The following is a 144179-nucleotide window of genomic DNA, read 5'->3' as shown; positions in this document are numbered from 1 at the left end:
TTACCTTTTACAACGGCTGCACAGCACATGAAGGGAGGAGGTGGGTGGAGCCATTCTTCTAGGCACGGAGGAGAGGAGGACAAGCCGACGAGGAGGGACCCGGCGGACAACGGGGGGGGGGGCCCTAGACCACCAGGTAAACTAATCTGGCCTGGGGGGGGGGGGGACAGTGTAATTGCCACCCTGTGTGTGGGGCCCCTTGGCAAGTGGGGCCCCGGGTGTGCCCATTGGAAAAGACGGCCCTGGTGTTGACCTAAACTCATCTGACCTAAACCCCATGGAGAATCTGTGGGGTATTGCACAAGAGGAAGATGAGAGACACCAGCCCCAACAATGCAGACGAGCTGAAGGCCGCTATCAAAGCAACCCTGGCTTCCATAACACCTCAGCAGTGTCACAGGCTGATAGCCTCCATGCCACTCTGCATTGATGCAATAATTCATGCAAAAGGAGGCCCGACCAAGTACTGAGTGCATACTATACTGTACTTTTCAGTAAGCCAACATTTTTGAATTAAACAACTTTTTTTTGTTTGGTTTGTTTGGTATTCTAATTTTCTGAGATACTGAATTTTGGGTTTTCACTAGCTGTAAGCTATAACCATCAAAATTAAAAGAAAGAAGTGCTTGAAATATATGACTCTGTGTGTAACGCATCTATATAAAAAAATATTTGAGTATCACTTTTTTAAATTAAATTACTGAAATAAATGTACTTTTAGATGATATTCGAATTTTATTAGATGCACCTGTAATTACTCTTTCTAGATAGTTGCTGAAATACACCTCAATAGAGATACAGAGTAGTCAACCATCTCTACATATATACGAACCCCCACTGACAAAACTAGGGATGCCACTGTGTGTCCCAGTCTGGTGACTTATGCTGAGGGTGCAGGATGGGGAGAACCCATCCTTGCTCAATGCATGCAGAATAAAGGAAAAAACAACCCCAAGTGCTGCACACTATCAGGACCTAACAGTCACTATAGTACAAGCAGCTTTAGCCCGACTCTGTCCAGGCCATACCCCCGATGCGTTTTGCCCTGCCCACAGAGCTTAGTCATGGGCAAAACACATCAGGGTTGTGGTCTGGATGGAGGCAGGCTGAGGCTGGTTCTACTACAGTAACTGTTGGGTCCTGATAGTGTGAGCCACTTGGGGTAGTTTTTTCCCTTTATACTGCATCTCTAAATGTTAAATTAGAGTATAAAATAGAATGTAGACTGGTAATTGCCTAGGAAAATAATAACCGTATTGGTGCTTTGTTTTACTTCAGCACTGTCTATATTCCAATAATAAATTAAGAGGGTTTTTCAAAAGATCTTTACAATTACTGTTTCCTTACGTGTATAGTGTATAGCCAAAACATTTTTTTTTACATTTTTAAATCCCCTGTATAGTTTTAACAGTTGTGAGATTTACCTTCTCTATTTGTTCTGGTGACTATTGTTACTGAGACAGAAGGTTGTAGGAAATCATAAATGTTTGAGATCATGGTAAATGTTCCATGAGAAGCACCTGTTCCAGTGACAACTGTCTAAGGGGGGAATGCCCCTCGCCTTGTAGAGATTTCCTTCTACTTCCTGTTGCATCTCAGGACAAGAACCAAGGGGAGATCTCCCTGGTGGGACACAGTCAAAAAAGAGAAAAAAAAATAAAATTTTAAACATTTCCTACTCTGTCCAATTCAAAAAAAAAAAAAGTTGTGGTTATACATACATATAAGACATCCTATAGGAAAAAGTCAAAGTTAGTACTAATTAGGATTGGTCATTTTTTTTTTGGTTGCCCTAAAATTGATACCATTACTTTTTAGTTTAGTGTAGTAATGCAAAAACAATGATGGACAAAATGCATTAAACATATTCAATGCAAGAAAACCTTGCTATAACTGAGCAGTGATTGGTTTTCAAATATTTTTAAACTCAGAAGAAACTTTACCCATATATAGCAGAAATTGGAAGCACCACATTGGCCTTGATACAGACATATTTGGAGCCTGAATCTTACTTGTGACTGTAATGCTGACTTTCTGTTTTACATTTGATTGTTTTGTGCGTACAGCTGTTTTGTTTGCACCTGCTGTTTCATACTGTGCATAGTTGGAATTTCTGCGGCGCTTAATCATTTCAAAGACAGGAACATAAACACTGTGGCTTTTCCTTAGGGCTCGGTGTATATCTGAAAAACTTCCTATAGGCCACTGTTGTTGTCTTCTGCCAGGCACTATAAAATAGTTTTCCTGTGCAAAAAGCATTTTTTTAATAAAGGCCAGGATACACTGGGTTGAACAGAAGGTCGGTTTCTTAGACAGGATGCGGAGAACACAATGAATTGAGCTGGCTAGTCAATAGACGCCACGCATAACAAGAACTTATACCCTGGGGAGTTAATACAGAAGCCTATATTACATGATAAACCTACACCGAAAACCCCCTTTCCATTGCATCTGATAACAATAACTGGCATTCCTCAATCCAAATTTTTTTGTTTAAGGCTTTTATAGTGCTATTTACATGCTATTAACAAACAAGCATGCTTGTACACAGTATTACTACTTTTTATCTTTGAGTATTACTTCTTAGTCGGTCACTTTATATACCTTATATACTTACTTATACTTATATACTGTTTTTTCACAGAAAAGGTTTATTATGTAACCAAAATAACAGTACAACGAATGCAGCTGGTAAAAGTTAGAAACATACTTACAGAGAATCATTAAAAACAGTACAGTGTGTCAGGCCAGAGCGGCCTAGGTTGCAGTGTTGAAGCATATAAAATACAACAGAAATAGGAGCAATCAAAACATATCATTGCCCAACACTAGGGGTTATAGGATAAAATACTAACTCTGGGATCCCACTAGAAGGAATGTGGGAGAAAAAAAAAGGCGGGAGGGAATACTGGATTTAGGAGGAGGGGGTGGGAGAAGGTATAAAAAGGAGAGGGGCTAGGAATGATAGTAGGGGGGGAAGGAAGAGGGAAGGGTGGGGGCAGGGAAGATGGAGAGGGTTAGTTTACATTCTGATAGAGGAAATTTAGGGGGTCACAAGGTGCACACCACTAGGGAACAGTTGGGGCATTATCAAGTGCACCCAAGAATCAATCCATGGTGTCCAGATTTTGTCAAACTTTTGGGGACAGTTTCGGCTTTTATATAATATAAAATATGTAAGTTTATATAATGGTAGGGCTGCGTCAATTGCTGCACGCCAACAGGTCACAGTGGCAGGAGTCTGCGACTTCCATTAGAGGGGAATCTCCCTCCGGGCATAAAAGGATGAGAAAAAAAAAACAGTTTAACGTGAGGATCCAGCTTCGCACCATCCAGCACCCCAAGTAGCAACATCTTGGGATCCAGACCAATAGACAAGTCACAGGTGTGGTTAATAACTTCTACGACAGATGCCCAGAACTCACAGGGTTTGGGACAGGTCCATGCCATAATACTTATATACTTTAAATAACAATATTAAAGTATATGTAAACCCAATAACTAAAATCTCATATATTGATCTGTCATTTCAAATGTGATATCTATAATATTTAAATTTGTGGCTTCCATTAAAAAAAATACCTGGTTATCCCTACATTAAAGTTGTTTGTGCACTCCACCCCCCCCCTCCAACCCCCTCCCCTTACCTTGATTATGGTGCAGTATTTTACAAATCACCAAATATCCAACTGACCTTTTTCATATTTATGTTTTGCTGAAAGAAAAGTTTAAAAATTTATTAAGTCATAATTTTATATTAAAAAACATATATATGTATACACTTTATTGCCAAAAGTATGGGGATGCCTGCCTTTACATGCACATACACTTTAATGGCATCCCAGTCTTAGTCCGTAGCCCACCCATTGCAGCTATAACAGCTTCAACTCTTCTGGGAAGGCTGTCCACAAGGCTTAGGAGTGTGTCTATGGGAATGTTTCACCATTCTTCCAGAAGTGCATTTGTGAGGTCAGGCACTGATATTGAACAAGAAGGCCTTGCTCACAGTCTCCACTCTAATTTACCCCAAAGATGTTCTATCGGTTTGAGGTCAGGACTAGGGATGATCGAACGGTTCGGGTCCACCATCGGTTCGGCCCGAACATTGGGTGTTCGAGGTTCGGCCGAATTTAGAACTTTTTGCCCAAAAAGTTCGGAATTTGGCAACCAGAACCACCCCAAAATGCAATGCTTCAGGAAATGGGCTTTAAAAGCCTGTGATTGGACCAGAACCATTAGCAAAAGCCAATTGAGGGGGCAGGAGAATGCTAGGAATGTGATTGGAGTGACTAGGGGGTTCCTAGACCAATCATTAGTGAATACGCCCCCAGTATATAAGATCGCCCCCGCCATATTCCCAGCATTGTTATACTGGACATGGAAGAGAGTGGAAGCAGTTCTGTTAATTTTACTTTAAAAGTGTCATTTAGCATTTATTAGTGTGAGGAAAGGGATATCTAGTGTAGTTAGAGTGCTCCTTTACACTTAAGTTAGCTTAAAAAATTTAGTTTCTGTAGGGAAAGTGTTAAGTGTCAGGGGACCATAGTGTAGTGTAGGGTTAACTGGCAGTGACTGCTATGGCAGGGTGACAAAACCCCTCCATAGCAGGGTGACCGCTATAGAGAAATGATCATTTCTCTGAATAGCTTCGGAAATGGAATATGGCTTCTCACCAGCCAAGGATTTTTTATGCTGCAGGGGCTGCCACTGCCAGTGCTTTTTTGAGGACATGTTTGATGTCAGACATGACATCTGAACATGTGTATAGGGGGTATATATAGACATATATGTCTGAATATATACCCCTAGACATATATAGGTGTGATAGTAGCAGAAATAAATGCTTGCGCTAATGAAATCATTTACAGTAATATATTTCTGCTACTATCACACCTATATTTGTCTAGGGGTATATATTCAGACATATATGTCTATATATACCCCCTATACACATGTTCAGATGTTTTGCCTGCCTCAAAAGAACCCCAAAAAATGCCAAAAAAACGCTAGCGTCAAAAAAAATGCCCAGGTGTGTTTTTGCTGTTATTTTTTGGGGGGTTTTGGAGGCAGGCAAAACATCTGAACTTGTGCACAGTACCACTATACACAAGTTCGGATGTTTTTCCTGACTGCAAAGAACCCAAAAAAATGCCTGCTTTGAAACCGGCAAGGTGTTACAGCAGCGAAGCCATATTCCTGTGCTCAAAGTTTTCTAATACAAACAATCCTTTTTTTTTTCTGGTTCTGGACATGCTACAGAGCTGAAACTTCACAGGTACACCTTTAGACCCCCCAGACACAAAATCACACAAAAAAAGTTCTTACAAATTGTCATTTTTGATAAAAAAAGCCAATTATTGGAAAATTAAAAAAAAAAAAAAAAAAAAAAGATTTTTTGATTTTTACTTTGGATTTAGTATCTGGGGGGTCTAAAAAGTGTACATGTGAAGTTTCAGCTCTGTAGCATGTCCAGAACCCCCCAAAAATTAGCATTTTCTTATAATTTTTATTAGAACAGGAATATGGCTTCTCTACAGCGTTTTTTCTTGCATTTATCGGGCATTTTTGGAGGCAGGCATTACTTTTTTGGATTTAGTGTCTGGGGGGTCTAAAAAGTGTACCTGTGAAGTTTCAGCTCTGTAGCATGTCCAGAACCAGAAAAAAGATAATTTTTCAGTAGAGCAGGGATGGTGGGACCCCTCTTTTACACTTATATGATCTTTTTTTGGGGTTCTGGACATGCTACAGAGCTGAAACTTCACAGGTACACCTTTTAGACCCCCCAGACACAAAATCACACAAAAAAAGTTCTTAAAAATTGTCATTTTTGATAAAAAAGCCAATTATTGAAAAATTAAAAAAAAAAAAAAAAAAAAAAAAAAAGAGATTTGGATTTCAGATCTGGGGGGTCTAAAAAGTGTACATGTGAAGTTTCAGCTCTGTAGCATGTCCAGAACCAGAAAAAAAAAAGATTGTTTGTATTATAAAACTTTCAGATCTGATTTTTCACCAATATGGCTTCTCTGCTGTAATACCTTCAAAAAATCTCTTTTTTTTTTTTTTTTTAATTTTTTCAATAATTGGCTTTTTTATCAAAAATGACAATTTTTAAGAACTTTTTTTGTGTGATTAATAGTTAATGGGGCATGACCCAGAACCCTAGGCACTTTTTAGGGGCATTTATTGGGTTTTGGGGCTTCAAAATGGTGTTTTTTGATTACCGAAGTTCGGGTCCCATTGATTTCAATGGGGTTCTGAAATCTGGGCCGAACTTTCGGGAAGTTCGGATGTTCTGGCCGAACCAAACTTTTCAAAAGTTCGATCATCCTTAGTCAGGACCACTCAAGTTCCTCCACCCCAAACTTGCTCATCCATGTTTTTTGGTTTCAATATCTCTTTATTGTAATTTTTTCCACAGAACAATAACAAACATGTACAAAAGGAGGGAAAAAAAAAAAAAGAAAGATATAACAAGGAATGTTGCAATCCTATTATTAATCATAACATCATAGAAGAGAAAACAAAGGGGGGGAGGGGAAGAAGGGGGAGGGAAGAGGCAAGGAAAGGAATAGGGAACAGGTATGGGCGTCCGCAGCAGGGGGCAAGGGAGGGCGAGTGCCCCCCCTGGAATATCACACACAGATATCACACTTATCAGCAGCGCACGAGCGCAGCGCTAATCCGCCAGCCCGCCGACTCTGGCTCCCTCCTCTCTCCATCCTCGGTCCTCTCCTGCCCTTTCCGAGAGACGACAGCTGCAGGGGGCGGGCCGGGGATTCCCTACTGGCTGCTGCTGATGTCACTCAGATCAGCAAGGGGCGGAGCTGGGGCCCGCAGAGGAGAGAGGAGCCTCAGCATCAGCGTGCCCTGGAGAGGAGGCGGGAGAGGCAGCGCTGCGGCCGGGCTTTGGAGTGACAGAGTGAGTGACTTGCTGCTATGACCTGGCTGAGCGGTGAAGAAGAGAGAGGGACAGGGTAAGTCTTCTTGTCACAGAAAGTGACAATCAATTACATTGAAATGGGTGTATAAAGGGATAGGGAATTTGGCGCTGCCGCTGGCGGGTCCTCTCTCCAACATAATGCTGAAGTTGAGAAGTAAAATTTGGACAGTTTAAAGGGGGTCAAATACCAAAGATTTAATACTTTCTGATATAATTCCCAATGATTAATACATTTTGAAGAAGCATATGTGGTGGCAAAAGCCTTTAACCAGTTAACTTCCGGAAAGGATTTCCCCAGTAATTTTTCCCATTTGAGAACAGTAGGTGCTTTAGAATAGGTACTATGGTTATCCAATATGTCATAGACAATTGAAATACCATTCGCAGTTCCCAAAGGGTCCTGATACAACTTAAATATAGAAGTTGGTAATTTAAGATATAAGGGAAGAGTATTTTTGCGTAAAAACAAGCAGATTTGAAGATATCCCAGATAGGCTGACGATGATATTTTGTACTGATGAACAAAATACTCGAAGGGACGAATCCCTGTTTCGTTATACAGATTTTTTAGGCTATTAACACCTTTTCCCAGCCACAATTTTATATCAATATTAGAAATAAAACACAAACGTACTGCAAGGGGGATAGGGACTTCAGTTGTTCCATGTTCAAAGGGCGTACAAGATAATTCTTCCCATACTGTATAGGCGGTTTGCATTGTAATAGATTGGGTAATGGGTGTGACAGCTCCAATCATTGCCGCTATCATTGTAGTCCTAAGGTTTCCCTGATTACAGTTGTCCGCCTCTAAACCCACCCATAATTTATGCTGCACGGGAGACCACCAATACTTCAGTTGATCCAATACAGATGCTTTATAATATGCAAGGACCCACGGAACTCCCATCCCACCATGCCTCCTATGTCTCCTCATAATAAGGGACGAACATCTAGGAGGTTTCCCCTCCCATATCATTTGGTTGAAATACTTCTGAACAGAGGTACAATATTGGGCTGTTAATGGAATTGTCAATGTGCGAAATAGATAAAGCAACTTGGGAAGTATAATCATTTTTAACCACTTGCCGACCGCCGCACGACTATCTACGTCGGCGGTCAGCCCCTCACAGGCAAACTAACGTAGGGCTACGTTGCTTGCTTGTGAGGGTCTAGGGAGCGAGCGCGTGCCCCCGGAGGCGCGCTCCCGCTCCCGCGTGGTCACGGACCCCCCCGCGCGTGTGACCAGCGGACCCGATGTCCGCCGGCCACTCGGCGATCGGCGGGGGAGAGGGAGAATGTCAGGCAGCTTGTGTAAACAAGCTGCCTGTCATTCTCCTCGCTGCAAAGACACTGATCACATGGATCTACTATGTAGATCCGTTGATCAGTGTCCTTACAGCTGAAGCCACAGCCAATCACAGTAGAAAGCACGCCCCTAGGGACACACACAGCCCCTCCCTCCCAAATAAAGTTAACCCCTTCACTACCAGTGTATTTTTACAGTAACAGTGCATATATATAGCACTGATTACTGTAGAAATGTCACTGGTAACCCCAAAAGTGTCAAAAATGTCAGTCAAGGGTCCGATCTGTCCGCCGCAATGTCGCAGTACCGCAAAAAAATCGCAGATCGCCGCCATTACGCGTTAAAAAAAAAAACAACAAAAATGACAAAAATCTTTCCCTTTGTTAGTAAACGCGATAACTTTTGCGCAAACCAATCAAAATACGCTTTTTGCGATTTTTTTTACCAAACATAGGTAGCATAAAACAAATTGGCCGAAAATGTTAAAACATTTTGATTTTTACATTTTTTTTGGGGGGAATTTCATATAAAAAAATGTGAAAAATATTGTTATTTTTGCAAAATTGACGCTCTTTTTTTGTTTATAGCGTGTGATCAAAAAATCGCACAGGTAATCAAATACCACCAAAAGAAAGCTCTGTTTGTGGGAAAAAAAGGACGCCAAATTTGTTTAGGTACAGCGTCGCACGACAGCGCAATTGTCCGTTAAAGTCACGCAGTGCCGAATCGCAAAATACCCCCTGTTCGGAATGGGGGTAAAATCTTCCGGGGCTTAAGTGGTTAAAGTAGCCACTTTACCTGCTATAGTCAAGTCTTGAACCTTTAGTTCACCAACCTGTCGTGACAAAGTCATCCATGTTTTTATGGACCTTGTTTTGTGCACTGGTGCGCAGTCACGTTGGAAGTTGAAGGGGCCATCCCCAAACTGTTCCCACAGAAGTTGGGAGCATGAAATTCTTCGTAGAGTCATGAAGCAAGTTAAATGCTAGGCAAATTTGTAAAGCAAACCTCTGTGCTTTATAAATGTGCCTCTTTTGAAGCTCTTATATGGCAGCAACATGGCCATACTACTGCTTTTTTAAATGTGCCTCTTAGTCTCCATTCCAGACTTTAAAAAAATGCAGTTTTCAGAAAAACATAAATTACATAGAGTTCATTGTTAACATATGTAAAACACATGTAGAACAAGCCTAACATGTGCAACATACAAATCCACCTAAAATGTTGAAATGTGAATGGTTCTATTGGTGCCTGGTTCTGCCTACACAGTGCCACCAACCTGTCTGCAAGCCTAATAAAAATGCTATTGCTACTGTCCTCATTGGAAATTTTCTCTAAATGTTGTCACCAGAACAGAAAAATAGGGCAAATTTTTCCATCGAGAGATCAGGCAACAATAAAAACCTGACAGAGGTTTTAGCGAAATCAATATATTTTGGTTGGAGTTGCACTTTAAATGTAATTCTCAGTATTATTTTCACAACTAAAACATCTGTAAAAAGACGTAAGACGTTAAACAGCCATGTAATCCTTTGTTATAGCATCTGTAGGAAATAGCACAGCAACCTCGTAATCTCTCCCTAGACCTCAGCACAGGAGCAGTGGGATGGTGAGGAAGAAGAAAAGTGTTACTCTGCAAAAGTTCTTTAGTCAAGTCCCAAAATGCACTATTGAGTTTGTTTTTTAAATATCCAAACAAAGACTGATTTTGTTTGCCATGGGGCTATAATAGACGGTTTTAAGTGTTTTGCAGTGTACTCAGGAAGGGATTCAGTTCTGGAAAAGTGCTGACGTGGAACAGAAGGAAAATGGAAAGTTAGAATAATTGGAATCCAGTAATATTTTCATAAGTCTGATGGGACTTTCAGTTTGCCAAGAAGAGTGTGCAGTACGGAAAAGTATCAGGCTTTTCACAGCTAACAACTTAAATGACCTTACCATTTACATAATTATTCTTGTAATGAATGGCCAGTACATGGAATAACTATGGATAAACATACTTATACACTGTTGAAAATACAGAATGATGCACTTCTGTGGTCACTGACAATTCCTTCACACAACAAGTAAATGCATTGCTATTTATCTCCAGTCTGTTCACAGATGCATAGAGTCAACATTTGTTCCATTTGGAATCAGCGTTACATCAGAAACTGTCAGGGGTACATTCTGATCTGCAAGATCAGCTTTCCTGAATGTGAAGGACAAGGAATATATTTGTAAAAAATGTGTGAGAAGGGACAAGTCTACATTACGCTTTGCTTTCCAATAAGGGCAGTTAAACAAATTTTTTGGTAGAAACTCAATGAGTGACATTAAATAGCAGAGTATTTTGTACCGTATAAAGTAGGTTGTGCTGGAGGATATGATACTGTAATGTGTTTCCATTGTGTCATTACCATATATAAACTTTATGCCATTTTATAATTCAATTTAAGTCTGAAAATAAATACCATCAAATTATTTGAGCCATGTTACATAGCTCGATTCACCAAAACAATGATCAGTATCATGTTACGGGGCACAGAGGTACAGAGAAAATATTACCAAGTATACATGTTACCTATTCATTAATACAACACACTGTGGCTATTATAATAAGATATTTTGGAAAGTGATTTGGCTGAAGATGCTTCTTGACTGGTGACAAGCAGGTATGCACACATGTTCTGTATGCCCTTAGGGACAAATACTCCTTGGCAGATCCATAGAAAAAAAAAGTGGCTAAATTTAAATTTTATGTCTCTAGCAGTACCCCCGCAGAAGCCGCTTGGATATTGGTTTGCCCGGGCCTCCCACTGAATACTCCAAAGCCAGATAGAGGGTAATTTCACACAGCCAAGTGCACATACTTTTCCACTCGTTATCTTCACTGACCAATCTAAGAGATTTGTTTTTGTATTTTTTTTTTTTTTGAGAATTTGGATAGGAGAAGGGATTTAGTAGGATACTCCAAATGAATTATTCACAGGTGAGGACAACTTTCTCAATAGAACTGTAAAGCATATCATCTGCAGAACCATACAGCACCTGTATAGGATGAACAAGTCCCTTTGTAGATGAAGGAACTCAGTGAACTTTGTCTGTTCAAGACACTAGCCAGTGTCTCCTTTAGCTTGCACTCAGTAACTGACTTCTAACACCCAGAGGGGGCTCTAACAGCACAAGTCCTAGGGATCCTCTGTGGAGGTCTGTACTTACAAGGCTTCTGCAGCACACACGGCAGCCTTCCTCAGTGGTACCAGACAGGAATCGAGGACCTCCTGCCACAGTCGGCTCTCATAAGGACCATGGGTTGCAACTTTAATGTTTCAGGCCCTCAGGTCGACCACCTGAGACAGTATGGCAGCCTGTGCTGGGGAGAGGCAGCAGCCCCCTCCCCACCTGGACCTCTCTCCCTAGAGGTAAACTGGACCACGAGCCCATGTGCTCTTCAGATAGAAAATTCAGTCGCCCAGCATGCCTTGGGGCACATCCCCTTCTAATTGACCCAGGCTGTACAGATTTCCACCCACTGTCCAATATACTCCATAGCTATTGGATCAGTGTGAAACATCAAAACAGCATGAGCAGCACCTCACTAAACAGTCACAGCTCTCTGTTAATCAAACATCACTTAAATTTACCTAGCTTGCTCTCTGTTAAGCAGAGAAACCAAAAATGATTTACACTCACTCTAGCACCTACCTAGGAGGGGGCTACATGTCTACTATGGGGGACATGAAGGAGATGAGAGTCACTATGGAGTGGGAAGTGGAGGAAATACACAATAGAGAGGGACTTCAAGGAGAAGGAACAACACGATGGAAAAGGGAGGCAGGTGAAATGATTCTATGAAGAGAAAAGACAAAGGAGTTGGGTGAAAATATAGGTTGGGGAAGGGGAATAGGGGAAAGTCACTATGGCAAAGGAAAAGGAGAGTAGATACACTCCCAGATGGCAAGGATAACTTGCCACAAATTTGTGGCAGTGTTAAATTGAAAGTCTGTTAAAGTGCTAGTAAAGTCTTATGTTTTTTTTGTTTTTAAATAACAAACATGTTTTACTTACCTCCTCTGTGCAGTTGGTTTTGCACACGGCAGCCCAGATCCTCCTCTTCGCAGGTCCCTCTTCACTGCTCCAGGCCCCTCCACAGTTAGCAGCCTGCTATGGGGGTGCCTGAGCCAAGCTGCAGCTCCGTGTGTCCATTCAGGTATGCCATTTGGCCTTGCCCCCTCTCTCCTGATTGGCTAACTGACTTTGATTGAAAGCAATGGGAGCCAATGGTGTTGCTGCTCTGTCACAGCTGATCAGGAGGGAGAGTCCCAGACAGCCAAGGGACTAATAGACATCGCTGGATAGAGATGGGGCTCAGATATTAGGGGGTGTTGGGGTGGCTGCTACACACAGAAGGCTTTTTATCTTAATGCATAGAATTCTTTGTGTAGAGAGGAAAGGGAAGGGATGAGTGCACTATGAAGAGGGGAGGTAAAGGAGATGAGAGGCGATATGGAGAAGGAAGGTGAACCAGAAAGGTGGCACTATGCAGAGGGGAGGTGGACCAGATGAGTGGTGAATTAAAGAGTTAAGTGGACAAGATATTTTGAACTATGAAGGAGGGAGGTGGAGGAGATTAGTGGCACTATGGAGAGATGAGTTAGATAAAATGAGTGCACAGGGTAGGTCCTAGAAACTGGATAAATGATATAGGCCAATCAAGGTCTAATGCAGCTTTTTAGTGTCCACTATCATGTGCCCTCAACAGCCCAGTGACGAGTGGTAATTCACCACTAGATTTCAGGCCTTTCCCTGACTGGTTGGGTTACTGCCCTTCATCTTGAAAGCTTAAGGACCCTGTGAGAGCCCAGAACAACCAATCCTGAACAATGAGCAGCCAATGGAAAGTGGCTATATCACCTGGGCGATGTGAGAGATGTGCATTTTACCACAGTGCTTGGCTATGAGTACATGCACCATGCTGCAGTGTCATTTATATTAAATGGCATTGCAACGTGCTACTAGAGTAATACACAACATACCACAAAGTACATGATGTGCGTTGCGGTGTGCTGTATGCATGATTTTTAGCCTGCTGCGGTGCACTGACAGCCCATTCAAAAAATCTGCTGCAATGCACTGCGCCTTAACCATTTCTGGACCACCTGCCGCATATAAACTGCGGCAGGGCGGCCCGGCTGCTCAAAAATCATGTACATGTATGTGATTCTGTGCACAAGATGTCGGAGACGTGCGCGTCCCGCTGGAGCACCACTCCCGCTGTTATTGGACACAGCAGGAGCCAATCAGCCAATCAAAAAAAATAAAAAGTCAATAAATGTGTCCCATAGTTTGTAAACGCGAAAACTTTTGCGCAAGGCATTCAATACACAATTATTAGAATATTTTTTTACCAAAAATAAGTAGCAGAATTGGCCTAAATGATGAAAAAGTTTGATTTAAAAAAAAAAAATTATTGGGTATATTTTATAGCAGAAAGTAAAAAAAAAAAAAAATATATATATATATATATATATATATATTTTTTTTTTTTTTTTCAAAATTGCGGTTGTTCTTTTGTTTATAGCGCAAAAAATAAAAACCGCAGAGGTGATCAATTACCACCAAAAGAAAGCTATATTTGTGGGAAAAAAATAAATCAATTTTATTTGGGTACAACATCACACGATGGTTGTCAGGTAAAGCGACACAGTGCTGTATCGCAAAAAATGGCCTGGTCATTAAGGGGGTAAACCTTCCAGAGCGGAATGGTATCATGTTGTGTAAAAGCAGGTGCCATAACGCAATGAGCAGTGTGACTGTGAAGAGGGCATTAAAAGTAGAATGTTTGCTTTTGAATTGAATATAGCTTGAAGGGGACCAGAAAAAAAATAATGGTGCTAAAAAGAATTAAAAAATAATAATGACGTTAATTCTCAATTGCATACAAATATCCGTAGTATGTTGTTGGGCATGTAATTACTGAGGAACATTGCTTGCATCCCACACCAGCATTGCTACTCATGTTTAATTAGAATATCAGCCTAAAGTTACTTTTTTTTATGCACAATAGGTCACTAAATTCTGGTTGATTGCTGGGCCATATGTAGTTAGTACTTCCTTGATTACTTCTAACCTTTGCTTGTTCAATTAAGCCTTAGCATTAAAACCTGATTGGTTTCTATGCAGAGCTGCCCCAGATTTTGCACTCTCCAGCTTTAGTAAATAACCCCACAGTGTTCAAATTTAGTTACATATGAAAATTAAGATCTACCTGCACGACACAGTCAGGTTAATTATGGCAAACACAGCTGCCCAGCCCCCTTCCCTCAAAGACAAAGATAACTAACTAGGATTTTTCCCTGCTTGAGGGTCCAGAATAGAACATCTAAAGAAGGTAATCTGCAATTTTTTTTTCTTGTTCAAAGATTTTATTGGTTAAAGCAGTGCTTTAAGTGGGCCGGTGTGCACTGGTACTCAGTACCGCCACTTCCAAATATGGCTCTTGAGCATACCACCACCTCTCCGTGCGCCTTAGCGTACCAGTACGCTCATTTTGCACACCTTCGCCCTCAATTGCCCCCCCTCCCCAAGAATATTTCCCACTCCAGAGCCAGACCAGTCACCACCAGTGACTCCCCCTGCTCCGGAGTCCCAGCCCAGGCCGGGGGGGTGCTCTGTGGGGACCCTGATGTGGGGTGGGGGGGGCGAAAACATTTATAGGCTATAATAGAGTACCGGCACCTCTTTTGGGCCACTTAAAGCACTGGGTTAAAGATATAGATGATAGAAATATGAGTCCATAAAAGGATTATAGACAAGTGAGTAGTACAATGGCAGTTATATAAGAAGGTCCAAGAGAGCAGAGATGGAGTGTAAATTATACATAGCGATGCCTTAATGTTGCACGAGTAAAACAGGAGGACAAGCTTAAGCCTTGTACACACGCGTCGAAAATCGGCAGGGAATTTTCGTCCAACGACCGATCTGCCGATTTTCGGCTTGTTAGTATGATGCTTCCGACAACCGACTCCGACTTTTCGGCCGAAAAAAATCTGGTGTGCAGGCTATAAAATTTTTGTCCGCCGTCAAAACACGGCTGATTTTCGTGCAGTCAGTACAGATTTCGACAGGGAAAATCTAATGAGCAAGTCTGGGCATGCTCAGAGAAGAAAGAACACAAAGAAAGCAAACCAACACATGACATCACTTCTGAAGTAGAATTTTGTCTGTCGAAAAAATTCGTGTGCAGTCTAGGCACATTCCAACCAACAAAACACCACTCTGGACAAAAGACGGACGATTGGTCGGCCGATAATCGTTGCGTGTGTACGAGGCTTTAGAGTGTGTACTCCATACATTACCATTCATGGAGAACAGGACAGGATTTGACAGGTGATAATGGGGGAAGGGTTTTAGGTAATGAGGCAATAGTGGAACTTGTGCTCCCTATACTTGGAGCTTCAAAAAAACTTCATGGGGGGGGGGGCAGAGTGGTGGGAGAGAGGAATGTGCTTAACCCTTCAAATCGAGGATAGTGCAACCGCATAGGCTATCGCTCAAATGGTAAAAATTAGCATCCAATGTCAGAGGCTTCCAGAAGAGAGGAAATTAAGTTAAAATACTGAAAAGAAGATGTTCACCGCTCAGGTGGAGCTATATCCACAATCAGCTGTGGGTGCTGGACCTCGGATCGCCACCGGATAACAGGAACATGAAGAGAAAGATGCCGCACACCAAACCAATAACTTGATAGTAGCAAAGATTTATTTGTACAAATCTGGATACAAGGTAAAACAGAATGGAAATGGTAGACACGTTTCACACGACAAGGAAAATAAGTCAGACAGAGAGGGAGGGAAAAGAGGGTTGAGAGGGTAAGCTGCAATTTTTAATGTATTTATTTATTTTTTTTTTTTACATAATGCTATATGAATTGGGACATGTAACAAATTTAAAGTAGGTTTTATGAGAATTTGGCTGCAAAAGTAGAATACACTTTAATGGTCTAGGTTGGAATTGTTTACTTTTAAACAACAGCAGGTAAAACATTTTATAATGGCTGTAATTGTAGTTTTGTTTTGGATTATCTGTTGTCAAACTGTTTATTTTTTATGTTTACTTGGCCAGTCTTACCTCCAAGCTGTGGTTGCAGATGCTTTGGCAAGGTACAGGTATGGTACTGAACTGTAATGCTATCAATTCATGGTGAGCATGGATAAAAGTTTACAATTTTATTTATACAACCGAAAAAATATGGGGTCAGCCACAATGTAGTCTCTATTAATTCTGGGGAGGAACCGGGGAGAAAAAGAATAACTTCACTATTTTTGAGATGAGAAAGAGGGTCACTTTTTAGTACAAAGTATATAAGCAAAGGACAGACCCTGCCACACATCCAGTTACACAGACCATAAGGAATTTATAGAGAAAATGCTGGGTTAAACCCACTGTCAGAAAAGCACCAGCCATAGTACAGGTGAAGGCTCAGCGTACATACAGATACGCAGGTGCAGATCTGTGGGTGATCAGCTTGCTGTGCATAGACATATGCAAAGGTGTGTGCACAGATGTGCGCGCATAGACGTGCGCAGATGTACATGCATAGATGTGCGCAGATGTGCATGCATAGATGTGCACAGAGATGCATCCATGGATCTGCACAGATGCACGTGTTAGACGTGCGCAGATGCACATGCATGCGCGCACACACGCACCCGCTGCTAACACTGGTGCCAAATGAACTATTTAAAAGAGATGTATGGGTTTTTTTTATTTTACTTTAGAATCATACTTACCTAGGTGGATGCAGCATCGGACTGATCCTACATCTGTCCCCCGCCACCTCTAACACTGACAACCGAGCGATCGAACACCGCAGATTGCTCAGTTCTCACAGTTCTTGGAGCAGAAGGCAGCAGCTCTCTGCTCTGCCTTTTCCTCACTCACTGGAGAGCTGGGCTGTGGAGGAGGGTGGGAGAGGTCGGCTCAGCTGCCGATTTTGGCATTTGAATACTTTAAAGTGCAGTGGAGGGGTTTGGGGTCTTTTAGACCCCCGATCCCTCCATAAAGAGTACCTGTCACTGCCTATTACTGTCAAAAGGGATGTTTACATTCCTTGTGACAGCAAAAAAAAAAATGATCAGATTTTTTTTTTTAAAACTGTGTTAAAAATAAAAAATAAAATAAAAAAGGAAAAACATTTTTTCTTTTTTAAAGCACCCTTGTCCCCGTGAGCTCGCGCACCGAAGAAAGCGCATATGTAAGTCGCGCTCCCGCAAATGAAAACGTTGTTTAAATAACACATGTGAGGTATCGCTGCGATCATCAGAGCGAGAGTAATATCTCTAGAAAAAGACCTCCTTTGTAACTCCAAACTGGTAACTGTTAAGCCTCGTACACACGCAACGAATTTCCGCCAACCGGTCATCCGTCTTTTGTCCAGAGTGGTGTCTGTTGGTTGGAATGTGCTCTGGACTGCACACAAATTTTCCAGCACGACAGAATTCTACTTCAGAGGTGATGTCACGTGTTGGATTGCATTTTTTGTGTTCTTTCATCTCTGAGCATGCCTAGTCTTGCTCATAAGATTTTTCCCCATCGAAATCTGTACTAATGAGACGAAAATCGGACGTGTTTTGACGGTCGACAAAAATTATATAGCCTGCACACCAGGATTTTTTCGGCCGAAAAGTCGGAGTTGGTGGTCGGAAGCACCATACTAACAATCCGAAAATCGGCAGATCGGTCGTCGGACGAAATTTCCCGGCCGAATTTCTACTCGTGTGTACGGGGCTTTAAACATTTTTAAAGCATCGCCTATGGAGACTTTTAATCGTAACATGTTAGGTATATATTTACTCGGCATTACATCATCTTTCACAATATACAAAAAAATTGGGCTAATTTTAATGTTTAGTTCTTTTTTAAATTCAGTGAAATTTATTTTTTCCAAATAAACTTGCATTTGAAAGACCGCTGCTCAAATACCGCGTGGCAAAAAAATATTGCAACGACCGTCATTTTATTCTCCGGAGTCTTTGCTAAAAATATATATAATGTTTGGGGGTTCTAAGTAGTTTTCTAGCAAAAAATACTGATTTTATCTTGTAAACAACATGTGTCAGAAATAGGCTTGGTCCCTAAGTGGTTAATATAATTTTAAATATGAAATATTTTCAGAGGTCTACATCAGACCAAGATAAAGGACAACTGAAAAGACTGACATCTTGGCAGGAATAAAATAGTAGTGTGGATCCAGAATACCCTCTAGAAATAGCTAAACTATGTTGGTGTGTGCTGCCTTCTTTTATTCTCCGAATCCCACCAATGGCTGTGTTTTCAGTGTAAATTCAGCCTCGGGCATAGGAAATTCACTTTAAAACACTCAGCAGACAAGTTCATAAATTATTGCAGCATACATTTCTTTTTTTTTTTCATTGAGCTTTATATTTTCATGCATAGATTTATTTTTTATTTTTTGTAAGCATTGCTTAGTTAATATTTGCTCTCTGCACTGTCTTTAATCTGAAACTAAATGCTTCTGTAAGATAATTAGTTTTCAGCAACTAATTGCTGACTGCTAGAGTTGACCCATAACATTAATTTCAGAAATCACAGATAAAATGTTGTTTTCCTCCTCCCCGGGTCATACATCACTCAGCAGACACAGCTAAAGGATGTGTCCCCCCAGCATCTGTTTATTTGGCTAATAAGCCATATCCTGGTAGGCACACTGCTGGACAGCTATCTTCACAACTTGCTGCTGTTTAGACCTCTGTTTTGCATATTCAAGCTGATTTATATCTCTAGTTGGCAAGTTGTAATCTCACAGTTTGTCTAAAAGTAGATAACGAGATCCAGCTGATAGAAACAATTTTAAAGACTATACAATCTACAACTTGTGGAGTAGCGTTTAAGAAGAATTTTTACTGCAAAATAAAGTTTTATTAAAAAAACAGCAACCGGAAGTTGCTATAAAAAGTTTATAATAATGAATTACCATAGTTTATTATAATTATTCCCTCTGTCTACTGTAATCAAATCTAAACCTAATCACGAAAATCTCATATAAACTATAACATGGCATTGTAATTTCAGAGGTTGCTTTTGGTCTTTTAAACCTGCATCTTTGATTTAAATACTGCCTGTTGATCACAACAGGGCCCTGTTTAGGTACTTCTGCTTGTAGGCTGACAACTGTCTTCCAGTTGTGCCCATGTGTTGCCACCATATCACATGCATCTCTAATAGAGACTACAATTAGTCGCGTCACCACACATTGTGCAGGCGTGCTCCACTACTGTCACTATCAGGAAGCGAATCCAGAGCCAATTATTTGCAGCCTGTGCTGAAAGGTGAGAATATTGACAAGAGCGGTCACATGTGAATAGAGCCCCCAACCAACTCTGGACCCAGGCAGCATGCGCACACAAACTGGCCACAGCTTGTCGGTCAGTTTGTGTGGGGCCATAGTGCAGAGTGTTACTGCACCCATAGGCGACCTCTGAATGCAGCAAACTATCCACTGCTTTTCGGCTATCTGCATGTATCCTTAGAGAGGTGGAGCGTCAATGGACTACAAGTTTGGTAATCACCTGTCAGGACCCGGACCTGAACCTGGGACCTCTGCTGTGTCTGGCAATGACTACTTGCTGAGCCATCTGGAATGCTGGACAGTTCCCAATTCCCTTGAATGATCCTGCCATGAATCTTAATTGCCTTGAACCTTGAACCCTTTGCTGCTCCCATGAACTTCCTGATTTAAGCCATGTCTCTGCACCTCCAGAATTATGTGCCTTCTCCAGCCAATATCTCCCTCGTCTCTCCTGCTGCCGTCCATATCTTTGCTACCAGTTGTTATCGACATTTGGCTTGTTCCTCAACTTTGCTTCTGTTAAATCCCAACCTGCAATCACTCATTACTGACCTTGGCTATTCCTTGACTGCGCTTCTGCTTGATCCCCACATGCTATATCTGCTATTGGACCCTGGCTTGTCCACCTCCTGGTGGGGCGATCCTGAGGACCGTGACCTGGTGCTAACATGCAGCAAAATCCATCTCCACCATCAGGAGCTCTGGTGAACACCAGTTAGTATGTAGATTCTGCACCTCAGGTGATCCTGCGTCATCTGCCTGGGTGACCTGCCTGTGTTGCTATCCTGCGGTTTCCTGTGTGAGCTTCCACTGCTATAGCTACTGATCTCCGAGCCCGACTCCTGATCGTGACATCACCACACTTCTGTCCCATTGAGAACTACAAGTCCATCTCCTGCAGTGGAAGACAGGACTTGTAGTTTATCCATTTACAGATATCTCTCTCGATTTCAAATCTGGCAGCTGCTACGGGGAGGAAAACATCCTACGCCGTGGGGGCTGTTTTGGGGGTGGGGAGCTGATTGGCACTGTGTTACATCTTATGGCTGGGTTCACACTAGTGCGAATTGGATGCGGGTTTCTCCGCATCCAATTCGCATGACAGGAAAGTGTGCCCAGCTCCCAATGGAGCCAGTCCACACATCTCCGTAGCGGCTGCTGAGTGGATTGCACAGGAGTCCTGTGCGTCTTTGGCTCCGTTTCAGGTCCAAATTCAGGCCAAAATTCGGGTCTGATTCATCCCCGAAATGGAGAATAGGGATGCACTGGACCCCTGCTGTGAGCCGCATCCTAAGATATTTGAACATGTTCCTAAAGGTGAAGATAGCTTTTAAAATAGAATTTCATAAAAAAAAAAATGGATTTTGTTTATGTTACAAATTAAGCTAAAGTAGTTGTAAATATTTCATTTTTTTTTTCTTTTTAAATAACAAACATGCATATACTTAGCTGCACTGTGCAATGATTTTTCACAGAGCAGTCCCGATCCTCTTCTTCTGGGGTCCGCCCCACCGGCACTTCAGGCCCCTCCTCTTCATCAGGTGCCCCCGCGGAAAGCTGCTTTTCATGGGGGCACTCATGCTGGCTCGCTCCGGAGTTCTGCTGCTGCATCCATTGACACAAACAGCAGGACTCAGCCCCATCCCCTGCTCCCGGGTCACAGCTTTTGATTGACATCTGACCAATGAGGTGAGTGACAGCGGCTGGAGCTGCTGCGCTCATGCACATTGCTGGATTGTATTGGCTTTACAACCACTTTGACAAACTAAACATCATCCAGTTATGGTTTGGATCTACTCACATTTCAATGATCTTACCAAAGAAAGCAATTATTTTAAATACATTGGGGGGGGGGGGATTTATCAAAATGGGAGCAACCAGAATTCGGAGCAGCTGGGCATGGCAACCAATCAGCTTCCATCTTTATATTGTTCAGATAAGCGTTGAAAATGAAAGATGGAAGCTGATTGGTTGCGATGCACGGCCTCTCTAGTTTTTATAAACTCCTGTCTGCTTCTCTGCATGATTTGTAAATATATATGCACATAGTGACAGCCATATTTGCTGAAAGGAAATGTAGGCTGTGCTTCTTGCTTGCTAGTACTGCATGAGAACTGAGATTCAGTGTTCCTCTATTTCAGCACAAGTCTATGGATCAGGTCAGACTTGGCAGAAAAATAACTGATTCTCTAAAAGACAGAAAAAAAAATATATATATATATATTTATATATATATATATATATATATATATATATATATATATATATATATATATATATATATATGACATTGGATACAGGGAGAGGGTGTGTGTGGGGAGATATATATTCAGTGTGTCATGCTGTCTCCCTAAAATTAGGTATCAATGAAAATTAGGTCCCCAATTGGGGTTTAATATAGCATGCACACAAAAAAGTGAGAAGATGCCTTTCTTGCGCTTTTAATATTGTTATGTACAAAATAAACTCTTTGAAACTTACAATACTCTCTTCTCACTTTTTTGTTTGCATGCTGTATTAAACCCCAATTGGGGACCTAATTTTCCTTGATACCTATATATAAGACATTGAGCAGGAAATTACCTGTTAATCAAATACCCTGATATATGGTTGACCAACAGAGGCTGTACAAAGAATCTACTGTTTGGTGTAAGTGTGTGTAAAACATGAGAAAATGTTGAAAATTTATTTTCAGGTAAACATGAATAAAATAACTTAACATGTGCATTTAATAGTACATTTTAGCTTTTTTTTTTTTTTTTTTTTTTTTTTTTTTTTTAAAGGAAACTGTAATGGTTTGGGGTCAATTGTATTTTGTTTTTTAAATGAATGTTATACAACTTTTTTTTTTTCCTTACAACATGTATACAGTCATTGTTTTACAAAAATAAAAAATTAAATGACAAAGAATTCCTACACAGCACATTGGGTTCGCCAAAGAGACAGCAAAGCAGTAAAATATACTTTTTGAGATGGAAAGAGGAGCACCCATTAATAAAAATACATAAGCATAGGGCACACCCCCTGCTATGCCCCCTTTAAGGAGAATTATACAAAAAAAAAAAAAAAAAGATCAGCTAAACCAACAAGTGCTTTTCTTTTTCTTTTTTTTACCACTATTATTGCTTTATGCTGGTTTTTGACATTTACAAATGCAACAATTTAGAAATTGGATGAAAGGTTTAGCACTGGGAAACACTTTTTGAAAGATAAATAGTGCATTTTATACACAGCTATATAGATCAGACATATGAGGAGGAATGAGGGACTTTGTTCCACTGCCTCCCCATTGACATGATTATACGAAGCACCTGTGCATCCCCATACAGGCAAATACAGTCCTTACACAAGTATATGCTATAGGACACCAGGTTGGTTCAAGCTTTGACTGAGCTTCAAAACATCTAATATGTAGGCCAAAAAAATTAGAAAACAATATTGCATAAAAGGTGTCTCTTTAAGGCTCCATGTACACGGGACGTTGTTAAAAGTCCCTTTGAATGCTGGAATTTTTAGGACATTTGAAACGTCCGTTCGGTCGCGTTTGTACCCGCGTTTAGCGGCGCTTGCGGGCGTTTGCGTTTAGAAGCGTTCCTAGAGGTCAAAAAAATTATTCCCCTTCAAAATGGAAAAACACGAACGCTAAACGCGGGTCATCGTGTTCGGACGCGTTCGGACGCGTTTGTACGTTTGAAACGCCGGGAAACACACGTTCAAACGCAAATAATTGCGTTCTAAAAAAAGTCCCTGAACGCAACTGCCTGCAAATGATTGTAAACGACCTGGTGTACATGGACAGATAAGATAAAATGTAGATGGGTTAAGGGGCTTCTGAAAAAAAAACGCCCAACTGCTCCTAAACGACCATTTCCAGCGTCCCGTGTACATGGACCCTTAATGTAATATTTCTAGAGTGATTATACTGCTTCTCAAGCTGCAACAGACACCTCAAAAAATGGCCAGACACAATTGGCAGCATTGAACTATTATTAATCCATAACTAAAAAAAAAAAAAATATATATATTCAAACACAATTACAGCCAAAACATTTTTTGTTTGGTTTTGGATAGCATGGGGTAGGATTAGAACTGCTATTAGATTTTTACTGCTGTCTGTGTCTCTGTTTACAAAAAAAAAAAGGATTTAAAAATGTTTTACATCTAACTATACAGCTTGCTTAGTATTTCCCACCAGTAAAATAATTCTATTTGCTTAATAACACAGTAACTACTATTTTTTTGATAAAGAGTGGAACTGTTCACTCTTGAAGGGGCATATTGCCATCTAGTGGTAAAATAGTTTAGTACTTCTGCAAATTGCAGCTATGCTGTCAAATTCCAATTGAGAAGTTGGACATTGCTTTGATAAAGGGTAACTCCACTTTTGTGGGGAAAAAAATAGCAAATAAAGAAAAAATAATAGTGTGTATACAATTGCAACACAAGTCATGTTGTAAATTGAACTTATTTAACAATAAGTTGAGCCACAATCCCACATCCTTAACTCCCCATTGTAAAGATCTATGGATGGAAAGCTTCTGTCTGAACGACTCATCGTAAGCCAACCAACCAAAACCAGGGAAACTCTTGTATGCCTCCAGCACAATATCCAAGTGCTGGAATAGCCCGCTACATAATTCCGGTCTTCTCTCACCCAGTACACTGGAATAAATACAGAACCCCTGTAGCCAATTATTAAATGTCCTAGGAGCAACCCTGGATCTATCCTCGCTAGCCTTCTCATTGTCAAAGTTAGAAAGCTTAAGGCCAGGAAGCAAAGACAAGATGTCAACATACTCACCTCTACAAATTTTATCCTTAATAGATTCCTTAAGGTGAAACCCTAAAGGAGACACAGGACAAGGTAAAGCCTCCCTTAAAGCAATCTCGGGTATATTCCTCAAACTCCCAGAGAACGCATCATGCTGATCAACATGTACCTGATCCATAACATATACATTAGAAGGAGACTCACCGTGAATCACATCTGTACCCCAAACTTCCTGCAAAGAGGCAGCAACATTAGACTCAATAGCATCCCTACCCATAGTAGGACTATTAACTAAAACAGGAGCTGTGACAGGAGCAGAATTTTTTTTACAAAATTCAGACATTACATTTAAAAAATTCAGACATCATCATAACACTAGCAGGACGCTCACCTGCAACAGCTGCGTCATCACTGACCGCAGCACCGCTAGCCGATGGCAGTTGGACCGGAGCTGGAGGCAAAGAAACTGCATTACAAGAAGATGATGAGGCTGAGGCCACCGTCACCGGTACCGAACCGGGTAGAACCACACAGGCTGACCGACCTACAACAGGAGAAACTGCAACCTGTAAAAAAGAAACACTTTCTCCCCGAGGGGCAGAGGACAAACGGGTACCACAAGTACCTTTAATAACTTCCCCCTTCTTGGAAGCAGGGACCGGAGCCGAGGAAACTGCAGCCGGACCGAATCTACTAGGCCTCTTCTTGATCCGCGGTGATTTCCTATCCCGGGACCCGGAGGAAGCCGTCGCCCGGAAATGACGATCACCGCAAACTGCATCCAGGTCACCGGGGGCGGACGATCCCATTCGTGATACCAGCCGAGCGGAAGCAGCGTTAACACCGGGGTCAACAGGAGCTGGAAGTATGCAGAAAGCAGGAGACGATGATGGCGGAGGACCAGCAGAGACAGAGGCATCCACCGGAATGGAAAGGCATTTCTTCACCCATTCCTCACCGTCGGCACTACGGGCTCTCTCCAATAATTCACGAAGAAGGGACTCCATGACCAGGTAACCGCCAGGCAAACGAATTTCTTGGTCCTCTCCTGTTGACTGATTTTTGACAGTTGTTACACTCTCTTATATAGGGATAACTGTCACCTAAAGGTATTGAAATTATTTAAATTCCTCCAATCACTACAGTATATTTTCTACCAATTAAATTTCAGCCTTAACTGACCAATCTTTACATTTATAATTTATCAAATAGAAATAGTTATATTCAATACAATTTTTTTTTTTTTTTTTTGTCTTGCCACGGCCCCATACATGCACGGCAGGTACCAAGACCCGCCATGCATTTCACTCTTGAAGGGGCATATTGCCATCTAGTGGCAAAATAGTTTAGTACTTCTGCAAATTGCAGCTATGCTGTCAAATTCCAATTGAGAAGTTGGACATTGCTTTGATAAAGGGTAACTTCACTTTTGTGGGGGAAAAAATAGCAAATAAAGAAAAAATAATAGCGTGTATACAATTGCAACACAAGTCATGTTGTAAATTGAATGTTAATAAAAATTAACTTTCCTTTTCAATTTGCAGACGCTGTATTTTTCTGAAAATGCAATGCAATATAGCTACCTGGAGGTGTTCTGTACACAGAAAGTCTACCGACCACACCCCAGAAACATAATTTCCTGCTTGTGTGATTGGCTCGCCAATTTACCCAGAAGTCTGCCTAAGATACAAGTCCGATTTCAGGCATCCCCTGCAACAAAAATGTCCTTTTTGGTGAGATACTCCCAATAAGAACACGTCTAAAGGGATGCAGACCCAGTAGATTTCCTCATTAGTGCTCTGCAGCTGCACAGCTGGTTGATAATTATGAAACCACTCCCATTTGACCCACTCAGCACAGAGGCACAGCAGAACAAACAGTGATTTCTTCAGAATAACAAAAGATAGGAATCTGCAACAATGTTTGTTATAATTGGGGACGTGGGGGCGGGGCGGGGTCCTACTACTTCTCTTCCTAATACTTTTTCTCTTTCTTCTCTCTTGCTATTCCACTTTGTTCCTATCTCTTTGACCTTATGGATATGTACCGTTAGCCCACTTGAATTTTCTCTCATCCGAAAACTACATGTGATTACATAAGTAGCACTGGAGCTGGGATTGTGGGGAGTTTTTTCCTTTTTATTACTTCCCACATTTTTAGCCCCTATTACTCGCAGTACTATGATGCTCACATTCCCAATACTTGTTCTTGTTTGGTATTGTTCTGTTACCTGTTGAACTGCTTATGGATTTCTCACTCTCCCCAGACTGCGGTGCATAGCGACTGCCTACGCTGCGTGTGTCTATTTTCTACTTTATTATTTCGTAATTGCTGTAGGACAATTGTGACTGTTATGCCTATGTTAACGGTATTTCTTTCTGTACCTTTGATGTCCTTTTTTTTTCTTTCATGAAAATTTCAATAAAAACCATTGAAAACAAAAGTTTGTTATAATCTCTGCAATGTACATAGATAACCCTAAGGGGAATGTTTTTTTTTTCTCATCAAAAGTAAAGTTATGTTTTAAAGCAGTATTATACCCAAAAGCAAACATTTATTGTATTGCAGCTTACCAGTTTTTAGATGTGATGGCTGTATTAACTTCCATTTTAGGCTTTCTTTCTTCTATTTTCTTTTGGTGATCCAGCCAGCAAATCTGCTGTTTTTCAAAAGCACACACTCTCCATCAGAATGTATCCGTTTGTATTTGAGCTTGTACACACATTTCAGAAGATTGAGAGCATTTTCCTGCAATGATGGTTGCTGTAATACTTTATACTTTGCATTTTTTGCCCAATTATATATGTATAACGTTTTTTGGCAGCCTTGGCTCTCTGTCTTTTCCCTCTTGAAGAGCTATCGTGTGCTCTGCGGCACTTGAGGTGGTCCCAGTAGCTGGGGAGAGAAAAACCCTCATTACATCCATATGGGGGACATCTTAGGAAAGATGGCAGTAAGTAATGTTGACTTTGGTTTTAATGAAGTGGCTCTACTGGTTACATTTCATTTTTATGAGGATCAGTATTGAATGTGCAAAATGTTCTGATATTTATTAGTATTATACTGTATATTTTGACATGTTACTTAATGATATTCTTTATTGTAGAAAAATTATACCCTGCAGTGCAAATACATACCCCTGAGGAAGAAAGAAAAAAAATGTAATTCAAAATGCATTTATTGTTTCTATCTCCAGATGAAGTGTTGTCCTGGATAGAACTATGCAGGTTCTTTTTGCATTTAGTAATGTTTGATCTGTACATGTGTGCTCAAGCCGCACAGCATGATTTTTTGCCTTTCTTATGTTTAGTTTTGTATAAATAAAGCTTACTTATACAGTATCTCACAAAAGTGAGTACACCCCTCACATTTTTGTAAATATTTTATTATATCTTTTCATGTGACAACACTGAAGAAATGACACTTTTCTACAATGTAAAGTAGTGAGTGTACAGCTTGTATAACAGTGTAAATTTGCTGTCCCCTCAAAATAACTCAACACACAGCCATTAATGTCTAAACTGCTGGCAACAAAAGTGAGTACACCCCTAAGTGAAAATGTACAAATTGGACCCAATTAGCCATTTTCCATCCCCGGTGTCATGTGACTCATTAGTGTTACAAGGTCTCAGGTGTGTTAAATTTGGTGTTATCACTCTCACTCTCTCATACTGGTCACTGGAAGTTCAACATGGCACCTTATGGCAAAGAACTCTCTGAGGATTCCAATTTAAAAAAGAGAGATGACTACAGGGAAGCAAAATTATTTGGATCCTCATAAAACAACTCAACTCGGGAAGCACCTAAAGCGGCAAAACCAGGTACTACAACATTTTTTAACTGCAAGGCCCTGAGGAGCATTCTTAAATGTATAACGGTTTTAAGTCAATTTTGTTTACATTTTTTTGTTACGTTTATACATTTACAAACTATTGTTGCATGTAATTTATAACTATTTATTTAAAATATTTGTTTTACAAATTACATTTTCATACACATTACACCCTTGGGAAAGGGTAATGAAGCACAATACGTTTGCCTGTTAGCCTCTCTGTCTATAACAGTTCACATTTACCCGATGTATCTATTATTTCTTACTCTAAATAATAAGTATATAAGCAGCATGATGAAAAATGACCATATGAGTGTATATACATTTCCATTAATCCCAATGTGCCTACTTCTGACCCCATAAATTTTTATTATTGGGAGTCCTGATTACACCAGTGGCAAAAAATCACACAATCTGCCATAGAAATGTTTTTTAAATGACAAATGTCCTGTCTTTCCCCTTAACACCTAGTTATCTACAATAATCAAATGGAAAGATTAACTATTTTACACCTGTGAAGTGTCAAAATAGATGCACCTTCCTTCTGCCACTAAAAAAGGACCACTTCCACCACCCATGTATACACCATTCTACAACAAAATGGACATGTTGAATTGCCGGTAAATAACACTTAATTTTGTTTGTAAGCAATTGACAGGGGATTCCCTTAATACTGTATAACAAGCCTTTATTCTAGATGAGGATCTAGTTAAGATGTTAATGGGGGATCCAGCACAAACAAGGGTTCCCCCTAAAAATACATACCAGACCCTTATCCTTGGAATGGATGTCAAGGAGGACCTCACGCTAAGATAAAAAAAATTATGTACCAGACCCTTCAGGTCTGGTTTGGATTTTAAGGGGGAGCTCCCCTCCCACAAATCCACACCAGACACTTATCTGAACAAGCAGCCTGGCAGGCCAGCAAAAGGGGGGGGGGAATCAAGCATGCAACCCCTCCTGAATTGTACCAGGACAATGCCCTGGGGAGTACCTTGCCAGGAAGAACCCCCATGTCCTGGGGGACAAGGGCTTTCCCCCCACTACCCTGGCCTAGAAGTTGTGGTGTTTTTTTTTTGTGGGGGGGGGGCTTATAGTAATCTGGAAGCTCACTAACAATAAGAAGGCACCCAAATACTGGGCCCTCCATTTCAATGTCTGACACCTACTCACCGGCCAGAAAAAAAGATCATGCCAATCCTCAACCTTGTCTTCTCCAATGACTGCTTTCCTACAAATGACAGATAAGGTGAATGACAGCTGAGTATTAACACAGTGGTCATGTTCATATTTGGTCCATGAGGTCACTCAGGAGACCCCTGTTTTTTTTTTATATACTCAGCTTTAATCAGTTGAATCTGTCATTAATAGGGATGATCGAACGGTTCGGGTCCATCATCGGTTTGGCCCGAACATTGGGTGTTCGAGGTTCGGCCGAATTTAGAACTTTTTGCCCAAAAAGTTTGGAATTCGGCAACCAGAACCGACCAAAATGCAATGCTTCAGGAAATGGGCTTTAAAAGCCCGTGATTGGACCAGAACCATTAGCAAAAGCCAATTGAGGGGGTAGGAGAATGCTAGGAATGTGATTGGAGTGACTAGGGGGTCCCTAGACCAATCATTAGTGAATACGCCCCCCAGTATATAAGATCGCCCCCGCCAAATTCCTAGCATTCTTGTACAGGACATGGAAGAGAGTGGAATGCTGTTCTGTTCTAATGTGTTACAAAGTGTCATTTAGCTATTTTTAGTGTGAGGAAAGGGATATCTAGTGTAGTTAGAGTGCTCCTTTACACTTAAGTTAGCTTCAAAAATTTAGTTTCTGTAGGGAAAGTGTTAAGTGTAAAGGGACCGTAGTGTAGTGTAGGGTTAACTGACAGTGACTACTATGGAAGGGTGACAAAACCCTTCCATAGCAGGGTGACCGCTATAGAGAAATTATCATTTCTCTGAGTTGCTTCGTGACAGGAATATGGCTTCTCACCAGCCAAGCATTTTTCATGCTGCAGGGGCTGCCACTGCCAGTGCTTTTTTGAGGACATGTTTGATGTCAGACATGACATCTGAACATGTGTATAGGGGGTATATATACACATATATGTCTGTATATATACCCCTAGACATATATAGGTGTGATAGTAGCAGAAATATATGCTTGCGCTAATGAAATCATTTACAGTAATATATTTCTGCTACTATCACACCTATATATAGCTAGGTGTCTATATACATATAATTATGTGTGTATATATACCACTATACACAAGTTCAGATGTTTTGCCTGCCTCAAAAGAACCCCAAAAAATGCCAAAAAAAACGCTAGCGTCAAAAAAAAAATGCCCAGGTGTGTTTTTGCTGGCATTTTTTGGGGGTGTTTGGAGGCAGGCAAAACATCAGAACTTGTGTATAGTGGTGTATATACACACATACATATATTTATATACACACCTAGACATATATAGGTGTGATAGTAGCAGAAATATATGCTTGCGCTAATGAAATCATTTACAGTAATATATTTCTGCTACTATCACACCTATATATGGCTAGGTGTCTATATACATATAATTATGTGTGTATATATACCACTATACACAAGTTCAGATGTTTTGCCTGCCTCAAAAGAACCCCAAAAAATGCCAAAAAAACCGCTAGCGTCAAAAAAAAATGCCCAGGTGTGTTTTTGCTGGCATTTTTTGGGAGTTTTTGGAGGCAGGCAAAACATCAGAACTTGTGCACAGTACCACTATACACAAGTTCAGATGTTTTTCCTGACTGCAAATAACCCAAAAAAATGCCTGCTTTGAAACCGGCAAGGTGTGAAAACCGAGGAGAGAAGCTAACCCCCTGAGCTGAAAGTTTTCTAATACAAACAATCCTTTTTTTTATGGTTCTGGACATGCTACAGAGCTGAAACTTCACAGGTACACCTTTTAGACCCCCCAGACACAAAATCACACAAAAAAGTTCTTAAAAATTGTCATTTTTGATAAAAAAGCCAATTACTGAAAAAATTAAAAAAAAAAAAAAAAAAAGAGAGAGATTTTTTTATTTTTACTTTGGATTTCGTATCTGGGGGGTCTAAAACGTGTACATGTGAAGTTTCAGCTCTGTAGCATGTCCAGAACCATAAAAAAGATAGTTTGTATTAGAATACTTTCAGCTCAGGGGGTTAGCTTCTCTTCTCGGTTTTCACACCTTGCCGGTTTCAAAGCAGGCATTTTTTTGGGTTCTTTGCAGTCAGGAAAAACATCTGAACTTGTGTATAAAGGTACTGTGCACAAGTTCTGATGTTTTGCCTGCCTCCAAAAACCCCCAAAAAATGCCAGCAAAAACACACCTGGGCATTTTTTTTTTGACGCCAACGTTTTTTTTGGCATTTTTTGGGGTTCTTTTGAGGCAGGCAAAACATCTGAACTTGTGTATAGTGGTGTATATACACACATACATATATTTATATACACACCTGGACATATATAGGTGTGATAGTAGCAGAAATATATGCTTGCGCTAATGAAATCATTTACAGTAATATATTTCTGCTACTATCACACCTATATATGGCTAGGTGTCTATATACATATAATTATGTGTGTATATATATGTAACGCTCCGGCGTTTGTTTAGTGAACTGGATTTGCAGCTGCAGAATTTCCACTCAGTAGTCGTGTAGAGATGTGTTGAATCACCATATCCAACTCTCCAGACTCATCATTGTGGCCCAGCCTGCCTCAGCATGCAAATATACAGGCACTCAGATAAGATGTTCCTGGAGTGATAGGTTGTATACGATAGTATAGAGGTGATGTGCTGAAAGGACAGGCGTGAGTAGTGATAGCAATGATAGGCACTCAATAGTAATGTTCAGGAGTGTTAGCAGATGGTGATAGATAGTATGCAGATAGGTTAGCAATCATGTACAAATAACAGGTGGTAGGGGACAGCAGATGAAGTGTACAGGAATTGCTAACTCAGTGCAAGGATATAGATGGTAGTAGACTCAAGAGCTAGCAATCTATGTAACAGTGCAGATGATAGAAATAGTAATGCATAGATAGCAACAGTCTTTAGTATGCAAGAGTAGATAGTGTAAGTTGATAGGAAGGAATCCCCTGTGGGGTACTTATCACTAGTTGGTTTAGAGAGATGAGGGGTCCGGTAATGAGATAAGGATCAGGTAGCGAGATACAGGATCAGTAGCGAGATACAGGATCAAGTAGCGAGACTCCGGTCTATCCAGATACTGGGGAAATAGCTGGAGGCTTCGGCAGCGTCAGACAAGGCTGTATAACAAGCGGTTTGCACGAACACCTTGTGAGTGAAAGCTGGCGATTGAAATAGCCGCTCAGAGCGGCGCCTAGTGATGACGTCATGAGAATTAAAGGGACAGGTAGCTATATGCGTTCCACCTACCTAAATGGTGGAATGCAATGCGGATGAAATGGGCTGGAAGGGTACCGAAGGTACCAGAATCTTACAGTACCCCCAACTTAAGGCCGGCTCCGGAAGGCCTATAGCACTGGTCTCTCCGGATCTTTGGAGTGGAACCTTCGTATAAGCCTGGGAGCGTGAACGTCAGAAGTATCCAACCAGGTGTCGTCTTGGGGTCCATAGTTTTTCCATCTTATGAGATATTGGAGTTTCCCTCTGTGGATACGAGAATCCAAAATCTCCTTAATCTCAAATTCTTCTCCGCCCTCAACTTGTACTGGAGGTGGAGGCGAGATGGTAGGTCTTATTCCTTGGTTGGGAACATGTGGTTTCAGTAGCGACACGTGAAAGATGGGGTGTATTTTAAGATCTGCCGGTAAGGTGAGTTGAACTGCAGCTCTCCCAATGAGCTTCTCAATTGGGAAAGGTCCTAGAAACAAAGGCCCAAGCTTTTTACTGGGGATCTTTAACCTTAAGTTTTTTGTAGATAGCCAAACGAGATCCCCAATAGCATATTGAGGAGAAGGTCTTCTACGGAGGTCGTAGTACCTTTTTTGTTGGCTATGAGCATGTGAGATGGTGGTGTAAACCCAGAGAGTCTTTTATTTGGGTAAGATAGTCAGAGGCTACTGGGTTACTTGATGGCAGTATGCGTGGTGGAAGAAGTGTGGGATGAAACCCATAGTTTAGGTAGAATGGACTTTGCTTAGTAGTACTGTGGGTTGCGTTATTGTAAGCAAATTCTGCCAGAGGGAGGAAGTCCACCCAATCATCCTGTAGGTATGAGGTGTAGCAACGCAAATATTGTTCAATGCACTGGTTGACTCTTTCAGTTTGTCCATTGGTCTGAGGGTGGTAGGGAGAAGTACGTTTTCGCTCAATTCGTAGTATATGACATAGAGCTTGCCAAAACTTGGAGATGAACTGTGAACCTCGGTCAGATAAAAGAGTCTTTGGAATTCCATGTAGCTTGAACACATGTTTCACTAGTAATTCCGCTGTTTCCTTAGATGAAGGTAGTCTGCGAATAGAAATGAAATGTGCCATCTTTGTCAGATGGTCCACTGACACTAGAATGGTAGTAAATCCTTTGGAAGGTGGTAATTCTACTATAAAGTCTAAGGACACAACTTCCCATGGAACTTTGGGTATTGGTAGACTGCAAAGTAGACCAGATGGTTTTGTAGTGTCAATTTTGGACCTTGCACAGATGTCACATGAGGAAACAAATTTTTGTACAGACGTCTTCATATCAGGCCACCAAAATTGCCTGGTGAGCAAATTGAATGTCTTAGTCATACCCATATGTCCTGCCATAGGTACGTCATGTGATAATTCCAAGATCTTGGTACGCATACCAGGAGGTATGTAGAGTTTGTCGTTAAAGTAGAGGAAGCCTTCTGCATCAGCACTTAGTTGTGGTGGTGGTGAATCCAGTCCTATACTGTGCAGAATCTCTTCCTTCAAGGAACGAACAACACCAATAATACGGTCATGGGGTATTATAGGAAGTGAAGGGATTTTGGCGCAGTTATCTTCGGTTAGCCGTGATAGCGCATCCGCTTTTTTGTTTTTGTCTGCAGGCGTGTAGGTCACTAGGAAGTTGAATCTTAGGAAGAATAATGACCAACGTACCTGCCGGTGGGAAAGAGTCTTGTTGGTCTGAAGGTATTGGAGATTCCTATGATCTGTATATATGAGAATTGGCAATCGAGTACCTTCAAGTAAATGTCGCCAATTTTCTAGTGCCAGTTTTATGGCAAGCAACTCTTTTTCACCCACTGGGTAATTCACCTCTGGGCTACTTAGTGATTTAGAGAAAAAAGCAACTGGGTGGAGTGGTGAAGTATTCGTTGGTCGTTGGGAAAGAACTGCTCCTATAGCCATATTTGACGCATCTACCTCCAGGATGTATTGGAGATATGGGTCTGGATGGCGTAGTATGGGAGCAGAAGTGAAGCTTGATTTTAACAAGCGGAAAGCTTTATTTGCTTCTTCAGACCATTTGAATGGTTTCTTTACACTTGTAAGTTGTGTGAGCGGTCTCACAATAGAAGAAAAGTTCTTGATGAACTTCCTATAGAAGTTTGAAAATCCAAGGAATCGTTGTAATGCCTTACGAGTTGTTGGTACAGGCCAATCCAGTATACACGATATCTTGCTCATATCCATCTTGATACCGTTCTTAGATATGATGTATCCTAGGAATAGTACTTCTTCCTTATGAAATTGGCATTTTTTCAATTTCACGTATAAATTGTGTGCGAGTAATCTGGATAGCACAAGTCTTACATGTCTTACATGTTCGGACAAGGACTGAGAATAAATGAGTATATCATCCAGATATACCACAACACAAACATCAAGTAAGTCTCTGAAGATGTCATTTATGAATCGCTGAAATGCTGCGGGAGCATTACACAATCCAAAAGGCATCACTAGATATTCGAATAATCCGTATCTGGTTCTGAATGCCGTCTTCCACTCATCCCCATTACGGATTCGGATGAGGTTGTATGCCCCTTTTAGGTCCAATTTTGAAAAGTAGGTAGCTCCGCGCACTTGTTCAATGAGTTCGGGAATGAGAGGTAAAGGATAGCGATCCTTTATCGTAATGGTATTTAATTGCCTATAGTCAATAATAGGCCTGAGACTTAAATCCTTATTGCGGACAAAGAAAAGTCCTGCAGCTGTGGAAGAAGTAGAGGGTCTAATAAACCCTTTCACTAAATTCTCATCCAAGTATTCCTTGAGATGAGAAAGTTCATCCTGAGAAAGAGGATAAACATGACCGAAAGGTAGTTTACTATTAGGGAGTAGATCAATAGTACAATCGTAGTCCCTATGGGGAGGCAATACTTGAGCATTTTTCTCAAGGAAGACTTCTGATAGATCCTGATAACATGGTGGTGGTGAAATTTCATCTGACACCATGGACAGGATTTTTTTATATGATTGAAGGTTACACGTGGTCTCGCAGTAGTGAGAGGGGAAGGTTAAAGTCCGTGTTTTCCAATCAATGATTGGTTGATGTATGTGTAACCAGGGAAGTCCCAAAATAATGGGAAAATGTGGTGAAGGTAATACATCAAAAGTGGTGGTCTCAGCATGAGACTCGTTAGCAGTAGCAAGGAGTGCTTGTGTCTGATTGGTAATTGGACCAGAAGATAACGGAATACCGTTAATAAAACTAACAGAGACAGGTTTAGATTTTGAAATAATAGGTATTTTATTTAAAGCAACAAAACTAGTGTCAATGTAGTTCCCACAAGATCCTGTGTCGATCATAGCCTTGGTGGTGATCCTATTGTGGTCCCACTGTAAGGTCAAATGAATAAAAAGATAGGGATTAGAAAAAGAAGTCGTTAATCCCCCCAGCAAGACATGTGAACACTCACCCTCTTTTTTGCGGACAAGGGGACAGACGCTTATCAAATGATCCGGGGAGGCGCAGTACATGCAGAGATTTTCAGATCTTCTCCTGGCTCGTTCAGTAGACGATAATGGTGGGCGTATGGTTCCTACCTCCATAGGAGTAGGGTCAACGGGCGAAACCCGAGAAGGATTGGATAATGGTACTCCCATTTTCTCAGCCTTTCTTTCTCGCAGTCGCCTGTCAATATTGATGCTGAGTTGTATTAAGGCATCCAAAGTGCCAGGTAAATCCGCTCGGGCGAGCTCGTCTTTAACGGCTTCTGATAACCCGAGTCTGAACTGGGTTCGCAAAGATGCATCATTCCACCCTGAATCAAGGGTCCATCTTTTGAACTCTGCTACGAAGTCTTCAACAGGTCTCCTTCCTTGTTTTAAAGCCCTCAATTGGCTGTCAGCAGTACTCTGCCTATTTGGGTCTTCATATAAGCTAGCGAGTTCTGCTAAGAATAAAGGATAGGAGTTAAGAAGAGGGTCATTTTTCTCAAAGAGAGAGTCTGCCCAAGCCCGTGGATCACCCGACAAATATGAGATAGTGGTGCAGACTTTAATTTGGTCTGTAGTGTAAGTACAAGGTTTTAAATTAAAAAGCAATTGACATGCGTTTTTAAATTCACAAAATTTTTTCCGATCACCTGTAAACACTAGAGGAGGGTTTATTTTGGGCTCACGAGGTTGAGCAGCAGTGAGCTGTGAAACACGGGCTATCTGCTGTCTCAAAGTCTGATTTTCATTTTTCACTTCGGCAAGGGAAAGGATTAATGCATCTACCTTTTATGTTAGTTGTAACACATGAGTGGCTAATTCTGCTGAATCCATTTTTTTTTTAGGTTCGTGCAATCTGTAACGCTCCGGCGTTTGTTTAGTGAACTGGATTTGCAGCTGCAGAATTTCCACTCAGTAGTCGTGTAGAGATGTGTTGAATCACCATATCCAACTCTCCAGACTCATCATTGTGGCCCAGCCTGCCTCAGCATGCAAATATACAGGCACTCAGATAAGATGTTCCTGGAGTGATAGGTTGTATACGATAGTATAGAGGTGATGTGCTGAAAGGACAGGCGTGAGTAGTGATAGCAATGATAGGCACTCAATAGTAATGTTCAGGAGTGTTAGCAGATGGTGATAGATAGTATGCAGATAGGTTAGCAATCATGTACAAATAACAGGTGGTAGGGGACAGCAGATGAAGTGTACAGGAATTGCTAACTCAGTGCAAGGATATAGATGGTAGTAGACTCAAGAGCTAGCAATCTATGTAACAGTGCAGATGATAGAAATAGTAATGCATAGATAGCAACAGTCTTTAGTATGCAAGAGTAGATAGTGTAAATTGATAGGAAGGAATCCCCTGTGGGGTACTTATCACTAGTTGGTTTAGAAAGATGAGGGGTCCGGTAATGAGATAAGGATCAGGTAGCGAAATAAAGGATCAGTAGCGAGATACAGGATCAAGTAGCGAGACTCCGGTCTATCCAGATACTGGGGAAATAGCTGGAGGCTTCGGCAGCGTCAGACAAGGCTGTATAACAAGCGGTTTGCACGAACACCTTGTGAGTGAAAGCTGGCGATTGAAATAGCCGCTCAGAGCGGCGCCTAGTGATGACGTCATGAGAATTAAAGGGACAGGTAGCTATATGCGTTCCACCTACCTAAATGGTGGAGCGCAATCCGGAAGAAATGGGCTGGAAGGGTACCGAAGGTACCAGAATCTTACAATATACCACTATACACAAGTTCAGATGTTTTACCTGCCTCAAAAGAACCCCAAAAAATGCCAAAAAAAACGTTAGCGTCAAAAAAAAAAAATGCCCAGGTGTGTTTTTGCTGGCATTTTTTGGGGGTTTTTGGAGGCAGGCAAAACATCAGAACTTGTACACAGTACCACTATACACAAGTTTAGATGTTTTTCCTGACTGCAAAGAACCCAAAAAAATGCCTGCTTTGAAACCAGCAAGGTGTGAAAACCGAGAAGAGAAGCTAACCCCCTGAGCTGAAAGTGTTCTAATACAAGCAATCTTTTTTTTTATGGTTCTGGACATGCTACAGAGCTTGTACACTTTTTAGACACATGTACACTTTTTAGACCCCCCAGATACGAAATCCAAAGTAAAAATCAAAAAATCTCTCTTTTTTTTTTTTTTTTTAATTTTTCAATAATTGGCTTTTTATCAAAAATGACAATTTTTAAGAACTTTTTTTGTGTGATTTTGTGTCTGGGGGGGTCTAAAAGGTGTACCTGTGAAGTTTCAGCTCTGTAGCATGTCCAGAACCAGAAAAAAAGATCATATAGGTGTAAAAGGAGGGTCCCACATCCCTGTTCTACTGAAAAATTATCTTTTTTTTTCATGGTTCTGGACATGCTACAGAGCTGAAACTTCACAGGTACACCTTTTAGACCCCCCAGACACAAAATCACACAAAAAAAGTTCTTAAAAATTTTCATTTTTGATAAAAAAAAGCCAATTATTGAAAAAATTTAAAAAGAGATTTTTTTGATTTTTACTTTGGATTTCGTATCTGGGGGGTCTAAAAGGTGTGCATGTGAAGTTTCAGCTCTGTAGCATGTCCAGAACCAGAAAAAAAAAAGATTGTTTGTATTAGAACACTTTCAGGTCAGGTAGTTAGCTTCTCTCCCGGTTTAATAGCAGGCATTTTTGGGGTTCTTTGCAGTCAGGAAAAGACTCCCCAGATACTAAATCCAAAGTCAAAATCAAAAAATCTCTCTTTTTTTTTTTTCAATAATTGGCTTTTTTATCAAAAATGACAATTTTTAAGAACTTTTTTTTGTGTGATTAATAGTTAATGGGGCATTACCCAGAACCCTAGGAACTTTTTAGGGGCATTTATTGGGTTTTAGGGCTTAAAAATGGTGTTTTTTGATTACCGAAGTTCGGGTCCCATTGATTTCAATGGGGTTCTGAAATCCGGGCCGAACTTTCGGGAAGTTCGGATGTTCTGGCCGAACCGAACTTTTCAAAAGTTCGATCATCCCTAGTCATTAATGTGTGGGCAGGCACCAGGAAAGGATTGTTTCGGCAGTCGGCGGGGTTTTTTTTGGTTGGCTCTGGCATCGGGATTGATGAAGGTTTGTATCACTGGTTATGGGGTGATGGCCGAATGGAGTTTTTTATTTTTTATTAAAAGGCCTGCGATGTGTCATAAACCCCACACTTTTTATCTTTAAACTACCTCAGGCTGCTTTGTGTGTGTGTATATTCCTAGCTAGAAAATGAATCAGGGTAGGTGACATCACTAAGGTGATGTTACTAAGGACACTGCAGGTGCAAGCCCTCGCCACTTTCTTAAAATCTGACTCCAGTAAAATAAAAAGAACCTCCCTTGCAGCACTAACTCCCAGTTTTTAATTTTTTGCGCTATAAACAAAAAAGGGCGACAATCTTGAAAAAAAAAATATATATATATTTTTTTTTACTTTCTGCAATAAAACACATCCAAAAAAAATATAAAAATGTAATTTCTTCATCGATTTAGGCCAATATGTATTTGGCTACATATTTTTTGTAAAAAAAAAATCCCAATAAGCATATATTGATTGGTTTGCGCAAACGTTATCAGGTCTTCAAACTATGGAATATTTTTATGGCATTTTTATTTTATTTTTTAATAGTAATGGCGGTGATAAGCGATTTTTAGCGGGATAGCAGACAAATCGGACACCTAACTGACACTTTGACACATTTTTGGGAACCAGTGACATTATTACAGTGATCAGTGCTAAAAATATGCACTGTTACTGTACTAATGACACTGGCAGGCACTGGCAACATCAGGGGCGATCAAAGGGTTAAATGTGTCCCTATGAGATGCTTGCTAACTGTGTGGAGGTTGCTCTGACTGGGGGAACACCGAGATCTGTGTTCCTGCTTAGCAGGAACATAAGATCTCTAACTTCTCCCCTGTCAGAATGACGATCTGCCTTGTTTACATAGGCAGACTGCCATTCTGCCTCTCCCGGAAATAATCGCCGGTGGCCGGCAGACATCAGGTCCCTTGTGGTGCGCCCGCGTCACCTAATGGTTATTGCATGAAATAATGTACAGGTACGTGATTTCGCACAATAGAGCCAGTTTGCCGCAGTAAATGTATGTTTGGTAGTTGGCAAGTGATTAATGTTCCTGTATTGTACGTGATTATGCCTAGGCTCTGCACACAGACTGGAGATTTTGGTAGAGGAGGAGAATGCTGGAGATGACCAGAGTAAGGAATCAGGTAAGTGAAACAGCTTCTTCTGCAATTCCCTGGGCACAACAGTCTTGTCTATATTCCCCTCGCACATGTTCCTGGTAACAGGGCTCATCGATAGTGGGTGCCGCAACGACTACCAGCTGGTTACTGGAAACATCACAGATCTATGCACATATCTGCCAGCACACCAAGGATCCTCAAATGTCTTCCAAAGGTTTTAATTGCAGAAAGATCACATAACAAGAGAAAGTGCAACGTTTTGGAGCCTTACAGGACCCCTTTGTCAGGCATGCCTTGCAGGTTGCACTTTCTCTTGTGATGTGATCTTTCTGCAATAAAAAGTTTTTGGACAACATTTGAGGATTCTTGGTGTGCTGGCGAATATGTGCATTTACCCTGGACACAACAAGCAATTATACCTTTTAGAGAAGGGGGAGGGGGCACTCTAACAATGGAAGTTTTACAATTCCTGGAGATGTCCTTTAACAACCATTGACAGCTGAGGAAGGAATCGGTCATATTTAAAAGCAGGAGAAAATCCTACTAATATTCATGAAGTTGCCCTCCAAACAGGCTAAAAGGGCGGCATTCAAACAAATGCCTGAAAAAGCAAAATTCATCCCTAACTTTTGTTCCTACCAAAAGTGGGAGCACATCCCTAAATACAAAACATTTCTGGGTCTGAAATACATATCCGCTATACAATGGCCAATAGGCCACCATCAGGTTAATCACATGCTTGTATTGAGAAGATGTGTTATTGTGAACGCTGTTATAAGTTTTACATACTTAATTGTAGTTTTTGTTCAGACTTGAGAAATCCACTTTTAGAATAGTAGGACAGGGCAAAAAGGCATCAAATGCTTTTCTGTTTAAGGTTTTGTGGGGAAGGGTATTGCAGCTTTCACTTGCTCTTTTCTAATTATCATGATTACAGCAGTTCGTTTAACCTCCTTGTGACATGTCACCCGATGAAAAGAAACAGAGAAAGCTTGAATGCATCTAGTTCATTACGAAATAGACTTAAATGCAAAGATTGTGCATTTTGAAAATAAATACAGTATAGGCTAATCGATAAGTCAAGAGACATGAAGTACAACAAAATATGTTCATGCTCTGACATATCATCACTTGTTCTGTCCAGACTCAGATCGTTCAGTACCTGTTCTGTCCAGGCTCAGATCATTCAGTACCTGTTCTGTCCAGGCTCAGATCATTCAGTAACTGTTCTGTCCATACTCAGATCATTCAGTACCTGTCTGTCCATACTCAGATCATTCAGTACCTGTCTGTCCAGGCTCAGATCATTCAGTACCTGTCTGTCCATACTCAGATCATTCAGTACCTGTCTGTCCATACTCAGATCATTCAGTACCTGTCTGTCCAGGCTCAGATCATTCAGCATCTGTTCTGCTGAGGCTCAGATTATTCAGTACCTGTCTTTCCAGGCTCAGATGATTCAATACCTGTTTGTCCAGGCTCAGATCATTCAGTACCTGTTCTGTCCAGACTCAGATCATTCAGTACCTGTTCTGTCCAGGCTCAGATCATTCAGTACCTGTTCTGTCCAGACTCAGATCATTCAGTACCTGTTCTGTCCAGGCTCAGATCATTCAGTACCTGTTCTGTCCAGGCTCAGATCATTCAGTACCTGTTCTGTCCAGACCAGTGGTGTATTTTGGTTTTGTGCTGCCCTAGGCGAGACTCAAATTGGGCGCCCCCTCCTCCACCTATGTAAATTTGCCCCACCCCTTCCTGTTTAACAGATGTGACTATCTCAGTCCAAGTCCCAGCAAGGAGCCCCGAGATCTCACAAGAGGGGGTGAAAGGGGGTGGGAGAGAGAGGGGGGGTGGGTAAGGGAGGTTGAGGGGGAGATGAGAGAGAGAGGGAAGGTGGTGGGAGAGAGAGAAAGGGAAGGTGGTGGGAGAGAGAGGGGGGTGAGGGTAGACAGAGAGAGCATGGTGGGAGAGGGAGAGACAGAGAGTGGTGGGAGAGAGAGGGGGGATGAGAGAGGGGGGATGAGAGAGAGAGAGAGGGTGGGGGGTGAGAGAGAGGGAGGGGAGTGAGTGAGAGAGAGGGGGTGGGTGAGAGAGACAGAGGAATGGAGAGAAGGAGTGAGAGAAAGAGAGGGAGAGTAGGAGAGAGAGAGGGTAAGGGAAAGAGAGGGGGTGGGAGAGAAAGAGAGGGGGGGTGGTGGGAGAGAGAGGGGGATGGGAGAGAAAGGAAGAAGGGAGTGGAGGAGCGAGAGAGAGAAGGGGGTGGGGGGAGCTCTAGGAGCAGAGGAGGAGGAAGTTAAATCCTACTCCACTTTGAAATATGGGCAGGGCCAGGGAGTCATGCGTGATGCCACTGGTTGCTAGATGCCAGGCAGCTCTAGCAACTAGGTGCCAATAGAGTCTCAGATGGAGGCGGAAGCCGCTATTTTGCTGCCCCCCTGCAAAGTGCTGCCCTAAGCCTGGGCCTTGTTGGCCTAGGCCAAAATACAGCACTGGTCCAGACTCAGATCATTCAGTACCTGTTCTGTCCAGGCTCAGATCATTCAGTACCTGTTCTGTCCAGGCTCAGATTATTCAGTACCTGTCTTTCCAGGCTCAGATCATTCAATACCTGTCTGTCCAGGCTCAGATCATTCAGTACCTGTTCTGTCCAGGCTCAGATCATTCAGTACCTGTTCTGTCCAGACTCAGATCATTCAGTACCTGTTCTGTCCAGGCTCAGATCATTCAGTACCTGTTCTGTCCAGACTCAGATCATTCAGTACCTGTTCTGTCCAGGCTCAGATCATTCAGTACCTGTTCTGTCCAGGCTCAGATCATTCAGTACTTGTTCTGTCCAGGCTCAGATCATTCAGTACCTGTTCTGTCCAGGCTCAGATCATTCAGTACCTTTTTTGTCCAGGCTCAGATCATTCAGGAATTGTTCTGTCTAGCATCAGATCATTCAGTACCTGTCTTTCCAGGCTCAGATCATTCCGTACCTGTCTGTCCAGGCTCAGATTATTCAGTACTTGTTCTGTCCAGGCTAAGATCATTCAGTACCTGTTCTGTCCAGGCTCACATCATTCAGTACCTGTTCTGTCCAGCTTCAGATCATTCAGTACCTGTTCTGTCCAGGCTCACATCATTCAGTACTTGTTTTGTCCAGGTTAAGGTCGTTCTGTCCAGGCTCAGATCATTCAGTACCTGTTCTGTCCAGGCTCAGATCATTCAGTACTTGTTTGGTCCTGGCTAAGGTCATTCTATCCAGGCTCAGATCATTCAGTACCTGTTCTGTCCAGACTCAGATCATTCAGTACCTGTTCTGTCCAGGCTCAGATCATTCAGTACTTGTTTGGTCCTGGCTAAGGTCGTTCTATCCAGGCTCAGATCATTCAGTACCTGTTCTGTCCAGGCTCAGATCATTCAGTACTTGTTTTGTCCAGGCTCAGATCATTCAGTAAAAAAGAGAACAAACAAAAGGCACTTCTAAGTGTAGACTTAATGACAAGATTTATTACAATACATAGACTCACATTATCAATTCTCTGTGACAAGCCTGTGGAATAGAGATGTAGTGAAGGACATCTGGAGGAGTAGGATCAGAGAAGCCCGTCCGGACGCTGTGTGCTATGTCCTACTCACGCCCGTCTATCTCCGTTTGGCAGAGTGAATAGATGAAAACGAGGGTAGGGACGCACAATGGATGTTGGCATCACTCCTCCTGACATCACAGGAATGTGACGCTTTTCGGAGCATGGGCAATAGGTAGAAGAGGAATGATGCGCGCTCCTTTTTCAAGCAGATGGAAGGACAAAAAATAATATCTCTATTTATAGGCTTGTAAGTTCGCCACCTGGTGGTGGTGTGGTAGTATAACCAAAGGAACACAATGTAAAATACAACACTGAATGGGAAACAAATAATAGAGTAAATAGACAGGTATTATTACCCCTCAGGTGTAAAACTTACTTCAAAATATATATTAAGAGAAATAATAAATATATATATATATATATATATATATATATATAGAAAAACAAAAAAATTATCTGAATAATATATACGTATCCAAATTCATAAAAAAAGTAGCCAGCAATAATTGTACTAACAGATGTCAATAACTATATAAAATAGTGAGATATATTAGGAACAAGATAAGGGCCAAAGGATGAATTTCTCTCCATATGGATGATGATACGTATATCTCCATGGATATATAACTATATTTGTGTTATTATGAAACCGTGAGTTAAGTATATGTAAAAAACATATATATAGATGTGAAAATAAAAAAAATATATAAATAAAAAATTAGAAAATACAAAAGATAATAAATAAATAGAAAAAAAATTATGTAAAATAAAAAAATATATATATGAAATATGATATACGTATAAATATATATTAAAATCTATGCAAAAATTATTATTGTAAAAAATTGGAACACTATAAAATGTATCTACATAAATATATATAGATGCATATATTGCGTCAATAGATGAACCATAAATATTTTATGACTTAAACCTAACTAATAGGGTAGTATTGTATCGCTATCAGTATCCAAAAACGTGTAATGACACTTACTGATTCCGAAGTAGATACCACTAATCTCATTAGTTAGAGGAAAAAGGACTTTGGCATATATGTCCTGTATATGCATTTTTCTATGTGTATGGATTACATGCGTATATACAAAAACCTGGGAAAGAAAAAAGGGAGAAAAGAAGGATCAAAAGTTATTTATTATTCATTATTTTATCTTATTGTAAAGTTATCATAGAATTATAGGATGGTAGCCACTTCTAATTCCTCATTCAAACCTCCTGGGGACAAAGAATCTTTAGATAGGCATGCAATAATAATAGGCATGTATCAGTGTAAAAAAAGTCTGTGCAAAACATGTGTCTTTGTGAAACATGGGAAAAAGAGGTTTTCCACAAAAAGGAAAACCTTTTCACTTAAAGAATTCTACAATTGTTCCTCTGACCATGTGGTCTATTGTATCACTTGTCCCTGTAAACTACTATATGTAGGTAGAACCATACATCCCCTCAGAAGTAGGTTTGGTGAACACCATAGATTAATAGAGGGGGGTAAGGATAAGCATAGTGTCCCGCGCCACTTTATTTATCTATTTTATTTATTTCAGGTACTTATATAGCGCTGTCAATTTATGCAGCGCTTTACATATACATTGCACATTCACATCAGTCCCTGCCCTCAAGGAGCTTACAATCTAAGGTCCCTAACTCACATGCATACACAGTAGGGCCAATTTTTAAGAGGATCCAATTAAACTACCAGCATGTCTTTGGAGTGTGGGAGGAAACCAGAGTACGCGGAAGAAACCCACGCAGGCACAGGGAGAACATGCAAACCCCAGGCAGGTAGTGCCGTGGTTGGGATTTAAACCAGTGACCCTCTTGCTGCTAGGTGAAAGTGCTAACCACTACACCACTGTGCGTACTACAACAAATTCACCTCTGGGTTGGAGGTCAGGGTGATAGAACAAATCTCCAAGAATCTATCCAAAGCCAAGAGATTTCACAGGTTATGTGAACAAGAAAAATATTGGATATAGTCTTTTGATTCTTTGTCCCCAGGAAGTTTTAATGAGGAATTAGAAGTGGCTACCATCCTATAATTCTATGATAACTTTACAATAAGATAAAATAATTAATAATAACTCATTTTTAAACCTTATTTTCTCCCTTTCTTCCTTCCCAGGTTTTTGTATATACACATGTAATCCATACACATAGAAAAATGCATATACAGGACATATATGCCAAAGTCATTTTTCCTCTAACTAATGAGATTAGTGGTATCTAGTTCGGATTCAGCATGTGTAATTATACGTTTTTGGATATTGATAAGAAAACAGTACTACCCTATTAGTTAGGATTAAGTCATAACATATTTATGGTTCATCTATTGACGCAATATACCGTATGTATCGGCATATAACACACTTTTTCTCCCTGAAAATCGGGCGCACCGACATTTTCATTTGGCTGCCTCGGAGGGAAAGGAGGTGGGACGAACACCGTCAGATTACATAAAGCACGGATCTCCTGTGTACTCGACAGCCTCTGTAATACGAAGTCCCATCACCTGGACTGTCATTGGACCAGTGTTCTGTCTATAATAGGAGCCGGGAGGTGGGACTTTGTATTAAATAGGTCGCTGAGTAAACAGGAGATTGGTGCTCTATGTAATCTGACGTGAGGCTGCAGATGGGCACGGATCTGGCTGCATTGATGAGGCTGCAGATGGGCACGGATCTGGCTGCATTTATGAGGCTGCAGATTGACACGGATCTGGCTGCATTTATGAGGCTGCAGATGGGCACAGATCTGGCTACAATTATGAGGCTGCATATGGGCACTGATCTGACTGCATTTATGAGGCTGCAGATGGGCACGAATCTGGCTGCATTTATGAGGCTGCAGATTGACACTGATCTGGCTGCATTTATGAGGTTGCAAATGGGTACTGATCTGGCTGCATTTATGACGCTGCAGATTGGCACTAATCTGGCTGCATTTATGAGGCTGCAGATGGGCACTGATCTGGCTGCAATTATGAGGCTGCAGATTGGCACTGATCTGGCTGAAAGGGTGAGGCTGCATTGATAGGCTTTGATCAGGCTACATTGATGGGCACTGGTGAGGCTGAAAATGGGCACTGATAAGGCTGCATTGATGGACACTGACCCTTATTTTGCTTCACAGTTCTTTATTTACAATTAAAGCTTTTTTCCTGAAACCTCCCCCTTAAAATTAGGGTGCGTGTTATACAACTGTGCGTGTTATACACCAAAAAAATACATCATGTATCTACATATATTTATGTAGATACATTTTATAGTGTTCCAATTTTTTAATAATAATTTTTGCATGGATTTTTATATATATTTACGCGTATATCATATATCATATATATATATTTTTTCACTTTATTTAGTTTTCCTTTATTACATATTTTTGTATTTTCATTTTTATCTCTATCTACATAATTTTTTATTTACTTTTTCTATTTATGTATTATCTTTTGCATTATCAAATTTTTTATTTATGTTTTTTATTTTATTTTTACATACATATATTTTTGCTTTTTACATATACTTAACTCACGGTTTCACAGTAATACAAATATAGTTATATATCCATGGAGATATACGTATCATCATCCATATGGAGAGAAAGTCATCATTCGGCCCCTATCTTGTTCTTAATATATCTCATTATTTTATATATTTATTGACATCTGTTAGTACAATTATTGCTGGCTATTTTTTATGAATTTGAATATGTATATATTATTCATATCATTTTCTTGTTTTTATATATATATATTTATTATTTCTCTTAATATTTATTTTGGAGTAGGTTTTAAACCTGAGGGGCAATAATACCTATCTATTTACTGTATTATTTGTTTCCCATTTAGTGTTTGTATTTTATATTGTGTTCCTTTGATTATGCTACCACACCACCACCAGGTGGCGAACTTACAAGCCTATAAACAGAGAGATTATTTTTTTGTCCTTCCATCTGCTTGAAAAAGAAGAGCGCATCATTCCTCTTCTACCTATTGCGCATGCTCCGAAACGCGTCAAATTCATGTGACATCAGGAGGAGTGACGCCAACATCCATTGTGAGTCCCTACCCTCTTTTTCATCTCGTCGCTCTGCCGGTAGGAGATAGCGGGACGCGAGTAGGGCATAGCACACAGTGTCCAGACGGGCTTCACTGATCCTGTTCCTCCAGATGTCCTTCACTACATCTTTATTCCACAGGCTTGTCACAGAGAATTGGTAATGTGGGTCTATATATTGTAATAGATCTTGTCATTAAGTCTACACTTAGAGGCGCCTTTTGTTTGTTCGCTGTTTTACATGTTTGGGGAAGCTGCTTCCACTCCACCCCCCCCCTCCCCGAAGGACAGCCCTACGAAGTGGACCTTCCTCACCTTTGTCCAGGACTTGGGTCCTACCTGTTCTGTCCAGGCTCGGACCATTCAGTACCTGTTCTTTACAGGCTCAGATCATTCAGTACCTGTTCTGTCCAGGCTCAGACCATTCAGTTCCAATTCTGTCCAGGTTCAGACCATTCAGTACTTGTTCTGTCCAGGCTCAGATAATTCAGTACCCATTCTGTCCAGGCTAAGATCATTCAGTACCTGTTCTGTCCAGGCTCAGATCATTCAGTACCTGTTCTGTCCAGGCTCAGAATCATTCAGTACTTGTTCTGTCCAGGCTCAGATAATTCAGTACTTGTTCTGTCCAGGCTCAGATCATTCAGTACCTGTTCTGTCCAGGCTAAGATCATTCAAAACCTGTTCTGTCCAGCCTCAGATCATTCAGTACCTGTTCTGTCCAGGCTAAGATAATTCAGTACCTGTTCTGTCCAGGCTAAGATATTTCAGTACCTGTTTTGTCTAGGCTCAGATAATTAAGTACTTGTTCTGTCCTGGCTAAGATCATTCAGTACCTGTTCTGTCCTGGCTAAGATCATTCAGTACCTGTTCTGTCCAGGCTCAGATTATTCAGTACCTGTTCAGTCCAGGCTCAGATCATTCGATACCTGCTCTGTCCAGGCTCAGATCATTCGGTACCTGTTCTGTCCAGGCTCAGATCATTCAGTACCTGTTCAGTCCAGGCTCAGATCATTCAGTACCTGTTCTGTCCAGGCTCAGATCATTCAGTACCTGTTCTGTCCAGGCTCGGACCATTCAGTACCTGTTCTTTACAGGCTCAGATCATTCAGTACCTATTCTGTCCAGGCTCAGACCGTTCAGTACCTGTTCTGTCCAGGCTCAGACCATTCAGTACCAATTCTGTCCAGGCTCAGACCATTCAGTACCTGTTCTGTCCAGGCTAAGATCATTTAGTACCTGTTCTGTCCAGGCTAGGATAATTCAGTACTTGTTCTGTCCAGGCTCAGATCATTCAGTACCAATTCTGTCCAGGCTAAGATCATTCAAAACCTGTTCTGTCCAGACTCAGATCATTCAGTGCCTGTTCTGTCCAGGCTAAGATAATCCAGTACCTGTTCTGTCCAGGCTCAGATCATTCAGTACCTGTTCTGTCCAGGCTCAAATTTTTCAGTACCAGTTCTGTCTAGGCTCAGATAATTAAGTACTTGTTCTGTCCAGGCTCAGATTATTCAGTACCTGTTCTGTCCAGGCTCAGATCATTCATGACCTGTTCTGTCCTGGTTAAGATCATTCAGTACCTGTTCTGTCCAGGCTCAGATCATTCAGTACCTGTTCTGTCCAGGCTCAGATCATTCAGTACCTGTTCTGTCCAGGCTCAGATAATTCAGTACCTATTCTGTCCAGGCTCAGATCATTCAGCACCTGTTCTGTCCAGGCTCAGATCATTCAGTGCCTGTTCTGTTCAGGCTCAGATCGTTCAGTACCTGTTCTGTCCAGGCTCAGACCATTCAGTACCTGTTCTGTCCAGGCTCAGACCATTCAGTACCAATTCTGTCCAGGCTCAGACCATTCAGTACCTGTTCGGTCCAGGCTCAGATCATTCAGTACCTGTTCTGTCAAGGCTCAGATTCCTTCACAAATTCCACCACTGCATTGAAAATATCAGCAATGCTTTTGTTGTGTCAATTCTCACTGCTGCCAGTACTAGCCTACTCAAACCCACGCATTATTACAACACCTACCTTCTTACCAACAGTCTCATCTCCAGCTATCCTCCCCTGGCTTTGTTTTTCAATGGAGCCGTACATTAAATATGACAGAGCCACACACAGCAAATCCTACAAACACGTATTTGTTTAAAAATGCATATTATTCCCATAGTGCAGTACATTTACGTCAAATAATAAGTACAGAATTATCAGGATAGCCCTTGAAGCCATATGATAAAGAATATCTGGTTTCAATGTCTCTGAAAAGCAAAAAACTGGAGGATTATGGCAAAGTTGGGCTATCAGGTACTACTGAACTATATCATACTGAGAACAAAATCCACATTTAACTGTAAAGGGTAATGTATCATAGTCTGAATAAAGCAAACTAATTATTGAAAGTTTATTCTGCATAGAAATAATGAAGTGAAAGGGCTTTTTTACTCCTGCATCATTCTTTGAGGAGTGATCTGTGGTGGATTGCTTTTCAGAGATCAGTTGCAGGCGGGGCTGAAAATCATTTAGGAGTCAATATTACCACCTCCTCAATTCTGAGGTTTTGCTGGCAAATAGGCTTTTTGAATGGGAATTTGACTTAAACTCAAGCTTGAGCAGACCAGCTGCCTGTACAGATTAGGAGTGGATGATTTGAAGGGCAGTAGAAACATAGCTTAATTGCCTAATTGAATGCTCCCCCCCTAGATGTCCCCCCCCTCCCCATGTAAACTGAGTCAAAAACAGAACTGACTGTCAATTTGCTAGCTTTGGCATTTTCAGAATGGGATAAAGGGGTTGATTTACTAAATACAATCAATCAATTGTGGGGAAAAAAATGCAGCTTACCTTCTTTAGATGTTCTATTCTGGACCCTCAAGCAAGGAAAAATCCTAGTTAGTTATCTTTGTTTATGAGGGAATGGGGGCTGGGCAGCTGTTTTTGCAATAATTAGCCCTGTCTGTGTTATGCAGGTAGATCTTCATTTTCATATGTGTAGCGGTACCCCCCTGAGAAGCCGATTGGATGTTGGTTTGCCTGGGCCTTCCACTAATCACTCTACAGCCAGATAGAGGGTATTTTCACATAGCCAGGTGCACACACTCTTCTGCTTATTATCTGCAATAATCAGTCTAGAGGATTTGTTTTTGTATTTTATTTGGAGAACTTGGATAGGAGAAAGGATTTAGTAGGATACTCCAAATTAACTATTCACAGGTGAGGACACATTTCTCAGTAAAACTGTGTAGCAGATTATCTGTAGGACCATACAGCGCCTGTATGGAATGAACAAGTCCCTTTGTAGCTGAAGGAACTCAATGAACTTTGTCTCTTCAAGACACTAGCCAGTGTCCCCTTTATCTTGCACCCAGTAGCTGACTTCTAGCACCCAGAGAAGGATTTAATAGCACAAGCCTCAGGGATCAGCAATACCAGAGAGGATTCCTCAGTCAGCTCTCATAAGGACCATGGGTTGCAACTTCAGTGCTTCAGGCCCTCTGGTCAACCACCTGTGGCCATATGGCAGCCTGTGCTGAGTAGGGGCGGCAGGCCCCCTCCCTACCTGGACCTCTCTCTCCTGAAGACCCCGAGCCCATGTGCTCTTCAGTTATAAATATAGTCACCCAGCATGCCTTGGAGCATATCCTCCTCCAATTGGCCAGGGCTGTATAGACTAGTGATTGACCGATATCGTTTTTTTTACCGTCGATGCCGATACCGATATTTTGGTCATTGGGTATCGGTATTTTTTTTGTTAATGCCTACAGGTACTGTGGTGGAGGGATCTGGGGGTCTAAAAGACCCCAAACCCCTCCTCTGCACTTAAAGCATTCAAAACGCCAAGTTTGGCTGTTTTGAATGCTGTAAGATTTTGAATTCGGCGCCGCCAGTACCCGGAAGTGATGTCATGGCATGACATCACTTCCGGGTACTCGTCGGCGCCGAATTCAAAGAAATGGAGACTCGGTCAGACGGCAGCGGTGCAGATGGAGACCCAGTCAGACGGCGGCGGTGAAGGTAGGATGCCCGGGTCTCCCGGTGGGACAGGAGACCTGGGCGAGCCGCAGAAGGCGGCGGGAGGGGGGACGTCCCCTCCCGCTCCTCGGAATGACAGCCGAGCGGCTTCTCAGCTGCATCGGTTGTCATTACCAGACAGCTGACCGTCGGCTACGGACACCGCTACCAGGGTGATGCCTCTAGCTGCAGGCATCACCCCGGTACATGCACTTTCCCAAAGTATGTGCAAAATCCGTAAATCAAAAGCCAATTCTGATATATTGGGGAAAGTCCATATCGGCCTTTGATATATCGGCTTTGCCGATAATCCGTTGATCCCTAGTATAGACACCCATGCTCTTATCTGCAATGTTTCCACCCCCTGTCCAACATACTCCATAGCTATTGGATCAGTGTGAGACATTAAGACAGACTGAGCAGCACCAGAGCACACTGAACAGACCTCACTAAACAATCACAGCTCTCTGTTAAGCAGACAGCACTTAAATTTAGGTATAAAAACCCGCGCCAAAAATATGTGATAATATATAAGTGCAACTTATAAAGGAATTGCAGCTGCTTCAGGTCCACAATGGGAAAATGTCCAACTAAACTTCAGATAACAGCAGCGCAATATTCCTTAATTAAACCATCCAAGTGTATCTGTGCTCATCAATACATATATAAAATAAATAAAATATGCTCAATCACCGTGCACATCAATACATATTAAATAAATATAATATGCTCAATATAGAAAAATTAATCAATATAAATTAGTATTAATATAATATTATGTGCATGCAAATATATATGGATATGTAAACAGTGAAGAAAAAGACAAAGAAAAAAGTGCATCAATGCTCTGTGCAAATAAAGAAACTGTCCATATAGTCCAGTGGTATACCTTTCACCAATCAATAGCATCCATGTAATATATCCTGGACATGCAGGAGAGTAGTGGTGGTGGGAACCTCAAAACACCAACAAAGTGTGGAAGAAGTGGGGGCTTACCAGAAGTATTGGATCCCTAGTGTCTTATGGCAACAAGGGATCAAAACAGCATTTAGGGTGTATCCAAAGCTCAGGGTCCACTGTGTCAAGTTTCCTTTACATCAGGGTCTCCTATGGATCTCGGAACAAATAAAAGGGACTCCTCATAGTGTAGTAGATCAATAAAATATTCCAATTTTATTTAAAATATACCAAGTTAAAAATACAGCCCCTAGGGTATCATATGCTGCTGCATATACAACAAATAGATCATACAGCTGTGCGCACTATTACTGTGACAAGTCTCTCCTTCCCTCTCCTGTAATACAATCTGGTTCCAGGAAGTGGGTAGTTCCGGCGTGCGTTTCACAGCGAGGTATTCCATCCAGGCAGCGTGCATGTCAGCTTAACATGTTTCGTCATCATGTTGACGTCTTCAGAAGCCAAAAACGATGTACACTCACTCTAGCACCTACCTAGGAGGGCGCTACATCCACCCCCGGCAAAAAATAAGCCATGGCTTGGGCAGCTGACCCTACAAAAATTTTGCCCAAAAGTCTAGCACTGTATCTCACAAACTTGGAAAAGGGAAGTAACAAATAAACAGGGCCATGGGGCATACCCCATATGTGGCCAGTTTATATAATAAGTTAAGGTAAAAAAGCATCTGTTGTAAAATATATACATGTTAAGGGTAAAACTCTACTAAGTGCACTTTGTTTGTGCACCCCCTGCCAAACATAGAATGATTGGTAGGGTAAAATACTCAAACACATCTTGACTAACTATGCTACACACTATAGTACTGTCACATATTTACAGCATATCACTGTGGGATGCCTCCACCGAGGCATATGAACTCTTTACAGTCCTACAAAGGGAAAAGAGAAAAGTATACACATATACATCATTTTCACACATCCTGAGCAACTAACAGTGGGAACATCCTCTCCGCAGAGGCGACCTTCCCACCAGACATGCATCTACTGCTAACATTCACATAGAGGCATTTCTGTGAATCCTGCCCCCTAAGGGCAACTCTTACAATGTTGTCTCCTTGTATTCCTGCAAGAGAAAAAACAAACCTCCTACCAATCTAACTGGCTAGGAATGTTCATCAATTACCTGGACTTTAGCCATAGTACTAAAGCATGTAAAGTCCCTTTAAGTAAGGGTTCTGACCCCCTGTTAGTCAAACCCAGGAACCAGCATAAAGAAATGTGAAGTCCACCCAGCTGGTACCCGCAGTGCCGTCACCTCTGCAGCATCAGGGTAACACATCTTCTTCTTGTGGCAAGCCATTGTCTGAGCCTACAGCAATGACTCACCTGCATGCAGACAAAAAATAAAAAGTTAATTGAATCTGGAAAAACTTTCAGTAGAAGTCCTTTCCCCTGGCACTTCACTTGTAGACCAACTGAAGAAGCTTTCAGCAAAAGCAATTAACAGCAGAGAAACCAAAAACTATACACACGCTCTCTCTAGCACCTACCTAGAAGGGCACTACATCCATAACTAGATTTGAACACTGGGGTTATTCACTAAAGCTGGAGAGTGCAAAATCTAGTGCAGCTCTGCACAGAAGCAAATCAGTTTCCATGCTTTTTTGTCAAAGCTTACTTGAACAAGCTGAAGTTAGCAGCTGATTGATTTCTATGCACAGCTGCACCAGATTTTGCACCCTCCAGTTTTAGTAAATCAACCCCAATGTATCTAAGAGTATTAATGAACTAAGTTGAACTATTATGGCCTCCTCTTCTCATTTGACACCTAAGCCCAAACCTAAGTTGGGTGTGGTTAAACTGGGTGTGGTTAAACCCCTAGGGCCCCGACATTCGCCAGGGTTGAATGGAGTTGTCTCCCACCTGCCCACAGCCCCTTGTACCTGAAGAGCTGCACCATCTGCAGCTCTAACAAATGATCAGATACTGAACAGAACCAGGTTAGACTCACCTTCCTCTCTGAGCAGAAGGACAGAGACAGGATGCTGCAGGACAACCCTGGTTTAGAGTTAACCATGAAATGGTTAACAGGAACCCTAAAATCACTGTTCTAACTCCAACACTAGCTTACTTCACATGTGTGGCACAATTGCTGTTTACATACAAAAGTTTGCATTCAGGTTTATGTGAGCAAATTTTTACTTTTTTTTTTCCCATGAATACTTTGTTTATTTTATTTTTTTACCCCATATATACTTCATGTTTATTTTTTATTTTTTTTTTACAATTAACATTTTTTACTCTTTACAGTATAATAATAACACTTAATGACTTTCAGTTACAGAGTGATAGTGAGAAATCAAAAAGTTACTGCTGTACTCTTTCTCTAGAAACTCTGTGATATCAGCATTATGAGCACATCCTGTGATAAATACAGCATATGTTCATAAAATTAGGCCCTAATAAAAAAAAAAGCAAAAAAATGTAAAAGTTTATTTTTTTTTTCACAATAATGGTCCATTATTGTTACTATTTAGGCATACATATACATATTTTTACTATACATGCTTATAAGATGTAGATCCATTTTACCTTTTAAGAAGCCAAATGATGTTTCCTTCATGAGCACTTTTCAACCTGAAAACTAAGTAAAAATTGTCTTCTCATAGGTTTGAACCATCTGAAATTCTTATTAATTTTAAGAAAATAAAAATTATATAAATAGTACACTCAGAACAGGAGTTAGCAGACCACTTTTCAGATGCAAATGAGAAAAAATATATTAAAAATATGACACCAAATCTCAATTTTACTAAAAAAAAGATTTCTTTTTTATTTCCAGACTTATACATTAATGTGCAAATAAAAAAGTTGATCTTATAAAATTAAAAATAATTACTGTACAATATATACAATTTTAATATCTCTTTGTTCCAGTATATTGATAATCAGCTTAGTTATATTGCATGCACTAGTAGGCAAAAATAATATGTTAATGGCAAAAATAAATGAATACAATTTGTACATTACTAAAGCAACAGCAATGCATGGCTATTACTTAGAAAAGGCAACTCAACAAAATAATTAAATACAAATGTTTCTTTTTTTATTATTAAACATGAAATAACGAATCCCTGTTCAAAAAGGATGGAGGGCCTTATTTAAAAAAAAGAATGTCTAAGTGCTAATTCTTACATGCGGTTACCCCAACAACCTATCAAAATATATGTTGTGCTGGTCTAATTTAAGCAGAGTAAATTCTGGCTGGTTAATATGGGTTATTTCACTTAACAATTAGAATTTATAAGGATACAAACTATTTAATGAATAAGGCCTGTGTTGTTTAAAGCTTACAAAACATATTTCTTTATATTTGTTAAAAAGACAAACTGTACTCTCTTCTTTTGAGCAAATAAACATGGTGGTTTATTTATCAAAGATGTTATCACCATCTTTCCATTTCTTATCTCTCTGTCCTCCTCCATGGTAACTAGATACAGTATAAGAGCAAACCAATCTACACAAATCTTGATCTGACCCAGATTGGGATGATATGTGAGTAGTGGATATCAATGAATTTTGGCTAATCTTGAAGTCAGTGTGATAGAATAGCTACAAATGTTTCTTTACAAACCCTAAAGAGACACTGTCACTCATTTAAAGGCTAAAACACAGAAGAAACAACATTTTAAAATTCTTACTTGCATTATTTTTCCTTTCCTTTCATTTTTTTTTATTTGCTTGCATTGTGATTTTCAATGTTAGAAAATTTGACTACCCCAGGAAAATCAATTTGCATAGCCCTCATCTCTCCTGGAAGCGTCTAATTATTCTCTGTGCTGGCCCAGCATCTCTGCCCCTCCCTTGACCTCCCTAAAAAAACTTTTATGTACTGTAGCTGCAGGGGAAGGAGTAAAGGATAGAGTGTAACTTGAGTCTGCTGGACCTGTTGACATCATATCCACAATGGCACCCACACGCAGTCTTAGGACATTTGGATGTATGCACGAAGGAGGATTTTTTTAGGTAAATAACATGCAGTAAATGCATATATAACCTAATAGGAAGATTTTTGTTGAAATTAATGTCTCAGCGACAGGGTCTCTTTATCTCATTGGCTTGCCATAGCATGAAAAAGCCTCTAATTGTTCAGAAAGGGTAAGAAATAAATTGTAGTTAGATTAGGGTGAGTGACTACATTTTTTTTACAACTGAAATATTTTACTGATTATTGGCAGGTAACCTAATTTGGAACACACGGAAAACTAAGAAGATATTGGGAGAAAATATTAAAGCTGAGAGATTTAATCACCCATGTAACTCTGGCGATATCTTTATGGCTGCAAGCTGGTATGTATGCTAGAAAGTATAAAATTGTATGTGATGAGTATCTGGCTTTTTTTTTTTTTGCTTCTGCAAATATTACATTCTTGAACAAGCAGGGGAAGGGGTTCTTTATTTCTATATTTCTAACAAAAACATTTTTTTAAACTTACATTTATTTTTTAACTTTCACCTTGTGATGCAAGAAAAAAGCAATAAGAGACTATAGGAAGTCCTGAAATAGACCTGAAATATTAATATATACCTATAGTCCTAAATAACAGGGCATGTTCATTCTCTTAAAGATATGTTAGCCCACATGCCTGTTTGACAGGGCTGAAATTACCAATTGCTGGGGGAGAGAAAAATGTATATATATTTTTAACTGAAAAACATTAGCACACAAAAAAAAGAACACTGTGCAGTGGAAAATTTAGCAAACAGGGTTGAAAGACTTGAATGGGGCAACTTCCAGTAGAGGGAATATCTCAATATTCTAGCAAAAAAACATAAACTTTTTACTGCATTGTCTCAAAGGTACCATAAGAAGACGCAGTGTAATTATGTAGACAGAGAAACTTGGCAACAAAACTTGGCAAGCTGCTATAAAATTACAGAATATAAATAGGCCAGTGTCAAAGTTAAAATAACTCTAAAAACCCTAATGCATATCTAAACCAAATAACACATATCTTGTCAATAATTACTTCTCCATGGTATCTATGGTAGGAACCACAGTTGTTACACAAATGGGACTTCAAACTTTACTGCCTTTGTTTATGTCCATTACCTGTTGAATCTATGGGACTAGTAGTTTACCAAAGAGATATAACATTGTTTATGTTGTCCTTTTAGCTCAGACACTGCATTCCTGTCAAAAATGTATTTTTTGTACTTGTTAAAAACATTTTTAGCCTCATAAAAGGAAACAAATGTTGTCACTACATCTAAAGGATGGTAAGCTGCAATATAGTAGATTTCTATTTTGAATTTAGATACACTTAGGGCACATGCACACTCAGTATTTAGCTCTTGTGTGTCAAATCCTGATGCTTTTGTGCACAGGTGCAGTGTACAGCCTTTCTGCCCGCAGCCTGTCAAAGTCTATGACATCTCAAAATATGCTGCGGTTGGACGCTGTAGTGAGTGGTACTCACATTTAGGGCCATATGAGTTCAGGGATATATCACCTGATTCTGAAGCCCTGTAAGCTGGTATGCACATAGTAAATGGCCTGCATACGTGTGAATCAGCACAATCTGGGTCAGATCTTCAATGTAGTGGATGATCTCATCTTTTCTTCCCTTTGGCATCTATTTTTTAATATGTTATAATAATCCTTGAATAAATAACTGGAACCTCTTTCACACAATTTATATTCAGCTTTTCATTACTTTTAAGAGTTCCTTTCAAACTCAGCAGCCACTGACACACTTTTCTGAAAACTCACAGCACCCTCAAGCCACTAAGACAGTTATATTAAATGTTGGATTGATAATATTTATATTATTTTGCTTTGTAAAGTGGCGCTATCTACCAAGAAATCTTCTGACTTCTTTTGACAAAATGGCTTTCATAAAAAGTGTCTTCTTTATTGTCTTACAGTATTCAATTTACTTAATTAACTAATTCTTAATCTCCCTCATATTAATCGATCCTTAATATGGGGGGGGTGACTTTTTTTATAGGTGACATGAGTTCAGCTTTAAGGTGACACTGCAGCTGAACCACATTGGAGAGTAGTGTGACAGCAGTATTTCCTTTTGCAGATTTAGAACTTCCTGTGTCAACCACTCAACCACCCCCTCCATAGACAATAAATGAGCACCATCAGACAGCTAAGGTTTATAGACCTTAGAGAGATTTCAGGCAATGATACTAGTATTAAAATGTTTTAATACTTTTTTGACGAACACCCAACTGGAATAAAGGGTGTTCTGTAAATATATCTATAAATATATACAAATATATCTATATATATCTATCTATCTATCTATCTATCTATCTATCTATATATATATATATATATATATATATATATATATATATATATATATAGCCTGGGTTCAACTTTAATCACCATGACAGTGATATCTTGAACTTCCATCTCAAACATAACATTGGATTTATACCTCTTAATTAATTGGCACAATATGTTTAAAGGCATATCCATTATGTGACAGGTTCAACCATCACAATGTGAACATTAAAAAAAAAAAAAAATTTGTAAACTTTCAGAAGTACTAAACTAAATAAAAATATGAGAGCCTCAGTCTATCTAACTGTTCATCGGATAACCACAATTAAACAACACATGTAACCAACAATCATTGCATACTTAATAAATAACAATAATATTACAAACAGCACCACTTATAGCATTTTCATTTAACCCAAACAATTACAATTAAACACCACACCAAATACAATTTGCACAAAAAATGTAACTTCTAAAACCCCATTCACTCATGCTTAGAAGTCAGTTGACATTTTGTTCATGTGACAAAGTTACATAATAAAATGAAAGTATGTTATGTTTTCATGGCTCTGCCCTTTATTCTCTAAAGGTGCTTCCCCTTTTCTGGTTTCATTATGCAGATCACTGTAAAAAGGGCTCAGAAACCGATCAGATGTTTTTTTTTTTTTTTTTACATTTGTTCTAAAGATATCTATTTAGTGAAGCCCTACAAAAGATAGAAACAGGGAAAATGTATACTAACAGTATTTCTTATTCAAGGCAAATCCTTTTACTTATGAGATACTTCACATAAAGACAATAAAATGTTCTTCTCCACATAAGTTGCGTATGGTTAAGAAGAAAATATCAATTTTTTTACAAATGAGTTACTAATATGTATAAGATTCTGAATCAGTGTCAGTCTTCAGTTATCTGCATTTGTTCACTACCACCGTTAACCTCCCTGGCGGTATGATTATGTCAGCAATTACATACCAAAAGCGGTACAATTCTTTTCATGGAAATTTGGCGTTATGTATTATAGGCCTACAATTCTTAGTAATTACTGACTTAAACCTGACCAAAGCAAGACTCTAGTAGACATCCCAGATGTGATAAATTTGAAACACAAACACGTGAATTATAATCGAATCAATAATATTATTTTATTATTTAATATATAATATATATAATAAAATTATATTATTGATTAGATTATAATTCATGCATTATATATTATATATAGATATATGTGTGTATATATATATATATATATATATATATATATATATATATATAATATATAACGCATGAATTATAATTGAATCAATAATATAATTTTATATATATATATATGTGTGTGTGTGCATATATATATATACCGGTATATATATATATATATATATATATATATATATATATATACATATATGTATATGCATATATATATATATATATATGCATATATGTATATGCATATATATATATGCATATATGCATATATATATATATATATGCATATATATATATATATATATATATATATATATATATATAATATAAAATGTGTTTTGTGCAAGGTTTTTTTTTTTTTGAATTTCCCTCCCTAGTTCCGCTCCCATGCAGCATTGCTGCTGCAGGGAACGGAACTAGGAAGTGATCAGACCGACGGAGGGACGGAGGAGCGGCGGGACTCTCGGCTGGCGATCTCAGCAATGAGAGATCATCGCTGGATCTCCAGGATAAGGTAAGAGAACACCGCTGCGCTCTCTGCAATCCACCCCGAGAGTGACTCGGGGTTACCGCTCCTGATATGAAAAATCAACCCCGAGTCACGCTCGGGATTACCGCCTAGGAGGTTAATATACAATCAAGCATTCTTTGACTAGTAACAGATTCCTTTTAAATGAATAGACCTACTTTTTTTTTTTTTTTTTTTAGAAATACAGATTAAAGAGATCAACTTGATGTAAATTAAATCTTATCAATGTAAGTTATTGTTTTAAGATCATTCTCTTTAAAACATGGTAGCCATGCCAAAAATTATTTTTAACCTAAGCACTGCAATAATTTTCTTTACAACGTTTTCTGCAATAAAAATTTAAAGTATTCATTGGGACAATATGGGTGCATTCACACCGGCAAATGCTCCCGCTCCAATCAGATGCAAATGCTCCCACTCCAATTAGATGTGGGAACTTCATTGCCTTCCACAGCTAACCATGGGGAACCTTCGCTGGGGTTCTCATATCAAATCAGAGTGTGTGTGCATTCGCAGGTGTGAAAGCACCCTAAATACAGTATTTAAAGCACGTGTGCTGGACTGGGAATACAAAGCAGATGAAACTTACAAACCACCCTATCTCACATCTCTGTACACATTTCTAAACAAGCTATCATTTTTTTTTTCAAAGAAGTGATGAGACAATGCTTGTTGTATGAAAAGCTAAAGGGTAATTAAAGAGGCTATGTAAATGCTGCAGTAATAAAACGGAGAAATCACTATCTGAAAGGTTTTCAGTAGCCTTTATAGCATCTTGCAGAATTTCCAGTCAGGCAGCAAGTTCAGGCCTACACAGAACACAACTAAACAGTTATGAGGTCATCTCTGTGGTCTTCTTTTCTCTAAATATATACTGTGTTTCCCTTACAGTGCGATACAAAGCAGTAAACTCCCCACTGGCTTCTTGTGTTGACCTTTAGTGTGCCTATGCATGGGACCGCAGGAGGATGATGTAAAGATAGACTTAATATACTTGTGTGTTCTTATTATATATAAAAAAATAAATTTTAAAGAACAAATACTTAGATTTTTTCTAATTTTATTTCTGCATGGGGATCTGCATTAATAAATCCGCAAACTGCTTACTAAAACAGAACCCACTGTACTTATGAAAGCCTTTCCTCTCATTGCTGAAATGTGTCACAATATTTCTTCTAAATATACATTGTGACATGCTGCTTCTAAAAGCCATGGCACTGTACACTGGAGCATGAGGGAATTTTTACAGCTAACGTTCTTAATATATGTATTTGTGGCAGTAAATACACATTGAAGTTTGAATAAATTGAACATTTGAACATTTCTGTAGGCTGTTGTATTTACATATTTTTATTCCTACAAGATAGATCCAGTTTAAGGTGAATCTATAGCCTCACCTAAACCTTGAAAGGTAGTCTACTCTATAGCTATACAGCATATGCTGTACCTCCATTTGGCTGCTCAAATTTATATCTTCCCAGGTATCCCTAAGCAAAGGCTCTTGCAAATTCTGACCACAACTTCCATAATCAATACAACTTCCTATATGGCTGCCAAATAGTAAAACTGACCTCTCTGGCCAGTAGGAAGGGTATGGGTAGGTAGGGGTAGAAGGTGAACCAAATATTAACCATGGATTTTGTGCTCTGAATATAAAGTAGGTATGGAAGCAATACCATATGGTGCCTCCTGTTATGATCTGGGGCAACTTTAGAAGGTTTTGTAAGGTTCCATCCATACAGGCTTTGAAGTGGAATGTTCTGTGCATGTTTTTAAAGAAACCTTTCCTTACAGGGCCATGTCACACCAGCATCAGGATTACTAAAATGTTGCACTCAACGCCATCCACAGTACCGTTCTTCTACTAAAGGAGATGTGGCAGAATGTCACTCACCAGAAATGAAGTAATACCTCACTCACAGCATAGGAATGACACAATGGAAGCAAGTGAGCATTTCGCTGACCTCTTTAGCAACCCTGAATGTGAGTTTTCACCATCAGCTGGATAGCTAATTTGACACCAACCCTAGAGACTGAATAAAAATAATCATTCGGCTACACAAAATTTTTTTATGGGTATGTACATCCAGGAAGCCTACTCAATGCATTGCTCCAGCACAAATTCTTTAACTAAGAAAAAGCTGCCCCTGAGAATATTTAATCTTTCCTATTGCCAACTGCTGCACCGAAAAAGAGCCATATAAAAACAAGCAGGTTCTCATTGTCTCTTTCATTTCCTGATTGCTAAATTGAGGGGGGTAGTCTATTGAGCCAAATGACATAACGCCTTAGTTTTGTAGTCGGCACTACCTGAAGTTTTCATGTTCTCCCTGTGTCTGCGTGGGTTTCCTCTAGGTACTTCAGTTTTCTCCCTTGTTCCAAATACATGCTGGTAGGTTAATTGACTCCTGTCTGAATTGGCCCTAGTATGTGTATGTATGAATAAGAGTTAGGGACCTAAGATTGTAAGCTCCTTGAGAGCAGGGACTGATGTGAATGTATAAGATATATGTAAAATGTTGTGTAACATTGTCAGAGCAATATATAAATACCGGAAATAAAAATAGTGCTCTTATCTGGTAAGCCAGCCGTCTTGGACACACTCAGTAGAATATCATGTTAGGATCATTTTTTAAGACTGTCTTTGGAGTGTGAGAAAAAAATCAGAGAACCTGGAAAAAAATCACACAAGCACAGGGAGAACAGGCAGATTCTATGCATATCTGATTCTTCCTGTATTGAATTGTATTGTAACTGTACAGTTTGCCCTAATGTTGTAAAGTGCTGCACAAGCTGTTGGCACTATATAAATCCTGTATAATAATAATATAGTGACTTGAACTGAGGACCCCAGTGCTGCAGGGCAGAAGTGCTGCCCTTGACAATAGAATTTGTATTTTTTGTATCCTTTACCTATGGTAAACACTTGCAAGAGCCCACATACTGCCGCATAGTCAGTATGAATGTAGCAAATAGTAAGTACTTATTGTTCTCCATATAAAAAATGTAGTTTAGTTATACACCTTTAGAGTAGTAGTACTCTCCTGTAGTACTCTCATATACCACATACTAAATGGTCGTAAATGCTTCCAGATAGAAAAACAGGATTATTATTTCAGCTGGTTGGTATAAAAGGTGCCATTCTCAAAGCATATTGTAACTTTGAATTGCTATATTTGTTATAAATCTTTAAATTTATATTTTTGAGAAAACAAACTGTTTGGTCTGTTCCTGCTTTTGTATTAATATTACAACTGAAGTCCAGGCAAACATAAAAAAAAATATTATTTAAAGCAGTCATGGGTTAAGTAATATTATTAAATGTGGCTTTAATTCCAACTACTTTAAGCACCTAAACTGGATTTGGTACATCTTCTTAAACATTATTCACTTGGCGGCAGCACTCATGTGCAGTGTACATGAAACAGTGAACTAGCAACATTCTGAAAGGAAGAGATAATAGACTAAGCAGGACCCATCACTGTGATCTGCCTTCTAATCATAGGCATGGGGCAAGGGGTTGACCTAGCTGTATTGCTTCACTGCAGTAGAGAGAAGTCGGGTCACCAATCTGGATCTATTGTATGAAAGGGATGTGTGTATCCCAGGACTAGATGGTTGGTAATACAAATACCTCTGCAGGCAAATAAGCTATTAAAAATGTATTTTACCTGTGTACTTAAAGTGGTTGTAAAGACTAAAGGTTTTTATTTTACCTTAATGCATTGTCTGCATTAAGGTAAAAAACATTTCAGGTGCAGCCCCCCCCCCCCCCAAATGCTTACCTGCAGCACTGAGCCCAAGAGCAATGGCACTGCTCTCATTCTCTCCCCTCACTGCTCAGTGAGAACAGTGGGAGCCATTTGCTCCTGCTGCTGTCAATAAAATCCAGTGACGAGAGGGCGGGGGGGGGGGGGTCAAGCCGCACTGTATGTGTCAATAGATGCACACAGTGTAACTCAGGATCAAGCCCGCAAGAGTTCCTTCCCTAACAGGTGGCTTGCTCGGGGAAGGGGGGGTACTTAAAGGCAAGAGGAGCCAGGAGAGCCGGCAGGGTACCCTAGGAGAGGATGATTGGGGCTGCTCTGTGCAAAACCCTTACACAAAGCAGGTTAGTAGAACATGTTTGTTATATAAAAGAAAGGGGGGGTACTCGAAGGCAAGAGGAGCCAGGAGAGCCGGCAGGGTACCCCAGGAGAGGATGATTGGGGCTGCTCTGTGCAAAACCCTTACACAAAGCAGGTTAGTAGAACATGTTTGTTAAATAAAAGAAAAAGATCCTTTACTAAAACTGTAATTGTTTGGCTGGATTTCAGTTTTATGTTTATCTCCACTATTGCATAGATCATACCTATATTAAAATGCTGGATTATATTTTGCAGCATAAAGATTATTTTTAAGTGTTATCTAAATTCTACAGTTCTGTAAACACTATTTTGCTGATCATGCATTCATACGCACATGTGCCCTGGTGTGGGTATCATTAGAAAAGTCCTTGTGCAATTGCTGCACCAAAACCAACAGCATAAGTCTGTGCTATTTTATTTCAGGTTGACTGCATGATGTGTACATTTTTGAGATTGTAAATGGTGACCTTAGTATAGATCTAAGCCGAAGCTTTATATGTACCCATAGTAGCAATGTGTGGCGTCACATATGCCTATAAAGTTAAAAGCACAGAAGGACTCTCCAGAAGGATCAAAGTACCACTCAGCCCTGGGCAGACTGTAGCAATCTTATCCTACTATGTAACTCACTATCTATGTACTGAAGAGTTAATCTGAGGTCTGTATCTATATTAATGGATCTGCTGGAGTAGAGGAGTAGAGGGGTTTATAGGGCTTTCTACTACAAAAATGCACTTATCTTTTAAATACAGTGACTACCTATGTGAACAGCACACACCAGTTCACATATGTACAGTTTATAATAGATACCAGTTTATATTAGGTAAGGAATGATTACAATTTATGAACTGGTGACTGCTCATCTTGGAGACGTGCTTATAGTATTTTAGAAATGTACCACAACCACAATCACTTAAATTTTAATAAAGGACACATAACAAGAACACAGTAAAGTGCTCCCAAATGCCAACATGCTGGATTTTTACAGTATAGGACCTATTTTTTTGGTGCTCTGGTGTTCAGAGTAATTGGATGAAGGTAAAATAAAATGAAACTCTCTCATTTAAAATGAACTATTTTTAATCCTTATGCTGCCAACATTAGTAAATAGATAGGAAGGGATACAATAATTACTAGTGTTAACCTTTTTTTTATTTTTATTTTTTTACTTTTTTTTTAGTTGCTTCCTGGTTTCTTTAATTTGGAGGAGGGTAGAAGGGGATGTCTTAGCTAAACATGAGCTAAGGACCGACAGATTCCAGGAAGTGAAAGCTACATGAATCATCTACCCTTACTCAAGATGGCCAGGGGGGGGGCAAAGTGATTTCTCAACAAAATAAAGTATGGCGACAAGGATGGATGGGTGAGTTTGCTTTGAATATTAAAAATTACTTAAATAGCATTTTCGATTTGTGGTGCTCAGGTACACTTAAGTTTTACCTTAAGGAATTTCAAGTGTAAAGAGTGCACAGATATGCATGTACCACAAACTGTATAGTATTTGGCCATTAGGTAAATATTTACTTAAAAATATTCTTAGAACCATCACAAAATTTAAAATGCAATAAAAACTGCAAAATGTATCTTATTCTCTTCTTATCATAATTTTGCCATGACTGTCAATACTCGTAGGAGAAGAAACTTAATTTTTTCGATGGTTGTGACCACTGCCTTATTCCTGGCTTTATACTGGGTCAGGGATGGTGAAGATGAGCCTATTCAGCTCCAATGAGGATGATTTGACTACCCTTAAACTAGAATGTTATTTGAAAGTCAGAGCTATTATCAGACTGATTAAAGTTGCTTTACAAGCAGCCTAAACTCCCAGTTATTACAATGGACTTCATTACAAAAACTGAAAAAAGGGAAACAAAAAAGTTTTGCCCTTGGTTACTGATCATTTCATTCTCTGTGCTAGGCAAAAGAAATGCCTAGTACAACCTGAACAATTGATACAGACAATACAATCTCCATCTGTGCATCCAGTTTCCAGCATTTGGCACAGGCTAGATTTATAATATTTTGGGTATTAAACGCGTCATGAAGTGAAATGAACCATATATTATTCATGTGTCACATTGTCACAGACCATCTGTACTTGATGAATCAGGGAACACAATTTGAAGTTATCATGCCTCTTTCAAACTTCTCATAGTCCAAATATCAATCAAGAGCAAATAACATTTGTGAAGTCGTCGTTTCCATTTTAGTTCAGATCACGTACATGACTGTCATGTAATTCTATCATTTACCAACATTTCATGCTTTCAACAAAGTTGAGTACGTTAAAAAAGAATGAAGAAATGAATCCATTTGGCACAATGGCATTCCACCACTCTTTCTGAAACATTTAAGTCCAGCTAGTCCAGTTACTTCATTCATACTTTTTGTTCCATCATGGCGTTGTGTTGAAAAATTCACGAGGAGAGCATTGAACACTACTTCCACAGAGGCATGCTCACATCACTAGAGGGATATTCAAATATTTCAGTTCTGCAAGGTGCTTCTTCCTGCAGTATTGTAGAAAAAGAATAACACCTTGCCTTTAACTGAGGCACGTGAGGTGCTAGGCATTTCATTAGTGCAACAGCTTAGCTATCGACAACCTCTTTTTAACTTGAAGAGATGCAACTTCCTTTAAAACAGCTCTATCTTGCTTGGGATTTCTTCAAATCACTATAATATGCAATGTGTAGCTACTCGACAACATCACATAAATAAGAAACTATATGCGTTCTTTTAGGCTTAAGCTCCATTAGGATACAGTACTTTATGTGTCATAGTGTGGCAATGACACGTGAAAAGGAGATGATCACTGTTAGTACTGTTTGTCCAACTCCAAAGACCAGCGCTTCCAAAGGAGCCATGTTCTTGCCTGCTACTTGGTAAATCCCTGCAACAGCAGCACCTGGAACAGAATTAAAAACATGCAATTTAGGGAAAATAATAGGCAAACTAATAATGAATACAATCACATGTTATCTATAAAAGGAAATCTATTCTGAGGTTGTAATACATTTTGTATATGTAGAACTCTCCCTCCAGTCCTACTGCTGCTTTTGTTGTTCAGTGGTTTGAGTTACGGCTGTAAGGTCTTTTAGGATGTCCAAAGCCCTGCCTGCATTGGGTCACTCTTAGTTGGTTTGCTAAGCACAGAATCTAAAAAAGACATGTTCCTAATTCAATGCTTTCCCCTGCAAAACAGCAAAGCAAACAGCACAACTATTTGAAGGGTCTGTGTTCCTCATTTGGGGAGTTCAAGTGTCCTCTTAAAAAGGTGTAGTGTAGGTTTTTAATAGTTATTGGTTTACAAGAAGCTTAGTAATAGTTTTATGTTATCAATTATATTAGTGCATACATAATCCCTTCAATCTATATACAACATGTCTAATGTATACTGAGATCTCATTGTTCTGTGGGAAGCTGGGAACATCTGATCTCATTATTCTGTGAGAAGTTGGGAATGTGGTGTAAACCGGTTTTAAACAAAGAAAGGGTGTTACGTGCTGTGGACCGAATGTAAAAATGAATACAATAAAATATACTCTAAGCTGCTACCCCCACTGAGACTACCACTGTAGGAGAGACAATATAAAATATAAGGCTGTAAAGGGGATATGGCGCTGCTTGTTTCTGGTGTGAGCACTCTGGTGTTTGCCCCTTTAAATACACCTAGAGTGCTGATAAAGTGGCACACTTCTGCTCAATATATTAAATGTGCAAATAAGCCAAAGTGTAAAATAAATATAGAAAACAAATTAATATTTGAGTCAACTCGCAATATATAAGCACGCCTAATACTTTATTGCAAATAAATTAATAAACTGTGCTATCAATCGAAATATATCTCTATGCAAATCATATAAGGTAAATGTGCAATAAAGTGACAAGTACCTTGTCCAAAGTGGTTCCTTGGCATCTGTGATATAAAACAGGAAAAAGAGACGTGTGCTATGAAACAAGATATAAGTCCATAATTTCATTTTGGTTTAAAAATCTCGCAGTGTGCCAGTGTTTCTACACCTGCTCTCTCCTCACTCACCAGAAGCTTTTATGAACTAAAATAAAATTATGGACTTATATTTTGTTTCATAGCACATCACTTTTTCCTGTTTTATATCACAGATGCTAAGGAACCACTTTGGACAGGGCATTATTCACTTTATTGCACATTTACCTTATGTTTTGCGTAGAGATATATTTTTCAACTGATTGCACAGTTTATTAATTTATTTGCAAAACGGTATTAGGCACACTTATATGTTGCATGTTAACTCAAACATTATTTATTTTATATTTACACTTTTGCTTATTTACACATTTAATATATTGAGCAGAAATGTGTCACTTTATCAGCACTCTAGGTGTATTTAAAGGGGCACACACCACAGGGCTCACACCAGAAACAGGCAGTGCCATATCCACCTTACAAGCTTATATTTTAAACCGGTTTTTAACTAGTTTTTTGGGCTGATATATATATATATATATATATATATATATATATACACACAGTATATATATATATAATATATATAGCTGGAAGACAAAGGACCATTTGAGTTTCATTCAGAACTAAAGAAGATGAGTCTGAATCAAGCAGACTGTTGCCTCCAGGAATTTTGAATGAAATGGTAAACTCCCTGGATTGAATAATGCTGTATTTATCTATTTTATCATTTCTCGATTTCTTCTGTGTTGTCTGAAATTATTGTACTACATCCACATATTTAAAAGGTAAAAGTAATACCAAAGTCTCGTTTTTTTTTACCTAAAAATAACAAACATGTCATACTTACCTGCTCAGTGAAGTGGTTTTGCACAGAGCAGCCCAGATCCTCCTCTTCTCTGGTCCCTCTTTGGTGCTCCTGGCCCCTCCCTCCTGTTGAGTGCCCCCACGGCAAGCAGCTTGCTATGGGGGCACCCAAGCCAAGCCACAGCTCTCTGTGTCCATTCAGACATGAGGCCCCTGGCCCGACCCTGCCCCCTTTCTCACCCTATTGGCTGACTGACTTTGATTGACAGCAGCAGAAGACAATGACACCACATTGCTGTCTCAGCCAAATGAGGAGGGGAGACAGCCGAGACACTCCTGCAACATCGCTGGATCTAGAATGACCTCAGGTAAGTATTAGAGGGGCTGAGGGGGGCTGCTGCACACAGAAGTTTTTTTTATCTTAATGCATAGAATGCACCAATATAAAAAAACCTTCTTCCTTTACAACCATTTTAAACATAGGAACTTGAAAGTAATAAAGTGTAATCCTTTATTACAAAAGGTTATCTACTTACTACTCTTAATATCACAGGTCCCTAATATCATCTGTTCTACAAACGTGAGGAACTGTCTATATTACAGAAGAAGGAAAGTAGTACAAACCATTCAGAACAACTTTATTTCTTCAGGTCTATTTGTCTGGAGTGTCAAAACGAAGTAATAAAACTTTTAGCATCCTAGAGCTTCTGACAAACTCAAGAATCCAGGTCCTGGGATTCAGAATCCGTTGGAATCCCATGAACATCATCTTAATGTATTGTTTCAAACCAGTTTAACGAGGGGGGCGAGTCTGGTGAGACCTCTTAGACGGCACAGTTTGTTCCCCAGCGGGGTGTCGATGGGGGGTCGTAGATCGGCCAGACCCACATACCCCAATTATAGCATTAGACAGACTTGAATCAGCGTGGCCAGCCCTCGCCCTGTCCAGTCGCGAGCCATCGGATATCTGAATGTTGTTCACTTAGCCTATTTTGACTCCTAGACATGGAACTTTTTTCTAATTTTGGTTATATCCTCCTCGTTATGCCCCATTTATTTAGCACCGCTGTAACTATGTTTCTTGTATTTTATATCCTATTTGGACCAACTTCCTGATGTGTTATGTTTGTTATTATTGTAAAAACTCATTAAAATTCAATAAAAACTGTTTAAAAAAAACTTTTAGCATCCATCAGATCCAGAATATGGTCAATTCGTAATCATCAGCTAGGATTTAAAAAGTTAATCCCAAATGTAATGCTTATCACATTTTCAAAGCTAGTCTTATATTGGAAAAAAGCCACATATTCCCTGCTCTCCTCCTTCTGCTGAATGGACCTGGTGGTGGTTAGGGATGATCGAACTTTTGAAAAGTTTGGTTCAGCCAGAACATCCGAACTACCCGAAAGTTCGGCCCGGATTTCAGAACCCCATTGAAATCAATGGGACCCGAACTTCGGTAATCAAAAAACACCATTTTAAAGCCCTAAAACCCAATAAATGCCCCTAAAAAGTGCCTAGGGTTCTGGGTCATGCCCCATTGACTATTAATCACACAAAAAAAAGTTCTTAAAAATTGTCATTTTTGATAAGAAAACCAATTATTGAAAAAATAAAAAAAAAAAGAGATTTTTTGATACCACTGTACACACTATACACAAGTTCAGATGTTTTGCCTGTCTCCAAAGAACCCAAAAAAATGCCCAAAAAAACGCTAGCGCCAAAAAAAAAAACGCCCAGGTGTGTTGTTGCAGGCATTTTTTGGGAGTTTTTGGAGGCAGGCAAAACATCTTAACTTGTGTACAGTACCACTATACACAAGTTCAGATGTTTTTCCTGACTCCAAAGAACCCAAAAAAATGCCTGCTATTAAACCGGCAAGGTGTGAAAAGCGAGAAGCCATATTCCAGATCTATAATTGCACTAATACAAACGATCTTTTTTTTATGGTTCTGGACATGCTACAGAGCTGAAACTTCACAGGTACACTTTTTAGACCCCCCAGATACTAAAGTCAAAATCAAAAAATCTCTTTTTTTTTTTTTAATTTTTTCAATAATTGGCTTTTTTTATCAAAAATGACAATTTTTAAGAACTTTTTTTGTGTGATTTTGTGTCTGGGGGGTCTAAAAGGTGTACCTGTGAAGTTTCAGCTCTGTAGCATGTCCAGAACCATAAAAAAAGGATTGTTTGTATTAGTGCACTTATAGAACAGGTTGTTTGCTTCTCGCTTTTCACACCTTGCCAGTTTAGTAGCAGGCTTTTTTTTGGGCATTTTTTTGGGTTCCTTAGAGGCAGGCAAAACATCTGAACTTGTGTATAGTGGTATATATACCTGTATACACAAGTTCAGATGCTTTGCCTGCCTCCAAAAACCCCCAAAAAATGCCTGCAACAACACACCTGGGCGTTTTTTTTTTTGACGCTAGCGTTTTTTTGGGCATTTTTTTGGGTTCTTTGGAGGCAGCCAAAACATCTGAACTTGTGTATAGTGGTGTATATACACACATACTTATATGTATATACACACCTAGCCATATATAGGTGTGATAGGAGCGTAACTATATTGGTGTTAATTATTTCATTAGCGCAAGTATTTTTTTTCTGCTCCTTTCACACCTATATATGTCTAGGTGTATATATACAGACATGGTTGTGTATATATACCCCCTATACACATGTTCAGATGTCATATCTGACTCCAAACATGTGCTCAAAAAATCACTAGCAACGCCTGCCGCCAAAAAGAATGCTGGCGGCGGCGAAGCCATATTACAGAAGCGAAAGTGACTTGAGAGAAACTAGCTTTTCTCTATAGCGGTCACCCTGCTATGGAAGGGTTTTGTCACCCTGCCATAGCAGTCACTGTCAGTTAACCCTACACTACACTACGGTCCCCTTACACTTAACACTTTCCCTACAGAAACTGAATAAATTAAAGCTAACTAAAGTGTAAAAGTGCACTCTAACTACACTAGATATCCCTTTCCTCACACTAATAAATGCTAAATTACACTTTGTAACACTTTGTAACAGAAGTAACAGAACAGCATTCCACTCTCTTCCATGTCCCGTATAAGAATGCTAGGAATTTGGCGGGGGCTATCTTATATACTGGGGGGCGTATTCACTAATGATTGGACTATGGACCCCCTAGTCACTCCAATCACATTCCTAGCATTCTCCTGCCCCCTCCATTGGCTTTTTGGGTTCTGGTCCAATCACAGGCTTTTAAAGCCCATTTCCTGTCCCATTGCATTTTGGTCGGTTCTGGTTGCCGAATTCTGAACTTTTTAGGCAAAAAGTTCTAAATTCGGCCGAACCTCGAACACCCAATGTTCGGGCCGAACCGATGGTCGACCCGAACCGTTCGATCATCCCTAGTGGTGGTTTGGTCTGTTCAGCACCTGTGTAATTCTCTGTATGTGCCGGCTCCTGAACAAACTACAACCCCAAAGACACATTAAGAAGTGACAAAGAGCGGGATTGGGGCTAGACATGGCTAGCGGATGATAGACAAGCTGCAAGCTTTTTTCTAAGCTGCTTTTTTAATTATTGTCTGTTCAACGAATAGGGTAATCTCTTTTAGCCATCACATGCATTACAGTTTTTCTGCAAAGTTCTGCAGTGGTATAAATTGTGCACAGGGTTTAAAGTTTGCTATGAATTAGGCTCTGCCATTCAAATTTTGTTTAAATTGGAACTGAGCATTTACGCAGGAAAACGAGTGTTGCACAACTCCATATATTTTTAGAAAAGCTCTGGGGGCTGAGAAAATGTTTTAGCTAGTTCATGACTCATTTCAACACTGAGATGGTAATAACATGTAAGTAGTGAGAAGTAAGAGAATGAAACTTCCTTTTCAGAGAATTTAAGGAATACATAATACTGGAATAAATACCAGAAAATGTAAAGGTCTTTTATGAAAGGGAAAATCTTAGGGTTTTTTTTATTCTGTATTTAAGAAAATTCCTTTGTAAACAGCAAAAACCATCTTTTCATTCACGAAAATATGTACAGATGATTTCAATTTAATCATTCATTTTCTATAGTGAATTTAGAGTAGTTAGATTTGACTAGATCAGGATAACAATGAATGATATCAAGGAAGTCTGTCATGCCATGGTGACTGTTTAGGGTGCAAAGGAGTAGAAGACCATTTTAGCCTTTAAAAGTACAAGACCAGCTAATAGCACATACCATAAGGTGCCACTAATACATTTACTTGCCAGAAAACCTTTTAAATAGTTAGATTCCTGATTATGCTAAAACCCATTTCTGTATCTTGTCCTATAAGACTTCTCTCAAAACCAATCCATCCAAATCTAAAGCATCCAGTTTTCCCTGTAACATTGATAAATAGTGTAGCACCCTCCTAGGTATGTGCTATTGAGACAGTATCGTTTTTGGCTCTTTCTGCCTATCAGAGGAGCAGCAGGCAAATCTATATTGCTCTCTGCTTATTAGAGAGCAGGATCTGTTAGTGAGGTCTGCTCATTGTGCTCAGGATGCGATTCGATATATCTAGAGAGTGTTTCACACTGGTCCAATAGAGAGGCATGTTGGACAGTGGGAGGAAACCTGACAAATGGATGCATAGGCTTTGGTACAGTCCTGATGATTGGCAGGGGCAGGTCGTCTCGGTGCATTCTGGGATACTGTATGAAAGCCAGGAGCACATGTGGGGTCTTTGGCTGGAGAGCAGAGTCCTGGAGGGAGGGTGGCGGCTGCCTCCTCCTCTGTAGCAGTGGCACGTGGCATCAGGAGGTCGTCCTGAGGGCCAGAGGAATGGAGCTAAACCCAGAGGTCCAGGAGAGCTGACTGAGGGGGAGACACTGGAGACCCTATAAAACAGTATCGTGAGTACAGGGGCTCGTGTCGAGGGGCCTGACGGGGGGGGCACCCCAAAATTAGGATAGTCAGCGGAAGGGTGTCGGCAGTCGAGAAAGAGGATACTGAGGAGAGTGTCCTGAAGATAACCTTAGTTAAAGTCATCTTAGGAACGAGACTTAAATCTAAATTCACCTCAGTGTCAAGGTGGATCAACAGCCTGGCTCTACCAAGAGATAGAAATCCTCCAGTATTGTGCATAGTTAATTCAGAGTATCCCACTATTCCCTTCTCCCAACCCTCATTTATAATAAAACCCAAAAACAACTACATACACTTGGACATTGGACGAGCCAAGGAGGAAAAGTGAGAGACTGTGCATGTCAAGGTTGCTAATGTTAACTTAGGGGTACCCGTAAATGTGAAATCTGGCAGTCCTAAAGGGGGCAGTGCTACAATAGGCATTTTAAATGCAAGTTGACATTGTAAATGTCATGAAGCAAAATAAAGCGGAATTCCACCCAAAAGTGGAAGCTCAGCTTATCTGCTTCATCCTCCCCTCCAGTGCCACAATTAGCACCTTTTGGGAGGGAGTGGATACTTGTCAAAAACAGGTACCCGCTCCCACTTCTGGGTAAGGTCGCCGTAGCGACCTACACCATTTTGCGGCCCCTCCTCATTCCCCCCACTGCCCTTTGGGAGACATACACAGGTCCCAGAAGACCGCAGGACCATTCAGAAAGTGTAGGAAACAGGCTGCGAAGTCGAAAGGCTTCACCTTCCTGTTTCCCTTTGTAAGGATGCCGGCGCTTGCACCCAAAGCAGATGGACGGATTGGCTAGGGGTGCCGACATCATAGGACAGGTAAGTATCCTTATATTAAAAGTCAGCAGCTACAGTATTTGTAGCTGCTGACTTTATTTTGTTTTTTAAATACAGGCTGGAACTCTGCTTTAAATTCTCACTTCTTTAGCATGAATGTATTCATGTCTATGTAGTAAATGTATACCTCAATGTGTTTTCAAAAATATGTCCTAATCATTTACTATTCAATATTAGAATAATGACTTGCTCCACGGCCTCTTGGCACTGCTTCCCCAAACTTCTAGTCTGGATGGGTGCACCCTAAAAAACCTCACAGGAATGACTATGGCCGGACTGCATTTCCATCATCCTTTGCACCAATAATACAAGATACATGCATGAACAGCTAAGGATTTCAGCTGGCCTTTCCAACCACAGCTGCCAGTCAGTTCCTGTAGAACAGGGGTGGGGAACCTGCGGCCCTCTAAGTCATTTGGTCCGGCCCTCCGTGCGGTTGAGTCTGTGTCTCTCAGCTGATCTGTCAGAACGGAGCCAATGCTTCCTGTATAGTTCCGGCTCCGTTCTGACAGTCTGAGTCACAGGCGGAATTCCACCCAAAAGTGGAAGCTCAGCTTATCTGCTTCATCCTCCCCTCCAGTGCCACAATTAGCACCTTTTGGGAGGGAGTGGATACTTGTCAAAAACAGGTACCCGCTCCCACTTCTGGGTAAGGTCGCCGTAGCGACCTACACCATTTTGCGACCCCTCCTCATTCCCCCCACTGCCCTTTGGGAGACATACACAGGTCCCAGAAGACCGCAGGACCATTCAGAAAGTGTAGGAAACAGGCTGCGAAGTCGAAAGGCTTCACCTTCCTGTTTCCCTTTGTAAGGATGCCGGCGCTTGCACCCAAAGCAGATGGACGGATTGGCTAGGGGTGCCGACATCATAGGACAGGTAAGTATCCTTATATTAAAAGTCAGCAGCTACAGTATTTGTAGCTGCTGACTTTATTTTGTTTTTTAAATACAGGCTGGAACTCTGCTTTAAATTCTCACTTCTTTAGCATGAATGTATTCATGTCTATGTAGTAAATGTATACCTCAATGTGTTTTCAAAAATATGTCCTAATCATTTACTATTCAATATTAGAATAATGACTTGCTCCACGGCCTCTTGGCACTGCTTCCCCAAACTTCTAGTCTGGATGGGTGCACCCTAAAAAACCTCACAGGAATGACTATGGCCGGACTGCATTTCCATCATCCTTTGCACCAATAATACAAGATACATGCATGAACAGCTAAGGATTTCAGCTGGCCTTTCCAACCACAGCTGCCAGTCAGTTCCTGTAGAACAGGGGTGGGGAACCTGCGGCCCTCTAAGTCATTTGGTCCGGCCCTCCGTGCGGTTGAGTCTGTGTCTCTCAGCTGATCTGTCAGAACGGAGCCAATGCTTCCTGTATAGTTCCGGCTCCGTTCTGACAGTCTGAGTCACAGGCGGAGTGACATCAAATGCACTCCGCCTGTGACCAATACAGGAAACATCGCCTCTTCCTCCAGTGCGGCGTCGCCGCCAGCAGTACCCTCAGCACAGTACAAGCCAGCAATACCAGCCTGAGCCAGCAGTACCAGCCAGCTGTACCCACCAGCAGTACCAGCCAGCTGTACCCACCAGCAGTACCTGCCAGCAGTTCTTTTCAAAACTTACAACCACAAAGAGTCGACTGCGCTACAGATTGACCGACACAAACCTGGAAAACCAGTTGCGAGTAGCAACATCATCAATACCAGCTAACATCACACACCTCACCAAAGAGAAGCAGTTTCAACCATCACATTAGGGGTGAGTTAATTAAATGTTTAAACCAAATATAAACAGGCACATTTTTAAGTTTATCATTTTGTACGGCCCCCAAATGATTTTATAAATACCCAAATGACCCTTGGCAGAAAAAAGGTTCCCCACCCCTGCTGTAGAAGGAGCTTGTGGTTGGGCCATTCAGTGGGGTTCTAAGCTGCTTGAGTATGTGGGTGCATGGTGCATGGAGCACTGGCACATCAGGCTGAAATCCTGGGCAAAAGCACCTTTATATGGGTGGGCTCCAGTGAACCCTGCAAGGGAACAGAGCTGCCTTAAAAACAGAAAAAAAGAATAGGGAACTCAAAATTGCATAACATAACATAAGGTAAACAACAAATATAGCAAGTGCAGATATATGCTGCTGTATGTTATTTTATAATGGAGGGTTTGATAACACTTCAAAAGAAATATAATTTATTACTTGATTTAGCCTTTTCAACCGCCCACTGTTTTAAAATGCCTGGACCGCTGCCCTATTGTTCCAAGAGGTCCCCCTAAAACTAAGCCTGTGTCTTGTGACCGTGCTGTGATTAGACACAGTGGATGGCAGGGAACAGGTATAGAGACAATCAGAGGGACTCTGTAACATGAGATTGCTGTGTGCCACCATGTGATTTTAGCGAGTACCATTCTATTAAATGTGCTGAAGAAAGTGAATAAAAATATTTTTTTTATTTTCTTTCTTCATTTTTCAAAAACTTGTGGCAAAATATGAGATTTTTAAAAGATTTACCATGCATCTTAGCAAATACCTAGCAGATTTTTCTACTGGCCTGGAACTTCAGGGCCTCCGTAACTATAATAGGCAGTCAGGAAATCAAATGCATAATTTACACTCCTTGAAAGTCCCACACATGTGGTATCCCCATACACAGGAGGCATAGGGGAATGTATTTTGGTTTTTAATTCTAAGTATACCCATGCTGTGTGTGAGAAATATCTTATTAAACTGACAACAAAAACATTTTATTTACTTTCTCCATTTTCCAAAAAATTGTGGCAAAAAAAACCCTAGATCTACGAATTACTCACCGTGCCTCTTACTAAATACACTGGGTTGTCTGCCTTCCAAAAAAAGAGTCATTTTAGGGCTGTTTACACTGTTCTGGCATTTTAGAGCCTACAGAAAATAAGATAAGCAGCCAGAATATCAGGGCTAATAAACTTCAAATATATATAAATGTTTGGAGACTCTATAACTTGCACACAGACTAAATAATATAGATTTTTTTTACTAAAGAAATGTAGCAGAATACATTTTGGCCTAAATTTTTGAAGACATTTTTTTTTTTATCTGATATGGTTTTTTTTTTTTTTTTTTTAATTTATAAAGTGGAAAATAAAACCAAACAGTGGTTATTACCTCTTGAGTCCCAAGATTCCCAAGTTCGAGGTTTAACCTTCCTAGCGGTATTCCCGAGCGTGACTCGGGGTAAGATTTTAGTGCCAAAAGCGGTAACCCCGAGTCACACTCGGGGTAGCGCTAAGAAGATCGCTGGATGCTGGAGGAGGTTTTACTTACCTTTTCTCCGGGATCCAGCGAAGACTGCGAGCAGTGTGCGGCGGCGGAGCTCTCTCCCGATCGTCTGCGAGCCCCGACTTCCGTCTCCGGCGACGTGACGTCCGCCGGGGGGGTGGAACCGGCGGCAAATTCAAATGTAAAATGCACCAAACACACTGATACCGTTCAAAATAAAATAAAATCACATTACATTGCCCCCCAGTGCCCTTTCCTGCAGTTTTACTGTACTTTTTATGTAAATATATGTAAATATATGTATATATATATATATATATATATATATATACATATATATATATATACGTATATATATACACACACACACACATATATATATACATATATACATATATATGACACGTATATATATATATATATATACACGTAATTCTTGCGAATGAGCAGCCCAAACCAACTGTATACATTATATATATATATATATATATATATATATATATATATATATATATATATATATATATATATATATACGTATATATATATATATATATAATATATATATAATATATGTATACATAATAAACGGATTTTTGTAAAATCTTACCGTAAAATCCTTTTCTCTTAGCTCATTGACAGACGTAGTCCTCGGTGATTCAACACCCTCGGGTTATGCTGCCCTCCACAGGAGTAGGACTAGACAGGAAAGAAAATCCTCTGGCCACACCCTAGGGGCAGTCCCCGAGGGTATATCCTCTCTCTCTCTGCTACAGCAAATCAGTTATGTCCCAAAGCAGTGTTTAGAGAATTTAACCCAACCCAACTCAAAAACAGAGGGGCGGGTACTACGTCTGTCAATGAGCTAAGAGAAAAGGATTTTACGGTAAGATTTTACAAAAATCCGTTTTTCTCTGTCGCTCATTGACAGACGTAGTCCTCTGTGATTCAACACCCTCGGGACGTCCCAAAGCAGTACCACAAATGAGGGGTGGGAAAATGGAAATCAAATCCAATCTAGAAGGCCCAACCGGTGCCAACTAGAAGTTTACAATGCTCATCCTCAGTGATGAGACTCAACAGAAATTTTTCAACAGAAAAAAACCCTCGAGGTAGACCACCGGTCTCAAATTGCGGCCTGCAAAACCTTGCGGCCAAATGAGGCATCCACCGATGCCATCACATCAATCTTATAAAATTTTGTAAAGGTATGTACCGATGACCAAGTGGCCGCCTTACATACCTGGACTACTGACGCCTGATGGCGGAAGGCCCAGGAAGTACTGAGCGCTCGAGTGGAGTGCGCCCTAACAGGGAACGGAGGATTCCGACCCTTAATAGAATAAGCCTGTACCACCGTCTGTCTGATCCATTTGGAGATAGTCGCGGCAGATGCAGGCAACTCCTTTCTGGGGCCATCCAGGATCACAAAAAGTGAACCCGTCTTACGGAACGATTCCGTCGCCTTCAGGTATACCCTGATTGCCCGAACCACATCCAAGGAATGCAACGCATGTTCCCGATGATGATTGGGCTGAGGACACAAGGAAGGTAGTACAATATCTTCATTCAGATGAAAATCTGAAACCACCTTTGGAAGAAAGGATGGCTTAGGATGAAGCACTACCTTATCCCTATGAATCACTAAGTATGGGGACTGGCATGATAATGCAGCCAGTTCTGACACCCTGCGTGCAGACGTGATAGCCACCAAGAAGGCTACCTTCTGGGATAAAGTAAGCAAGGGAATCTCCCTGATGTTTTCAAAGGGAGGTTTCTGTAGAACCGACAAAACCAAATTAAGATCCCAGGGCGGTAAGGGCGCACGGACTGGTGGAGCCAGGTGCCGCACCCCCTGGATGAAATTCCGCACCAAGGACTTAGTAGCTAAAGGCTTCTGAAAGAAGATTGCTAATGCTGAAACTTGACCCTTGATGGTGCTCAAGGCTAGTTTCTGCTCAACCCCTTTTTGCAGAAAGGCCAATATTCGGGTCACCGAATAGGTACGTGGAGGAATCCCTAAAGATTCGCACCACGCGATATAAGTCTTCCATGTGCGATAATAGACCTTGCTGGAAGTCGCTTTCCTTGCTTTAATAAGGGTAGGAATAACTGAAGCTGACAACCCTCTGTCCTTCAGTACCTGGGTCTCAATGGCCAGGCCATTAAAACCAGCGACTGTAAAACACGATGGAAGATTGGTCCTTGAGACCGCAGACACTCCCTGAGACGAAGTTCCCAAGGAACGTCCGCGACTCGCATGTCCAAGTCGGGTAGATCGGCTTGACGAGGCTAGCCTAGAATTTCTAGGACCACTGGCGCTGACTGGATCTGAACCCAACCATCCGACAAAGTCTGATCGTTCTCCGTTCCCACACATTTATCAGACACCTGATTCCTATCAGGAACGGTGATCTCTCCTGGTTGAATCTCAGGGACCGAAGTCACTCGGCTAGAGGCTTCTTGGTCTGTCTGTTCAACCGGATCCGATTCTTGTGGGGAACTGAGACTAATCTTTGGAAAAGGTAAAGAAAAAAAGATCTGTTCAGGGAACGGTAACTACCGCTTCCTGTAGTACTTAAATGTTGGAAGGGAAGAATCGCACCGGTAGCAGTGGTCGATGCTCGATCTAATGCCCTGAATACCGGTGAAAACGTCCCCCCACCCTCAAGCCGGGTGGGGGCGCACCTTCAGGCTGTGTAATCATTTGCTTCAGGTTTGGTCTTTTGTTTGTCCGACCAGCCCTTCTTGAACCCTCCTGGAGGAGCCTTGCCCTTCCTGGTCTGCTGACCAGCATTTTAACCACAGCACACGTCTGAGGATTACCGCTGACATAGATTCATGCCCTAATAGGGGGGTAGCATCCAAGGCTGCGTCACAGACGAACTGTAGTCCTTGTATGATCTGTTCCATCAATTCAGATGTTCCCTGGGGGATATCTTTCCCCTTCAGGTCCTGGCGCACCAATCTCGCCCATTCCGTTAGTGTCTGGGAAACTAGACCAATGACAATTACTGGTCTAAAGGCTGACCCTATCAGGGAAAAGATAGTGCGGGACTCCGCTTCTACCTTCCGATCCACTGGGTCCTTGAAGGACGAAGTGTCCTCCACTGGAATAACCGTGGCTTTATTCAGTCTGGAAATAGGTGGATCCACCACTGGTGGTACCGTCCATTTCTTAATGAGGGATTCCTCAAACGGATAGCGTCTAGCAATACGCTTGGGAATAGTAATAGTACATTTAGAATGCTCCCATTCTTCTTTAATTTTATTACCAAAACACTTGGGTACAGGAAAAACCTTCACCGTTTTGGTGGGTTTGTTAGTACCAAAGGGAATCTCTGTTTCAGTTGCCTCTGCCGGTAAAACCTCAAGTCTTAAGGTTTCCCGAACCGCCACAACTAGTGCATCCACCAATGCTTCTTCCCGAATTATGGCGGAAGCATGAACGTCCTCCTCACTGTCTGAAGGAACTTTACCTGAGACAACAGCCCTTGCAGAGGGACCTGCAGCTGCAATGACCATCTCAGAATCTGAGTCTGAAGTGTCAGATAATATAGGGGTAGGCGGGGGTCGCTTTCTTGACCCCCGTTACTGACAGGCCGTCTCCACCCAAGCCACCAAAGACTCCAAAACTGCTGTAAATGCATCTATACTCTGTGCACCGGCGGGTCCCGCAGCCCCCTCGAGGGAAACAGGTGGGGTTACCTGTGTGGCAGGGTCCATGATAATTCCATTTACTACCCGGAAAACAATCAATCCAAAAAGAAATAAACTTTTTCTTTTTTTTTTTTTTTTTTCAAACCCCCAGCGCCACAAAGCCCCTCACTGTTACCTGCTTAGGGACCCCTATCGAGCGAGCGAGAGAGAGATAGACCCCTAGGCTCACCACTTGATGCTCAGAGTTTACTGCAACTTGTCTCAGCACTGTCTAGAACAGACAGGAAGTCTCTTGGCTGGCTGCCCGGGAAGAAAGGAGGCGGCTCCGCCCCTCTGTACGCCTTCCGGTGCCTCCCCTAGCTCCACGAGGTGTTTGAGTCACCTCAAACATGGCCGCCCCCATGCTGGAGACACGAGGCTACGCCAAAATGGCGGCCTCGTGCGATCTACCAAACAATGGCGGCGGCCTTTTACAGGATAGCGGCGTGACTGCAGAGTATCTCGGCATCAATAAACCTCTCTCTACATCGTGATCCGCGTGGCCGGCGGTACCGGACCCTGGCGGACCGCGTGGCCGTCGGGAGGCATGCTTTTGCTGGAGGAATGCCCTGGAAAGCAGTATACATGTCCTGTGGCTTCTGACAGGTAGGATACCATATCTATCACAGTAAGATTCTAGTACTGCCACTGATTACAATCACTTAAACATACTTGCAATTAGATTGTCAGCTCCCAAACCAAGCCTCCTGGCTTTTTGTACACAAAAATCACACTCAATAGGAGAATCTGTGCCATGTTATAGGATAGAGGGGAACCCATCCTTACCATACAGAGAGGGGCCCGCGTTCACCACAAGACCCGTCAGGGGAAAGGGGGGAACATACTACTCACCATACCGGAACCAGGCGGGCGCCAACTCCTGACAGTACCCCTCTCCACCGGGGTGGGAGGGCTGTCGACCAATACGGACGCCGTGACTCATGGTCTTTGGCGTTTCAGCGAGACGTTTAACTCGCAGGGTCAGTCCCCGTCCAGTGGAACTATGTCGCGGCCGACTCAGCTTGGAGCTATGGCCTGCACGCGCTCGCAGGCTGAACTGGGGTAACCACTGGATCTCAACATCCAGCCCGTCGCCCAGTTCAGCTTTCTTGCTTGAAGATTTCACAGGAACACTGGAGAAAAAAGCTGTCTAACAAAAAATCTTTCTAAGAAAGAAATCCTGCCAGGACCGAAGATCCCAGCAAGGTATCTAGGTCCTTACTCCTGATTAGACAGAAAAAAACTGATTTGCTGTAGCAGAGAGAGAGAGGATATACCCTCGGGGACTGCCCCTAGGGTGTGGCCAGAGGATTTTCTTTCCTGTCTAGTCCTACTCCTGTGGAGGGCAGCATAACCCGAGGGTGTTGAATCACCGAGGACTACGTCTGTCAATGAGCGACAGAGAAATATGTATACATATATATATATATATATATATATAATAAATGTATACATTTGGTTTGGACTGCTCATTCACAAGAATTACATGCAAATAAATGGTACCGCTTTCAGCACCTGAAATCCAAAAGAATCATACCGCCAGGGAGGTTAAGGGCTTCTAAACACACTGCTATAGCGGCCAGGAGTGTGTGTACTTGGGATAAGCCGACTGTCAGCATTCAGGTGGAAGTGATTATCGCAGCTATAAAACTGCAAGCACTTCCACAACCACCACAACATGATGCCAACCCCCCTGTGACACCTTGCCAGGTATCCTAGACTCCACTGTAACACCTGTGGGTGTGGGGCAGCCATGATCCCTTTGGTGAATGAACCAGGAAGCCAGTATTACAGGTATCTTTTTACTTGGCACAACCTCATCTTTTGTATTTTACAAAGAAAATGGGTAATATATTGTGTTTAAAGGATCAGTTCACTTTTTAAAAAAAAAAAATAATAATAATAATAATAAATGCACATTGTTTTGCAGGTAAAAAAATTTGCATTTTTTTATTTTTATTGCAGGAGCTTGTAAAGTATTCCATCAGCGATCAGCAGATCGCAGATGCCATGCAGGTCTCCTGCACACAGTCAGTGTATCTGCTTGCCCGTACATCCCTTATGGGTAAGCCAATACTCCCTGAGAGGAAGGCTCAATGAACTACCACAGCGCTCCAAAGTGCCGTAGTAGTTCATTGATAACTACAAGCCGACAGCCGCTAAGGATGTTGAGACTTGTAGTTCATTCAGACACACAGAGCTGCGTATCTGAATGACGCGGCAATGTGGGCGGAGCAAACAGTGACAACTAGTACAGGGAACTTATCCCTTTACTGCTGCCACATGGGGGGGGGGGGGCAGTGGACGGTAGCTACAGCACATGTTCCACCCTAAGGGCCAATTCACACCATATGCAGTCTAGTGTGCTTTTCTTCTGCATCAACAACACATAGATAGTAGGTTATATGCTTTTCAATGGCATAGATCACACCAGTGCAGTCAGTTCCGGTGCCTTCCAGTTACAGAAAAAAATGCAGAAGATGCTGCTTTTTTTCTGCTCTGGACTGTACTAGAGCGCACCTAAATGCACCAAAAAATGCAGTGGAAAACACGTCCTTATTTAAGGGTCAGAAAAAAGAGGGGGGGAAATGCACTGGACCGCATCAAAAACGCACTGGAACGCATCAATAATGCGTCAAATTTGCACATTCAGAAAAGAAACTGGAACACATCCAGACTGCATTTCTATGTGAACTGGCTCTAAAATCTGGTGGAACATGTAACATGTTCCCAAAGGTGAACTTATCCTTTATCATTAGTGTATTTTTTACCAAAATATGGGTTTGATAAACTGTTGCATCAATGTCATGTTACATAAAAAAAAAAAATGCAATTACCGCCTTTTTATTCTCCAGGGTCTTTTCTTTCAGAAAATATATATACTATTTGAGGGTTTTTTAACTAATCATGAGGTTTAAATTGTGTATTTTAACCACTTAAGGACCGCCCGCGATTGCTCCCCGCTGATAGAGAAGGACGGGCAGCTGTTGTAAACAGAGCGCCTGTGATCCTTCTATATAGGATCACAGGTCTCAATGATCATTCAAAAGCCCAATCCCTACAGTTAGAAACACTCCCCTAGGCTTACATTTAACACCTTGATCACCCACTGTGTTAACCCCTTCCCTGCCAGTGTCACTATTACCGTAACAGTGCATATTTTTAGCACTGATTACTGTAGTAATGTCACTGGGCCCCCCAAAAGTGTCAAAAATGTCAGTTAGGGGTTCGATTTGTCTGCTGCAATGTCGCAGTCCTACTAAAAATCGCTGATCGCCGCCATTACTAGTAAAAAGAAAAAAAAAACAATAAAAATGACATAAATCTTTCCCCTAGTTTGTAGACGCGATAACTTTTGTGCAAACCAATCAAAATACGGTTATTGTGATTTTTTTTTTTACCAAAAATAAAAAAGAATACAAATTGGCCTACAAACATGAAACATTTTGATTTTTACATTTTTTTGGGGGGGGAATGTTATTTCGCAGAATGTGAAAAATATTGTTTTTTTTTTTTTTCAAAATTGTCGCTCTTTTTTTGCCCAGGTGATCAAATACCACCAAAAGAAAGTTCTATTTGTGGGAAAGAAAGGACATCAATTTTATTTCGGTACAGCGTTGCACGACCGCAAAATTTTCTGTTAAAGTAACACAGAGCTGAATCTCGAAAAAATGCCTGATCATTGAAGCAGTCGAATACTGCCGGAGAAAAAAACAAAACCCTGCAAGACAAAGGCATAATGAGCTAGTATGCATCGCATACTAACTCATTATGAAACACCTTAAAACGAAGCCCTGACACGGACGCCCGGAAACCGCTGTGGGAGCTGACATGCTCCCTCTGCGTCTCTTCCGGGTTGGGCAGCTCCGGCGCTGTGAGTGGCCGGAGCCGCGATGATGTCACTCTCGTGTGTGCGCGCAGGAGTCACTTTCCGGACCTTCAGAGCAAATATCTCCTAAACCGTGCAAGTTTAGGAGATATTAATTGCCCCTACAGATAAGCCTTATTATAGGCTTACCTGGTAAAAGTCACAAAAATGAGTATACTACCGCTTTAAGGGGGCAAATCCTTCTGGTCTAGAACTGGTTAATATGTGTGCAAAAAAAAAAAAAATGAAAGCTCTATTTGTCTAAAGAAATTAAATAAAATGAATTTGGTTACAGTTTTACATGACGGAGTAATTGTCAGTCAAATTATCACAAAACTTAAACCTAAAAAAATGGCCTGGTAATGATGGAGGTTAAACATGCAAGTACTGAGGTGGTTAACTAGTCTGGGAAGCTGGATTTCTGGCACGTACTGCTAAACAGTGCTAGAAAGGGTGGGGAGGACTGAACAAGACATGCATGGTATTTCCCTGTGTTTTTTAAGTTTATGCAGATATAGTAATGTTCAGTCAGTCTAAAATACTGTGATGGGTGCAAGGCATGACTGTTCACTGAAAGAGCTATCAGAGATGTCAATATCAAAGCAACCGGAGGAGCAAAAAAGGTGTAGTTATTTCACTGCAGAAAGAAAAGCATTATCATATAGGAATTTCCTATACAATTATTCTGCTAGCAGGATCAATCGTATTACCAAAATAATCCAGAGGCTACTTAAAAAAATAAACAGCCAGATCTTACCGTGATGGACAGCTGACATTACATATGTGATATTAAATTTTGACCATAGTTCTATTTTAATGGCCACGGAAGCACTTTTACTAGTCAGTTATTACAGTTGGGTAAGGCATAACACAAATTTTAGGGAACTCAGTCCCCTAGTAACAAATTGAAATCAAAGAGGGTCACAGTAGGGGCTTATTTAGCTAATAAATGTGATAGCAAAAAAAAATTAATTTTAGGATTTTAAAAAGGCAGATTGGTTCACTTTAAAGCTCAAACTCTCTGATTTGTTACTACCTCTGCACACACGTATGTTACTTTTCTGTCTTCTGTCCTATCTTTATAAAACTTAAATGTACTTTATTGGAAGCCATTTTTTACTTACATATAACTATATATATATATATATATATATATATATATGGGGCACAAAATGCATGGAGGTCATTTCTCAGTGCCAGCTGTTTACAGCATAGGAAAATAATAACTCTACCATTTACAATAATCCTAGAAGGGGTTTATATTTTAACAATTTTAACATGGGTGCATAATGGTGTTTTTCCAACGGCTTTGCTCTGGTATTGTCTGGTAAAAGTTGAAAGAAAGCTGTGGGCGAAAACCCTGCAGACTCAGATCCTACAGGTCTCCGTGGAGATATGTAGCTGCTTTACTCCCACAGACTTGTAAAAAAAATCTTTATATTGTAAAAAAGTGAATGGTCCAGCTTTCATTTATTTTAACGGTGATTATAGCTTATGCGAGCATAATGTTTTTATAACACTGCAAACATGTAATTACATTTTATTTTTACATCTGTGATATTGGCGAAGTTAGCTCAAAGGTGTAGTGCTTGGTACTGAGTTCATGTCAACCAGGTAGAGCATTTTCAGGGCTTGGTGGCCCACTTTTATTTCAAAATAAAGCAAGGTTCCTTACATCAGGATTTCCCATTCAGGGATTTCAGGATCATACAACATTCAAGGTAGCAACAATAAAAACAGAAAATAATTCCAATCCACCTGACTTCTTGCAGCACCACTGCTTGGGCCTTTTGTCTTAGTCCTGCAGACCCACCAACAGCACACCTGTGCTCACGTACCACAGCTGCAGCTTTCTCAGCTCTCTTTAGTTGCAGCTCCCTGTTGCATGGGCCCACTCATTGGCCTCTCTCTCAGTTCTCCTCACACCTCCTAGTTCTCTCAGTCCTCTGGACTTACTCAGTTGTCTCGACCCACTCAGTCCTCTAGACATAGAACCAGGGCCAGATTAACGTAGGGGCTATTGGAGCTGCAGCTCCAGGCCCCGACGTTTATATAGGCCCCAGGTTGGCCATATTCACTGTTACCGCTCTTCTGTCACTTGTATACACAGAAGTCTGGCTTCTATGCTCGCTTCCCCAGGCAGCTCCCTCAGAACCTCCCCACACAGCACGAAGGCCGGACAAGGAGGGACAGTTGCCGATGCATGGATGTGTTTATGGGCTTCAGAGACAGCATCCCATGTTGAATTAGGCATGCATGGCTGCACCCTTCCTCCTCTGGGTGCATGCCAAGGCATGGCCCTTAAGGCCCTTCAAAATCCTCAGCACCAAGCCCATGATGCTCTTAATCCGGCCCTGCATAGAACCTCCTGACTCCAGCATGGAGTATGGTCTCTATGGTCTCACATGGTAACAGGAGCCATGATCTGCTGTCAGGCCTTTGATCTTAACGTTTGCACACATCTGCACACACACCCTGCTGGTCTCCTGCAAGACCTGGACACTGAGTTAAAAGCTTTCCCCCACAAAAAGACTTAAGCCCCGGAAGATTTTACCCCCTTCCTGACCAGGGGGTATTTTGCGATTCGGCACTGCGTGACTTTAACAGACAATTGCACAGTCATACAACGCTGTACCTAAATGAATTTGAAGTTCCTTTTTCCCCACAAATAGAGATTTCTTTTGGTGGTATTTGATCACCTGTGCGATTTTTGATCATGCGCTATAATCAAAAAAAGAGCGACAATTTTGCAAAAATAACAATATTTTTCACATTTTTTTTATATGAAATTCCCCCCCCCCCCCCCCCCAAAAATGTAAAAATCTAAATTTTTTTAAACGTTTGGCCAATTTGTTTTCTGCTACCTATGTTTGGTAAAAAAAAATCACAATAAGCGTATTTTGATTGGTTTGCGCAAAAGTTATTGCGTTTACTAACTAAGGGAAAGATTTTTGTCATTTTTGTTGTTTGTTTTGTAACGAGTAATGGCGGCGATCTGCGTTTTTTTTGCGGGACTGCGACATTGCGGCGGACAGATCGGACCCTTGACTGACATTTTTGACACTTTTGGGGGTACCAGTGACATTACTACAGTAATCAGTGCTATACATATGCACTGTTACTGTAAAAATTACACTGGCAGGGAAGGGGTTTATTTACAAAAACTCAGAGAAAACTAAAAACTAAATTGTCTTCTCCACTCAGAAGTGATATTCTGGAGCCCCGCACTCTGTATTCTTGAGAACCATGGGTCATTTTTGCCTATTCTTACACAGTGTCAGGGCCTCATACTGTCACACATCCTTATCAGGAAAAAATGTTTTGTTTTACTGCATGAGCCTTAATTTAATATCTCTAATGTGTATCTAAAGTGATTTTTTTTTTTAGTATTTATGGAGTACGGAAGGGTTTGAACCACTGTGATATTTTTATTGCTGTCCTTGTCCCCGATTAGGAGGCTGACAACTCTTTTTTTTATATGTCTTGGTGTTCATTGTCACTGTCACTGGGACAGAACGTAGGAGGTTATCCAGAATTTTAGGTTGTCACCTAAATAGAAAGAGATGTAAAATGTTCCAATGGGGGGTGCTTTTTCTAATGACAACAGTCTAAAAAGGGAAACGTCTATATTTTGGAGAGGTTTATTTGTATGTCCTGTTATAGTTGCAGAACAGGAAATGAAAGGTAAAAAATGTCTAAAAGGGGTTTTAACCATTCTCTGCTGTACAAATAATAAAAATATTGGCACATGCTTACAGCCTTAGGCTCGGTTCACACTGCTGCAACGGCAAAGTCATAAAACTTTGCCTATGACTTTGCTCTGCAACTTCCTTCCAACTGGATCCAACTTGCATGCCATTTAGGAGCCTGTTGAAGGGCTAAAATCCCACCCAAGTCAGACCAAAGTAGTGCAGAAACCTTTTATAAAATCGGAACGACTTGTGTAGTATCAGTTAAAATGGCTCCCTTTGAGAAACTGTGAATTTGATATGTCATAGGACTTGGGGTCTCACAAGTTGGATCCCATGTCACAGCACTGTGAACCAAGCCTAATCTGCTATTTCACCACCAGCCACTGTACTGTCCAACCAGTATTGGAGTGATATACTGTAAATATTAGCACTACCAGTTGCATCTGGGAATGCTTTAAAATCTAAACAGCAAAAAAAACAGCACAGGTGCTCAGCACGTTGCGGGTTAACTGATTTATTAACAAAACAATAAAAAAGTAAGTATTGCACTTACAAACAAACTACTGAGTGCAAAGGTACAGTCTGCACTGTGATGGCAGTTAGCATAAAAACATCTGGACTAAAGACCCAATGCTATAGAGCTGGTTTAGGCAAGGAATCACAGAAATGAAACAAAACACAGGGAATGGGTTTAATGTTTTTTTTTTTTTTTCATGAATGTCAGTTCCATCTAGTGGTCATAATATATTATTTCCCCAAAATGCCACAATCAGGAAATACTGCATTAGGGCCACTAGATGGAGTTGATAATCATATGACACATTAGACACATTATAGGGCAGTGATGGCGAACCTTGGCACCCCAGATGTTTTGGAACTACATTTCTCATGATGCTCATGCACTCTGCAGTGTAGTTGAGCATCATGGGAAATATAGTTCCAAAACATCTGGGGTGCCAAGGTTTGCCATCACTGTTATAGGGATTACTTGCAAAAGTTGAGCCCTTCACATAACTAATTTTTTTAAACAGTATATTTGATCAAGGCCATGTCAACTTAATAGACTTTTATGAAGGAGTGTAACCCTTCACATCAGTAGAGCTGTGATTTTGCACAGATACATGATAGCATTGTGGATTCATAAAATCATGTGATGCTGACTTAGGGCCCTTTCACACGGGCTTTCCGATCAGGTCCACCTGTCAATTTTTCAAGCGAGCCTGATCGGACCCAACATTCACCCCTATGAAGCGGCGGATGTCAGCAGTGACATGTCCGCTAACATCCGCCACTATCCGATCCTTTCCACTGAATCCAGACAGATGGTGACCCTATTTTCCATCTGTCCAATGGATCGGATCATTTTCTTATTCAATCTCCCTATAAAGGAGAGAGAGATTCTGACAAGACTGTCTCAGCACATTGAGCGATGACGGACCTGTCAAATGTCTGCTCAGTGGGAATCAGCGGATCGATCCCCACCGAATAAGTGGATTCCGTCAAACTGGGGCGCCCAGTGTGAAAGGGCCCTAAATCTACTTTTTTGTTAGAAGAATTAGGTAGAACCTTGAGGCTTCGGTATCACATCTGGCATGGTTCCTCTAAAACTGAATGGACACAAAGGGGTTTATTTACTAAAGCTAGAGAAGGCAAAATTAGTCACAATTCTGTAGAGAAACCAATCAACTCTTGTTTAATTAAGCTTTAGCAATAAAACCTAGAAGCTGATTGGTTTCTATGCAGAATTGTGACTAATTTTGTGACCAATTTTGCCCTCTCTAGCTTTAGTAAATAAACCCCAAAATTACTAAAAATGAGCCCAGGGAGCCATGAAAAGTAAGCCAGATTTTAGATATATTTTGCTGGCATATCTTGGTTTAAAATGACATTAAACTTTAATAATAAATATTCCTAATATAATTCAGAGGTGGGCCTTGGGGAATTTGATGGTATTTATCCAATGCAGTTTTACGATACAGTAATAGGATTAGCATTAGAATACAATTTTTGCATTAAGTTAGGCCTAACATTCATTAAATTATGGAGTAAAGGCAGGAATCATACATTTAATACAAAACTGTAAAATACAACAAGAGTATAATTTATATAGTTTTTATTTAAAAGAATGGCAATCAAACATCACTTACTAGTTATCATTGCTCCGGTGACAGAAGCCAGGAACCCAATGCTGATCAAGACCACAGAAATGAGTCTCCCTTGCTTGTGCCTCTGTAGCATGACAAACATCAGAACTCCCGCTGCTCCATGGACAAAGAGAGAGGAGAAAAGGGCCCATAGGAAAACCCAATACCACATCTCTGAAAGATAAATGCCATTGATTAGAAATGAATTAGCAACTAGACTCAACAGAGAAACAATACTTCCCGAGCAGTCAGCTTGGCTTTAGGTGTCTGCATAGGGCATTGACAAAAACATATACATTGCCATTACTGACCTTCTTATGAAATTTTAGTTACATATGTGTTTATTGCTTTTGTAGTTTGAGCCATTTATGCAGAATAAGCATGCAGCAGGTGAAATCGGGGTAAAGAAGGAACTCCTGATATGAATAGCTGTTTAATTTCTCTGCTGAAAATGGCACTGAATTAGCATTTATAGAAAGTAAGGAGAGAACTTGCAGCCTCTGTGTTTCTATCAGGCGAGATTTAATGTATTCTATCAGTTAGCTGAATGTAAAATGTGTCAATAGTTTCCAGTGTCTAGTTTCCATGCAGGATTGCTGGAACTCTGCCTTAACTGTATCAGTAACCCATCTCCTGTTGCTGAAACAGAAGAATTACCTAAGTCCACCTTTTCCAAAAACCAGCTTATACAGTTGAGGGGCCCCAGTAGGTATTACATAAACTGTGCAGCTTTGTAAAATGTTCATTCATTCTATTGTCATATATGTAGGATATTTTGGCCCACCCCAGAGCCCTGGCTGAAAATCTCCTAGTTAATCCCCATAGCCTTGCCTTGTTGCTAGTTTGTGAAAACTGTTGGTTGCTCACTCATACAGCATTACAGGAGCAATAAAGCAGGATGAGGGCATTGCTAACTGGGAGTTGTTTGACCAGGCTTCTGGGGGCCAACTGGCCTACAGGTATGATAATAAAATGAATGAACATGTTACAAAGGTTATTTAACCACTTTGCCCCCTTAATGACTAGGTCATATTTTGCAATTCGGCACTGCGTTATTTTAACGGACAATTGCGCGTCGTGCGACGCTGTACCTAAATAAAATGTATGTCCTTTTTTCCCACAAATAAATCTTTCTTTTGGTGGTATTTGATCACCTGTGCGATTTTTATTTTTTGCCCTATAAACAAAAAAAGCGACAATTCTGAAAAAAAAAAAAAAAACAATATTTTTCACATTCTGCTCTATAACCTTCCCAAAAAAATAAAAAATTTAAAAATCTAAATTTTTTAACATTTTAAGTTAATTTGTTTTCTGCTACATATTTTTGTTAAAAAAAATCGCAATAAGCGTATTTTGATTGGTTTGCACAAAAGTTATTGCGTCTACTAACTACGGAAAAGATTAATGTCATTTTTATTGTTTTTTTTTTTTTTTTACTAGTAATGGCGGCGATCTGCGATTTTTAGCGGGACTGCGACATTGCAGCGGACAAATCAGACCCCTAACTGACATTTTTGACACTTTTGGGGGGACCAGTGACATTACTACAGTAATCAGTGCTAAAAATATGCACTGTTACTGTAATAATGACACTGGCGGGGAAGGGGTTTACAGTGTCGGTGATCAAGGTGTTAAATGTGTATGTAGGGGCATGTTTCTAACTGTGGGGGGGCATGGCTTGTGAAATGATCATAGAGACCTGTGATCCTATATAGAAGGATCACAGGGGCTCTGTGATCATTCTCAGCGGGGAACGATCGCGGGTGTCAGGCGGCAATTGCCGCCTGCCCCATGCATCAGCTTCCCTGCTGACGAGCAGGGGGCGGGAGCACGCCGGCGGGAGCACGCGCTCACTCCCTGCACGCGTCCAAAGTATACCTACGGCGGTTTGCACAGGAGCGGCTGCCTGCTACAGTATAAGTGCTTCGGGCTGTCGTAAAGTGGCTTATATCTACTGGGGCCCCTTGACTGTATAGGCTGTTTTTTTATTTGGAAAAGATGAACTTAGGTTAGGCTGTGTTCACACCTTAATCGGACCCAAAAATGTACAGGACCCTTTTTGAATGCGTACCGCGGCCGTCTTGATAATTAACTATATTTTCAAAAATTACTGAAGTTTGAAATTTTAACTTCAAACCAGTAATTTCACAGTAAATAGATAAATAATAAATTATTATGTTATATCAATATAGCATAATAATATATTATTTTGCTTTGTTAAAAAAGTACCTTTTCAGCAGCAGCAGACTCTCCCTCTTAACTGTGTGATAAAAACATGGGATTATGGGTAAACCTCATACCCATAAACCAATGTTTTTTCCTTGTAGTTAGGAGGGCTGGGCTGGAAGGGAACATTTGTCTTTTAGACACATGCCCCTTTTATGACACTGCAGTGAGAGGAGAGCCTCCACTGCACTTTTTTTATTGGACAGCTTGGACCATTGGTCCAAGGCATTCATTGAGCTCAGCGCCTCTGACAAGAAGTCAGAGGCACTGTGCACTCATCCTCTCAGTCTGCTGCAAACAGCATGTGCCTGCTTTTTTTTTTAAACTGGCCATGCTGTATGTAGCTTCTGACATGCTATGCAAGGAGCCCCATATCTCCAGAACCATAGGTTCTAGGAGCCAAAAGTAACCAGTGGTGGGGTAGGACTTTGGCTGCCTACCCCCACATTTCGTTGCCGAGCTACAATCCTCAAAACTCAATAATTTTTTGAGTTTGAGAAACATGTCCGGTTGTTAAAGGCATATCCATGGGAACAAAGCCAGAAGGCCAAACAAGGTGATCAAAACCCCAAAACTACTGCAGGGTAAGTATACAATAGGTGCTGGGGTCATGATACACTAAGATTATTATCACTTTAAGGCTGGGTTTACACGATACTATGCGAATTGGATGTAGGTTTCGCATGACAGGAGACTGTGACTGGCTCTCAATCGAGCCCATAAACACAACTCCCGGGCGGCCGCGGTCCGCACTGGAAAAGGGTCCTGTGCGTCTTTGGCTCCGTTTTAGGTCAGAATTCAGGCACAAATTTTGATCTGATTTGCACCTAAACAGAGAACAGGGACTCATGAACCCCCTTCCGCGAGCCACATGTGCGGCTAGTGTGAACCTGGCCTAAGGCTCAATTCATGAAGCTTTAACACCAGGATAAAGATACTTTTTTTTAAGTTACAGTAGTAACTTAGCTGACAGCTAAAACCAATCAGATTTGAAATTGACAGTCACATGTCTGAAATAACTATGAAGATTTTTATCCTGAGCATTAAAGCTTGATGAATTAAATCTAATGTCTGATTTAAGTTTCATACTCTTCTAACTATTGGGTATGGAACATGCAGAGCGCCACAAATATGAACGTGTCATACGTGACTATTCCCTCCTTCTCTGTGATTTCGGTAGTGAAGGCATTTTGCTGTCTGGCTTGACATTTCAGCTAATGTGCAGAGAATCTATGAAAACTAAAAGGGCTAACAGTTAACTGCACCTCTTTAAAAATATGTTTAGACATTTTTATCTTGTAAAGCTAAATATATATATATATATATATATATATATATATATAAATATATATGAGATCAAAACAGTTTTAGTTCTAAAAAATAGTCTACCGCTAATTATCTGTCATCACATTTCACAGACTATTGAGTTCACGACAGGATATATATAATATTTCCACTATATGACTCATTTCTATGAGATATATTCTATGAAACTTGGTGAAAAACAAACTCTATTAAAAGCATATGAATGAGAATAGATTTATAGATAGCTAAACCAGCTAGTTCATTTTAGAGCCAAGGTATCAGTGACTTTTTACAGTGAACGTACTTGTTACGTAGAACTACATTAAAGCAAAATACTTAAATGCCAGATTGTGAATTTATGATTTTCTTGAAATTGTACTTTTCAGCCAATTTCCTTTCCCACTGACATGCTTTGCTCATAAAAAAGAGAGGAACAGAAACAGCAAATATTTAAAGATGGACTCCAGACTTATAGTTGAATACAACCAGTGAATTATTTTACCTGCAAAATGATTTGTAATTCTGTTCAGGCAGCTTTGTAATTCAAGTACCCCGGCAAGACAGCACAGCCATGCCCTATGCATCTTTGTAGATTATACTGCAGCTAACCAATAATGCTTTTTTAGGACTGAGCTCATCCTGTAAATGGACAGTAAAGTAGGGTGACCAGATGTTCCTGGTTTCTGGGGACAGTCCCTGGATTGAGGACACTGTCTCTGTGTTTTATGCAGTCCTGTGCCCAGCTCGCTGTATATTATGTAGTCCTGTGCCCAGCGCTCTGTGTATTATGCAGTCCTGTGCCCAGCGCTCTGTGTATTATGTAGTCCCGTGCCCAGCGCTCTGTGTATTATGCAGTCCTGTGCCCAGCGCTCTGTTAAAATTAAATAGAGGTTATACTTACCTGCTCTGTGCAATGATATTGCACAGCGTGGGCCCTAACTCCTCTTTTTCAGTCCACTGCCAGCACTCTCTGTTCTTTCTTTCTTCTTAGTGCTCCCATAGCAAGCCTTGTGCTATGGGGGCATTTGTGCATGTGTGCTCCCCAGCTGGGATGCGTCTATAGACACACACAGCAGAGCTCAGCCAGGCCCCCTGCTCCCTCCTCACAGGATGTGACTAACAGCAGTAGAAACCAATGGCTCTCACTGCTCCCAGTAAAGCATGTGAATCCAAGAAGAGAGGAGAGTGGAGCTGTGGGCTGGGACTGCGCTGGACTGACAGAGGTTTAAGGTGGGCTTTGTGCGTCCATAGACACACACAGCACATCTTGGCCACGCCCCCCCCACTCCCTCTTCCCAGGATTTGACTGACAGCAGAAGGAACCAATGCCTCTCACTGCTCTCTGTAAAGCCTGTGAATCCAAGAAGAGAGGAGAGTGGGGCTGTGGGCTGGGACGGCGCTGGACCTCGAGAGGTTTTGGGTGGGCTTTGTGCATCCATAGACGCACACAGCACAGCTTGGCCACGTCCCCTCTCCCTCTTCAGAGGATTTGACTGACAGCAGAAGTAACCAATGGCTCTCACTGCTCTCTGTAAAGCCTGTTAATCCAAGAAGAGAGGAGAGTGGGGCTGTGGGCTGGGACAGCGCTGGACTGAGAGAGGTGTCGGGTAAGTGTTTTTTGGGGCTGGAGAGGACAAGTAGTGGGGTGTTTTTTTACCTTCATGCAGGGAATGCATTACGGTAATAACATCTAGACTTTACAACCATATTTTCATTAGGATAGTACAATTACCATCAATGCAACAAAAAAGGCAATGATCACTGTGACACACATGGGCAGTTTACTTTGACCCTAGGGTACAACACTGCAGGCATACGTCCTGGTATACTAAGCGAGAACTAATGCCCAAAGTACAGCAAAAAACAACATTCTTTTATTTTTTTGTCTATTGTTAATATTCTACTTTTGACGCCAATGCCAGTTTTATAAAGTTATATCTGGAATAAGCTTACAGTGCCAGTTGAAGCACTTGGCTTCTCTTAGCAGTTATATGAACAATATAAATGTGGGTACATACATACTGTGAGCACTCATTCAAACTTGCAAAGCACTTTTCATCCTTTTAAAATATTAGCATGTTAAGTGCAGCAAAAACACAACAAATGGATTGTAATCACACACTTGATCTATGCTTTTACAATGCAGTTTTTCAATACAATCACGCACTTACAGTGTGTAGGTGCAACAAATAGTAGGAAATGTTAACTTGTTTTTCAAAGTTCCCTTTTCTTTTATTTATACAGATCCCTGTGTAAAGGTAAAGTTGAAAACATTGAAAACTTGGTTTTCTGAAGCAGATGCACATAGTAGTAACTGGCCAACAAACTTCTTTACTGTTAGGGCTACAAGATTGTGGAATTCTCTACCACAAGAGGTGGTTTCTCTGGGAAGTATGGTTTCTATCAAAAGACTCTTAGACGTACATCTCAAGGATCAGAACATTAAGGGGTATGAGAGATTATTACGGCCACACACACCTACACAGGTTGAACTGGATGGACTATTGTCTTTATTCAACCTCACCTACTATGTAACTATATGTAACTATGTAACTAATGTAAAAGGAAATGATGGGCAGTCTGCACAAGCTTGATTCACAGAGAGTTCATTGAATCTTCACTGAAATTCCCAAAACCCAATTCAAAGGCATCACTCAAATCTGCTATTTGAAAAGTTTGTATATTTTACGTCACCCTCAAAGCCATGTGAACAAGACCCTGTCCCTACTGTCATTTTTTTTTTTTTTGCAATGGCGGAGGCTTCGTTTGGAAGTGCCCAGCTTCAAATGCCTTGTTTACAGAAGTTTGATAATTAGCCCTAACATAGACAGAATCTGCTAATAGTACTATTACTATTAGAAGATTCTGTCTATGTTTAGGGATTTTTGCAAGATGGCAGTATAAAGATGAAGTGTGAGATTGTACCTAGAAGGCAAGAAGGGGGAAAATCAGGACATCCCGAAAGGAGAGGCAGAGGTGAGGGAGCAATGACAGGCTGGAAGAGGGACTGGGAGAAGTGTACAGCGGGCATCAGCTGCCATCTGCAAAAAAAAAAAAAAAAAGCTACACTATAACTACACCTAAGCCCAGAAGTCTAAGCCCCACTTTGCTCCAGTGCCCTCATATCAAGTGGAAATTTCCCACCTGCAATTTTTTAGAAATATATGATATTTAACCACCTCAATACTGGGCACTTAAACCCCCTTCCTTCCCAGACCAATTTTCATCTTTTAGCGCTGTTGCATTTTGAATGACAATTGCGCGGTCATGCAACACTGTACCTAAACCAAATTTGTGTCATTTTTTCCCCACAAATAGAGCTTTCTTTTGGTGGTATTTGATCACTGCCAGGTTTTTTCTTTTTTGGTGCACAAATAAAAAAAGACCGAAAAGTTTGAAAAAAAAAAAAACGTTTTTTGTTTAGGTTATAACATTTTGTGAATAGATAAGTTTTTTCCTGCACTGATGACACCGCACTGACAGGCACTGATGAGGAGACACTGATTGGGTGGCACTGATATGCAGCACTGATGGGCACTGATAGGTAGCACTGATATGCAGCACTGATGGGCACTGATATGTGGCACTGATAGATAGCACTGATATGTAGCATTGGTGGGCACTGATAGGCAGCGCTGATGGGCACTGATAGGCAGCACTGATGGGCACTGATCGGCAGCACTGATGGGCACGGATGGGCACTGATAGGTGGCACTGATCGGCACTGATTGGCACTGATGGGGGCACTGATGGGCACTGATAGGCAGCACTGGTGGGCAATAATGGGCACTGGTGGGCAGCACTGGTGGATGGCAATAACGGGCACTGGTGGGCAGCACTGATATATGGCATTGGTGGGCAGCACTGATAGGAGGGCACCACTGGCAGGCTGTTTGCCATCCCTGGTGGCCATGGTGGGCATCCCTGGTGGTCATGGGTGGGCATCCCTGGTGGCTCTAGTGGCACCCCACCCCCCCCAGGGCTGCACTGGTAATTAATGTTCTGATTACCAGCACAGACCCCCCCTGTGATCAGTGAGACTCACTGATCACCCCAGCTCCAGTATCAATCCTCTTCTCTTCTCCTCACTGACAGGATCTGTCAGGAGGAGAAGAGATTGAAGCCGTTACAACGGCTGTATTTGCATTGCATGACGGCTGTGATTGGACACAGCCATCATGTGATCAGGAGGGCCAATCACAGGGCCCTCCTGACGCATCTTGTTGCGCTGTGTCCGAGGGACACAGGCACATGGAGATCGCGCCGCTGCGCGTGCCCGCGACGGCGCGATCTCGCTCCTTCTGAAGGACGTTCCGGAACGTCCATTCAGAAGGACGAGACTCCCACCCGGCCGTATATGTACAATGGCCGGGTGGGAGGTGGTTAAATAAAATATACATTTTCATATGTATAACATTTATTACTTTTATTATTGTATTATATTTTTATTATCACTTTTTTTCTCGTTAGGTTGTCCTTGCCGTGATAAGGCAAACACGGGCAGGAACACTAAGGTTGTTCACAAAAACACTACTAGGTGTTGAGGATGTATAACTGACTGGAGGTGACACAACATGTGCTCAAGGCAAATTCAATGTCAAAGACAGCCTTTGGTGCAACGGGAGGATTTGTAACTAAGGAGCTGACTTTTATTAAAATAAATCACACCTAGGTCAAAAAGGACTACCAAATGTTACCGATTAAGTCAATACATTTATTTTATATCCATTTAAATAATAAAAGACCAAAAATGTTACCCTATTGTCACTGTTACTGCCACTGCCACCTCCTGCCACACTTCTTTCTTCTTCTCCTTCTCCCCTAACTTTTGCCAAAACATATGACCCCCCAAAAATCCAAAAGAGATTGAAGTTTCTTTTTTTTTTTTTTTGAAGAGAACTCTCTGAGCCTTCCGTCTTAAAGTTCAACTAAAGGCAAAACTTTTTGTTTAGTTTTGGATAGAGGGGAGATGGATTAGAACCTGTTGGAAGGCAACATGTTTTTCTTGTTTTAATATCAGATGTTTCTGTATGGTTGAAACCTGATTACACCTGGCTTGGAATGCCAGCACAGCAAGTTTACCCAGCAGGGTGTTTGTGACAAGGAGTCATAAATGGGAATTCATGTCCTCACATGATGTTCTCGCATAGGCCTCCTATTGTGAGGTATGGGGGTAGAGGAGCCTCAGATAAGACCTCCTGGGGAGGTTATACCAACATCAAAGGCCAGCTGTTGCTGAAAGATGACCCGGGTCAAAAACAGTGATTCATGGAGGAATGACGCCCCTAGTGGAGACTATAACATGCTTCCAGGAAAGATAAGATAGTTCCCTTTGATTAGGAAGGACGGCCTCTTATGGATTGTCATTTAACAAGTAGACAGTGGGTGTTTATGTGGGTGATGTCTGAGTGGACTTTAAAAGCAGTTGCCAGCTAGAATTCTCTCTCTTTTTGCTCTTCTTTCCCATTGAGCCCAGCTGAAAGATACTGGATAATGGAGGACCATATGTAAAGTATAATCTGTGCTTGTTTTGTTATATGCTCTGTAGTCCTTTTAGTGGTTTATGTTAGCATTTCTACTTTCTTTATAATAAATTAGATCCTTACTTATAAAAGCAGTGTGTTTATTTTTATAGCTAGCATTGGTATATATCCTTACTATTAGCCTTATCAGAGCTATATAGTCTATCATAGGAATAGACAAGATAATACATATTTATATTGTCCAAAACAACCCCACATGTATTTCATTTGGCACCCCAGAAGCAGGAGTGTGGAAAGAAATTCTGCACAGAATCCAAACCCTAATGTATTTTTGTCTTGAGTTCCTATAAACTAACAAGTCCTCTACAAGAGACCCAGAACTGAAAGCATTCCTCTGCTATGGACAAGATTTGCGCTGGTTCGTGAATTTTGAAGCCTTGCTTGAGTTGTCCTGAAATTTCTGTGAAATACTTCATTAGTAAGTGGACGCGCGTTATCTGGTAAGTATAGGGTTGGTATTTCTGGTTGATATATGTATATGTTTATGTGTTAAAGTTTATTGCATTGTTAATGCAAATTGTTTTTAGGCCTGGTTAGCTGTTCAGTTGTGTGACGGCAAATGAAGGGCGGATCACACTTGGTTAGCTGAGGTACCCTGCAGATTTATAGGATAAACATACATATTTGAGGAGAAAGTGGGGGAAATATAGATTATATTTTTTACCACTTGAAAGGAAGGCAGCTTCCTGCTCCAAGAAAAGGTCCATGTGGCCTAAGACCTGAGATAAGAGCGCTACAGTCAGTGGTGGTAAGAAGCGAGCAGGGCACTGGTTTGATAGCGTGCTTCTCCTTGTGGGACTACAAGTCCATATTAGCTTAGGAACAGCTGTGTGTTTGTGTATTTGTGCGTGCAGTGTGCTAGCAGCTGCTGCTATATAGACCGATTAAGGAAGCTTCAGTGTAAACATAATTAGCATATCAATTGAGGCCATTGAAGATTTTCTTAGGAGACATGCAAGTGTCAGTTTTAAAAGTTGCAAAGAAAATGCATTGATTCATCAATTTAATGATCTAGTAAAGCAATGTGATGTACAAAATCATAATTTGAAGGATAAACCGTTATCTAAGAAAGGCAAGAAAGCGTGAATGGTGAATGTGGTATGCATGCTGTTGAGAATGAAGGAGATTGTGGAACAGAAAGAAATGCAATGGTATACTGAAAAGACACAATTAATAGATCAGATAAAAAGTTTAAACAAAAATATATTAGAGATAGCTGCGAAGGCAGATGCAAATGTTTGTAATCAGATTGAACAATTGGTGACTGAGAAGTGTGTATTGGAGCAGAAAATGGATGAATTGGAGAAAACGTGTAAACTAAGAGAAAGTTATATTGCCTCCTTAAAACAAGAGGCTGAGAATGAGCGTATTATAATACTGCTTAGGAGAGAGTTACAGGAGTCCCAAGCTGCCATAACAGAGTTATCCACCAAACAGGCAGAGATTAAGCAGTCTCAGTGTTCAGCACAGATAGAGGCTCTAGAACAGTGGTCTCCAAACTGCAGTTCGGGGGCTGGATGCGGCCCCTTACTTGCCTTTAAGCTGCCCTTGGGGCTTTTTTCCTCCCCCTGATACAAGACACTATTCTCCCACTAACACCAACAATGAGACATAATTACTGCTACTGACATCAACAACAGGCACTTTTCGTCCCACTGACACCAACAATGGGGCACTATTCCTCCCACTGACACCAGCAATGAGTCACTTCTCCTCCTACTGATACTAACGACGGTGCACTATTTGTCCCACAGATACCAATAATAAAGTAGGATTCTCCCATTCATATCAATGACGGGGTACGACTCCTGCCACTCATACCAATGATGGGGTACAATTCCTCCCACCAATACCAATGATTGGGCACTATTCCTCTATCTGACACCAGCAACAGGGCACTACTCCTCCCACTGACACCAACCATCGGGCACTGTTTCTCACCCGAATACCAAAGATGCATTGTTTACGTCTACTGACGTCAGGATAATTTCTACTCCCAATGGACACCCTAAAGTCTAAAAGCCAGTAAACTGGCCCTTTGTTCAGAAAGAGACCCCTGCTCTAGAACAACAGTTAGAGGAAGAAGGAAGAGCGCCTCTGAGTGCAAGGTAAAAATTTATTGCAGTGATAAAAACATAGTAACTTACATAACAGTAAAGATTAAAACATTTTTTATCACTGCAATACATTTTTACCTTGCACTCAGAGGTGCTCTTCCTTCTTCCTTTACCTGTTATCCAGAGTTTGCTTCACTCATCTTGAGAGCCGGCCCTGAGTTGCTGCCATCCATCCCAGGTACTGGTCTGGACCCCGCTTACGGACTTCTTCAAGTTCTTTTAAGACTTTCATCATTCCCCATATCCAGTGATATGCACATGGACTATTAATCCCCTCTGTGCATCCCAACCCTCCTGTCCCCAGCATTTGCACAACCATTATTGCTGCTATATCATTGCTTATATCCCTAAGCGCCTATATACCACTGTCTAGAACAACAGTTAGGGGAGCCTAATGCTCTTGTTGCTTCAAGTGATGTTGCTTTGGTTGGAATCAATGTTTGTAATAGTGAATGTGTTGTAATTGCTCTTGAAATTGATTCAGGAGTTGAAATAGAAAATGCGCCTGATCTTTTGGAGACTGAGTCCATTGCTAGTGATTATTACTTAGACAGTAAAAGTGTAAAGTCTGTTGATTCCAATCATAGTAATGTTATGGAGCAATGTGAGTCTCCATCGCCATATGCTCAGAGAAAGGCCTATGCAGGGAAACCAGCTCTCAAGTGTTTTGCCTGTAAAAAGTAGGGTCATATTGCCAAGTAGTGTTTGGTGACTAATAATATGCAAAGAAAATCACACTACCCTAAAGCTACACTAAGGTATTATGAAGTTTATTCTGCGAGATGGGGTAGCAATCCAAGGCATAGAGGCCAATGTAGTCAAACCCATGTCCCTTTTAAAACTCAAATGCTGAGATTACAAACTGAAAATAGTCAGTTAAGGCAGGAAAGACATCAATATGTAGAACAACTGAATAAACGAAAAATGTAGGTAGCCTCATTTTCATGGAGGCATAGCACTGGGGGAAACAAATCTTTTGTTAATAACCTTTTATGAATTGCATGGATGGTAAGGACTTTTTGGTAATGTTTATTTGCTATGAATAAGGTTTATATGCAAGTTTTAGAGATTTGGCCTCAATTTTTGGAAAATTATGGAGGACCTTGATGTATTTTTTTTTTTTTTTAGTATTTTTAAGGATAAGCCTCTGGATTGGATGTTATGTTTATTTTTTTTATATATTTTTTATTTTATTGTTATTTTTTTTTTTGGTTTTGTTCAGGTGGAAAAATTCCAAATTGTTAGGTTTAGTCCACCTGAAAGGGGGTCATTGGCTATGCCCTAAGTTAGCAGCTGAATACAGTTTATTTAAGACAGGAGTTCATGGAAAACCATAGCCGCTGGAGTTATTATAGTTTTTTATTTTCTTTCAGGTGGAAAAAATTCCAATTGTTTAGGTTTTGTCCATTTGAAATGGGCGTTAATTTAACAGTTGCATGAATTTTATGGTTTAAGATAAGAATTTTTGGAATACAGCACTCACATTCATTTTTTCTTTTTCCCTTTAACAGGGATCCATTTTAGAGTGGGTTTATCCCAAAGAATCATGGTAATAATAGTAGTTTGTTCAGAGTTGTAGACGCTAGGAAAACTAAGTTCCTGGGATACAAGGGAGGTTCTAAAAGCAAACTAATAGATATTGTGGATACGAATTTGATTCTGCTCTTGGTTTTCATTTCCAGAGTCCTGGTGGAGCAAGATATTGGAGAGGTCTCTGGAACATGAATGAAAGATGTTCATATGGTTGGCAGTTTGTCTGTACCATGCCGCATCGCAAATTTGTTCTGACAAACATTCAGGGGGGAAGAGATAAATGAAAAGATGCAGATTAATACGTGCAATATATGGTTTCTTTTCCCTATGGACAATTTAGTGCTAATGCTGCATTTGAAAGACTTTGCCATCAACAAGACTTGTGAAACATTTTGTTGGAATCTTTCCTATCATTTACGAATGAAAACATACTGTAAATACACGTGCAATGGGTTGGTGGTTAGGGAAGGAATGTAACCTATCTAATTCTTCAGAACAAGACATGTAAACTATGGGGTTTTTGGTGAGGAATTGGAAGAAGGGACGTATGTTTTTAATGTGTGACATGTATTGGCATAACTAAATTATTATGGTGCAGGTACCCAGGAGGCTAACACTTAAGTATCGTAAAGTGTCTGTTGGCCAGACTATGGAGTGCCAGATGACACATCAATAGGGTGAAAGTTTCCTTGTGGGGGCGTTGTCTCATTCTTATCAATCCTACAGATAGGTTCTTGGTTACTGGAGATGTGGGACACCTGAGCTGGAGATGGGGAGATACAGCGGGTTGATGTCTCACCTGAGCAGTTGGAACCCTGCACAGGTAATGCCAGTATCTACTGAAAAAAACAAACAAAAAAAAAAAAACACATGCTTCGTTATAGAAAGGGGAACCACTCCAAATAGATCCAAGCTCTCCTACAAGGGTACAATATGCCTTCACGGGGTGAAAATGTATCATGTGCTCTGTTGTGCGCACAGGCATTTGGAATTATCAACCAGCATCAAGCTGATTGTGCAGTCCCTGTATGAGGGTCAGTGGCCTTATAAGTTAGCATCACAGCTCAGTAAGCTTTTGCCTAAACACATTGCTTTCACTGGTGGCAGTCGAGTGATGGTCGAATGCCTGGGCAGGCTGTGCAAGTTTGGATTATGAACGTTATTATGCTTCCTAATTGATACCATATACAGAAGGGCAGACTTGATCTGTATGTTCGGTGGTGTCAATGGCCTTACTGACTGGGGATTCTACCTTGTTGCATTCAAGGCTACATTACCCATATGTGATCAGAGAGGATGGAAGCTGGAGGAAGGTTGATATTTCCCTCTGTCGGTGGCATGACCATGATGTCATTTGTATGCCAGGTGAGTATGCAGTGGTAATTGAGAAATGTTGGGTTGATGTTTCACTCTGTGTTTTGGATAGGGAGATCATTGCTGGGAAGGAAGCAACTGGGTATTTTGGGACATAGATCAAATTGTTTCTTTGTCCTAAAGGATACCAATGTAACGTTAGTCATGGAACTAGGGTGTTCCTTGAACCTAAGCTAGCGAGAGGTGCATGGTGTACCCTGGGCAATGTCTCTGGTCTGAGCACTGACAGGCTGACCCCACCCCTTCAACCTCTGCAGCAATGCTGGCAGCACTCATACGTCTATTTCCCAAAGACAACCTCTGGATACGACGCTGAGCACGTGTTCTCAACTTCTTTGGTCGACCATGGTAAAGCCTGTTCTGAGTGGAACCTGTCCTGTTAAACTGCTGTATTGTCTTGGCCACCGTGCTGCAGCTCAGTTTCAGGGTCTTGACAATCTTCTTATAGCCTAGGCCATCTTTATGGAGAGCAACAATTCTTTTTTTCAGATCATCAGAGAGTTCTTTACCATGAGGTGCCATGTTGAACTTCCAGTGACCAGTATGAGAGAGTAAGAGCAATAACACCAACTTTAGAACACCTGCTCCCCATTCACACGAGACCTTGTAACACTAACAAGTCACATGACACCGGGAAGGGAAAATGGTTAATTGGGCCCAATTTGGACATTTTGACTTAGGGGTGTACTCCCTTTTGGAGTGAATAAACCATCCTTGTACTTACAAGGATGCTGTGCAGGTCCGCAATGTCCTCCCTATCAACTAATGATGTCATTGGTTGTTAGGACACTGACAGCTAGAAGGTTGTAATGGTGCACAATGAAAACTTGTGGCTTTATGTAACTAATAGGCAGGCTTTATCCACCTGCTAGCTTGTAAACAATTTTTGGCAGTTTTGTAGGCATTTTGCCAAAGCACCCCTGATAACCCCTAAAGGCACCCCAGGCTACCTAGGCTGTCATAGTGTATGTGGACAGGAAGAGGCTGCAGGACATCAGGAGCTCTATGATACACAGTGACCTACATGACATTCAGTAAGAGTTTACATCAACTTTACCAGACTTGCCAATGCTTGCAATATGTAATTTCTCTCTATGAAGTTTGCCAGCAGCATTCCCTACAGATGAAGCATGTTGCCAATATGGCTGCTGTGACCTCTCCAGTTTATAGGGAGGAGGTTGCCTTATCCAAAACCTCCCTTATTGGCCCTTCTAAGCCAGGCAGTGTATTATGCTTGCAAAGAATTTAGTCTGACCAGTTAACACATTATTTAGCTTGGACTGTGAATTACAAACCTACTGAATCTACATCAGACTCATAGTAGCAGTGAACCCAGAACTCATAACTAGCAATGGAATGCATGAGCTGCAGTGAATCTTTTTAGACACACATTACTATAGCAGGAGATGTTAAAATAGTTTTACACTTCAGTGATAACTTTTTAAATAACACTTTTCCCAAACTGATAATTAAATAGCTTAATTTCTTTCACCCCTGGTGCAAAACGTAAACCACTGCTTTTTTTTAAGACAAGGGGTCCTGGTATGGAGCCCCCACCCATTTTATCCTATAATCGTTTTGCTATTAAAGAAAAAATATGTTTGCGCAATGTTTATAGTACAGCATACCAAGGTTTCTGTTATTAATCAGTAAAGTCTGGGCAGACATTGTATTGTTTTAAAGCCCTTCTTTGGGTACTCCCTTCCTCTAATCTAATCACCATGTTAGCTTGAAAAATAAAAACCCTTATCTAAAAGCCTCTTCTACTTACCTAAATCCCTGTTCATGTGATGTGTTGAGCCTCTTTTCTATCTCACAGCAGAGTGGTAGAATCCTTCTTCGGGAGTCTATGTTGTTGCTTAGGTGAGGTGGGCATTGTCCATTGGCTGGCTAGTGGCAAGGTACTCTCAGGCTCCAGAAGACTGCAGTGCTGGTATTTTGTCACCATGAGGAGACCATTTGGGGGGTCTAAATTGCACCTGTTGCTTTGCACTTCATAGGTAAAACACAGGTTCATTTTAAGTGTAGCCAATTTTTTTACTTTTGTAGTGATCACATATTTATATAATAAACCTCATACAGCTTGATTAACATCCTCAGGATATAATTAAAAAACATCATATGATCTAGTTAGAGTATTTGCTGCACCTCTAAAGGCATATTAAAGCAAATTTATAAAAAAACAAAAACAAAGACTTGATGTATACAGCTTAGCAGTCCTTAGATGTTGTGGCTGTATTCGTTTTAACTTTTCAGGCTGAAAACATTTTTAACAAGTACAGAACTTATCTGTTAAACTTGCCAGAAATTCAAGAAATGTATCCTTGTCACTTCCTGTAAGTCTAAAAGAAAACTCAAACTTTTATTTATTGTGTAAACTACTAGCCCCAATAGGCTCTCTAGGCTTAACAGCTCTATGACATCCTTGGATCTGTAATACTGACCAGGATAATTACCCCAGGGGTTGACATTCCTGTCAACTTGAACAAAAAGGTAATCTTCCGTAGAAATCTCTCTTCCTCTATAAATTTGAGCATAAATATTTAAATGTCTATAAACTCATGGAAACTATCATGTCTCTTGTAGATCCTGGTTATATCTCCCCTCTCCCCCTGGATTATGGGAAATATATAGGTGGTCCTATATATTATTACATCTGTTACCACGGATATTCATCTGAGGTAAAAAGTGAATGCTAATAGGTACTTTACTAAATCCGTGCTTACATCTCGGAATGATATACATATACTTATTTCCTTTTCCACATTAGGTTTTGGCCTGAGGTCAGGATTTACCAATCCTGGGACATACCTACTGATTTAACTTCTTGCTGTTAATATATATCCAGTACATATATGCTGATTGAAAAACAGGTACTTACCTTATATAATATAGCTAAAACCAACCTATCTGAAATAACCTCTCTAAACAACACTTTATGCTTTTAGATATTTCAAAATTCACTTATTGAGATCACTAGCTCTGTCATTTCCATCCTTGATCACGTCCTCTGTGTCCGCCCGGGAGACACTGGCTACACCCCCTAAGGTGTGTGTTTTCCAGATACTATACACACAAAATAGTATAAAAATCATTATCTTTGATTATGCCTGTACTAAACAATATCTCTTCTACCTTAAGATTTATCTGATGTAAAAATGTGGTCCTGAAGAAGCATGCTGCAAAACGCGTAGACCCAAAGATCAGATATGATTATATACATGTTATGTACTTAAAATGTTGTGAACACATTATGAATGCATCATAACCTACACAATTTTCCCAGCTACCTATAAGAACTATCTGGGTAAAAATTGTCCTAGGCTATGCGATTTTAGACAATTCATGTTGATTGTTATACGCCCTGCATTTCTCAATGAGGACAATATATGTGTCTTTTGCCCTCATTTTTTAGTTTTCTGCATCTAATTAATAAAATTACATATTTTTTAACATAAGAGTTATCTTGATTCATTCTATGATGTGCCTTAGAAAGTCCAGTCATTTGTCCTTGTGAGAATTCAGTGTGGTTTGGTTTCCCAACACATGAATCTTTACAAATTCGCTTTTTCTTTCTAATTTTGGATGATGGCACTAGTTGGGTAGTTCAATTTCTTTAATGTTACAATGTTACTAGCCCCAATAATCCACCATATAATGGAGAAGAACATGTGTGATGTGCAGCCTACCTAACAACTATGGCTGCCCCTAGACAGTAGAGAAAAAAGGTAGACATAAAAGGGCAGGAAGCGTATTATTCGCAGGGTTTTTTCTCCCAGAGAATATGTGCAGAAACGTAATCACGCCCACATTGCATGCCATCAACATACCCCCCTCCCCACCCCCACCCCCTGGGAGAGCAGAGCATATGAAATTGTGGGTGTGGCTAAATAGCAGTGGGAAGTTTTAATAGGGCATTGTTAAATTCCATAAGTGAGTTATGTACAGGGTCCAAGTTTCCAGAGTGTGCTACATACAGAATTCAGGGTTCAGGAGGGTGCAAGGCTTATGGTGCAGCGATCAGGAGTGCAATGTCTACGGAGTGCAGAGTTCAGCAGTGTACTTTTTACAGAGTTCAGGGTTCAGGACTGTGCAGAGTATAAAGTTCAGGAGTGATCTACATACAGAGTATAGAGTTCAGGAGCGCACTATGCACAGAGTGCAGAGTTCAGTAGTGCACTGCGTACAAAGTATAGGGTTCAGGAGTAATCTACATACAGAGTATAGAGGTCAGGAGTGTGCTACGTACAAAGTGAAGAGTTTAGTAGTGCACTGCGTACAAAGTGTAGGGTTCAGGAGTAATCTACATACAGAGTATAGAGTTCAGGAGTGTGCTAAGTACAGAGTGCAGAGTTCAGGAGTGCACTATGTACAAAGTGCAGGTGTGTGCTATGTACATAGTGCAGTGTTCAGGAGTGCATACACATTCTTTTTGCAGTTAAAAGCTCTTCTCCCACCTCCAAATACACTCTCCCCACCTACAGAGTATTGAAGAGAAGGGGCTGCTGCAGTAGAGCAGCTACATCTTACAGTAAGAATGCAGGCAGCTGGAGTGGGCTTTAGGAGAAGCTGTGTACATACCTGCCCCCCCCCCCCCCCGCCCCTCCTCTGCTGTCATGTGCAGTGAGTGTTCTGTGATTGCCACCAGGAAAGCACTGCTGTCACTTGCTAACACAGAAGCCAGGCTTCTGTGTTTTTAAGGGACAATAGTGATTAGCGATGCAAAGGGCCAGCACCAGATGTAGCAAAACATGGTTCCACCACGTTCGGGCTAAAAAAAAGCCCTGATTTGCAGGATTACCAGGTAAAAATAAAGAAATAAAGCCTGAAAAAGAAATTGAATGTAGCTACATCTAAGGACTCGTAAGCTGTGATATATTATATTTTTGTTTTGGGGTTTGGATACGCTTTAACCAGCATGGATAACCCAAGTATTTATTCAACTGAGCCACATTTTTAGACAATTTCCCTTTACATTCACTAGCACCAAACAATTGCTGTTTTCACATGAAAAAACTATTGATTTCATCAGCAATTCGCCATTAAATACATCAGCCTCTTAAACGTTAAATCCCAATCTAATTTTTCTCAAGACCAATTTTCATAAATGTTTTAGCTCCTAGCATACTCCTGCATAGGAGAAACAGGTCCCCAAGATTTATTCACCCCAATCTATGCTGCAGCACTTTTCCTAGCTTCCTCTTCTATCCAGCACATGCAGTCCATTTTAGACGGAATGACAGCTCCACCATTCTGGTAATTTCCTGTGAACCTGGGCTTGCAGTACATCAGGAATGGGTGGCACTCTCATGTAATTACATGTGTGCTGCTCAATCTAAGAAGAATGCCAGCCACCACTGGAGGAGGACCTCTTGGAATGTATTTGGACTGCCTGAAGACTGCAGGAAATGGTATGTATAGGAGATTTTTTAATTTCAAATTAAAAATACCTCAGATGCTTCAGAGGAAGTGCAAGGGAGTTACAGCTGGCATTCCGGTTAAATTTTTTAATATTTTATTTTTTTCATTTGTCAACAATCTAACTGCTACAGAAATGACTATCAAATATGGAGACAATCCATAAATAAAAATGGGGATTTGGTCCCACCATATGGCCATATCGTGCTCAAGCCCACCACTATGTCAAAGTACCCCATTGATAATGGGGTACTTTGACATAGTGGTGGGCTTGAGCACGATATGGCCATATGGTGGGACCAAATCCCCATTTTTATTTATGGATTGTCTCCATATTTGATAGTCATTTCTTTTGCATGTGTGCGCTATTCTTTTTTAATATACATGTCGCTTGGTTCATAGCTGCACCGGCTTTAGATATACATGTTCAGGGTTTGCTCCCCCAATTTTTTGCTTGTTTATTAATCTAACTGCTAGTTGGGGCGCAGCAACCTAAATCCACTTAACAAAATACGCCAAAGCCCCTTACTATCACTACATTGAATTGGTAATAATTATATCACAAATAGATTCAATTATTATAAAAAGGCCACATTATATATACTCGTAAATTTCTTAAAAATTGTTTTTTTTTTCATACAACACAATAAAATATAGAGTATATTGTTCCTACAACCAGGGTAATTATGTACATCACCTTTTTCATTTTTTATTTTTATATAGGTTTATCACCTTTTTTTAATATTGCATAAATTAATAAAGTCAGCAAAAGTTTTCAAAAAAACAAGCTAAAAGGAAGATCCTGCTAAGTGTACACTGATGTGTATATTGATGTTGATGGGAACAGTAGTATCAAATGGTGATTAAAAAGGGCTAGTTGAAAAAGTTGGAGTTTCAAAACGTGTGATCTCAGAGAGCTTCTACCCATCCCATGACTTGTGCCTATGTGTTCTATTGTGGGAAAAGGCATCTGAGGTAATCTCCAGGACTAGCTGGCAGCCAAGTTCTTAATAAAAATTGCACTTATTTATCCCCTATTGGCCCTTAGTTAAGTGCAACCAGCCCTAATTAACTTCTTCCCCTTCTCATTTAAGCTTTGAACATTTGGCAGATTTTCTCCTTATAAATGTCTTTTTAACTCATATGTAACTTTTTTTTTCATTTTACAGGTCTTGTACAGTTTTGTAGCAACACTTTAAAAAAAATACACAATTTTTTTTTAAATGCCTTTATTTCATTTTTTTGCCAAGCTCTGTATGAGAAACATATTTTTTGTGTTATTAATGGGACAAACTATAGAATAAAACCTACACATTTATCTAAACTATCACTAATCACTGGTAACTTTTCAAATTTTTATATCTTAATATATATACATTTCCTAAAAAATAATATATTCTATCAGGACAATATTGCCAATGTTCTTTATACCAAAAAAGTGAGAAAAAAAATGTATTACATTATTAGGTAAAATTATTGCCAAATCAGTAGGACAATAGCTACAATATCAGTATTGCTCTGGTCAATATTAGGTATAATGGGGCAACAGCTGAAGTGGTTTAACCAACCTGGCACTCTAGCCCAGTGTAGTTGATCATTCACCAGATGACCAGTTGTTAGTTGATCATTTTTTTTTTCTGTGATCGAAAAAAAATAAAATAATAATAATTTTAACCAGCACAGTTTTTGTTTGGTCTGTGAAGGTGGGGCTCAAGGCACCGGATATTTTGTTGTTTTAGGCTCCCCCATTGTTATTTTCGATATGACCTTTCACCATTAAAAAAAAAGTTGGTTGGAGTTGGTCTTCAGCTAACTGATAAATTACAACATGCATTTGTTGTTACGTTTAACTGTAATGAGAGCAAAAAGACACAACTGAGCTACATAGGAGCATTGAATATATTAGGCAATCAGGAGTCTGTGAAGCATGCTGTGACTTTTCTCCAGACGACAGTCATTTTTCTTAGAGGCAATGAGTATGCTCTTGGCCAGTAAAAGAGCTGCTCACATTCTTGTGAATATTGATGAATAATTAGGGTTAGCTTCATGGAGACAAAAAAGACAATAGAAAGGGGAGTATAAGGATGTATACAGCAACATTCAATTATATTCTGTGTTTGTCAAAACAAAATATTATATATAATAACACTTCAAATTCAAATAATTCAAGCTAAAAAATGAATTATATTCATTAGGGCCCCATTCACACATGTACTGATGTGATGTGTTAATATGTGCTATATCATGTGTTAATGTGCATTGTGTTAGGGCAGACCATTCATTTAAATAGGCTGGCAACCCACCACAATGAACCTAAAATTCACCTGCACTATTTTTTTGAATCCAGTACAATAGAATGTACTGTGCATTGTAGTGTCCTGCAATGCAGGTGCATTATAGGTTTTTTTTTTTTTAAACTTCAACTTTAAGCAAAAAAGTAATTAAGCAAAAAAGTCATACAAAGCAAACAAAACACTCGTGTAAGACATCATCATAAACACAGTTCAAAGATATAATACCAATGCAACCTATGTGACATCAGCAAGGAAAGTGAGTGTTAAGTGAGCACATCTAATTGCATATCAATGTTACAGGAAAAAAAAATCAAACAACAAGGAAAGTATGGGAAAAGAGAGTCAGACAAGGATAAAAAAAAATTAAAAAAGGGCAATACACAGAGACATCGTCAACTTGCAAAGATTACCCATAAGTAGTCATGTAAGAAAGCAGTCATCCTTGCTAGAAGAGTTCACATGCTGTATACGGCGCCAGGAATAGGACCTCCATGCTCACACGCCCCTCCAGTTAACCAGTGGGATGGCTATGGCCCCCCAGTAGCACAAGTGTCAGTCATAGCAACCCAGTCGCCCCAAATTTTATGAAACTTATCCGGGCAACCCCGCATTATAGGTTTAATGGTGAGTCAGTCATTCAAAATGAATGGCACTAAATTAAAAAGGTGTAGATGCATTGCCTTCAAGTGCGCTGAAATGTGGGCATTATTGCAATGCATAATTGTAATGCCAGGCTTTAAGCGGAGCAAAACATTCTCAATCAATAGTAAAGTAGCTGTCAAGGCTCAAGGTTTTTAAAGAGGAAGTAAAATCTTCTTCTTTAACCACATTAAGACCGCCCGCCGCAGATTTACTGCGGCAGGCAGCCCCTCCTGCTCGAACCAACATAGCCCTATATATATATAGCCCTATATATATATATATATATATATATATATATATATATATATAATGTTTGGAAGTTCTAAGCAATTGTCTCGCAAAAATACTTGTAAGCAACAAGTATCAGAAAAAGGCTTAGTCTTTAAGAGGTTAAACTGCCCTCCTTTACAGACGGAAATTCATTTCTTTGATTTAAAAGAACAAAATGATACATTGTAAAACATTGTGTTTATTGTTCTCTCCCAGCCTTAACAATGTTGAGTGAGCAGAGGGGGGGGGGGGGGGGGGGGATGGGGGTGAGTCGAGATTGTGATTTTTAACGATTAGTCATGCAGCTCTAGGAAAAGTGTGTATGCTGATGGTTCCAAAGGAAAGCACCTTTGCTTACCATTTTATGTAAGTGCTTTTTTTAGGCCTGGTTCACACCTATGCATTTTTTAGTGCTTTTTGAAGAAACACACTACAGTACATTTAACATGGTTTCCTAAGGGACACATTCACATCTAAGCTTTTTTCAGCCGCTGCGTTTTTTGGAAAGGGTCAGGGACTTTTTTTTTAAAAGCAAAATGGTGCATCTTTGGTTCAATAGACTTTAACCACTTTAATACAGGGCACTTCCCTCCCTTCCCGCCCAGGCCAATTTTCCCCTTTTAGCGCTGTTGCATTTTGAATGACAATTGCGCGGTCATGCAACACTGTACTTACACCAAATTTATATCATTTTCCCCCCACAAATAGAGCTTTCTTTTGGTGGTATTTGATCACCTGTGCGATTTTTACTTTTTGCTAAACAAATAAAAAAAAAAAAGACAGAAAAGTTTGAAAAAAAAAAAAAGTTTTTTTTGTTTATGTTATACAATTTTGTAAATAAATAAGTTTTTTCCTGCACTGATGAGCACTGATGAGACTGCACTGACAGGCACTGATGAGGAGGCAATGATGGGGTGGCACTGATGGGGTGGCACTGATAGGCAGCACTGATAGGCGACACTGATAGGCACTGATATGTGGCACTGATAGGTAGCACTGATATGCAGCATTGGTGGGCACTGATAGGCGACACTGCTGGACACTGATAGGCGGCATTGATGGGCACTGATAGGCGGCACTGACGGGCACTGATAGGTGGCACTGACAGGCACTAATGGGCACTGATAGGCAGCACTGGTGGGCACTGATGGGCACTGATCGGCACTGACGGGCGGCACTGGTGGGCAATAATGGGCACTGGTGGGCGACACTAAAGGATGGCAATGATGGGCACTTGTGGGCAGCACTGATAGGGAGGACACTAGTGGGCATCACTGATGGGGAGGGCAATGGGGGGCTCCCTGAGCCCTGATCGCCATCCCTGGTGGCCATAGTGGGCATCCCTGGGGTCATAGTGGGCATCCCTGGGGTCATAGTGGGCATCCCTGGTGGATTTAGTGGCATCCCCCCCCCCCCCGAGGGTCTGCACTGGTAATCAATGATCTGATTACCAGTGCCGACCCCCCCCCCCCTGTCAGGGGAGCCGCCGATCGGCGCTCCTTTACTCGTGCCTGTCAGGCACGAACTAAGGAAAGCCGATCAACGGCTGTTCCTGTTTTACTATGTGACCAGCCGTGATTGGACACGGCTGATCACATGGTAAAGAGCCTCCGTCAGAGGCTCTTTACCGAGATCGGAGATGCAGGGTGTCAGACTGACACCCCGCATCACCGGGGGGCGCCCAGAGCGGTGTTATCCTGCCGCCGTCATATGACGTCCGGTCAGGATAACTCAACCACATTCCCGCCGTCAATTTGTAATAGGGCGGGCGGGAAGTGGTTAAATGAGAAGCTGCAGAAAACCATGTGGTGTATTTTTGCCGTGATTTGCTTTTTCTTTTTTTTAATCCACCCAACAACAAATTGGAAGCATACAAAATGCAAAACAAAAAATGCATCAAAAAATGCATTAAAAAGGCATCAAAAATGTGTAAAAACGCAAAAAGCACTGCAAAAAGCACTGCAGAAATAGATCAAAAGCAAACCGTGTAGGTGTGAACCAAGCCTAATAAACACTTGTCTTTGTTTTTCTAATTGTGAGGATTACGCAATACAAAACTTCCCTAGGGGGAGCTGCAGAGATCCAAGCCAGGAGATCCTGTCCAGGAGGAAGAGCTTTACAATCACTTTCCATTGGGGCTAGCTTGCTGGAAGCAGACACACTTCCTGGCAGGCATTTCTTGACCTCCTGTCGCCTAAGGAGTCACCTAATGAGGGTTAACGTCCAGCCATTGTTTCATGATTGGTGATGTTTATCAGCAAGAGGTGGTGATCATTTGTGGTGAAGAGAAAAGAACACTATTATCTGTGGACCTCTTTTTTACGCATAATTTGTCCTCACTGGGATGTTATAAGAACTTTGTGAACATTGTATTTAATTTTCCAGAGAGCACTTGGAGTTTTCTCATTATTATACACATTTAATGAAAGTTTGTCACAGTATGCACATATATGTCTTGGATCACATGTAACTGTTATAGGCTGGAGGTTTATGTATGTTGGGGTGTTTATTGGTTCATTTACAGTTTTAATGAGTATTGGGAATATTGAGCACTGCACATATGTATTTATTCTTATTTGTTTTTATTGCGCGGGTAGGTGTGGAACATGTGGCGCGAACTAGCTCTAGTTTCTAGTTCATATTTGCGCCATGGTGATATAGCAAATATACTGTTTATTCAATGTGAAGTGTTCCTTGTGTTGATGGGTATAATCCGAAGTCCTCTGCCTTCACCCTCACCCACCGCTGTATTAAGGAAAAGCCGTACGTCAATGAAACACATTCTATGAATGGAGGAGGGAGGAGGTGGACCTTACATTCAACTGCTCACCCTCCATTCAAAGAAAGCTTTTCATAAATGGAAACTATAGTACTGTACAACATCTGTAGGGCATAGTCAGCACTCATGACATGTACCAGTGACAAGTCCAAAGGCTTCATAAACTCCTGCAGCACCAGAAGATGCAATGCTGCAGGGGTATGGGGGGCACAGAAGAGTGCAGATTTCAACGAAGAGAGCAGCCACCAGCACAAGGGGCATTTCACAATAAAAGACCACCTCTTGTCCTCATTTTTTTTTAATGAACTTAGGTTTTTGGCTAGGTTCGCACCTATGCGTGTGGCTGCGGGTGCAGGAATTGCATCTGTTCCCGCACGCGCAACCAAACCGCTTTTTTGAGATGAGCAGGACCACCATTCTGAATGGCACCTGCACATATCTAAGCAGGCGGGAACTGCTGGGAAATCGCATGGTGAAAAAGACCATGCAATTTCAATGCGGCTGCGTTTTTGGTGCAGAAATGCAGGAACAGCAGCCCGTTCGTTGAAAGAAAAAGAAGTCTGGATGGGTGCACTTCTGTAAAAATCCCCTTTAGTCCTGCTTATATCGAGGCGATTTGACATGTCAAATTGCATGCCAAATCAGAGCCTATTGCCAGTAACGGCACCTTCCAAATCGATGCAAAGCCGACTTTGCGGCGCTGCTGTGATTCCCAAAAGAAGTTCCAGCACTATTTTTGGTGACTTTGGGGCGACTTCAATAGACATCTGTCAAATCACCCCCGACCTCGCACTAAAATGCCGGTTTGAAATTGTGCGAGTTCAGCTGAACTCGCACAATTTCAAACCCGCCCTCAGTACGAGCGACCCGCCCTCAGTACGAACGAGGGCTTAAGGCCCGTACACACGATACGAAAATCGGAAGAAAAATTTCGTCCGACAAACGATCTGCTGATTTTCGGATTGTTAGTATAGTGCTTTCGACAGCCGGTTATGAATTTTTGGATGACAAAAACTGGATGTGCAGGCTATAAAATTTTTATCGTACGTCAACACAACGTCCGATTTTCGTTTAATTAGTACAGTTTTCATCCGAAAATAATCGTAAGAGCAAGACTAGGCATGCTCAGAAACGAAAGAACACATACAAAACAATTCAACACATGACATCACTTCTGAAGTTGAATTCTGTCATACGGGAAAGTAATCTCTTCACTTTCGATATGAGACTAGCAGGCAACAAATATCGGACGCAAGATCGTTCGATAATCTGATCGTGTGTACGAGGCTTTAGTTAGAAGATCGTCAAACAGGATAAGAACGTCAAGGATATAGCAGGAGCAGGGTCGCCCAGTGACATGTTTCGCGCTACACTAGCGCTTAGGCCTGGTACACACTGCAGGTGCAGGTTGCAGTTGATGCATATTCCAGGTGCATTTTTCTATACACATTTTTGATTCATTGAAGTCTATGGAACCAAAAACACAACCTGCTGGTCCCTGGTCCTTTCCATAAAATGCACAGATGCGAATGTGACCCATAAGAAACCACGTTGAATGGACTATAGTGTGTTTCTGCAAAACTAAAAAAGCACTAAAAAATGCATAGATGTGAACCAGGCCTTACTTATAGCAGTCTCAACCACTGCTGTCAAACACACTCATATAAAATACTCAGGGGGGTTGATTTACTAAAACTGGAGAGTGCAAAATCTGGTCCATTTCGGCATAGAAACCAATCCGCTTCCAGGTTTTATTGTCAAAGCTTAATTTGAAGTTAAAATCTGATTGGCTACCATGCACAGCTGCACTAGATTTTGCACTCTCTAGTTTTCGTAAATCCACCCCATTATCCCATCCACAGGTGAAACTGACAGGGCAATCAGGACAAAGGAGAAAGAAAAGAAGCCACCCACAAAAGTTGCACATGTATGTACTAGAAACAAAATAAAAATATACATATATCAACTTATAATACTTATAATAATCATCCAAAACCCTCAAAAGAGTAATAATATACAATCTTCCAATGCTAGATTAAAAACAAAAAAATACAATGCTTAGTATTATTTGTTTTTGTTACGTTTAATCCATGCCCAGCATTGCATTTTTTATTTTTACTCTTTTGAGGCTTGAGGGTGTTTAATATAAATTGATATATGTATATATTTCTTATTTTATTTCTAGCACACATGTGCAAATTTTGTGGGTGGCCTCTTTTCTTTCACCTTTTTCCTGTTTGCCCTGTCGGTTTCACCTGTAGATGGGATACTGAGCTGAGACTGCTATGAGTAGGGCTAGTGTAGTGCCAAACATGACAGCGGGTCACCCTGCTCCTCCGCTGATTTTCATGATGATTTTTGGCAATTAAAAAGGGTGATTTCCACACCTGGATTTCTGTTTTCTTTCAAGAATACTAGGTGTTTTCTTAAAGGCAGAGGGGACATGAAAGGTAGGGTGAGCTACACAAGTCCTACATAGTTGCAGCCTCTGCTATTAACCCCCATAGTGCCAGATGTTCAAAGATGTGGTCTTCCTTGGCATCACAGGATTATTACTGTAACCAGAAGCCATGAGAAAGTTAGAAATGCACCATCAAAGGTACATTATTGCACTGGTTCTGTATGCCTCTCCCCCCCCCCTCTTTTTTTTTATTTTATATATAAAATAAACTTCAGCTTGAACAATTCGATCTACATAACCTACCTAGGTGTTTCTGTGGGAAAAAAAATGAAAAGAGTATTGGATTGCCTTAACTAAGGAAGCATTGAAAGTCCTCAGTAATTTATACTATATCAACCACTGGAGGTCATACCTAGTAACAGTCCTACTCCATAAAATAGTGCAAAGTACATGGTGCTCCACTTACTACAACTCTAAGGCTGGCCATACACTATACAATTTTCTTGTTCAACTTTCCTTTAGATTTACCAAAACCATGTAATATAGGGTCAAACCTAAACACTTTCAATTTGTATGCAGTCAGGCAGGCCCTTGCACTACATAGTTTAAGGTAAATCCAATTGAATAAGAAAATTGTATAGTGTATGGCTAGCCTAAATGTAGGTTCACACTGAAGGCGGGTTTCAGCTGAACTCACACTATTTCAAACCAGAATTTCAGTCTGACTTTGGGGGAAATTTAACCACTTTAGCCCCGCTCACATGGAGGCTACTGCGGCAAAGTGCCGCGATCCCGTCCAGCGACGTAGACCTATGTCGCTGGACTCCGCCCCTTGTGGGCGGCGCTCGCGCGCCGCCGGAGGCTCGCTCCCGCTGTGTTCATTCACAGCGGGGTTCATTCACAGCGGGAGTCGGGCCAGGGGAGGAGCAGCGGCGATTGCCACTGCTCTGCCCCGATCGTCGGGGATCGAGTCTGGAGATCCGCCCGCTGTGTGTAAACACAGCAGGCGGATCTCCATAGTGACAGGGACTGACAGATCGGAGTGTTCAGCATAGCTGGACATCCGATCTGTCCTTCTGTCACACAGTCACCTCCCCCCCCCACACGTCAGTAAGCACCAGGCATACATTAACCTCCCTGGCGGTATGATTATGTCAGGAATTACATACCAAAAGCGGTACAATTGTTTTCATGGAAATTTGGCGTTATGTATTATAGGCCTACAATTCTTAGTAATTACTAACTTAAACCTGACCAAAACAAGAGTCTAGTGATAAATTTGAAACACAAACGCATGAATTATAATTGAATCAATAATATAATTTTATTATTTAATATATAATATATATAATAAAATTATATTATTGATTAGATTATAATTCATGCATTATATAATATATATATATGTGTGTGTGTGTGTGTGTGTGTATGTATATATATATATATATATATATATATATATATATATATATATATATACACACACATATATATATATATATGTGTAATATATAACGCATGAATTATAATTGAATCAATAATATAATTTTATATATATGTATATGTGTGTGTGTGCATATATATACATATATATATGTGTATGTATATATATATATATATATAATATAAAATGTGTTATGTGTTTTGTGCAACGTTTTTTTTTTTTTTTTCTTTTTAATTTCCCTCCCTAGTTCCGCTCCCATGCAGCATTGCTGCTGCAGGGAACGGAACTAGGAAGTGATCAGACCGACGGTGGACGGAGGAGCGGCGGGACTCTCTGCTGGCGATCTCAGCAATGAGAGATCATCGCTGGATCGTTAGGATAAGGTAAGAGAACACCGCTGCGCTCTCTGCCTATCCACCCCGAGCGTGACTCGGGGTTACCGCTCCTGATATGAAAAACCAACCCCGAGTCACGCTCGGGATTACCGCCTAGGAGGTTAACCCCTCCCTCTCCAATAAAATTAACCCCTTCCCTGCCAGTGTCATTTTTACAGTAACAGTGCATATATATAGCACTGATTACTGTAGAAATGTCACTGGTACCCCCAAAAGTGTCAAAAATGTCAGTTAAGGGTCCGATCTGTCCGCCGCAATGTCGCAGTCCCGCAAAAAAAAAAATCGCAGATCACCGCCATTACGCGTTAAAAAAAACCCACCAAAAATGACAGAAATCTTTCCCTTAGTTAGTAAACGCAATAACTTTTGCGCAAACCAATCAAAAATACGCTTCTTGCGATTTTTTTTACTAAACATAGGTAGCATAAAACAAATTGGCCAAAAATTTAAAAAAATTTTGATTTTTACATTTTTTTGGGGGGGAATTTCATATAAAAAAATGTGAAAAATATTGTTATTTTTTCAAAATAAACGCTCTTTTTTTGTTTATAGCGCAAAAAGTAAAAATTGCACAGGTGATCAAATACCACCAAAAGAAAGCTCTGTTTCTGGAAAAAAAAGGACGTAAATTTTGTTTGGGTACGGCATCGCACGACTGCGCAATTGTCAGTTAAAGTCGCACAGCGCCGAATCGCAAAAAGTGGCCTGGACGGAAGACAGCAAAATCCTCCGGTGGTAAAGTGGTTAAACAGACATCTGTGCGGGTTACTGCACAGGTATCTATTGAAATCTCCCCCGAAGTCGCCAAAAGTAGTGCAGAAACTGGCTTCCATTTACAGTAATATTCCATCTCTCAGTGATCCCAGGGAAAGCCACATCTATGAACATCTGGCACTATGGAGGTTAATAGCAGTGGCTGCAACTGCCAAAAAATCATCAAGGAAATAGCAGCGGAGGAGCAGGGTGACCCGCTGTCATGTTTGGCACTATACTAGCACCTACTCATAGCAGTCTCAGCTCAGTTTCCCATCTACAGGTGAAACTGACAGAGCAATCAGGAAAAAGGTGAAAGAAAAGAAGCCACCCACAAAATTTGCACATGTTTGTGCTAGAATTAAAATAAAAATATATACATATATCAACCTATAATAAACATCCTCAAGCCTCAAAAGAGTAAGGGTCCTTTCACACGGCCGCTCCGCTGCTTTCCGTGTGTCCGCAAATCATCCTATTTTTTTGCGGATGATTTGCGGACATCAATGTAAGTGAATGGCACTGCGGGTGTCAGCGGAATACCATCCGCTGACACCCGATTTTCCTCCTGTCAGTTCTGTTCCGTTTTTATGAACGGAACAGAACCCTATTTTTCCTTCCGTGTAAAAAACGGAAAGGAAGGAAAATCGGATGTCAGCGGTGTCATCCGCTGACATCCGCAGTGCCATATACTTACATTTTACATCCGTTTGCGGATGATATGCGGGCACACGGAGCGGATGACAGAAATGTCATCCGCTCCGTGGAAAAAAAAAAAAAAAAGTCCCGCAGCGGACCTTTCACACGGAGCGGCCGTGTGAAAGGAGCCTATTAATATAAAGTGCAATGCTGGATGTAACAAAAACAAAACATTGAAACATTGTATTATTTGTTTTTAATCTAACATTGGAAGATTGTATATTATTACTCTTTTGAGGGTTTTGGATGATTATTATAAGTATTATAAGTTGATATATGTATATTTTATTTTGTTTCTAGTACATACATGTGCAACTTTTGTGGGTGGTTTCTTTTCTTTCTCCTTTGTCCTGATTGCCCTGTCAGTTTCACCTGTGGATGGGATAATGGGGTGGATTTACTAAAACTAGAGAGTGCAAAATCTAGTGCAGCTGTGCATGGTACCCAATCAGATTCTAACTTCAAATTAAGCTTTGTCAATAAAACCTGGAAGCTGATTGGTTGCAATGCAGAAATGGACCAGATTTTGCACTCTCCAGTTTTAGTAAATCAACCCCACTGAGTATTTTATATAAGTGTGTTTGCCATCAGTGGTTGAGACTGCTATGAGTAAGGCCTGGTTCACACCTATACATTTTTTAGTGCGTTTTTAGTTTTGCTGAAACACACTACAGTCCATTCAGCATAGTTTCCTATGGTTCACGTTCACATCTATGCATTTTATGGAAAGGGCCAGGGACCAGCAGGTTGTGTCATTGGTTCCATAGACTTCAATGGATCAAAAACGTTTATTGATAAAAGCAAAATGCACCAACTGCAACCAATTCAGATGGTGCTATTGCCAGCAATAGGCTCCGATTTGGTATGCAATGACATGTCAAATCGGCTCAATGTAAATGTGGGCTTAATATAACCACACACTTGAACATAGTGTGGGGGGTTGGGTATTTACTAAAACTAGAACACAGAGTCTGGTGCATAGTAACCAATCAATTTCTAACTTCAGCTTGTTCAATTAGGCCCCTTTCACACGGGCGCACCGCTCGACAGAGTCCGTTCTGCTCAGCGGGGCATTGATCCGCCGATCCCCGCTGAGCAGGCGGATAACAGCTTAGTCTCTGCTCTGTGTGCAGAAACGGAGCTGTCAGATCCCCACTGTCCTCTATGGGGAGATCGGATAAGAACGGACTGCCTGTCCGTTCTCATTCGATCCCATCCAATCATATCCTCCAGACGGATGGAAAATAGGGTTTCCATCCATCCGGATTTCATGGATAGTATCGGATCGGATAGCAGCAGGTGTCAGTGGAGATGTCTCTGCTGACACCCGCTGCCCCATAGGGATGCATGGAGCATCCGATCAGAAGAACTGACAGGCGGATCGGATCTTCCGTGTGAAAGGGGCTTAAAGTGGAAATTTAGTCAGAAAATGATGTCCTGCTAGATCACTACAGGCTGGCCCCATTTGTAGGTATAGATATGTAAAACATTAAAAATAAGCGCTTATACTGTTTAAAATCCAGTAATACACTTTCTCACCCTGCTCTGCACAGTTGCTCTCCAATTTTAGGAATTATTAGGCACTGCTGAATTTGTAGAGGCTAATATGCTGACAGCCTTAAAGAGGAGTTCCAGTCACCTGTGGTAAAAATAAAGGCCGCAGCAGCTACAAAAAGTGTAGCTGCTGACTTTTAAAAAACAGCCACTCACCTGTCTCAGGATCCAGCGGTGAGCTCACCCCAGTCAGTCTCACCAGCTGTCTTCGTTCTCCGGCGCCGGCATCTTCACTATGGATACCCGACTGTGACAGCTTGCGGCTTCACAGCCAGATGTCCACTGCGCATGCGCGAGTCGCCTTGGGCATCGTGACTGGTGAATGCAGTCTTCTGGGACCTGTAAATGTTCTAGAAGACTGCAGGGGGGAGGGAGGGACGGGAACTTCCATTGCCGAGCGCCGCGGAAGTGGGAAGCAAGTACCTGTCAAAATCGGGTACCCGCTCCTAAAAAGTGGCTATTGTTTAAGAGGAGCGGGGAACAAGTCCTTAAAGCAGAACTTCCCTTTTTAGGTGGAGCTCGGCTTTAAAGCAGAATTAAACCTTCCAATCCTTTACAGCCAAGGAAGCTGCTTCTGCTTCTGCAACTACAATGGAGCTGCACATGTGATCAGTTATGACATCAGCCATTTGGTGGTTTGACAGTTTGGCTAAGGACACAAGTAAATGTTAGCAACCCTGGCACTCCAGAAATGTAACTGCTTTTTAAAACCTTTAAATTGATGGGTTTAGTTCCGCTTTATGATTTAGTGCTGTTCAGGGGCTCTTGGCTTCAGCAAAATGGCACCCTCCCACAATAAGAAACTGGAGCAATGCTAGAGGCAATTTGTAGCACACACTAATGTTGGTAGCATAAATATTATTGTGGAATGTATGTTCCTTGCTAAAGAGCATTATTTTTTATCAAGTTACGAGTAAAGTTCCGCTTTAAGCTTTGACAATAAAAGCTAGACGTTGATTGGCTAATATGCACAGCTGTGCAGCTGTTAAGACTTTCCCTCTCTGTACAATCTCCTTAGATTTACCAAAAATATGGGAAGTTAAGGCTCAAACTAAACCTAAACACCCCTCACATTTTTATAAATATTTTATTATATCTTTTCAAGTGACAACACTGAAGAAATGACACTTTGCTACAATGTAAATTAGTGAGTGTACAGCTTGTATAACCGTGGAAATTTGCTGTCCTCTCAGAATAACTCAACACACAGCCATTATTGTCTAAACCGCTGGCAACAAAAGTGAGTACACCCCTAAGTGAAAATGTCCAAATTGGGCCCAAAGTGTCAATATTTTGTGTGGCCACCATTATTTTCCAGCAGTGCCCTAACTCTCTTGGACATGGAGTTCACCAGAGTTTAACATGTTACCACTGGATTCCTCTTCCACTCCTCCATGATGACATCACCGAGCTGGTGGATGTTAGAGACCTTGCGCTCCTCCACCTTCCATTTGAGGATGCCCCACAGATGCTCAATATGGTTTAGGTCTGGAGACATGCTTGGCCAGTCCATCACCTTTACCCTCAGCTTTTTTATCAAAGCAGGGGTCATCTTAGACATGCATTTGGGGTCGTCGTCATGTTGGAATACTGCCTTGCGGCCCAGTCTCTGAAGGGAGGGGGTCATGCTCTGCTTCAGTATGTCACAGTACATGTTGGCATTCATGGTTCCCTCAATAAACTGTAGCTCCCTAGTGATGGCAGCACTCATGCAGCCCCAGACCATGACACTCCCACCGCCATGATTGACTGTAGGTAAGACACACTTGTCTTTGTACTCCACACCTGGTTGCCGCTACACATGCTTGACACCATCTGAATCAAATAAGTTTATCTTGGTCTCATCAGACCACAGGACATGGTTCCAGTAATCCATGTCCTAAGTCTGCTAGTCTTCAGCAAATGGTTTGCGGGCTTTCTTGTGCATCATCTTTAGAAGAGGCTTCCTTCTGGGATGACAGCCATGCAGACCAATTTGATGCAGTGTGCAGCGTATGGTCTGAGCACTGACCTGCTGACTCCCCACCCCTTCAACCTCTGCAGCAATGCTGGCAGCACTCATACGTCTATTTCCCAAAGACAACCTCTGGATATGACGCTCAGCACGTGCAATCAACTTCTTTGGTCAACCATGGCGAGGCCTGTTCTGAGTGGAACCTGTCCTGTTAAACCGCTGTATGCCTTGGCAACCATGCTGCAGCTCAGTTTCAGGGTCCTGGCAATCTTCCTATAGGCTAGGCCATCTTTATGTAGAGCAACAATTTTTTTTCAGATCCTCAGAGAGTCCTTTGCCATGAGGTGCCATGTTGAACTTCTAGTGACCAGTATGAGAGAGTGAGAGCGATAACACCAAATTTAACACACCTGCTCCCCATTCACACCTGAGACCTTGTAACACTAAAGCCCCGTACACACGTACCGATGGTCGGCTTACAAATGTTCCTCTTTTCTCCCCGGGATGTCGGTGTCTGCTGAAAAGTGCAAAGACAGCACAAGGACAGCACAAGAATTTTGTCCGCCGACTGCAGAAGTGATGTCATGTAATGGTTAACTTTCCCTGTGTTTTCTATTTTCTGAGCATGCCCAGTCTTGCAAATCTGCGGTCTGTCGGCCGAATTGTGTACTGACAGGCGAACAATCGTCCGTTCTGGTGTCGGCATACAAATATTTTCATGTTTGCACGAAAGACTTTTGTCCGCGGATTGTGCGCAGACATCTGTCGGAGGCACCATACTAACACGCGTACAATCGGCAGATCCTTCGTCCACCGACGTTTGTATGCCGACGATCGGTACGTGTGTACGGGCCTTAATGAGTAACAGGGAGGGAAAATGGCTAATTGGGCCCAATTTGGCCATTTTGATTTAGAGGTGTACTCGCTTTTGTTGCCAGCGGTTTAGACAATAATGGCTGTGTGTTGAGTTATCGAGGGGACAGCATATTTACACTGTTATACAAGCTGTACACTCACTACTTTACATTGTAGCAAAGTATAATTTCTTCAGTGTTGTCACATGAAAATATATAATAAAATATTTACAAAAATGTGAGGGGTGTACTCACTTTTATGTCTCCCTTTTTTTTGCTAGCACTTAAAATACATCTTAAAGCGGTTGTAAACCCTAAAAAATAAAAAGAAAACAAGACAAAGGCATAATGAGCTAGTATGCATCGCATACAAGCCCATTATGTGTAACTTACCTTAGAACGAAGCCCCGACACAGACCCCCGGACATCGCTGCGGGCACTGCCATGATCCCTCGCCGTCTCTTCCAGGTTCAGCGGCTCCGGCGCGGTGATTGGCCGGAAGAGACTGCTCCGGCGCGATGATTGGCCGGAGCTGCGATGACGTCACTCCCGCGCGTACGCGATTTTCCGGCAAACTAATTGAAGATCCCCCCGAACCTTCAGAGTGCATGCGCCGCTCGCGCGAGCGGCTGCATGCACTGTAAATATCTCCTAAACCATGCCGGTTTAGGAGATATTATTTGTACCTACAGGTAAGCCTTATTATAGGCTTACCTGTAGGTAAAAGTGTCAAAAAGCGGGATACTACCGCTTTAAGTGGGAGTAGTGTCACCTCTTTTCTCTCCCCCCTATTTGGGGTGCTGTTTGGCGGCCCCCCCCCCCCAGTGAAGTTTTCTGGCTCGTCCAGCCTCCAGTGTTCTGGTCCGGTTGGTGTTTGGCCACATGAAGTGAGACTCTGTTGGATTCTCCTGGGATACAATCTATTTTTGTAAATCCATGATGAGTATGTGCATTGAATGGACAAAATTGATGATGAATATTTTTTGTAAATATATATTATGTATGTCTATTTTCTTTCCTTTTTTAGTAACCCACTTTTACTACACCCCTCCAAATCCTTGAAGAAGCCGACAAAGGTGAAACACGTTGGGATAAGTTACCCCTCCTTGTGTGATATGATTACATATATGTAGCTGTTTTATATTACCATCTAAGTATAATTGTGTACATACATATGTAGGGGTCTCTATCTTCGGGTTTTTGATGATGTGTTATCATTAGGTGTCTAATGTTTTTAAGGGGGACACAAAAATTCCCCAGCTCTATAGCTTTGAAAATGTTTAATCAATGCATGTGTACTGATAATTATACTGAGAGGAGGTTCAACACCATTAAAGTCCCACTAGTTTTTCATTTTGTACAATTGTTCCTTTTTGGGATGTGGAGTTGACGTGGTCAGCCAGGACCAGATATGCTTTTTCTAAGCTAAACAATTTATTTCATTTGTACCCAGTCGGGCAGGCCTGTGTGCTACATAGGTGTAGATTTACATGACATTATGCAATCAGATTATAAAATGTACGGTCCACTTCACACGTTCCTTTTGACTTGCAGGCAATTAGTAAAAGGAATGCTGCTTGGATGCTATAGCTGTAGAATTCTCATCACAAAGGCCCTTAAAAACATCTCTACCCAAAGTCAAAAACAAGATTGTTAACTACAACAAAAGATCCCACTTTGTATTCAGGGACAGTGCTAACAAACATAAAAGAACTCTGAAAACATTCTATGTCCCCATTTCCAGAGCCAAGTAACAGAGGTAATGCCTTGGATGCCAAAATACCAAGAAGACTTTGCAGAGCTTGAGAATGAATGAGCGACCACCATGCCATATGAATGCCATTCTGTCTTCATTCTCACCTTTGTTCTAAGATCTGTATTTTATAATCATAGCAATAGATATGTAACTATTTACTGTATTGTACAGTAGGTCCTGACCTATTTTCAATGCACCCCCCCCCCCTCGGTTTATTGGATTATTTAGGGGACATTGTACATAGGCATTTGTACTTTGCTTCTAGCATGGGCTTGTGAAGCATTTCTGAACAATCTGGTGTTCAGTAGTGGATCTTATGTGGTGGTATACATCCTCTGCAAATTGCTCAAGTGGTGATCTTAGGTGATATTGAAACAATGCTTCCAGGTATAGGAAGTTTGTCTTGTGTAGGATCATTTGCTTATTTTCCTTTAGGCCTCGTTCACACCATGGTGCAGAGACATCAGTTTTTCTGCACACATTCTGCAAGGGCTCAAAGAAAACAATGGTTCTCTAATGCCTTGTTTCCACTGAGCAGAAAGGTTCGGGTCGTTACAGTTTGGAAGGGTTAGAATGGTCTGGCCTATTCAGGTGAGCGTTTCCACTGCAAGTCGGACCGCCAGGGGCCATGCGGGGTTTACACCAAATGTGGTGTTTGTTTTGCGCTTTTGTTTGACATGAGCATTGAAGTTTTCCTGTCTGCCAATCAGTGGAATGTATCGTGTGACACCAGTAGCTTCGCCCTAACCATACCGTACCATTTCCTATGGCCCTACATCTGAAGCAGGACCAGGAATGGTGCAGTTTGGTTCGGTTGTATGGGCCACTTTCATAATGGAAACACTCAAAATAGCATACCGTACCGAACCAACCCGAACCGATCCGCTCAGTGAAAACGAGGCATATGTGCCCTGTTTACACCACAACGTGCATCATTTTTTTTGCGCAGGAGTCTGCAACGTGTATGCAGTTTTCTGCACGGGAAAAAAAGCTGACATGAAATTAACATTGGTGTGAACAGGGCACATAACTGATGCAAATGAAAACTGATGTCAACATGCATAAAGAATCACTGAAACACGCATGAAAACGGATGTAAACTGATGTGAAACTGATATAAATTCATGTCTCTGCAAGTGAAATTTGTGTGTTTTTTCCCATCAGTTTAATATGAACGAACCCTTAAGCCCCTTTTACATAGTTGGTTTGATCAAGTTCTCAGGTGGGCCTGATAGGATGCTCCATGTAAGTCCCCTTTCATCTCTTCGCTGATCCCCACTAAGCAGGTCCATGTCCACTCAGCTATGCAGAGCAGACACGGACACAACTCGCTCTCTTCTATAGGGCGGTTGAATGGAAATGTACTACATGTTAGTTTCCATCCTATTGTCATCCGATCTGCCAGACGGATGGTGAACGTATCCCCATCTGTCCGTTTTTTAGCAGACCGGATACCAGCCGGTGTAAGCAGACACGTCCGCTGACATTCGCTCCCCCACAGAGAGGTATGGATGGTCCGATCAGGTCCACCTGAAAAACAGAAAGGCAAACCCGATTGGTACGCTGATGTTAAAGGGGGCCTAAAGCCCCGTACCGATTGTCGGCCGAACGATCGGCTGTCTTTTGTCCGGTGCTGTTTTGTTGGTTGAAAAGTGCTCAAGACTGCACACAAATTTTGTCGGCCAACAACAACTAACTGCAGAAGTTATGTCATGTTCTGGTCAACTTTCCGTGTGTTTTTTCTTCATTAAGCATGCCCAGTCTTGATCATCACATTTTTGTCAGCCGAAATCTCTACTGACTGACGAACAATCGGCCGTTCTTTGTTGGCCAACAAAAATTTTAAAGCCTGCACACCATATTCTGTTCGGCTGAAAAGTCGCAGTCGGTTGTCGGAAGCATCATACTAGCAAGCCGACAATCGGCCGATCGGACGTTGGCCGAATATTTACGGCCGACAATCGGTACGTGTGTACGGGGCTTTAGTCTAAATGCTGTAGGATGTAAACATCAAACTACCTTTGAGTCCATCTAGGTCTGGAAAATAATTGGAAAAGGTCTGTGTCCATTTCCGTTATTCCTGACCTAAGCATGAAGGATCAGAGGTAGTCTAATGTAAGCGAATGCATGTCTGTTTACATCTGGCCGCTCAAAGATCTAAGTTGGGTCCAGAAAGCATTTGTACATTACCTTCAATTGACTTGAAGTATATCCAGGTCTTGGGAAAAAAAAAAATGTCTTTTCTATTTTTTTGGGCCTAAACATGATGGATCATTCAATTCAGCATGTGCCTGTTTACATCTGATTACCATGCAGGTCTAGAAAAAAAAAAAAACATGGAAAAGGTCTGTGTTGTTTTCTGTTATTCAGACCTAAACGTGACGGATCTAGGTAGTCTGATGTAAACAGATCTGACCACACATAGATCTAATATTGGTCTGAAAACCCCTGCAGCTAAATAAACCCATGGATGTGACACTGGTTCCAGTCTGCTCTGATTCAGCTGGGGGTCTGTCCACGGACTACCTCCTGATGGACCAGGGATGGTCCATGTTAAAGGGGCCTTAGTAAGAATGATACAAAGGCTGCTATTGCTGACCACCTTTTTACCCCTTTACGCCTAGCCTGAAGTCCCTTTAGGTCTTTTTGCTTTGGGGTGGGAAGGGCCGTCTGATCACTGTGATTGGCTGTTACAGTGATCACATGATTGGTAGCCTCCCTTTGACAGCTCGGTCACTGTGCTGGCTACCCATGGACCCATATGTGGGCATTAAAGCCTACCCTCCTTGCCACCATACATATGTGTTACAAAGCAAGAAATAAAATGTTACCACTTGTAAAGCTAATAATGGCTTACTAGGAAGAACACTGATAAGCCAGACTTTTATAGCACCCCCCATGAAGTCTGGGGCAGATGCCCTAATTTTACCCTGTCATTGATTGGGACCCACAAAAGCCTTTTGCACCAACATCCTCCATGTCATGTAAACTTTACCAATCAATGCACAAAGGACAGAAACAGAGCTGCAGTAAACAATAGATGCTCCATGCCCCCATTACCATATGCAGCCCTCCAGGAGAGCAGAATGCGCTATTAATGACCCCCTGATAGGGGGCGCCATTCCTGCTGCGCTATCCATGGTGCTGAAGGCTAAATAAGCTGAAATAACTGGCCACTTACCGGTCAGGCTCCTCAGCACTGTCCCGTGAGCCCAGAGGCTCAGGACTTGTTGTACAGACAGGTTGATCATGGACAAGTCCTCCTTCTCCGCTTTCATTTTCGGTCCCTAGTTGATCGTCAGCCGACAGGGTGCTGGAGGAGGTCCCGGGGCTCCCAGACAGCTGCTGCTCCTCTTCCTCCAGCAGCAGCAAAAGGAGCTCAAGAAGCAGGAGGCCAAGTAAGGATGGCCGGGGGATGAGAGGGGGGCGCAGCTGGACCGGGGACGACAAGCAGCCTCGCAGGGGAGACATTGAGGAAGAGGAACCCCAGCCTGGTGGACTTCTTACAGGCAGCCAGAGAGGTGCTACCGCCCTGAGTACACAGCACACACCAACCTTCTACACACTGTGTGTGTGCCGAGCAACCAACCTGCATCCTCCACCATCATCAGATGTCCCCTCCTTCCTCCCATCATCATCCGAGTCACCATCATCATCCTGGAGGAGGAGACTGGAGCGTCTACATGGAGCATCCCTCCTGTCCCTTCTATACCATCCCTCCTGTCCCTTCTATATCATCCCTCCTGTCCCTTCTATACCATCCCTCCTGTCCCTTCTATACTATTCCTCCTGTCCCTTCTATACCATCCCTCCTGTCCCTTCTATATCATCCCTCCTGTCCCTTCTATACTATCCCTTCTGTCCCTTCTATACTATCCCTTCTGTCCCTTCTATACTATCCCTTCTGTCCCTTCTATACCATCCCTCCTGTCCCTTCTATATCATCCCTCCTGTCCCTTCTATACTATCCCTTCTGTCCCTTCTATACTATCCCTTCTGTCCCTTCTATACTATCCCTTCTGTCCCTTCTATATCATTCCTCCTGTCCCTTCTATACCATCCCTCCTGTACCTTCTATACCATCCCTCCTGTACCTTCTATACCATCCCTTCTATACCATCCCTTCTGTCCCTTCTATACCACCCCTCCTGTCCCTTCTATACTATCCCTTCTGTCCCTTCTATATCATTCCTCCTGTCCCTTCTATACCATCCCTCCTGTCCCTTCTATACTATCCCTTCTGTCCCTTCTATACCATCCCTCCTGTACCTTCTATACCATCCCTCCTGTCCCTTCTATACCATCCCTCCTGTCCCTTCTATACCATCCCTCCTGTCCCTTCTATACCATCCCTCCTGTCCCTTCTATACCATCCCTCCTGTCCCCTCTATACCATCCCTCCTGTCCCTTCTATACCATCCCTCCTGTCCCTTCTATACCATTCCTTCTATACCATCCCTCCTGTCCCTTCTATACCATCCCTTCTGTCCCTTCTATACCATCCCTCCTGTCCCTTCTATACCATCCCTCCTGTCCCTTCTATACCATCCCTCCTGTCCCTTCTATACCATCCCTTCTGTCCCTTCTATACCATCCCTCCTGTACCTTCTATACCATCCCTCCTGTCCCTTCTATACCATCCCTTCTGTCCCTTCTATACCATCCCTCCTGTCCCTTCTATACCATCCCTCCTGTCCCTTCTATACCATCCCTCCTGTCCCCTCTATACCATCCCTCCTGTCCCTTCTATACCATCCCTCCTGTCCCTTCTATACCATTCCTTCTATACCATCCCTCCTGTCCCTTCTATACCATCCCTTCTGTCCCTTCTATACCATCCCTCCTGTCCCTTCTATACCATCCCTTCTATACCATCCCTTCTGTCCCTTCTATACAATCCCTCCTGTCCCCTCTATACCATCCCTCCTGTCCCTTCTATACCATCCCTTCTGCCCCTTCTATACCATCCCTTCTGCCCCTTCTATACCATCCCTTCTGCCCCTTCTATACCATCCCTCCTGTCCCCTCTATACCATCCCTCCTGTCCCCTCTATACCATCCCTCCTGTCCCCTCTATACCATCCCTCCTGTCCCTTCTATACCATCCCTTCTGCCCCTTCTATACCATCCCTTCAGCCCCTTCTATACCATCCCTCCTGTCCCCTCTATACCATCCCTCCTGTCCCCTCTATACCATCCTTCCTGTCCCTTCTATACCATCCCTCCTGTCCCCTCTATACCATCCCTCCTGTCCCTTCTATACCATCCCTCCTGTCCCTTCTATACCATTCCTTCTATACCATCCCTCCTGTCCCTTCTATACCATCCCTTCTGTCCCTTCTATACTATCCCTTCTGTCCCTTCTATATCATTCCTCCTGTCCCTTCTATACCATCCCTCCTGTCCCTTCTATACTATCCCTTCTGTCCCTTCTATACCATCCCTCCTGTACCTTCTATACCATCCCTCCTGTCCCTTCTATACCATCCCTCCTGTCCCTTCTATACCATCCCTCCTGTCCCTTCTATACCATCCCTCCTGTCCCCTCTATACCATCCCTCCTGTCCCTTCTATACCATCCCTCCTGTCCCTTCTATACCATTCCTTCTATACCATCCCTCCTGTCCCTTCTATACCACCCCTTCTGTCCCTTCTATACCATCCCTTCTGTCCCTTCTATACCATCCCTCCTGTCCCTTCTATACCATCCCTCCTGTCCCTTCTATACCATCCCTTCTGTCCCTTCTATACCATCCCTCCTGTACCTTCTATACCATCCCTCCTGTCCCTTCTATACCATCCCTTCTGTCCCTTCTATACCATCCCTCCTGTCCCTTCTATACCATCCCTCCTGTCCCTTCTATACCATCCCTCCTGTCCCCTCTATACCATCCCTCCTGTCCCTTCTATACCATCCCTCCTGTCCCTTCTATACCATTCCTTCTATACCATCCCTCCTGTCCCTTCTATACCATCCCTTCTGTCCCTTCTATACCATCCCTCCTGTCCCTTCTATACCATCCCTTCTATACCATCCCTTCTGTCCCTTCTATACAATCCCTCCTGTCCCCTCTATACCATCCCTCCTGTCCCTTCTATACCATCCCTTCTGCCCCTTCTATACCATCCCTTCTGCCCCTTCTATACCATCCCTTCTGCCCCTTCTATACCATCCCTCCTGTCCCCTCTATACCATCCCTCCTGTCCCCTCTATACCATCCCTCCTGTCCCCTCTATACCATCCCTCCTGTCCCTTCTATACCATCCCTTCTGCCCCTTCTATACCATCCCTTCAGCCCCTTCTATACCATCCCTCCTGTCCCCTCTATACCATCCCTCCTGTCCCCTCTATACCATCCTTCCTGTCCCTTCTATACCATCCCTCCTGTCCCCTCTATACCATCCCTCCTGTCCCTTCTATACCATCCCTTCTGTCCCTTCTATACCATCCCTCCTGTCCCTTCTATACCATCCCTTCTATACCATCCCTTCTGTCCCCTCTATACCATCCCTTCTGTCCCTTCTATACCATCCCTTCTGCCCCTTCTATACCATCCCTTCTGCCCCTTCTATACCATCCCTCCTGTCCCCTCTATACCATCCCTCCTGTCCCTTCTATACCATCCCTCCTGTCCCCTCTATACCATCCCTCCTGTCCCTTCTATACCATTCCTTCTATACCATCCCTCCTGTCCCTTCTATACCATCCCTCCTGTCCCTTCTATACCATCCCTCCTGTCCCTTCTATACCATCCCTCCTGTCCCCTCTATACCATCCCTCCTGTCCCCTCTATACCATCCCTCCTGTCCCTTCTATACCATCCCTTCTGTCCCTTCTATACCATACCTCCTGTCCCCTCTATACCATCCCTCCTGTCCCTTCTATACCATCCCTCCTGTCCCTTCTATACCATCCCTTCTGTCCCTTCTATACCATCCCTCCTGTCCCCTCTATACCATCCCTTCTGTCCCTTCTATACCATCCCTCCTGTCCCTTCTATACCATTCCTTCTATACCATCCCTCCTATACCATCCCTTCTGTCCCTTCTATACCATCCCTCCTGTCCCTTCTATACCATCCCTCCTGTCCTTCTATACCATCCCTCCTGTCCCTTCTATACCATCCCTCCTGTCCCTTCTATACCATCCCTTCTGTCCCCTCTATACCATCCCTCCTGTCCCCTCTATACCATCCCCTCTGTCCCTTCTATACCATCCCTCCTGTCCCTTCTATACCATTCCTTCTATACCATCCCTCCTATACCATCCCTTCTGTCCCTTCTATACCATCCCTTCTGTCCCTTCTATACCATCCCTCCTGTCCCTTCTATACCATCCCTCCTGTCCCTTCTATACCATCCCTTCTATACCATCCCTTCTGTCACTTCTATACCATCCCTTCTATACCATCCCTTCTGTCCCTTCTATACCATCCCTCCTGTCCCTTCTATACCATCCCTCCTGTCCCTTCTATACCATCCCTTCTATACCATCCCTCCTGTCCCCTCTATACCATCCCTCCTGTCCCCTCTATACCATTCCTACTGTCCCTTCTATACCACCCCTCCTGTCCCTTCTATACCATCCCTCCTGTCCCTTCTATACCGTCCCTCCTGTCCCTTCTATACCGTCCCTCCTGTCCCTTCTATACCATACCTTCTATACCATCCCTCCTTTCCCTTCTATACCATCCCTCCTGTCCCTTCTATACCATCCCTCCTTTCCCTTCTATACCATCCCTCCTGTCCCTTCTATACCATCCCTCCTGTCCCTTCTATACCATCCCTTCTGTCCCCTCTATACCATCCCTACTGTCCCCTCTATACCATCCCTCCTGTCCCTTCTACACCATCCCTTCTGTCCCTTCTATACCATCCCTTCTATACCATCCTTCCTGTCCCTTCTATACCATCCCTCCTGTCCCTTCTATATTATCCCTTCTGTCCCTTCTATACCATCCCTTCTCTCCCCTCTATACCATCCCTCCTGTCCCTTCTATAGCGTCCGTCCTGTCCCTTCTATACCATCCCTTCTATACCATCCCTCCTGTCCCTTCTATACCATCCCTCCTGTCCCCTCTATACCATCCCTCCTGTCCCCTCTATACCATCCCTCCTGTCCCTTCTATACCATCCTTTCTATACCATCCCTTCTATACCATCCCTCCTGTCCCCTCTATACCATCCCTCCTGTCCCCTCTATACCATCCCTCCTGTCCCCTCTATACCATCCCTTCTATACCATCCCTTCTGTCCCTTCTATACCATCCCTCCTGTCCCCTCTATACCATCCCTCCTGTCCCCTCTATACCATCCCTCCTGTCCCCTCTATACCATCCCTCCTGGCCCCTCTATACCATCCCTCCTGTCCCTTCTATACCATCCCTTCTATACCATCCCTTCTGTCCCTTCTATACCATCCCTCCTGTCCCTTCTATACCATCCCTCCTGTCCCTTCTATACCATCCCTTCTATACCATCCCTTCTGTCACTTCTATACCATCCCTTCTATACCATCCCTTCTGTCCCTTCTATACCATCCCTCCTGTCCCTTCTATACCATCCCTCCTGTCCCTTCTATACCATCCCTTCTATACCATCCCTCCTGTCCCCTCTATACCATTCCTACTGTCCCTTCTATACCACCCCTCCTGTCCCTTCTATACCATCCCTCCTGTCCCTTCTATACCGTCCCTCCTGTCCCTTCTATACCGTCCCTCCTGTCCCTTCTATACCATACCTTCTATACCATCCCTCCTTTCCCTTCTATACCATCCCTCCTGTCCCTTCTATACCATCCCTCCTTTCCCTTCTATACCATCCCTCCTGTCCCTTCTATACCATCCCTCCTGTCCCTTCTATACCATCCCTTCTGTCCCCTCTATACCATCCCTACTGTCCCCTCTATACCATCCCTCCTGTCCCTTCTACACCATCCCTTCTGTCCCTTCTATACCATCCCTTCTGTCCCTTCTATACCATCCTTCCTGTCCCTTCTATACCATCCCTCCTGTCCCTTCTATATTATCCCTTCTGTCCCTTCTATACCATCCCTTCTCTCCCCTCTATACCATCCCTCCTGTCCCTTCTATACCGTCCGTCCTGTCCCTTCTATACCATCCCTTCTATACCATCCCTCCTGTCCCTTCTATACCATCCCTCCTGTCCCCTCTATACCATCCCTCCTGTCCCCTCTATACCATCCCTCCTGTCCCCTCTATACCATCCCTTCTATACCATCCCTTCTATACCATCCCTCCTGTCCCCTCTATACCATCCCTCCTGTCCCCTCTATACCATCCCTCCTGTCCCCTCTATACCATCCCTTCTATACCATCCCTTCTGTCCCTTCTATACCATCCCTCCTGTCCCCTCTATACCATCCCTCCTGTCCCCTCTATACCATCCCTCCTGTCCCCTCTATACCATCCCTCCTGTCCCCTCTTTACCATCCCTCCTGTCCCTTCTATACCATCTCTCCTGTCCCCTCTATACCATCCCTCCTGTCCCCTCTATACCATCCCTTCTGTCCCTTCTATACCATCCCTCCTGTCCCCTCTATACCATCCCTCCTGTCCCTTCTATACCATCCCTTCTATACCATCCCTTCTGTCCCTTCTATACCATCCCTCCTGTCCCCTCTATACCATCCCTCCTGTCCCTTCTATACTATCCCTCCTGTCCCTTCTATACCATCCCTCCTGTCCCTTCTATACCATCCCTTCTATACCATCCCTTCTGTCCCTTCTATACCATCCCTTCTGTCGCTTCTATACCATCCCTCCTGTCCCTTCTATACTATCCCTTCTGTCCCTTCTATACCATCCCTCCTGTCCCTTCTATACCATCCCTCCTGTCCCTTCTATACCATCCCTTCTATACCACCCCTCCTGTCCCTTCTATACCATCCCTCCTGTCCCTTGTATACCGTCCCTCCTGTCCCTTGTATACCGTCCCTCCTGTCCCTTGTATACCATACCTTCTATACCATCCCTCCTGTCCCCTCTATACCATCCCTCCTGTCCCTTCTATACCATCCCTCCTGTCCCTTCTATACCATCCCTCCTGTCCCTTCTATACCATCCCTCCTGTCCCTCCTATACCATCCCTCCTGTCCCTCCTATACCATCCCTCCTGTCCCTTCTATACCATCCCTCCTGTCCCCTCTATACCATCCCTCCTGTCCCTTCTATACCATCCCTCCTGTCCCCTCTATACCATCCCTCCTGTCCCTTCTATACCATCCCTCCTGTCCCCTCTATACCATCCCTCCTGTCCCTTCTATACCATCCCTCCTGTCCCTTCTATACCATCCCTCCTGTCCCTTCTATACCATCCCTTCTATACCATCCCTCCTGTCCCCTCTATACCATCCCTCCTGTCCCTTCTATACCATCCCTCCTGTCCCTTCTATACCATCCCTCCTGTCCCTTCAATACCATCCCTCCTGTCCCTTCTATACCATCCCTTCGATACCATCCCTTCTATACCATCCCTTCTTTCCCCTCTATACCGTCCCTCCTGTCCCTTCTATACCATACCTTCTATACCATCCCTCCTGTCCCCTCTATACCATCCCTCCTGTCCCTTATATACCATCCCTCCTGTCCCTTCTATACCATCCCTTCTGTCCCTTCTATACCATCCCTTCTGCCCCCTCTATATCATCCCTCCTGTCCCCTCTATATCATCCCTCCTGTCCCCTCTATACCATCCCTTCTGTCCCTTCTATACCATCCCTTCTGTACCTTCTATGCCATCCCTCCTGTCCCTTCTATACCATCCCTCCTGTACTTTCTATACCATCCCTTCTGTCCCTTCTATACCATCCCTTCTGTCCCTTCTATACCATCCCTCCTGTCCCCTCTATACCATCCCTCCTGTTCCTTCTATACCATCCCCTTTGTCCCTTCTATACCATCCCTTCTGTCCCTTCTATACCATCCCTCCTGTCTCTTCTATACCATCCTTCCTATCATTTCTAGGGTCACATCTCACCCCCCTCTATACCATCCCTCCTGCCCCTTCTATACCATCCCTTCTATACCATCCCTCCTGTCCCCTCTATACCATCCCTCCTGTGCCTTCTATACCATCCCTCCTGTCCCTTCTATACCATCCCTCCTGTCCCTTCTATACCATCCCTCCTGTCCCTTCTATACCATCCCTTCGATACCATCCCTTCTGTCCCCTCTATACCATCCCTCCTGTCCCCTCTATACCATCCCTCCTGTCCCTTCTATAGCATCCCTCCTGTCATTTCTAGGGTCACTTCTCACCCCCTTCTATACCATCCCTGCTGTCCCTTCTATACCATCCCTCCTGTCCCTTCTATACCATCCCTCCTGTCCCCTCTATACCATCCCTCCTGTCCCCTCTATACCATCCCTCCTGTCCCCTCTATACCATCCCTCCTGTCCCTTCTATACCATCCCTCCTGTCCCTTCTGTACCATCCCTCCTGTCCCTTCTATACCATCCCTCCTGTCCCTTCTATACCATCCCTCCTGTCCCCTCTATACCATCCCTCCGGTCCCTTCTATACCATCCCTCCTATATCATCCCTTCTGTCCCTTGTATACCATGCCTCCTGTCATTTCTAGGGTCACATCTCACCCCTTCTATACCATCCCTCCTGTCCCCTCTATACCATCCCTCCTGTCCCTTTTATACCATCCCTTCTGTCCCCTTTATATCATCCCTCCTGTCCCCTCTTTACCATCCCTCCTGTCATTTCTAGGGTCACATCTCCCCCTCTATATCATTGCTCCTATCATTTCTAGGGTCACATTTCACCCCCTTCTATACCATCCCTCCTGTCCCTTCTATACCATCCCTCTTGTCCCCTCTATACGTTCCCTCCTGTCATTTCTAGGGTCACATCTCATCCCCTTCTATACCACCCCTCCTCTCCCCTCTATTCCATTCCTCCTGTCCCTTCAATACCATCCCTTCTGTCCCCTTTATACCATCCCTCCTGTCCCCTCTTTACCATCCCTCCTGTCATTTCTAGGGTCACATCTCACCCCCCTCTCTACCATCCCTCCTGTCCCTTCTATACCATCCCTCCTGCCCCTTCTATACCATCCCTCCTGTCCCCTCTATACCATCCCTCCTGTCCCCTCTATACCATCCCTCCTGTCCCCTCTATACCATCCCTCCTGTCATTTCTAGGGTCACTTCTCACCCCCTTCTATACCATCCCTCCTGTCCCCTCTATACCATCCCTCCTGTCCCTTCTATACCATCCCTCCTGTCCCCTCTATACCATCCCTACTGTCCCCTCTATACCATCCCTCTTGTCCCTTCTATACCATCCCTCCTGTCCCTTCTATACCATCCCTCCTGTCCCCTCGATACCATCCCTCCTGTCCCCTCGATACCATCCCTCCTGTCCCTTCTATACCATCCCTTCTGTCCCTTTTATACCATCCCTCCTGTCCCTTCTATACCATCCCTCCTGTCCCTTCTATACCATCCCTCCTGTCCAGTGGCGTACCTAGAGCATTTGGCACCCGGGGCGGATCCTATATCTGGCACCCCCCCCCCCCCCCACTTTAAAATATAAAAACACCCGCAAAAAATTTTAATGTCTCCAAGAATATTTATTGCACAAATTTCCCAGCCCCCCTATCACAGTGCCCTTTGCAGTCTGCCCCCCCCCCCCCTGTCTCTCTAATCACAGTTCCCCCTTTTGCACTCTCTGCCTCCCCTGCACAGTCCTACCTTTGGCATAGACAGATAGCGATAGCTAATACTATTATCAATGTGTTTAAGTTTGAGTAGGAGATTGGAGACATGCTAAAGGAGATAGTCAGAGACTGAGGACATGATGCAAGAGATGGTAAGAGACTACGGACCTAAAACAAAAGAAATCAGAGACTGAGGACATGATACAAGAGATGGTCAGAGACTGAGGACATGATACAAGAGATGGTCAGAGACTGAGGACATGATACAAGAGATGGTCAGAGACTGCAGACATGATACTAGAGATGGTCAGAGACTACGGACCTAATACAAGAGAAATCCGAGACTGAGGATATGATACAAGAGATGGTCAGAGACTACGGACGGGATACTAGAGATGGTCAGAGACTGCAGAAAACACACAGGAGATGGTCAGAGACTGAGGACATGATACAGGAGATGATCAGAGACTGTGGACATGATCCAAGAGATGGTTGGTCAGAGACTGAGGACATGATCCAAGAGATGGTCAGAGACTGAGGACATGAGCCAAGAGATGGTCAGAGACTGAGGACATGATCCAAGAGATGGTCAGAGACTGAGGACATGATCCAAGAGATGGTCAGAGACTGAGGACATGATCCAAGAGATGGTCAGAGACTGAGGACATGATCCAAGAGATGGTCAGAGACTGAGGACATGATCCAAGAGATGGTCAGAGACCGAGGACATGATCCAAGAGATGGTCAGAGACTGAGGACATGATCCAAGAGATGGTCAGAGACTGAGGACATGATCCAAGAGATGGTCAGAGACTGAGGACATGATACAAGAGATGGTCAAAGACTGAGGATATGATACAAGAGATGGGCAGAGACTGCAGACATGATACAAAAGAAGGTCAGAGACTGCAGACATGATATAAGATAGAAGAGCATTAGGGGGGCCGGAGAGCACAGGGCAAGCAGAGAGCACTGGAGGAGCTGAAGGGCGCGGGGGGGGGGGGGACTGGAGAGAATTAGGAGGGGTTTGAAAAAGCATTGTAGGGGGGTTGGAAGGCGCAGGGGTGGAGAGCACTGGGGGGGGGCAGGGAAAACCAGGGGGATGGAGAGCATGGGGGGAACTGGAACTCACTGAGGGGGGAGGCAGGGAGCACAGGGGGGTGGAGAGCACTGGGGGAGCCAGAGAGCATAGGGGGGAGATGAAAAGCACTGCGGGGAGCTGAAGAGCAATGGGGGGCTAAGGAGCGCTGGGGGGCAAGAGCACTGAGGGGTTAAGAGCAGGGGGGGTGTTAAGAGCAAGGGGGGTGTTAAGAGCAAGGGGGGTGTTAAGAGCAAGGGGGTGTTAAGAGCAAGGGGGGTGTTAAGAGCAAGGGGGGTGTTAAGAGCAAGGGGGGTGTTAAGAGCAAGGGGGGTGTTAAGAGCAAGGGGGGTGTTAAGAGCAGGGGGGGGTGTTTAGAGCAGGGGGGGGTGTTTAGAGCAGGGGGGGGTGTTTAGAGCAGGGGGGGGTGTTTAGAGCAGGGGGGGTGTTTAGAGCAGGGGGGGGTGTTTAGAGCAGGGGGGTGTTTAGAGCAGGGGGGTGTTAAGAGAAGGGGGGGTGTTAAGAGAAGGGGGTGTTAAGAGAAGGGGGTGTTAAGAGCAAGGGGAGGGGGGGCTGGAGAGCACTAGGGGGCCAGCAAGTTGTATAGGAGAGGGGATGGGACAGCTGCATATAGATGATTTGATCTTTACATATTCCTCCTTCTGCCGCTAACTGACTGCAGGAGGGAGAGGAGAATCGGCCATTCAACGGCAGCAGGAGAAATACGGAAAGATGAATCCTTCTATATCCAGCTGTCCCATCTCCTCTCCAGTCCAGACAGTCACACAGACACACAGGAGGAGGCTGCTCAGTGCTCACCTTCTTCCCGCCGGCCGCCGCCCCCGCGAGCAGAGCGGACTTTAGAAACTGCAGCTCCTTCACACTGACTGATATTCCGAGCAGCCTGACACCCCCCCAGTGCGTGGCACCCGGGGCGGCCCGCCCCCCCGCCCCCCCTGTTAG

At 41.8% G+C, this 144179-nt stretch overlaps 1 protein-coding gene across 2 annotated transcripts; it reads right to left on the bottom strand.

Moving 5' to 3' along the window:
• Positions 1 to 66805: 66805 nt before the first annotated feature.
• TMEM170B (transmembrane protein 170B) lies at positions 66806 to 133083 on the bottom strand. 2 transcript variants are annotated; one of them, XM_082259256.1, is made up of 3 exons: positions 132629 to 133083; positions 92140 to 92310; positions 66806 to 67911 (listed from the first exon to the last, which is right to left on the bottom strand). In XM_082259256.1, exons 1-3 carry the CDS (start codon positions 132723 to 132725, stop codon positions 67781 to 67783), a joined length of 399 nt encoding a protein of 132 aa, XP_082115382.1. In that variant the 5' UTR covers positions 132726 to 133083; the 3' UTR covers positions 66806 to 67780. The 2 variants fall into 2 exon arrangements, 1 of the variants encoding a protein (XP_082115382.1); XR_014225335.1 differs by lacking the exons at positions 66806 to 67911; positions 92140 to 92310 and adding an exon at positions 113407 to 113694.
• Positions 133084 to 144179: the final 11096 nt, after the last annotated feature.

The sequence above is a fragment of the Pelophylax lessonae genome (genome assembly GCF_965119305.1).
Source record: "Pelophylax lessonae genome assembly, chromosome: 5".
NCBI lineage: Eukaryota > Metazoa > Chordata > Amphibia > Anura > Ranidae > Pelophylax > Pelophylax lessonae.
The sequence above is the reverse complement of the archived record's forward strand: the minus strand, read 5'-3'. Positions and strand labels throughout refer to the sequence as shown.

Coding starts and splice junctions, on each gene's coding strand:
- TMEM170B (XM_082259256.1), bottom strand. CDS start 132,725: ATGAAAGCGGAGAAGGAGGACTTGTCCATGATCAACCTGTCTGTACAA. Junction 92,311..132,628: donor AGTGCTGAGGAGCCTGACCG/GTAAGTGGCCAG, acceptor TTTATCTTTCAG/AGATGTGGTATTGGGTTTTC. Junction 67,912..92,139: donor CACCGGAGCAATGATAACTA/GTAAGTGATGTT, acceptor ATTCTGTTCCAG/GTGCTGCTGTTGCAGGGATT.